The sequence below is a fragment of the Puma concolor genome, chromosome A3 (assembly GCF_028749965.1).
Source record: "Puma concolor isolate L17-30 chromosome A3, mPumCon1.1.hap2, whole genome shotgun sequence".
Lineage (NCBI taxonomy): Eukaryota > Metazoa > Chordata > Mammalia > Carnivora > Felidae > Puma > Puma concolor.
This window is the reverse complement of record NC_141669.1, coordinates 2,677,294-2,821,472: the sequence shown is the minus strand read 5'-3', so window position 1 is coordinate 2,821,472 and position 144,179 is coordinate 2,677,294. Positions and strand designations below refer to the sequence as shown.

General features: G+C 45.6%; 1 long non-coding RNA gene and 1 pseudogene across 2 annotated transcripts; one reads left to right on the top strand and one right to left on the bottom strand.

The window, feature by feature from the left end:
* Nucleotides 1-45,154: 45,154 nt before the first annotated feature.
* On the bottom strand, nt 45,155-45,329 carry LOC112864440 (U6atac minor spliceosomal RNA; annotated as a pseudogene).
* Nucleotides 45,330-76,122: 30,793 nt separating this feature from the next.
* Nucleotides 76,123-96,946, top strand: LOC147582190 (uncharacterized). 2 transcript variants are annotated; one of them, XR_015248660.1, is made up of 4 exons: nt 76,123-76,502; nt 84,370-84,445; nt 96,278-96,384; nt 96,622-96,946. It is a non-coding gene; the product is annotated as an uncharacterized LOC147582190 (long non-coding RNA). The 2 variants fall into 2 exon arrangements; XR_015248659.1 differs by having other exon boundaries at nt 96,275-96,384.
* The last annotated feature ends 47,233 nt before the right edge of the window (nt 96,947-144,179 follow it).

Genomic DNA, 144,179 nt, shown 5'->3' with positions numbered 1-144,179 from the left:
TAAATTGAAAAATGAGAATCGGACTTTTATTCACAGAACGACACTCACTTTGCTGATTGAGATGGAAACAGAAACAGGCTTGACTAAAAGGAAGGCGGGCAGCTAATGGAAGTAGCCAATACGAACAGTCCATGAGGACACGTTATGAAGAAGTCGTGACAAAATGTGTTGAAATTAACACTTTTATCACTCATAGTTTTTATCAGTTACAGGCTGTTGTGTGTGACAAACCAGCCCAAATGTCAGGGTCATATCAACACCCATTTACAGCTGCTCACCAGTCAACTAGCAGCTGGATGGCTCTGCCGACCTGAGCCGGGACGGGTCTATCTGGTCTGCCCTGGTCAACACATCCGCATCCGGCTGGCTGTGCCGGCGGGGCTCTGAGAGGCGTGCTCTCTTGCCTGGTGATGGCTTTGCTGGCCGCCGGGTCACGGGCACCCAACAGGGGAGACTAGCCTCCGATCACATGCCAGGGGGGTTCCTGGAGTACCAGGGCGAGCATGTCCCCATGCGAAGGACATTTCAAGTCTCTCTTGTGTCACATTTGCTATTGTCCTGTCTTGGCAGACAAGTCACGCGCCAAGCTCACGGTCGGCATAGAGGAGGCGGTGACCCAAGGGCTTGGATTATAAGAGTGATGCAGGAATTGACACCCTTAGGACAACAGCCCGCCAGGCCAATATTTAGATGTTTGCAAGCCCTGCAGACACTTTTGGATTAAATGAGGTGCCTTTAACCATCATACAACAACAACAGTTGTTTGATTAATCTTGGGGAAAAAAATCTTTTTCGTAACTACACCTTTCAGATTTTGAAAAAGGGAAGAACTTTTATGAATGAGTGATACCTCTTTTCACTAAGTCACAGCCAGATTTCAGTCTGTTTTCGATAAATCCAAATTGTAATGCATCTGTCAGCTGATGTGCATCATTAACAACACATTCTGATGATAATACGATATGTTGGAATCTTCGAAAGTTCTGAGAAAAAAGCAACATCACCATCCTGGACTCCTCACAACTCTGTCTTCTTATTCATGAGTTGAGAGCAATGAATCCGAGGTCTTGCATCTGTGAAAATTGAAAAAAATATTGAATAGACTTTATATGAACCTTGGCTAAGGACAACAGAAAGTAGATGTATAAAACTAACTGGCAAAGAGTTCCATCTGTTTCACGAAAAGACTGTTTTCCAGTAACACTTTGTATTTTGTCATAGGCTCATCAAACTTCTAATGTATTTATATTTTGATGAATTGCATATTAATAATAAATCAATACATACATGGGTTCGAAGACAAGTATTGCTACTTAAAGTCCTATGGTCACAGGAAATCACTGAATTTCTATACGGACAAGCGTGTATATTATGCAGTAATTGATCATTTCAAACAGAAACATAGCTTAGGATGAAATTCTGTGGAACTGAAGTGTTAAGTCAAGGGAAAAATGAAAGTATATAAAAATGTCCCCGTGTTAAAGCAGAATTCGCTCGGACACATATACACACACCTGCATGGGTACATATAAGAACACTCACACGTGTGCTAACATTCACGCCTGATGCTTCACTGTACCCCGAGACTCGTAACGGCTCATGTATTTTTAAATAGATAATGGTGAACATAAAGTCCCTGCAGTTAGAAGCTCCTGGATGTGTGTTAAAAAGTTCGGTATCGATTTTATTATTACGGTGTCACCAGTTCCAATATGCCCGAAATTACGTGTTTTGTAGCTATTTAAAATTTCAGTGAAAAATGTCGGATGTCAACTTAACACGTCTGATGGGGGACATGACTGTGTTTGGCGCGGAGGAAGGAGTTGAGCGTGAAGAGTCATAAGATCACCTGACAGTAGGTGAGTTGACGGCACCCCTTCTGAGAGCAGCCCCCCAGCATGTCTGCAGGCCACCAGGGTTCTGTCTGGCTCCTGCCGTCGCCTGTGTAGATGGCACTCTGACGCTGGCCTCATGTGGCTGTAAGCCCAGGATGACTGTACCTCGAATGCAGACCCCCAGGCGTGAAGGTGACAGCTGAATTCTAACTAACTGACTCTTTTGACTGTCTTTTAACTCATCCCACACCATAGAGGAAAAGAGGGGCATTACTTACTGAGATCACACGAATCCCGTAAGTTAGGAAGCGTGTTATTAGAAAAAATTTGCATTTCCAATTCTACCCTCCTCTCAAATGTAATTTGAAGAGAAAAGGAAGACTTCAGGGAAAAATGTGTATCTTACCAAGCAAAGTTCATCATCTAATAACACGGAACAAAGGAAAGGGGCCTCTCTTATGTGGAATCGCATTCATTTTACAATCTCTGGTTCTCACTGGAGTATGATATTAACAAATAACCACAAATAACAAATATCATATTAACAAGTAAATAACTACCGCCGATTAGTTCAATTAATGACTATTATTGTTGGCCCAGTACCGTGCCCAAGTGACGTGGAGAATAAAATACAGTTCCTGACCCCAAAATCGTTGCAACACAATAAACCCAGACAAACATAATCAGGTAGATGTGATGAATTACCGGAGTGTTGTGAAAAAATGAACAGGGTAATGTGGGGTACAAAGGAGAAGGTGGGGACTTCCTGCCTGGGCGAAGGTTTGGACAGCCAAGGTCCTCAGCTTGGCCGGGGTCGTCGGCCGGCACCCGCTTCTTAATCCCCTGCCAGGCTCACTCCGATCCCGGCAGACTCTGGTTAGCCTGAGGGGCAGAGACCCAGGAAACCAGAGATCGTCTGGCAAGTGCCCCTTGTGTCTGCTTGAGACGGGGGGTGGGGGTGGGGAGGAAGAAAAGCCAAGTCACGTGCACTGAGTCTAAGGTCGTAGAATAGACAAGCTCTGCAGCTTTGCTCTAGGACTGCTGGTTCCATTGCACTGGGAAGAGTTCTTCGTTTCTGTGTCTCCCAGGCTGGTGCAGCAAAGGCGGGCAAGACTCCCAGCTGGGGCCTCGTTCCCAAGGGAAGGAACGAGACCAGTCGTTGGAAGTAGACCAACCCTGCAGTTCCACGTGTGTTGTTTCTAATCTGGAAGGAGAGAAAAGTCACGTGGTGCGGTATGGGTTTGTTTTGGTCTTGTGTTTTAAATATTTTTAATATTTCTTTATTTTGGGGAGAGACAGAGCATGGTGGGTGGGGGAGCCCGGGGGAGAGGGAGAGCGGCGCAAAGAGAGGTAGGGAGACACAGAATCCGAAGCAGACTCCAGGCTCTGAGCTGTCAGCACAGAGCCCGGCTCGGGGCTCGAACTCATGAACCGTGAGATCATGACCTGAGCTGAAGTCGGAGGCTTAACCAGCTGAGCCACCCAGGGGCCCCTGTGTTTTGTTTTTTAAATGCTGTCTTGACCCAGTTCTGAGGCCCGACTAGAGCCAGGCCAGGTGCCCCGTTAAGCAGTCGGTTGGGTCCACAGCCCACCCACTTGCCCTACAGGGTCCACCTACTCCCCGCCCTCTTTTCTTAATGTGAATTTTGCCGTAAAAGTGAAGTCGATATCCTAGTGTGTGAAATACAGCACTAAAAGTGAGACCACGCACAAAATACACATACTAATTCATTAAGGTTTTAATACATATACAAAACTTACGGAAACAAGAATTATCTTCGAGGCAGCATTTCCGAGGGAGGAAAACGCACGCAAAGTGGAGCCGCAAGGAAAGTAGGGGATCAAAACTCCAGTCGTTTTACGTAAAAGAGGCCATAAAAATGCAACAGAACTGCAACAACCGGTTGTATTTCAGACTTGGAAAGAGAGTCTAAGGTTGAGAGAAGCGTGGACTTAGGTCGTGGGAGTGGCAGGCACTGGTGATGCGTCTGCCGTGGCCGTCTCCTCTGAAGAAGGTCACCTATGGCACACGAACTGGGGACGCACAGCCCCTGCACAGACGAGCCGTGGGGACAGTACGGGGACAGCGCGCCGGGAGGCGCGGCCGAGACCGGGCGCCCAGGGAGGGTGAGAGCTACGGACACGCGGTGGAACTGCCTGATCGGTGTTCACGTTTCTCCCGCAGTCGTCACCTGCTGACGGTTCTGTTAGAAGCGCGGGAGACAAGAGGACAGGGAGAAAGAAATAGAAACACACGCCGATACCGCCTCGAGGGCTTCGTTCCAAAGAAATCAAGGAAAAGGGTGCCCTCCTGCCTTTTTCACTTGGTGCCTGTTTTCCGTGACAGGTACTTCTCTACCTGGCGATAAATTGTGCTGGCACTTGCCCGAAGTGGTGGGCAGCCAAGGTAATCGCGGCCGGCCCCCCATTTGGAGAAAAAACCCCCAGCCATCACCTCCGGCTTACCGGCTCTGTTAAAAGCTCTGTACCATGCATTCTGTTTTGTATCTTGAATAATGACTTCCTAATGGGATCTATGGCGTTTGTAAGAGGCTTTAGCAAATTTTGTCAAATTAATATCTAGCCTAGCAATGGAAAAACTATCAGAAGGAAATTGGGTTAAAGAAATTATATGAATAACAAGGAGAAATACATAAAACCACATCATTAATCATTGGAATGAAAATGCCGGTTCTTATAGGAAGTGACAAATACTCCCAGTGATTTAGTAGAAAAATGTAGCAAACTAATATAAAACTATGGAAACAGATATGAAATCACTTGAAAAGGTTTAAAGTGCTATGTAAATGCTAAATTTTTTATTATGAAGCATTGAGATGGCACGAGGAAAGCCGGGCTTGTTTATTTATTCATACCCGTGTCAGAGACGGCGGTTTCCCTTCTCCATATCCCTTCTTTCCTCCTTCTTAACTAACGGAAGACTGATTTTATTTGGGTGGCCATGTGTCCGCCGTAAAACAAACCTACCGACAGAAAGTCCTCTAGAAATGGTCCTGTCACAGTTCTCGCCAGTCACCTGGGAGTGAGTCATCGGCTGGGGCCTCTGAGAAATCCCGTTAAAAACACTCAGGCTCGTGACTCAACTGGTGATTCTTTCTGTCCTGTCTGTTCTCCTTCTTCGTGTCTGGAAGCAGGTTCAATGCTCCCTGTGGCTGTAACCATAGATGCCCAAGGAGGAAAGACCGGGAAAAGTGCAGGAAACTCAACCCCGGCGTTCACGGGCCCCTGGACCAACCTCCAGCAATCCCCTTCACAATCATCAGATGATGATGGATGAAATCAGACTAATGTAATTAATTGCATTAGCTTCTTGAAACCATCGCTTTTGGATTCGCTGATGTTCCCACGCGCACTCGATATCTAGCTGACACAATAGCCCCTGTTGACGGGAAAAGAGAGATTCACGATACGTCGTAATACGTGTAACATAAAGAACATGAATGAGGAGAGCAAAGTGCTAGGGAAATCGGAGTAGAAAAGGTGGCGAAGCTGCCGTGGTAGGTTCGTGGAAATCAGTGACCCGTGGCGCTTCGTAATAGGGCAAAATGGGCCTCGCAGAGGCAGCTCTGAGCTTCCCGACCACCGAAACAAAGTGAAGTGCGGAACCAAGAAAGACATTCGCAGAACCCATGAGGTAAGAATGTATGAAGTGTTCATGACAGGCTCACTGTCCCGGGTTTTGCAACGAGAGGGTAAGCTCTCCTACCGGTCTTTGAAAGGGGGACGGTACGACTTTGAGGCCTCTCTTCCTGCCACGTGCTGCCGTAAGCCCCCAGGAAGAGAAATCCCCAGGGTGCAGACCCAGCCTGCTGTCTGAAGACGGGACAAAGTCCGGACGTCGCAACCGCGGGGCCCTGGCAGTAGGTTGGCAGGCTGCTACTTCTGTTTTTTGGCTCTCTCCCTCTAGAACAGAAGCAAGGATCCTGACTCTTTTGTAACCCTGCTCCCATCTCCTGGAACTGAGAGCGGTGCTCAGTACCCTCCACACAGGCGGTGCTTGGTCAACACTGTTGAAACTAACGAGTGCTCTGTAGAAGTCAGGCCTGCAACCCAGAGACAGCGACAGCCAACAGTCCAGACTCCCAACAGCTCCCAACTGTCAGAGAGAAAACGTCGCATCCCTTAAAATCCCAGGAGTCCCAAATGGTGTGATGTGGCCAGGATAAGGGGGGGGTGTTGGAGCACATTGCCCTGCGATTGCCGCAATGGGGCCTCAGCTACAGTAGGTAATTCGCCTAAGGTCTCACACCTGGGAAATGTAATAGAGACACGATCTAAACACAAATGAACCAAACTCTTGGGTCCTTTCTCCATCATACTTTACTGATGGGTAATTTCTCACCCGTTAGGCAATTCGAGACTTCTGCCTGCCTGAGGCCGGTTTGGCTGAGCAGCCACGGGTCACCCCTGGAACAGACCTGACCAAAAACATTAAGAACGCCGTCAGAATGAGCACAAGGCCAGGGTCCAGCAGCCCCTCGGCTGGCAGAGCGGATGTCACATCAGCAATGGCTCCGAGGCCCACAGGCTCGCACACCGGGCAGGAATTCGAGCACGAGGGAAGCATGCTGGACCCGTGTTTTGGGGGAACGACCTGGGCTCTCCAGTCTTGAGACACATGCTCCAACTTCCAGCTTCCACGTGTTATGTACCAACTTAATTGAATTCCCTCTCTCGACCCTGGTTTTTAAAAACGAATCCTACAAGCTTTAAGTTCAATACATTAGAGGGGCACCTGGGTGGCTCAGTCGGTCAAGCATCCGACTTCAAGCTCAGGTCATGACCTCATGGTTCATGGGTTCGAGCCCCACGTCAGGCTCTGTGCTGACAGCTCAGAGCCTGGAGCCTGCTTCAGATTCTGTGTCTCCCTCTCTGTCTCTGACCCTCCTCCACTCGTCCTCTGCTTCTCTCTCTCTCAAAAATAAGTAAACATTAAAAAAAAAATTTTAATTCAATACATTAGATGTGAGCCAAGTTTTTTGTCTTCTTTTTGTGGAGGAGGACTTATTTTATTCGTATTCATTTGTTCTGAACTCCTAGCTTTAAAATTCATTAAATAGTCATTTAATCCAACCCGGTCTACACACGCAAAGAACAACCTGGGAGTGCCTTGTTAAATCTTTTTTTTTTTTTTTAAAAAAACACTTATTTATTTTGAGAGACAGAGATAGAGTGTGAGGGGGGAAGGGCAGAGAGAAAGACACACACACAGAATCCGAAGCAGGCTCTAGGCTCTGAGCACAGAGCCTGACGCAGGGCTCAATCCCACGAACCGTGAGATCATGACCCGGGCCGAAGTCGGACGCTTTCTCAACTGAGCCCCCCAGGCACCCCACCTTATTAAATCTTAATTCAAAAATTACCATGCAGAAGTCAGGAGTGGAGGTGAGGAGGCCTATAACACCAGCCTTTTAACCGTGATGGCTTCTGAAGGCAGGAAGCTGGATTCTTTCTGCCTTCACATGTCTGCCCCCTCCACTCTCTCCCCAGACATTTCTACCAACCTTCCTAATCAAGGAGATTGCTACCAGGAAGAACGCAGAAAGGACAGCTGTGGGCAGTTCTAGAACTTCTGATGGCCCAGTACCCCTGCATGTTTTCAGAAATATTGTCATTTCCAGGAAAAGTATACAATTTCCAAATGTCCCCTAATAGACTGTGTCTCTGGGTTTGCAATTCCCAAGAGCTCAATTACCTTTTATAGTAAGACAGCATGAATCGTGCTGATTTTAAAGAACATGTTTTAAGTAAAACACAACCTTTTACAGATCAATATATTTTGCTTTTTAAAAAGAAAATAAAATTTCAATCCAATTACCTGTTTCAGAACACCTTTAAAGAAGAAAAAAACTATGGCTTATGGCAAACTCCGTTGACAGCATTTTTCTTTAGCAGAAAATCATTTCCAGTCCCCTTCATTGTACAGGCAAATGTGAAGTCTTCAGAGGGAAGCGGGGAAATCAACCACAATTATTGTGAAATGTTCACAAATTGGCCAGCATTCGTGAAGCCAGCAATAAATTTAGAAATGTGCAAATTGGAACTTGTGTCTCTGAAAATTGGAAACTGAGTTATTAAAATACTGCTGTTCATGGGGCACTTGGGTGGCTTAGTTGTTAAGCATCCGACTCTTGGTTTCAACTCAGGTCATGATCTCATGGTCATGGGATCAAGCCCTACTTCAGGCTCTGTGCTGACAGTGCAGAGCTTGCTTGGGATTCTCTCTCTCTCTCTCTCTCTCTCTCTCTCAAAATAAATAAATAAAACATTAAAAATAAAATATGGAGCACCTGGGGGGCTCAGTTGGTTAAGCATTCGACTTCAACTCAGGTCACGATCTCGTGGTTCGTGAGTTCGAGCCCCACGTCCGGCTCTGTGCTGACGGGTCAGAGTCTGGAGCCTGCTTCGGATTCTGTGTCTCCCTCTCTCTCTCTGTCCCTTCCCTGCTTGGGCTCTGTCTCTTTGTGTCTCAAACACAAATAAACATTAAAAAAAAGTGTAAAAAAATAAATTAAAATATAAAATACAGCTGTTGAGTTCCACACGACAAGGAAAAATGGACCCCACCGTATCACAGCACAGAGCACTTTAAAAACACCAGCTATCTACTTGTTGACTTTCAGGAGAAAAGGTAACTAGTGACAGTTTGCCTAAACACGGCTTTCCTTGGAAGCAGCACACTCAAGTTCCATCATGTGATGGCCGTTACGTTACACACAACTGTTTTCAGACAGCTCACTGCTCAAGACTATAATTCCCTTCCCTGATTTGTTTTTACACCTTTGACTGTGGCCAAATGAATGAAGCTCCAGTTGGGTAGTGATTAGAGTCCCAATCAACGTCTAATAAAGGGAGACCCGCCAACCCCCCAGAATCCTGCTGTCCAGGTCCATTTTAGGACCCCCGAATGCTCACGCCTAGAAATGGTGGAGGAGGTCACAAGGAGGGTGGACGTCTTGAGGCCGAAGGTTGGTAAACTGCAATGACAGTTGAATGTGACGCTCTCGGGTGTAGCGACCTGACGAAGGTGACCCGGCCATGCCCGTGGCGACGGCATCGATCAATCCGGCAGCGAGCTGCCAGTGGCCACACCGCTCCGTCCAGAACACTTTCGGACCTCCCACCCGATGCCTCTCCTTTTATTCAGACGCTGAGATGGTCCGGGACCAGCTAAAACACAGCAGGTTCTCAAAATGCACTTCGGAGTCTGGTTTCAAGAAGTGCTGGGGATAATTACATTTTCTATGGTCGTTAGAGATGAAAACAGGCAGTAGGCACCTATTATCTTGTGTCTTATTGCAAAATAAGGTGTTTTCTGACTTTTATAAGCACGTGAACATTTTAGTCCACAGCTAAATGAGAAAGTTGCGGGAATTTCTGTTCAAATATTTATGACCTCTTTCTTTTGAGGTGAATTGGGGACATGCCCAGGGGTCAGGCAGCCCCTCCGAGCAGGCGGCCGCTACGTTGCGAGTCTCACCTCCACACACGTGGCTGATCAGGAAACAAAGGGCCTCAGTGGCCACGTGGACCACATGAGCTCCGTGTCCACAACGGTTCCTCCTGCCCCCTCCCAGGGCCCTCAGAGGGAAGCAGAAGCAGTTCAGGTGGGTATGCCGTGTCGTAGCCGAGAAAGTTGTGATGAGGAGACCCTGACCTTGGGGGGGCTGCCTCCGCCCCAGCCCCTCCCGCCTCCAGAGAGACACGTCTCCTTTACCGCCAAGGCTTCTCCGAGGAGGGCAGCCGATATGTCTGGCTTTGTTGCCCTGGAATGTCTGCCCGCAGCGATGTCTCTAGAGAGAGACTATTTTCACCTTCCCAAGGCTGCCTGTTGTGAGAACGTTCTTGAACAAAGCTCTCAATACTTAGAAGATATGCAGAAACACCAGGTCTATGGAGAATTATCTCCCAGCAAAGTATTTTTATATCTGCTTTCAGGCCACACCCACAGACAGGCTTGTGTTTGCCAGAAGTTTTCGGTTTCAAAGTCCCAAGCACCTGTGTGTTTTTGGAGTCTTCTCCTTATGTGACCTTTATAAAGGCGATTCAAACGTCACCATATGGGAGTGTCAGAGTGCAGTGATGTCACAAAGGGCCTTTTCCGTGTTCCACGTTTCTCCTTCTACAGTCATTTCATAGATGATTATTTCCCCCACAGAAAATCCATTTGTAGTTTTTAGTATGCTTCAATACATTTCAAAATCGGGAGACCATAGTTTAAGGTGTGATGGTTAGGCCCATCGAAGGCGTTCACACATCACGGAGTCCTGGAGACGATGGGCCCCACCCTCTTGAAACCCCGTCCCCCCCCCCCACACGTGCTACTGAGGTTAACTCATGCGCACAGTGTCTTGATGGATGAGGACTGTGTCAACCAAGAGAAGGGGTAGAGGAACAAAGTCAGGAAAAAGCAGGATTTCCGCCACACAAAACATTAGAAAAGGAAGTGACAAGTTCTGTCCCAGAGCTACAAGTCTCCGATCTCAAGGAAACAGCACCCCGGGAAGAAGATCTCGAGTTGACATGAACCCGCTGTGGCTCTTAACCCAAAGGATGCATCGTAAGGAAACAGGCTCACGTATGTATCTCCTTTGGATGGAATATGATTTAATTGAGACACGAAGCCCCTAGTAGCCTCAGTTCGCATAAAAATCCAATTCTATTCAATTTAGTGCGATTACGAGGACAGGAAGGCGGACTCCACCCTTAGACAGAGTTTTCATTGGGTATCAAAATTGTGACTAAGCTAGAAAGTTTAATTCAGTAGGAAAATGTTACTTTATTATCATCATTATAATTTGATATTTACTATGTGTCCGTACGGTGCCGAACATTTATGGCTTCGACTACAATGTACCCCTAATACTAGGGCAGAACTCCTGGCTGTGAGCCTCGCTGCCTATATTTGTGCATCTTGAAGCCACGTTTATGAGGTGAAGGGAGCCTGTGATAGGGTCAGGCTCCCAAGAACAAATCTGTAGATCTCCCACCCACAGAGCAAGAGAGGCCCACCCTCCGTGTGAACATCACCCTGGGGGACACAGTCCAATTAGGAAGCAATGTCTCCCTAAGTCCCAGAAAGAAAAATTGAATACATCATGTCTTATAGAGTTTGTTTTATTTTAATTTTTTAATGTTTTATTTATTTTTGAAAGAGAGAGCAAGAGAGAGTGAGAGCATGAGTGGGGGAGGGGCAGAGAGAGAGGGAGACACAGAATCCAAAGCAGGCTCTGGGCTCCGAGCTGTCAGCACAGAGTCCCATGCAGGGCTTGAACTCACGGACTGTGACATCATGACCTGAGCTGAAGTCTGAGCCACCCAGGAGCCCCATCATGTCTTTTATAGAGTTTAAACCAACACACGTGTTGAACGTGTAAAAATAGATAGATAGATAGATAGATAGATAGATAGATAGATGATAGATAGATATGAGCAAATCCCACTTTTATTTCAGTAACACACATAATAAACAGCCTAGGGGTTCTGAGGAATATACAGCTAGATAATGGCTGGAAAGCCCTGAGACTTCGAAATGCTAAACAACAAAGAAAAGCTGGCACCCCACAGTGATTCAGTGTGTGGTCAGTTCCACGGGAGGGACACGCTCAGAAGCGCCAGGCGGCGTCCCAGGCATTCCTGGTGGCAGAACAGATCGGAGTTGCGCGTTCCATCTGGTACAATGGCTTTTACAACAGGCGGTCGTTAATGACTATTTCTGAAGGTCGTGTCCCACGTTCTGACGTCCCTTCTGTAGTTTTTACGTGGAGAGAGTATCTGATAAATACGCGTGTGGGCAAGGTTTTCCTTTTCTGCAAGGCAGAAGGGGAGACTCTGTTTCCGGCTCTGATGAGCTCGGTCATTCCTTCTCGTAAGAAGTAACCATGCCGGACAAAAGACTGTCTTTTAAAGTTTATTTATTTATTTTGAGAGAGACAGAGACCGAGAGAGAGCGCAAGTGGGGGAGGGACAGAGAGAGAGGGTGAGAGGATCCCAAGCAGGCTGCACGCTGTCAGCGTGGGGTCCAAAGCGGGGCTTGAACTCACGAGACCATGAGAGCAACACCTGAACTGAAACCAGGAGTCGGACACTTAACTAACTGAGCCACCCAGGTGCCCTTGGACAGAGTACTTCTGAAAGGCCCGCAAAATACGAAACAGTCGGAAAGATGGTAAGAGATGATCCAAGGGAAAGCCCAGCACAGGAACACGTGCTTGTACCCGGGGATCATTTGCAGATGGTGGTGGCTGTGTGGCATTCGCTCTGACACCGTGTTAGAGCAGGGACTGTGCAAGTCAAGGCTCAGGGCCTGCCCAGGGCAGGGGCCTTACTGACAGACCCTGCTCCATGACGCGGGCGGGGGGGCCATAAGGGAAACCCTTGAGGCAAATGAAAACCCACAGTAATTCTTATCTCCCCAGGGGATCCCAGGAAAGGTGCTTTGGCATCAAGAGGACCAGGGCGGAAAGAAAAGGAGAAGAAACAAGACAAAACCCAGCCACTAAGGTGTGGCTTGGCAGAGGGATTCTGCAGAGAGAATTTCAAGCTGAGACCTCATTGGATTTGAGGTTCTGAAATGTCACCGCCAAAGCCCTTGGCAGAGATTAATGCGAATCTTCTCTGGAGAAACACACTTATCCTCGCCGCAACGAACACTCACAGACAGTTTTCAAAGACCACACGCCAGGGGCGCCTGGGTGGCTCAGTCGGTTCGGTGTCTGACTTCGCTTCAGCTCAGGTCATGATCTCACCGTTCGTGGGTTTGGAGCCGCCCTGGGTTCTGTGCTGACGGCATGGAGCCTGCTGAAGATTCGCTCTCTCTCTCCCTCTCTCTTGCTCTCTTTCTCTCAAAGTAAATAAATAAATAATTCTTAAGACCATAAGTTATAAAATAGCTAAAAATGAGTACACATGCAGAACCGTACCATGAGAAAACTTCAGATACTGTCAGTATCAATATACACACATTTAAAAACAATGATGGGGGCGCCTGGGTGGCTCAGTCGGTTGAGCATCCGTCTTCGGCTCAGGTCATGATCTAGCGGTTCGTGAATTCGAGCCCCGCGTCGGGCTCTGTGCTGACCGCTCGGAGCCTGGAGCCTGTTTCTGAGTCTGTGTCTCCCTCTCTCTCTGACCCTCCCCCACTCATGCTCTGTCTCTCTCTGTCAAAAATAAATAAACATTAAAAAAAAAAAAAACAATTACGTCTCCTGGTTTCAAAGAAAAGCAAGATTGAAAATACCCCCAGGTGCTCAGAAACTATAGAAAGTGTGATAAAAGAACCAAATAAACCTTCTTGAAATGAAAATAGCAATGACCAAAATAAAGAAATCAATGAATGTCTTTTAACAGCCAGGAAGAAATACCTGAGGAGAATATAAATAAGCTGAAAGGTCAAAAGAAATGGTCCAGATTGTTGCACAGGAGGAATTTCTTAAGCCGATGAGAGAGATACCAGTGAAGGACTCGGAGAATGGAAAGTTAACACACGTCCTCAGCATCCGAGAAAAAGACAAGGAAAGAATGGACAGTGGCAGCACCTGAACAGGCGTGCCGTGGGGCGCCTGGGTGGCGCAGTCGGTTAAGCGTCCGACTTCAGCCAGGTCACGATCTCGCGGTCCGTGAGTTCGAGCCCGCGTCGGGCTCTGGGCTGATGGCTCAGAGCCTGGAGCCTGTTTCCGATTCTGTGTCTCCCTCTCTCTCTGCCCCTCCTCCGTTCATGCTATGTCTCTCTCTGTCCCAAAAATAAATAAACGTTGAAAAAAAAAAAAAATGAAAAGGCGTGCCGAAAGACAGGAGCCACACGTGTGTGCAAGAGGGAAACGTACATCAAATATCACGCCAATGAAAATATATCTCCCGCTAGACCGATGTTTGTAAAATTACACACGAGCACGCACAAAGAGAAAATCTTCAGATAGCCAAAAGAAAACGATTACCTTCAAAAGGGTGAGAAAGCAGTTGACAGACAGCTTCTCAATTTCGATCGGAGAAGCCACGGGCAGTGAAATGGGATCTTCCATTTCACTTCATTTCACTTCGCTGGCAGTGGCTTCTTGGACCCAGGTTCTCAGAGTGGGTCCTGGGGGGCGGGGGTGGACGGTGAGGGAGGGGAGGAAGTACAGGGGACAGGGCAAGGGTGACTGACACCAATGACCCTGTGCCGTACGAACGTTCCCTAGTTCTCGGAAGGAAGGGAGGGTGGAAAAGACTGAATAACCTTCTATTTTCATCAGTTAAGTAAACGTGTTATAATTTCTGGATTACTCACCAGAAGAAGAGAAACATAACATAGGCATCTAAACTAAGGAAGGGAAAAAATGAGATTAGGAATTCTCTAGGAGTTGACAAAACAGAAGGGAAATTTAGAAATCCTAGAACCAGTAGGACAAACAGAAGCACAAATCGAGTGACATGTTAAAGCAGAACAAACGATTAGGTGTCAGTAGATAAAATGCTACATTAAAAAGAAAAACAAGTGGGACGCCTGGGCGGCTCCGTGGGTTAAGCGTCCGACTCTTGGTTTCGTCTCGGGTCATGATCTCACGGTTCATGAGCTAGAGCGCAGAGTTGAGCATCCGACTTCGGCTCAGGTCACAATCTCACAGTTTGTGAGTTCGAGCCCCGCCTCGGGCTCTGCACTGACAGCATGGAGCCTGCTTGGGATTCTCTCTCTCCCTCTCTCTCTCTCTCTCTCTGCCCCTCCCATACTCACACACTCTCCCCCAAAATAAGTAAACAGTAAAAAAAAAAGATTGCCAGAATTGATCTACCTATCCAGCAAAATTCCATTTACAAAAACATTACCTAAAAAAAAGAATGCGCAAAGACTGAAACTAAAAGATAGGCAAATAAACTTATAAAATAAGCAAACACTATCAAATACAGTTTATGTGGCTATTTTAACATAAAAAACAGACTTTAAAGAGAAAACTATTAATAATAACTGGCAAGGGTAACTCGAGAATGACAGGAATATTCATAAAGGAGATAAAATAGCTTTAAATTTGGGGTGCGTGGGTGGCTCAGTCGGTTAAGCGTCCGACCCTTGGTCTCGGTTCAGGTCACGATCTTGCAGTGAGTCACGATCTTGTGAGTGGCAAATGTCTTCTCCCCACACCGTTAACCAAATGATCAAATATAAGCTAATGTGCATTTGGGATCTCCTGGTGTAATGCAATATTGAGTGTCCAACATCACAGATGAAGTCTGTGTCAAAGCAGTGAAAATGAATCTAACAAAGCCATTACACCCGACTCTCATATACAGAAAACACAAGTCGAAGCAACAAGATACATCTCACCAGAAGGAAGCAATCAAACAAATTCAGAATTCACAACATTTTACAAGGCTTTATATATATGCACATAATATATGTATATATGTGTATATATAATCTATATATGTATATATACATTATATAATGTATATATACGTGATATTGTATATATGTATATAATGTATATATATATATTTGCCTCTGTTGATAGGGTGGGTTATAGCAATTGGTTATTTAATGTTACATTAATTTTGAATTTTAGGATAAACATAATTTGGTCATGATATATTACTGGGTTTTTTTGGTCTATATTCTGGATTTAATCAGCATTTTCCTTAGCATTGTTGCATAGATATATCTGTTCATTTATTCTTTAATTTTACCTTCTTGTATTGTCCTTAAGTAATTTTGGTATCATTGTCACTGCAACTGCATAAAATTGAGGATTTCTCCTCATTTTTCTTACTATCTCAAATATCTCGTATAACTTGGAATGATTTCTTCCCTGACCATTCAGGAGAAGTCACGAATGGAACTAACTATCCAGGCCTGGAAGTAAGTTTTGGGGATGCAGGTTTTGACTTCTGATTCAGTTTTGTTAATTTTTATATAGTTTTTCAGATTTTCGATTCTTTTCTTGAAACTGTTTTGAATGTTATATTTTCCTAGAAATTTCTCTATGTCATTAAAATTTTTTTAAAGTTTCTTTATTTGTTTTGAGCGAGTGAGAGAGCACATGCAAGCCGGGAGGGGCGGACAGAGAGGGAGAGAGAGAATCCCAAGCAGGGTCCACACCCAGCGTAGATCCCGACATGGGGCACGATCTCACAGCCAAGAGATCATGACCTGAGCCAAAACCAAGAGTCAGTGCTTAACCGACTGAGCCACCCAGGTGCCCCCATTAAATTTTTTAAATTTACCTGCATCAACTGTCCATAATAATGTCTTATTGTCTTTGCAGTGTCTGTAGCATAGAAGAGATACTCTCTTCTTTTTTATAACTCCTGACATTTGAATTCTGGGTTTCTACTTCCTTTAAATTTTAAAAATTATTTTATTAGAGGTAGTAAATTTTATTTGCCACTCACGTAACCAACAAAAGAAATGGCATCTGTGATGAAGAAATAAGGTTATGTGTCAATATTTCAAAAAAAGACAGGGGACCCTGGGTGGCATCTGACTTCGGCTCAGGTCATGATCTCGCAGTTCGTGGGTTCGAGCCCCACATTGGGCTCTGTCAGCTCAGAGCCTGGAGCCTGCTTCCGATTCTGTGTCTCCCTCTCTCTCTGCCCCTCCCCTGCTAGCCCTCTATCTCTCTCTTTCTCAAAAATAAATAAAGATTAAAAAAAATTTAAGGTAATTCCTTATAAAAATGCACATATGATTTAAATGACACTTCACAACACAGGATATCCAAATGCCAAATTACCAAAAAGCACGTGAAATCTGCTAATTCTGACTCCTCACTTTGCACCCACATCAACGGGTAAGATTTAAAAGACCAACACATGTGGACCGGAAGGCAGAGTATCCAGAATTCTCACACTGCTCCTGGGATTGTGAATTAGCTGCGGTTATTTTAGGTAATAGTTTGTCGTTTCTGGAAAATTTTTGAATATGTACTTCCTAATATCCAGAAAATCTCTGTCTCTCTCTCTCCCTCGTGTGTGTGCGCGCGCCCGCGAATCAAGTCCAAGGCACAAGTCAGTACACATTCATCCAGAACACGGCGTTGTAACCGGCTTTGCAGCCTCACCAAAGCTGGGTTTTGCCAAGCCCAAACCTCGATGGCTTATCGATGGCTCCTTTCGTTCTCCTTCTGCCGGGCCCCGGGGGTCGCGGCGGGTTGGCTGCAGACCTCGCGCGCGGGCCGCCGTTCCGCCCACGGCCTTGGCCTCGGGGTCCGCCTGCAGAAGCAGCGCCCCTGGGCGCCCGGCTGCTTCGCTGGCTCAGGAACGAGGAAAGAGCGGGAGCAGGGCCCGGCCAACCTGGGGCTCAGAGCGCCATTCAGACCCACGCGGCAGGTGGGCTCCTGGGCCACGAACCCAGCGGTCAGATGCCCCAGCCCCGGGGACGCGGACACAGAACCTACCCTAAGGGGCGCTGCGAGCTCCGTGCGCGGGACGTGATGTGTCATTCCCTACGAAAGGGGAACAAATGTTTGCCATCTTTCTGGCCCTGTGCCCATGAAAGCGTCCCAGGACCGAGAGCGGGCCCTCCCCCTGAAGCCCGGACTGGGGTCGCCACGGTGCACCTGCTGTCCCCGCCCACCACTGAGAGGAAGACAAACGTCAGAGCGGGGAGGCCTGAGGACGCCTCCTGCACCCCACCCCCCAGTGGTGTCAGCGAGGGGGTCCCCGCTGGCCGCCACGCCAGGGCTGAGGCTGGCACGGGCCGGCACAGGGGGCCGCTGGGGGGGGGGGGGGGTTGGAAAGGAGGACCGGAGGGAGCAGAGCAGGACTGAAGCCGAGGGGCAGGGCCGCGTGGAGCCAGAGGGGAGAAACGCCCGCGCTGGGCACCCGTACCCCTGGAGCGCGCCCCCGTGCGCACCTGCTGCCGCTGGCACCGCCGGGCTGGGGTCCGCACCCGCGGGGGCCGTGGAGCTGCCGCGGCCTCTCTGAACGTGAGGAAGGGCAGTCACCTGTCAGAGTGCGAGTGCAAGCCCGGGAGAGACGGGTGTGTGCCGCCCGTGCAGGAAGGGGTCCCGCCCCGTCCTTCTGGGAGCCCCAGCGGAGCCCCGGAAAGGGCCCCCTGCGTGCGGGGTGCGTGCGGGGCGCCCGCCCTCCCTGAAGCCGCAGGGTGCACTCTGGGCAGTCTGGGACACAAGGGGCAGACCTGTGGGTGGCTTTCCTGAGCCGAGCTCCCCGCTCGCCTCTGCCCTGCAGTCCACATCACACTAGGACTAAGACACGTTAAGGGTACCATGCCCTCGGGCTGCCACCTGCTGAACCTGGGCCCTCGGAGGCTAGGCTCCTAGGCTCCGGGAGCTGCCTCACGGCCAGGCCACCTACCCCTGCCCCCACGGCCCTCCCCCACCGCCCACTGCCCCTGTCCCATGGCCCCAGCCCCCACCACCCCCCACCCACCCCTGCACCAGCCCCCCACCAAACACTGCCCCCCACCCCCCACTGCCCCTGCTCCACCGTCCCCGCCCACACCACCCTCCACCTACCCGTGCCCCCCACCTACCCCTGCCCCCACCAAACCCTGCCCCCACGGCCCTCCCCCACCGTCCCTGCCCCGTGGTCCCAGCCCCCGGCATCCCCCCCTACTCCTGCACCAGCCCCCAAACCCCACACCCCTGCCCCACTGGCCCTCTCCTCCTGAATGCCTCTGAAAGCACAGGACGCACTGACTCACCTGCACAAGGATTTGCCGCTGTTTGTTTTCTTGGAAACTAAAAATAACAAGGTCGACGTGAGCAAGCAGAAAGACATAAAGTAACCAAACCCTGTCAATGAAAAAGAGGAAGCACTGTTCCCCAGAAACCCCCTCCGTCAGAGGCTGTCTTTTAAAGCAGCTTTGGTTTCCACACAACGCTAAAAAAGAAAAAAAAAAAAAAAAAAAAAGAAAAATGTGTCTTAAATGATCCAGAAACTCCGACATCTCATAAATAACTCTCCTGTGGTTATTCCGGACGTACAATAGCACATATCTTTGTAATTCCGTGCAAAGGAAGGTGCCTAAAATAAGGGGCTTAGCTACGCTGGTGTCCAACCTCCAGGTCCCTGGGGAGCATCTGAAACCCGCCTGGACACAGAGGTCAGGGAGACACCAGAGAAAGAGGGAGGCGCTCCAGGTGGGGGCAGGTGTCCTAAGCAAGGGAAGTGCCCTGCGGACCTGTCCCGATGCCTGCACCTGCCAGAATCCTAATCCTCTGTGTATACAGAGGCCTTAACCGGTCCCGGGCATGTGTACCATCAGGATGGTCTCCCACCGTGTGGCTGTCTCAAGGCTGTGTCCTTGAAAGCGGCCGCTGGCTTTGGGAAGGGTGGGCAGGGTGCACATTCCAGGGACAGGGCTGGGGGGCAGGAGCCTCCCGGGGTCAGGGGCCAGCTCTGATCGTTCCCTCTCCATGACCTCCTCCAACCGCATGTAAGGAACGTATGGCATGAGAGAACAGGTACTTGAAGAATAATCCTTCCTGAAGTTGTCTTTTCCATAAGTTGTAAATGCATACCCTTCTATGTCATACTCCCAGATTCCACCCTTCGCTGTCAAACTTCGCCAAGAAGGGTAAGGCTCGTATCATTTTGCTGAACTTAATATTCACTGTATACCCATGGTACCAGTAAAGCTACAATGTAATGAAACAGGGAAATAAGTTATTCTTATTTACAGACCTAAGTTAACAAAATCTTAACTTTTTTTTAATGTTTATTTATTTTTGAGAGAGAAAGAGAGAGAGCATGAGCCGGGGAGGGCAGAGAGAGAGAGAGGGAGACACAGAATCTGAAGCAGCTCCAGGCTCCAAGCTGTCAGCACAGAGCCCGACCCGGGGCTCAAACTCACTGACTGAGAGATGGTGACCTGAGCCTAAGTCAAGAGTCGGAGGCCTAACTGACTGAGCCAACCAGGTGCCGGTTGTGCTGACAGGGAGGGGCCTGCTTGGGATTCTCTCTCCCTCTCTCTCTGTCCCTCCCCCACTGGAGCACTCTCTTTCTTTCAAAATAAATAAATAAATAAATAAATAAATAAATAAATAAATAAATAAAAAAGCTGTGCATTTTCATGACATATTCCTGCCTAACTCATGGAGCTCTTCAAATCTGGTAGGATCAGAATAACACACATTGTGGCGATTTCATAAAGACACGGAGTATCAGTCTTCTCTCCTGCCGTAGAGGACACACCCTACTCTCCATCCAAACTTCTCATCAAAACCCAAGTTTACATGGAGAAAACGTCCCAGGCATTTCTTTTCCAGTAGGTCAATATAGCTGCTTGCTGTACATTTGCTGCTTCCTGCACCCCCACACGATGGTTGTTTCCATCCTTGGTGGTGGTGGTTGTTTTTGTATTATTCTTGGCCTTCTGGACTGATCACGATGTAATAGTTCTTTTGCTCATGTTTACATAAAAACTTTATGGAGTCCCAGAAAAATACACTCAGAAGGACATCGCAAAGGTGTGTTTTTCCGAGCTCGGGGCGTTTGGATGCTGGTAAGGTGGGGGTGCCACAGCCAGGGTGGGGCTGGCCCCTCCGCACCCCTCCACCGGTTGGTGAATCGTCGAACCTGATTAGCAAAGGTGCGGGCACCGGGAGAGGGTGGGAGCTGGTGGGAGCGAGACGGAATCTTGGTAATAGGGCTCCGTGGTGGTGACACAGGCAGACAGTTCAGGTCTTGGGCATACAAAAAGTAACTGACAATAAATTACTAAAGATCACAGTTGGATACTGAAATGACCGAACGCCTCTCAAACTCAGAATGTTGCGTTGTACTCCTTAACTGAAGAAACGATGGCGTAGAAGCCGGCTTTGCCGTGGGAATGTGCGTCCGGTAAGTCTCTTACTCTATTTATCACACTTCTCAATTCTGAAATTTCCGTTTGGTTCTCCTTCGTACCTTCCGTTTCTTTGCTGGCACTTTCTGATGTCTCGAGCTGGTTTTAAATCCTTTTCAGGTAATCCCGACACCTATGTCGTCCCATTATTGACATCTGTTGGTGTCTTTTCTCACTCATGTTGGCATTTCCCTGGTTTGCAGTATGATGAGTGATGTTCACTTATATCCTGGACGTTTGGGGTGTTAAGTAGGGAGATTCTGGATCGTGTTTACATCTCTGTCTTGGCAGGTGTCCCATGACACTCCGTGGCAGGGGAAGGAGATGTGGTGCCTCAATACCGCCACGGTGGGGGAGTCCACGTTCCCCACCAAGCCTCTGTGGCCACCTGGAGACGAGGGGCACCTCATTACCTCTCCCCTTGTGGTCTCCACTAGCCCTGTGGAGGTGGCACCTTACCAGCTGCTACAGATGGAAGGAAGTCCGGCCCCCGACTCAGGCTTCTCTGGTAGGACCCCAGCATGGAGCAGCTGTGTCATAATGGCCAGGTGAGGGTGGCAGGTCTAGGATCCCCATTTAACCTTTACTACAGGGGTGCAGATAGGGCTGTGTGTTTCCTGGGGTGTTGGTCTAGAATAGGGTGGTTATTGTCTAAAAGTTTTCTGCCTTGCCAGTCTGTCCCTTTCCTCGTCCTTTGTCTATAGAGAGCAGGGTTTTTGTGGGGCTCTTTCAATTTTTTTTATTTGGGGGGGCCTCAGCCCCTTGGTGTTCCTGGGTTGCTGGCTTTCTCAGCACCTCTTCTGGGGTGCATGAGGCACATAGAAAACCCACAGAACTCACGGCTGTGTCACTCCTGGTACAACTGTAGTTTTGAAAGGGTAGAGAGGGTAACGAGACACCAATTACTCATAAGGACTCAGGGCAAAGAATAGTGGTATTAGTCAAAATGTCACTCAAGTTTTGAGAATGCCTTCCAGCTCCGACTGAAGCAGATGAAGTGATGTGCATGTCCTTCGTAGCCATTAAAGGGCTTCCCTAACGCGAAATGCCAATTTAGGAGTATTTTTGTAAGAACGATACCACGTACGTTGACCCTTGAACAGTGCGGGGGTTCGGGGTTAGTCACAAATCCACATGTAACTTTGGTTCCCCCAAAACTTAACTCCTCGTAGCCTACTGTGGACTGGGAACCTTAATGATAACACAAACAGGTGGCCAACACATATCTTGAATGTTGTATGGATTAGCTGTATTCTTACAATAAAGGTAGAGCAAAGATGTTACTAGAAAAAGTCATAAAGAAGGAAAAATACACTTACAGGACTGGACTGTATTTATGGGGAAAAGTCTGCATAGAATTGGACCCATGCAGTTCAAACCCCTGTTCAAGGGTCAACTGTAAGTTTTCGTACAAAAAGTTAGTCCTTGTGTCTAGTGCCCACACGAATGTATTTACTCAATGATAACTACAATTTACCATATAAAAGTTGGAACATTTTATGCAAAGGGCAGAAGCGATTGAAACATAGTACCAAGAGAGACAAGAGGGAACTTAGGATAAAGATACGTAGCCAAATTGTGCTGTTCACCCTGAGAAGTTGTTTCCGTTTAAGTTTCGTAGAACAAAGTGTGGAATGAAAGTCCTTGCGGGAACATAGTCTCAGAATCCAAATAAGTTCTTCTCAGCCTGAACTCTGGCACACCTTCATAATCCTTGACAGTTCTAGCAGATTCCACTAATTTGGAAAAATAAATACAAATCAAAATTTAATTTCTTTGTAGAGAGTGTAAGCAAAACACACACTATCATTTGGTCTAAACTTCTAACACAGTTGTTTTTCTGTGTGTCCGTGAAGCCTGTTAAATCCATATAATCTTCATTTGATTTATTGACAACCTTGCTACATGCTTTCACAACGGAATGCTGCTTTACAAAGAATTATAGGTTAGATCAAGTACACCGACATAAAACATTCAGTGTTTCAGCTTTCAAAAAACATCTCAGCCCGTTTAAACCTTTAAATACACATAATTGTCCTTTACATTGACAATGTCACTTCAGGTTGAAGGAATGTGGTCGGAGACAGACCTTTCTCTGTTCTTGCGGTCTCGCTAAAGAAAGACTACTTGTTGACGGAGGGCAAATAGTGAGGACAAATGGATGAGGAGTTGAAGACATTATAATTCAAATGCCTGGGGTCAGGGTGACACCTGGGGTCCATTTGTGTCCCTCCCTTCTATTTCTCACTCAACGTAATCTCAATACAACAAAAAACGGGACTGTGGGACTCTGTATAACCATTCACCGCAGGGAGCACGCGTTCGTGCTTATGCACCAACAGTGTAGCAGAACAGTATCAGACGGATTTTTCCCTAACTGTTCGCTGGTTTTCATTAAGTTAGCGTGTTGCTCTCATTTTCCGAATATCCATATAAATATTGCCTTTTCAAGTGTGTACTTACCTGTGGAATGGCCCTTTCCTCGTCTACGTGGCCTTCCTTATGCATGGAGGTACAGAGCTGTGTTCCCTGAGGGCTGGTTCTTGAGAACACAGTGTGAATAAAATCTTACCTGGTTATCAGTAGGGGCTACGCATGAACCTGAAAAACTAACAGAAACGCTTGCTCTAAAATTGAGTGGGGGTCATGCACTCTCCAGGCCAATATTTAACTCAATCAAAATGAACACCTTCATAAGAGCGATTGTCTTGGTGAGATCCCAGCCCCCAGTTGGTTTGTAATCGGCAAGCAAGACAAGTAAGTTGCTACCTCGTGTTTTCATGTAACTGTATGAGAACAAACTTAAATGTGAAGGAAACCGTCCCTTCCTGGTAAGAACCAAATGTCTTATCAAAAGTATCTGAGACACCAGTAGTTTTCAAGTAACAAAAGTGGGTCCTGAGTTCTGGCCGGGAGGGACTTGACCAACCCACACACTGACTTAAGCAGTGTCTCATCTGCTGTAGAAACCCTATAATGTGTTATGTATTGCATTTCCCCCTTAGGACTTCACATGTCCATTAAACTGCATTATTTTCCATCTTTTAGAATTTGAGGCCATGTCCGATTTCCAGGCTGCATTATATTTTAATAACAACTTATTCACTGACCTAACAAGAACTCTGAAGACTTATCAGGTGCCACGCACTGCTCCAAGGGTATGAAAAGAGTAAGGTATTTTCCTCCTTTTAAGGACAAGACAAGATAATCCCAGACAAATGTCTGCAGCCGGGAGTAAGAGAGTTGCCAAAAACAGAGAGATGATAACACACATATGCAAACCGTTCTCTCTCTGAAGGTGAAGACGTCACATTGGAAATGGATGCTCCTCCCGCACTCTGTGGGCCAATTCATGCCCTGCCCTTCTGCAAAATGAATGAGTGTGAATAAAGGTCGTTAATGGGAAAGTATCTCTGCATCGAGCGTCATGGACCATGGTGGTCCTTTTTTCTAAACCATTTTAAAATTAAAAACAAAAAAAGTCAGGCCCTCCTTCTACGTCTACCCCGGGCACAAGCCGCTTGCCTCTCAAACCAAATTCAGTTAATCCGTGAATAAAGAATACCCAATCCACCTGACTACACACACCTGAAAAGTCTCTGTGACCATCTAGGTAGTTTCTGATCGAGAACGTGCTTCATTCAGTAGCTTTCCAAAGCATGGGTCCTAGTAGTTATCATAGGAGAATCTTTTTTTTTTTAAGGTAGAAGGAAGCATTTCAACCAGTGATGATATACATTAAAATTTGGTTTAAAGAAGTAGAAAAAGAGTTGCCCGGCCGACCATGAACACAGTGCACATGCTGTGATGGTTATCTTATCACCTTAAGAGAACAGTTCACTTCATCTCTGTTGAATCAGATCTAAAAAAAAAAAAAAATCCATTTTCCAGCATGTATAGGAGCTTCTTTTCAGATAGCCGGTTAAAATATTTATCTTCTCGTAACAAGTTATCAAAAAATTGTGTATTGCTGATTACAGAAATGATGGCTATCTCTATGGACTCAAAAGCAGCTCAGACATGACATATTGGGATTGATATTGCCAATAAAATACATCTGTTTATCTCAAATGGCACAGATATTGGCCAAAGCGACGTTTTCCAAGTCATGGAACTAAGGCAATAGCAAAGCAGTGTGAAGAACACAAAAGCCTGGCAGCTTCTGAAGGCCACGACCATGCAATTCTCTCTTCATTTTGCAGCCGGGAAATATCGATCGTTTATATTCCAGGCCTACCTGTGTCCAGTCTCTTTATGTTTTTGTGGATTGTGATGAAATTCAGTGGCAGAGTCCTCAAATGGGCATCCTCAGCTAAATTCAATTTGCTTGTCTACACCACACCCACAAAACACATTTAAGAAAAGTGGATTTATGAAGACTGTCTCCTACTTCGTGTTACAACAGATGATATAATGATAATGCTTTGTCAAGTGGAAATCGCTATGTAACACAAGGCATTATCCCAGGTCATCACAGAACTGAAAGGAAAAGTGCAAATACACAAAGGGACAGGCGTCATCTGTGGGAAGTATGTGGACGTTATCAGTGCTTTGTCCATAGCCCCTTGCATTCATCCTGTCGCTGCTGCTTCAGACACAAGCCAGGGGCTGACTTGGCCACTGGAGCCTGCTGGGTCGGGGTGAGGTAGACTGGAAATGCTTGGGGGTCAGTACCTCTGGGGGCAGCTTCTGTTGACAACTCAGAGTGGCTGGTGGTGAATATGGCGGCTCTGTCACCTCTTGGATGGGAGAGCCATGGGACATATTTCACATTGTCCCCCAGGCTCCAGATAGGATCGAGTCTTGCCATCCACAGCAGTGATCTGATGTCTTTCCTTGTCTTCCCTACTCTCCAATCAGTGCTTCCTCAAGTGACCTCCCAAGTTAATCATCGTGCCAGAATCCTTGTCTCAGAGTTTATTTCTGAAGGCACCCGCCCAAGACAGAAAGATTGAGCATTACACTAGAAAAACCACGCACTTCAGCATAAAGATCTACTCATGAAACCCAACTCTATTCATGAGTGAGATGGGGATTGGGTTGTACCAACTCAGGGTGGGTTCAGAGGACAGATACTTCTTTCAGAACTTTAGTGGAGCATCATTGAAGAAAAGAGTTTAAAATACCAAATTTAGGTACAAATATGAGTATTTATTCTGAATGACAAAAGATCACAACAAAGTAAAAATTTTCAAATGTTGACAAATAAAACCAATACAACTTAGAGAGAAAAAATTCTTTGTATTAATTCAGTGCCTGGCTCACCTTTATAATGCTTTTACCCCTATACATTTTGGCTGGATAGTTTTCCAATGCCTTTTCACATGAAAACAAGCTTAGAGTATTTTCAATAGCTATGTTCCATAAAACAAATAAAGGGATAATTCCGTCTATGTTACCTGGTAGATAATTAAGTCTTTTCAGATTGATCGGTTAAGTTTTTGGTTTATAGTTTTGTAACACTTCCTCCTGATGCACATTTCATTTTACTTAATGCCCTGAAAGTTTTAGGATCTCGATCCAATCTAGAAGACATATCAAAATTCTTTCCATGTGTATTGCCACACATGCTTATGCCCTATAAACATAAGAATTCTGACAAATTCTATTCTACATAATTCTCATTAGAGCAATATGCATTTCAAATTGCATATGGTGTGTTATAAAGTACATTTCTTTTATTTTGGGGGGACCTATATTTTATTTATTTTTATTTATTTTTATTTTTTTTTTTATTTTTCAGTATATGAAATTTATTGTCAAATTGGTTTCCATACAACACCCAGTGTTCATCCCAAAAGGTGCCCTCCTCAATACCCATCACCACTCCCCCCTCCCTCCTACCCCACATCAACCCTCAGTTTGTTCTGTTTTTAAGAGTCTCTTATGCTTTGGCTCTCTCCCACTCTAACCTCTTTTTTTTCACCCCCTTCCCCTCCCCCATGGTCTTCTGTTAAGTTTCTCAGGATCCACATAAGAGTGAAAACATATGGTATCTGTCTTTCTCTGTATGGCTTATTTCACTTAGCATCACACTCTCCAGTTCCATCCACGTTGCTACAAAGGGCCATATTTCATTCTTTCTCATTGCCACGTAGTACTCCATTGTGTATATAAACCACAATTTTTTTATCCATTCATCAGTTGATGGACATTTAGGCTCTTTCCATAATTTGGCTATTGTTGAGAGTGCTGCTATAAACATTGGGGTACAAGTGCTCCTATGCATCAGTACTCCTGTATCCCTTGGGTAAATTCCTAGCAGTGCTATTGCTGGGTCATAGGGCAGGTCTATTTTTAATTTTTTGAGGAACCTCCACACTGTTTTCCAGAGTGGCTGCACGAATTTGCATTCCCACCAACAGTGCAAGAGGGTTCCCGTTTCTCCACATCCTCTCCAGCATCTATAGCCTCCTGATTTGTTCATTTTGGCCACTCTGACTGGTGTGAGGTGATATCTGAGTGTGGTTTTGATTCGTATTTCCCTGATGAGGAGCGACGTTGAGCATCTTTTCATGTGCCTGTTGGCCATCCGGATGTCTTCTTTAGAGAAGTGTCTACTCATGTTTTCTGCTCATTTCTTCACTGGGTTATTTGTTTTTCGGGTGTGGAGTTTGGTGAGCTCTTTATAGATTTTGGGTACTAGCCCTTTGTCCAATATGTCATTTGCAAATATCTTTTCCCATTCCGTTGGTTGCCTTTTAGTTTTGTTGGTTGTTTCCTTTGCTGTGCAGAAGCTTTTTATCTTCATAAGGTCCCAGTAGTTCATTTTTGCTTTTAATTCCCTTGCCTTTGGGGATGTGTCAAGTAAGAGATTGCTACAGCTGAGGACAGAGAGGTCTTTTCCTGCTTTCTCCTCTAGGGTTTTGATGGTTTCCTGTCTCACATTCAGGTCCTTTATCTATTTTGAGTTTATTTTTGTGAATGGTGTGAGAAAGTGGTCTAGTTTCAACCTTCTGCATGTTGCTGTCCAGTTCTCCCAGCACCATTTGTTAAAGAGATTGTCTTTTTTCCATTGGATGTTCTTTCCTGCTTTGTCAAAGATTAGTTGGCCATATGTTTGTGAGTCTAGTTCTGGGGTTTCTATTCTATTGCATTGGTCTATGTGTCTGTTTTTGTGCCAATACCATGCTGTTTTGATGATTACAGCTTTGTAGTAGAGGCTAAAGTCTGGGATTGTGATGCCTCCTGCTTTGGTCTTCTTCTTCAAAATTACTTTGGCTATTCGGGGCCTTTTGTGGTTCCATATGAATTTTAGGATTGCTTGTTCTAGTTTTGAGAAGAATGCTGGTGCAATTTAGATTGGGATTGCATTGAATGTGTAGATAGCTTTGGGCAGTATTGACATTTTGACAATATTTATTCTTCCAATCCATGAGCACGGAATGTCTTTCCATTTCTTTATATCTTCTCCAATTACCTTCATAAGCTTTCTATAGTTTTCAGCACACAGATCTTTTACATCTTTGGTTAGATTTATTCCTAGGTATTTTATGCTTCTTGGTGCAATTGTGAATGGGATCAGTTTCTTTATTTGTCTTTCTGTTGCTTCATTATTAGTGTATAAGAATGCAACTGATTTTATGTACATTGATTTTGTATCCTGCAACTTTGCTGAATTCATGGATCAGTTCTAGCAGACTTTTGGTGGAGTCTATCGGATTTTCCATGTATAGTATCATGTCATCTGCAAAAAGTGAAAGCTTGACTTCATCTTTGCCAATTTTGATGCCTTTGATTTCCTTGTGTTGTCTGATTGCTGATGCTAGAACTTCCAACACTATGTTAAACAACAGCGGTGAGAGTGGGCATCCCTGTCGTGTTCCTGATCTCAGGGAAAAAGCTCTCAGTTTTTCCCCATTGAGGATGATGTTAGCTGTGGACTTTTCATAAATGGCTTTTATGATCTTTAAGTATGTTCCTTCTATCCCGACTTTCTGAAGGGTTTTTATTAAGAAAAGGTGCTGAATTTTGTCAAATGCCTTTTCTGCATTGATTGACAGGATCATATGGTTCTTTTCTTTTATTAATGTGATGTATCACGTTGATTGATTTGCGAATGTTGAACCAGCCTTGCATCCCAGGAATGAATCCCACTTGATCATGGTGAATAATTCTTTTTATATGCCATTGAATTTGATTTGCTAATATCTTATTGAGAATTTTTGCATCCATATTCATCAGGGATATTGGCCTGTAGTTCTCTTTTTTTACTGGGTCTCTGGTTTAGGAATCAAAGTAATACTGGCTTCATAAAATGAGTCTGGAAGTTTTCCTTCCCTTTCTATTTCTTGGAATAGCTTGAGAAGGATAGGTATTATCTCTGCTTTAAACGTCTGGTAGAACTCCCCTGGGAAGCCATCTGGTCCTGGACTCTTATTTGTTGGGAGATTTTTGATGACTGATTCAATTTCTTCGCTGGTTATGGGTCTGTTCAAGCTTTCTATTTCCTCCTGATTGAGTTTTGGAAGCGTGTGGGTGTTTAGGAATTTGTCCATTTCTTCCAGGTTGTCCAGTTTGTTGGTATATAATTTTTCATAATATTCCCTGATAATTGTTTGTATATCTGAGGGATTGGTTGTAATAATTCCATTTTCATTCATGATTTTATCTATTTGGGTCATCTCCCTTTTCTTTTTGAGAAGCCTGCCTAGAGGTTTATCAATTTTGTTTATTTTTTCAAAAAACCAACTCTTGGTTTCGTTGATTTGCTCTACAGTTTTTTTAGATTCTATATTGTTTATTTCTGCTCTGATCTTTATTATTTCTCTTCTTCTGCTGGGTTTAGGCTGCCTTTGCTGTTCTGCTTCTATTTCCTTTAGGTGTGCTGATAGATTTTGTATTTGGGATTTTTCTTGTTTCTTGAGATAGGCCTGGATTGCAATGTATTTTCCTCTCAGGACAGCCTTTGCTGCATCCCAAAGCGTTTGGATCGTTGTATTTTCATTTTCGTTTGTTTCCATATATTTTTAAATTTCTTCTCTAATTGCCTGGTTGACCCACTCATTCTTTAGTAGGGTGTTCTTTAACCTCCATGCTTTTGGAAGTTTTCCAGACTTTTTCCTGTGGTTGATTTCAAGCTTCATAGCATTGTGGTCTGAAACTGTGCATGGTATGATTTCAATTCTTGTATACTTATGAAGGGCTGTTTTGTGACCCAGTATGTGATCTATCTTGGAGAATGTTCCACGTGCACTCGAGAAGAAAGTATATTCTGTTGCTTTGGGATGCAGAGTTCTAAATAGATCTGTCAAGTCCATCTGATCCAATGTATCCTTCAGGGCCCTTGTTTCTTTATTGACCGTGTGTCTAGATGATCTATCCATTTCTGTAAGTGGGGTGTTAAAGTCCCCTGCAATTACCACATTCTTCTCAATAAGGTTGCTTATGTTTGTGAGTAATTGTTTTATATATTTGGGGGCTCCCGTATTCGGCGCATAGACATTTATAATTGTTAGCTCTTCCTGATGGATAGACCCTGTAATTATTATATAATGCCCTTCTTCATCTCTTGTTACAGCCTTTAATTTAAAGTCTAGTTTGTCTGATATAAGTATGGCTACTCCAGCTTTCTTTTGGCTTCCAGTAGCATGATAAATAGTTCTCCATCCCCTCACTCTCAATCTGAAGGTGTCCTCAGGTCTAAAATGAGTCTCTTGCAGACAGCAAATAGATGGTCTTGTTTTTTTATCCATTCTGATACCCTATGTCTTTTGGTTGGCGCATTTAGTCCATTTACATTCAGCGTTATTATAGAAAGAGATGGGTTTAGAGTCATTGTGATGTCTGTATGTTTTATGCTTGTAGCGATGTCTCTGGTACTTTGTCTCACAGGATCCCCCTTAGGATCTCTTGTAGGGCTGGTTGAGTGGTGACGAATTCCTTCAGTTTTTGTTTGTTTGGGAAGACCTTTATCTCTCCTTCTATTCTAAATGACAGACTTGCTAGATAGAGGATTCTTGGCTGCATATTCTTCCTGTTCATCACATTGAAGATCTCCTGCCATGCCTTTCTAGCCTGCCTAGTTTCAGAAGAGAGATCGGTCACGAGTCTTATAGGTCTCCCTTTATATGTTAGAGCACGTTTATCCCTCGCTGCTTTCAGAATTTTCTCTTTATCCTTGTATTTTGCCAGTTTCACTATGATATGTCGTGCAGAAGATCGATTCAAGTTACGTCTGAAGGGAGTTCTCTGTGCCTCTTGGATTTCAATGCCTTATAAAGTACATTTTAAGGAACCAAGCACTTCCATTTCATCTAGGAGCCATTAAGCTGCAAAGCTTTTTACAATTTTCACAACTGATTCTTCGAAGTTTCCACAGGGTTATCTGTTTTCCAACAAAGACATCCAGGTGGCCAACAGACACATGAAACGATACTCAACATCACTCATCATCAGGGAAACAGAAATCAAAACCACACTGAGATACCACCTCATGCCAGTCAGAGTGGCTAAAATGAACAACTCAGGAGACTATAGATGCTGGCGAGGATGTGGAGAAACGGGAGCCCTCATGCACTGTTGGTGGGAATGCAAACTGCTGCAGCTGGGCTGGTAAAGTGTGGAGCTTCCTCGAAAAATTAAGAATAGATCTACCCTATGACCCAGCAATAGCACTGCTAGGAATTTACCCAAGGGATACAGGAGTGCTGATGCAGAGGGGCACTTGCACCCCAGTGTTTATAGCAGCACTTTCAACAATAGCCAAATTATGGAAAGAGCCTAAATGTCCATCAACTGACGAATGGATAAAGAAGATGTGGTTCATGTATACAATGGAATACTACTTGGCAATGAGAAAGAATGGAATCCTATCATTTGCAGTAATGTGGATGGAACTGGAGGGTATTATGCTAAGTGAAATAAGTCAGTCAGAGAAAGATACCATGTGTTTTCATTCATATGTGGATCTTGAGAAACTTAACAGAAGACCATGGGGGAGGGGAAGGGGAAAAAGATAGTTACAAACAGGGAGGGAGGGAGGGAGGCAAACCATAAGAGACTCTTAAATACAGAGAACAAACTGAGGATTGATGGGCATCAGGGAGAGGGGCGAATGGGTGATGGGCATTGAGGAGGGCACCTGTTGGGATAAGCACTGGGTGTTGTATGGAAACCAATTTGAAAATAAATTATATTAGAAGAAAATGAAAGAAGTTTCCACAGACATGGTTCTGATTTTGTTAATTTCACACCTTGTTTCCCCTCTGCCAGCCTCATGTGTCTGGGGCCTTATGGCTTGGGACACATTATTTCAAGGAAACCACTGTATTAGTTGAAGCAAGATGTATGAGTTGAGCCTTTCTAGAAGGTATTCCTACCCTGGGATGGCCGAGTTGTCAGCACAGAGCCCAACACAGGGCTCAAACTCACAGACCGCAAGATCATGACCTGAGCCGAAGTCAGACGCTTACTCGACTGAGCCACCCAGGCGCCCCTAACTTAATTCTTAATTCTCCTACATGGCAGTGAATGCCACCACATAAACACATCTCACTAAACTCAAGTTAAATGTATTTCCAGTGCAACTCCCAGGGAGCCAAATCTCAGAAATGTCCGTAGCCATTGGAACACAAGCCAACCCAAGGAGAAGCGTGACAGGGAAGTGTGAGTGCAGAGACAAGTCACCTGGAAAGCATATCGTCTTTGCAAATTTCCTGAGAGCATGTGCCAGTGAAAACCCATAGGGGGTCGTTACGAGAGCCTTGGAAGGGTTCCATATAAATGAGGGGTCCTGAAGCTTCACTTCCATGGTAAATCCTTGGATAGCCATCTGTAAACTGAAATGGCCGTGCTGTATCCTCAGGATTCTGGAGACAGCAGGGTACCTACGGAGGCATTTTTCTGATAATGAGGAGACCAGGGCAGAATGTCTGTAACAGAGGGACTAGGCACTGAGCTATGGCAGAGACACAGGAACAGTACTTGGTACTAAGGGCTTACCAAGAGTGCAAAGTCCGACAGGACGAGGAGAGGGGCGAGAATTCAGCCAGCCAAGGGGACCAACCCGATGCACTCCATAGAGGCCCCCCTCCTGGGACAAGGAGCAGGGATAAGCAGGACAGAGGGGGAAATGAAACGGTGTGAAATCCTTTCAAAAAGAAAAAAGTGGACACCTGGTGGTTCCCTCAGTTAAGCCCCTGACTCTTGATTTTGGCTCAGGTCATGATCTCACAGTTCGTGGGATCAAGCCCCACATCGGGCTCTGTGCTGGTGGTACAGAGCCTACCTGGGATTCTCTCTCTCCCTCTCTCTGCCCCTCCCCTGCTCTTTCACTCTCTGTCTCTCTCAAAAATAAATAAACTGTATTGAAAACAAGGTTTCACACGATTGCAGCAAACATCAGATTAGATATAGCATATACACGTATGCATCTATCCCAGAGGCAGGACCACACGATGATGCCAGTTCTGTTACTTCTGGGATGAGACACCAAAGTCTGAGTTCTTCAGTGACTTTAGAGCAAAAGCCAAAAAAAAAAAAAAAAAGAAAGAAAGAAAGAAATCACAGCATTTGATGGTGGGGGACTCCTAATGATACCATGCCTGAAGTCAAGCAAGACATTTTTCTAATTACTGCTATCTTCTGCAAAACTCTTCCCAATGTCCCATTTGCTGGCAAATAGTAAAATTCACATAAGCACTAAAGCATTCTCCAGCTACTGAATTCTCTTCGTAGAAGTTTTAGAACCGACCTTCTCTAAAGGCCTGGTGCAGATTGGAGGATGATCTGGGAATTGGGCAGGAAGACCACCTCCAGGCCAGGGTACCTGAGAGCCACCTGCACAGCGGAGTGGAAAGGCCCTCAGAACCCGCGACACGGGGTGGTACACGGCGGAGCATGCCTCCTGTCTCGGCGGTCGTACCCTCGTCTGGGAAACGTGGGGTTGGGACCATGGCAATGGATTCCAAAGTGAGCCCCGGACAACTCACGAGGTCCCGTCAGACACACTCAGAGCCGCTCTCCTTTCTCCAGATATGTGGACTTCACAAGAAAGAGTCTACAGTTGACAGAAAATGTTTGACACCATTCAGGAGCTCAAAGATTCCTTCTTACCTCATAAGATAGAATGTCAAGATTCAAACTCTTTTAAAGACCTGTTTTTTTAAAAGGCCCAACATTTGGGGCACCGGGGTGGCTCAGTCAGTTAGGTATAGACGCTTGATTTCAGCTCAGGTCTTGGTCCCACAGTTTGTGAGATCGTGCCCTGCGTCAGCCTCTATGCTGATAGTGTGGAGGCTGCTTGGGATTTTCTCTCTGGTCTCTCTCAGAATAAATAAATAAACTTAAAAAAAAAAGGCTCCACATTCTATCTCGAGCTACCTTGCATCTAAGTCATAGCAGAAAGCTTACCTTTATTTCAGATCAACAGATATTTATTGTGTGTTTGTACTCCGCAAGGCACAGGTATAAAGAAATGATGCCTTTGATTCCAGTTTAAAATGCAAAGGAGGGGCGCCTGGGTGGCGCAGTCGGTTAAGCGTCCGACTTCAGCCAGGTCACGATCTCGCGGTCCGTGAGTTCGAGCCCCGCGTCGGGCTCTGGGCTGATGGCTCAGAGCCTGGAGCCTGTTTCCGATTCTGTGTCTCCCTCTCTCTCTGCCCCTCCCCCGTTCATGCTCTGTCTCTCTCTGTCCCAAAAATAAATAAAACGTTGAAAAAAAAATTAAAAAAAAAAAATGCAAAGGAGGCACCTGGGTGGCTCAGTCGGTTAAGCATCTGACTCTGATTTCGGCTCGGGTCGTGATCTCACAGATTCTTTCTCTCCCTCTCTCAGGCCCTTCCCCACATGTGCACATGTGTGGGCACATGCTCGCTCTCTCTCTCTCTCTCTCAATATAAATAAATAAACCTAAAAATATCTAAAATGCAAAGGAAAAAAGATACACATAGAAATTCTAAATTCCATGAAGACATAAAAATAATTCATAAGCCTTAGAATATTTTTCATATATAGAAAAATAAATACACCTAGCATTATTATTTCAAACTTTTGGAGGGATGAACTGGTTCAGTGGAGGGAGAATGACAGAATATGCCATTTTTTGTGAAATCCTTAGCAAATAACCATCTTCTTTCTCAGCGAGGAGCCAGCTACCTCTCATACTATGTAATTAAAATAAAGCACTTGTTCAAACACGGCCCAGTTGACCTTGTTAATCCCCGTGCTGAGCAATGTTGTCCAGAAAATGGTGACATAATGAACCAAGAAGATATAGGACTCACCCACAGGCTGACTTTTGATTTCAAGAAAAACTTTCAGCAACAAAACCCTGGGGAAAAAAAAAAACAAACAGTAGTTATAAAATATTCTTGAAATACATCTGACTCGGTATTAATTACTTAAACGAAGTATGTGTCAAATTGTTCTGTGCAAAACTGACTTGTATTTTTTAAAGGCCTGGAAGAAAAAAAAATCAGCCATTATCAAGAAAAGTGATGTATCGGGGCGCGTAGGTGGCTCAGTCAGTTGAGGGTCCGACTTTGGCTCAGGTCATGATCTCACGGTTCATGGGTTCAAGCACCGCATCGGGCTCTGGGTTGACAGGTCAGCGTCTGGAGCCTGCTTCGGATTCTGTCTCTCCCTCCCTCTCTGCCCCTCCCCCACTCATGTTCTGTCTCTCTCTGCCTCTCAAAAATAAAGAAACATAATAAAAAAAAAGAAAAAAGAAAAGTGATGTATCAAAAAGTAACCAAATACAATCATCAAGCCTAAAGGCAATAGCACAAGTTATTGTCAAATAACATCTGACAGAAACAGCTTCTAAACCACAGGATGGCATTAACTTGTTCTTCGTGAAGGCCCGAGCCAACCCCAACATCTACTTCTTGGTCTCCTAAACTGTATAGGATTGAATGGGAAGGGTGCATCGAACTCTTTTTCCGTGTTAGTAATCAAGGTTGTGGCACAAAAGACTCCTGGAGGGTTTCGGATTTAACCATTGCTGTTTCTTTCTATCTGTAAGCAAATACAATTTACCCAAAAACTGTCTGATTTTGTCATACTGGGGCAATGGAGAAATTGTATTTGTAACTATTTACTAAATGCTGGAGGCATAACCCTGTCCTTTTGCACAGACTATCAATCATTACCGGTAGGAGTATTAATATTCATTGTGTGTAGAGGTCAGAGGTCAATTTTACCTTTAATTTTCCTCTCCCTTGACACAGGAGGTAAGTAGCTTGGAGAAGTCACCAACCTGGCCTCGGGTCACACACCAATGGTGAGTGACAAGCTTGCTCAAATCTAAGCCTTTCGAGTTAAAATATCTGTGTGTTTTCTGTTAGTAAAACAACCCGTGTAGAATTTCAAGCAGGCAACAATAAAAGACGTGTGGTTCATACTTTTACACCACCAAACTACTTAAAATATTACCACTGTGGCGGCTTTTCCCAGCCAAAGCATTCATGTTATATCCCTAAACGTGGCAAAGTGTGTGAATGATACAGAGGAGCCCCGAAAGGCAGCGAGATCGAAATATCCCCGGCTTTGTATTCTAGCCATTTGCAAACAGCTCTGGTAAGAGGCCATAGGACGTCACTTGTAGTAAGAGGCTATTCCTAGCAGAGGTACATTTTTAAGTATAAACTTAATGAAAACCATTCCGTCCAATCTCTCTGAACACAGATCTCCTGCTGGCTATCGGACCCTGGGGCGGGGGGGGAGGGTAAAATGCTATTTCTGTTGATATGACTGGGTAGGCCCTTACAGTGGAATATCTTTGAAATGCAGCATATGTTGAAGTACTTGACTGTTTGGAAGACGTAGCTTTGTTCAAATAGACACTCCTCAACTCCACCAGCTGTGTGTGCCAGATATGAATTGTCTTAGAGCTGATGCTGTTGTCTGTGAATCGAGGGAACAACCAGAGGCAGCTCCCATGGAAAGGAACTGATATGGAAAGTCATTACCAGAGTACCTGGCACAAACAATTACAGAAACGGTCAGCAGGACATCTGCTCTCTGACCTAGACCTCTGCTGACCTTGCTTCCATCGTGGCTTCTGCCCTTGGCAGACTTACGTGGCCTTAGAGGTCCTGCCTCACACACTATCCCCTTCTACTCTCAAATTTTCTCCCATTCAACTTTTGTAGTTACCGGAGTCTGAGTTCTCACCCTGATTCCCTGAGATACCCAACTGTCTGACAGACCCACCTCTGAGATCTCGGGAAGATCCCTCGATGAAGTGGCCAAGGCCCCCAATCAAATAGGCTTTTTTGAAAAACACCTCGAACGTGTATTTAAGATTGATTCATTAGATGCCAAAAGAGAAAAGACATTTCACCTTGAGCTGAGAATCAGTCGGTCACTGTTTGCCTGGCTAAAATTCTGCACCTGGATTTGAATCACTTCATTATCTTCGAATCTAAGGACTCCGTAATACTGTCCTTGAAGATCACTTTGCGGTCTCCCCCGTGCCCAGAGCCGGCCAAGCTCAATACAAGTTGAAAATGTGGGCCACATACGGTGTAGACGGTAGCTACTGGGCAGAGGAACACGACCAGATGGCTCCCAGAGACGAAAAGGGGTGTCTGTGAGTACTTCACTCCTTCCCTGAGGGAGTGCTCCGGTGATGTGGCGGGAATGTCCCCGCAATGGGACAGCGAGTCATTTTGCTAGCAACTACGGGAATAGCTCCTGTACCGTCAGCCCCTTTTCATTTCCAAAGTTCCTACCAGAGAAGGTGGCTGAGACGGACGTAAAGCAGACAGGGACAGATGGCTCTTGTGGGTAACGATTTGGGTCACATTTGGGTCACAATGTTCCTAAAAAGTTTTCCAGAAACAGAGTAAAAGAGTATTTCACTGCTCATTAAAACTCTCTCCATACCTCCACGTCAAATGGAAGTGAGCGCACGGAGGCATCCCTCTGAGGCCACCTCTGTCTTGCTCTGGTCGGGCTTTCTTCACCCAGCAGGACCGCAAGCCCTCTTCCAGAGCAACTCTTTCCAGACCCCTGCCTCATTGAGTCTGAGCAGGGCTCAGGATGGGCTCAGGGGGCTGTGTCACCCTGCATGAGGGTTAATTCACAAAAGGCCAGCTCAGTCCTGAAGAGCTGGACATCATGGGGGCAGGTTTGTGGGAGCCATCCTGCTGGGAAAGACAGAGAGCCTGGGCAAAGACACCCGAATCCCAATGCCAGTCCCGCCTGCTTTGTGCCCACTCACAGTTAAGGACCTCAGCTCCTCAGGATAAAATGGTCTGCCCCGCCTGCCTCAGAGACGTACGTGCTAATGACCTAATGTTATACACGAAAAACACTTCTGAAAAGTATAAAGTTATAGTTGTTACCACCATTAACGAGATCGTTGTTCTGTCTTTACTAAGTGAGTGCCTATTAAAACATTACACGGAGACTGCAATCAAATATATTGCAAACATCAGCTCTGATAGCTGCACGGAGGTCACATGTCTATTACTCTCAAACTCAAGCAGTGAGCCATTCTTCCAGGCACACGTTATTCTAACAATAAGAAAATCTGCATGTGGCATGCCGTGATTGTGAGACGCCTGACAGCCTACACCAGAAATAGCATAATTGCCGTATCAAGGACTTCAACTCATGTGAAAACGTATCACCACTTTTGCCTCCTCTGAATAGGTACTTAGCTGTGGTGAGTGGACTTTGGTTCCAAATGCATGTTTTTATAGAATAAGAAGGTTCACGTAATGTATTGCTATCAACTTATGTTCAGGCAGCCGTAATTCTTTTTAATTCGGACCTAGACAGAGATATAACTACAGAAGTCGTTTGCTAGAGAAAGAACCAATAGCACTGACATAAATAACTTAAAGTGGCCAAACGTATAGAGTCCAGAAAGACTTCCTGTATCCCAGGCGAAGCATGCAACAACCGTCATTCCTGCCATGAAAACACAAGCTAACTATGGTGCTGGGAGAGAATACGGAAGAAACTCTCAGAACCGCAAGATCGGGAGGACCCATTAGAGTCCAACACCACTATCCTCTAAACGCTCACCGCAAAACACCCCAAACTGCGTGCACAACTCCAACGAGAGAAAATGTATCCTGCCCAGAGATGCTGCATTTTGTTTTCTCAGAGGTCTGAGATTCCTCATAGACCTGAGATCTTAGATCTCAAGTCTGTCTCCTTCCAGCATCTTCTAACCATCCGAAGCAAAACACACACAAAAGTCAAACCTGTCTGCCACATGGAAACCTTTCTACTGTTGGCAAGCGGGCATTCACGGTTCCTGGATTACCTCTCCTCACAGCCAACATCTCTGCTGCCTACAGGCAGTTCTTAAACAGTCTCAAATGAACCCCTCTGCCCCCTGGTCATTTCTCTCTGAGTGATTTTTTTTTTTTTTTTACATCTCACTTAAACATAAGGACTTGGACGGAACGCATGCTTTCTTGTTGGTGTCACAGGCCCAAGTAGGCAAACAGTCCCACCAATACAGAAAAAGGTAATACATTATGGTTTACAAAATAACGATTTCAAGACACTTTGAGGTCTATGAAAACAACAAGGAATTGATGGGTTAAAATTTCCAGGAGGGGAGGCCCATTCACAGATGAGCTCATGACACCCAGCTCTTTTCTCGGGAAGACATCCGCCAGTTTTGAGCATGGGCTCGGGCTGGGCCCAGGCAGGAGTCTAGCCTCGGTGGAGAGAGAAACCAATGAACAGTTCCAAGTCCAGAACAACAAACTAGGAGGCCTCAAATATTCATCTGGTTCTCACTAAAGACATTCGCAGAATCCTGACTCTGTGTGCGGGATAAACGGCCCGGTGAGAGGTTCTGAAACTCAGAATTTCCTGCTCCCTCACGGTGCTGGGGACTCCTTGACATCCCAGGAGAACAGTCCTGAAAAGAAAACATGCATGAGGGAGGCCCCCTAGAGGGGCAAATTAACACCAAAGATCAACAACAAAGACTGACAAGGGGCACCTATGGATTGCGGATATCCAGGTGACAGGGATTCAGGTTTGGCTCCTGGGAGAGGCCATTTCCGGAGGACAGAGAAACCAGACAAGAACTTGGAACTCCTTTGAAAATAGACATGCCGCCCTAGCAAGACATCAAATTAGAAAGTCTTTGAAGACAAGCATCACCACTCTCCCTAGGTCTTTAACACATTGTCCAGCACATAACTAAAATTGACCGAGCACACAAAGAGGAAAGACCATACGATAAATAAGAACGAGAAAGGAAACTACAAAAGAAACAGACCCCAACATGATCCAGGTACAGGAATTAATGAAACGGAAGAACTGGGCATAGTATGTTCAAAAATATGGCAAAAGATGAAGCAGAGATGTAATAGACCCTAAGTTGTTACCACATAGATTCCATTCAAAAAGAGTATCTAAATGATACTGTGGATCTAAAGTGTGTAAGACATGAATTGTACAACCTCGATGAGTGAATGGAAAACTATACAATGTGCAAGAAGCCAATGTAATGTAGAACAGGTAAGTGGCAGGTCCCCCACTGTTCTGGCGAACAGAATGAAATCACAGAAGCCAAAGAAAGCACTCGGCAGAGGGTGTAATGAAAATATGGGACACAGTCAATATTGCGATCTCTTTCTCGGTTTGCGGCGACGTAGTGGTATTTATTGTGGATTCTTAACAAGAGTGACAATGGCATACTAAGTATCCGGAGACACCAGTAGACCACTTTTTGTCTTACCCACTTTTTGTCGGGCATCTGAATAATGGAATTATTAGAAACTCTAGCCAGCGTTTCGTAAAGCTGTGGTCATGCACAGAAAAATAACTTAAAGTCACAAAAACAATTGGAGATGACGATGGTATTTTAACCATTTGCCGCTTAAGGAAACCCTTCCTGTCTGGTGTTACCTTTGACTATTTTTTTTTTTTTTTTTCTGCATGGTGAGGCAGGACAGGACCCAACGATAATCTGCTGATGATGGAGAATTTCAAGGAAGGTACACTGAGAATATTCACTAGTTATGCTCATAGCCAAGACTATCGTGATAATCTTCAGAAGGAGAGAGTAATTTTTACCAGCAAGCACCCAGGTGCTAAAATGATGTTTGCAGCATGTGTAAATCAGCTCAACGTAGCTTTGCTTACCCCATACTGGCACATTAGAACAGTGGCTTAAGGAAAGAACCATTTCTATAAAGACTGGATCATAAGCTTAAAACAAAAATGCTATCGCAAAGGTGGTTTAGGCTTAAAGTCAGGAAAATTATTTCCTCTTCCAAACCATACAGGAAATCATTTAAGAAACCAACTGATCCGTAAAGTAAAGAATGGGACGTAGCATCAGCTGACTCCTGCCATAGTAATTAACCTTCCCTCTTCTATAAGCTTCGGACTCTCTTCTACATGTTAATAAATTATTTCTCTTGTCACGCCAATTATAAAAGATCTATTTCTACGCTTCTAAGTTCATTGTGAGAAATGAGTTCTAACTTTCGAAGTTATCTACCTCTTCAGTTATCTGTAATAATTTTCAAACTGTTTTGTTAGAGGAATTTTTTTAATTCTCATCTAATTTTAGCTGGCATTTAATTATGCTCAGACCAATTGTTTCAGGTTTAGTCTCGGATTCAACTTTCACTTTTTAATGACCACCGTGTGTTGTGCGTTCCATGAGTCCTACTGTGTTCTTGAAGGCTCCTGACATTATTTTTTTTTAATTTTTTTAATGTTTATTTATTTTTGAGACAGACAGAGACAGAGCATGAATGGGGGAGGGGCAGAGAGAGGGGGAGACACAGAATCCGAAACAGGCTCCAGGCTCTGAGCGGTCAGCACAGAGCCCAACGCGGGGCTTGAACTCACGGACCGCGAGATCATGACCTTAGCCGAAGTCGGATGCTCAACCGACTGAGCCACCCAGGCGCCCCGACTCCTGACATTATTAATGCTGATTCTATGAGAAGAGCATCTGAGATCCCAAAAGAAAAAAAATCTCTTCCTGTGAAAAGTATTTTATATATTGAAGGGAGATGACTATATAAATTACTGTAACAGTAAAAGATTTGGTAGTGATAAAAGCCACAAAAGCTCCAAATGTTAGGAGCACGAAGCAATGAGCCTTTCAGTGGGATTCTCTTAAAAAATACCCTTTAAATTTTGCTGCCAGATTCTCGTCCATAATTAAACTGAGGGATGTCTATATTTATCTTGCTCTGTCTTTAAATAATTCATCAATATATTTATTTTAGTTGGCATCTTATGAATGTCCCTGATAACCCTTAGAACCGCAGTACTTTCTGTGGAAGTCCTTACATCTCTGACCGTTGCTTTAATAATTCAAGCCACTCTTTACCATCTAGATTATTCACCATTATGTAAGATCCACCCTACCAACTAACCCAGTAATTTTTAACTTTTTCCTCAAGATTCAATTAGACCGTATATACCTTAGGAACAAAGTTCATGCTTCACTTGACTTCAACCTCCGTTGCACCAGATACGGCACCCTGAAAATAATAGGCTTTTTTTATTTAATAAACTTAACTTGGTTGCAAAACATTGACACTTTTGCTTCAGACTGTGATCACAGGCTCATACTTTAAAATTGGTGTGTTTATGTCAAAATAAAATGCTTTGTCGGAGACAAGTAATAAAATGATATTGAGAAAGAAATGAAAATAGCATTTAGTGTTTAGTGTCCCAAGCACTGGAACAGATCCATGCACATCTGTATCATACCGTCTTTATAAGAAATTTGAGAGTGGATAATATTATCTCCCTTCCACGTATGGGAGACTGAGGTTCAAAATGCTAAGTGCTTTGCCGAAGGCTGCATGCTATAGGCAACTCCTGCATAGTCTCACTTCAAAGTGGATATTTCTTTTCATGGCAAAAACTTGTATTGTTTTGCAATGCAAGTGCAGATTTAGGAAGGAAGGAAGGAAGGAAGGAAGGAAGGAAGGAAGGAAGGGGGAGGGAGGGGAGAGGGGTGAGGAAGGAAGGAAGGAAGGAAGGAAGGAAGGAAGGAAGGAAGGGGGAGGGAGGGGAGAGGGGTGAGGAAGGAAGGAAGGAAGGAAGGAAGGAAGGAAGGAAGGGGGAGGGAGGGGAGAGGGGTGAGGAAGGAAGGAAGGAAGGAAGGAAGGAAGGAAGGAAAGAAGGAGGGAGAGAGGGGGAGGGAGGAAGGAAGGGAGGGAGGGAGGGAGGGAGGGAGGGAGGAGGGAGGGAAGGTGAGAAGGAAGGAAAGAAGGAGGGAGGGAGGAAGGAAGGAAGGGAGGGAGGAAGGTCTGTTTAGAAAGCACAATGAAAATGTGGCTCCTGGTGCCCCATGAGAAAATAATGAAATATTTGCAAGGCTCCCATCAGTATCTTTCTGTGGCTTTTCAACCCTACCTGGTCTTCAAGAAGACAGGCTGCCGCTGATGAGTCAGGACGAAGCACTCGCCTCCCTAGACCACACACCTGGGTATTCTGTACTGCCTCTAGTGCTCTAAGGTAATCATCACAGACTATTAGGAATATTCAAGTATTTCAGTGAAATTTTCCTTGTGACAAGTGAACAAACCAAAAGGGAAAAGAAGGAAAATAAAATGAAAATGTTCCGATTTGAGAAAAACAGTGCAGTAAGTATTGCACCTGTCATGTCTTTTAGGAAGGAAGGAAAATGAAAATGGTGTCTCTTTCAAACTGCTTTCTCATTTCAGAATTCGTAATCAGGCAACAATTTTGTAACAAAATAGGAAACTCAAGCCTGATAGGATTTAATCTATGTAGTGCTATCCCTACCTATCAATAGCTTCTCAAATATTTTTTTTCCTTTTTCTTTTCTTCTTTTCTTTTTTCCTTTCCTTTCCTTTCCTTCTCCTTCTCTCCTCTTCTTTCACTGTTTTAGTAATCACCAGAGCATCACATTCTCTGAATCATTAAGAAACCCCCACAAATTTTTTCTGAGAGTTTTTTGTTTGTTTTTCTTACACTCTATTCACTCAACACTTACTATTTTGGGAATCGTGAGCCTAATACTTCCTTCAATCTTTGGTTTCTCATTTGCAAAACACAAGGTACCAACAACAATGGCCAGTGACACCCTCTATTTCACAGAGCTGGGATGAAAATGAAACAGGGGGTATAAATCCCCCCCCCCCCCGTATGGGATGGACACTAATAACTCTTCTATAAATACATGAGAGAAGGCAAAAAAAGGAGAAATACCCTTAAAATAATTTTTAGATGGATAATTTCAAAAATCATCGTATAATAAGTCGATACACGTGTGTTAAATGTTGCTTAATGCTTCACATGGTACCTTCTTAAGACCAAAGTTAGTAACTAGCAAGGTCTGCACAGAAGCTTCAAAATTTTATTTCCCCAAAAGTTTTGACTACAAGCTCAGCATTCCAGTCGAGCTAGACATTGTTAGCATTGATAGCTGCTTAGAGCTACATATTTGGACCTTGGTTTATAAGGGGAAAGCCTAATAAAGCCTGAAGAGTGGTCAGTTACCATGATGGTGGGGGGAACTTATTTCCTTGGTGAAAATAAACTCATGCAAAGACCAGGATGATGAAAACCACAGTCCCAAGTAGCATCGATGGTCATTCTGTGCGGGTCCCTATCAGAGTCAGAAATTACCTCCACACACATCACACATCGGCAGAGAGCAAATGATTTCCTACAGCCTCATGGCTTTACAGGCTTTTTAAAATATCGAATTTCAACAAAGTATGCAATAAAGATCCCTTTTTTTTTAAGCCATTATACTCTTTTATTATTATCTTATGTAGCAACATAGACTGAACACAGTCCTACGGTAACTAAACCAGAATCCCGGAATGGTAATAACCAACTCTATTGATAAATTTCCAATTAAAGGATAAACTGTGTGTAATTTATCTCTAAATAAAAGCAGTTCATTCAGAGATATCAGTTCATTTTTCTACTTTAAGAGAGGAAGAAAAATCCAGAACTGTGGTACAGAAATTTTATAAACTGATACATAAAGAGATTTGCATGCTAACACAACTCAACCACATTCATCAATACACATTCATCTGAAGCTTTTACAAGAGGCCACTGGTAGTGGAGAGTTATCCAGCTAGGTCTGGAAAGTCAAAATTGACCCAAATTTATCATCTGGAACCACAAATCCAGCTCCACAATTTCTCACTGCAATATTATTCTCTGCTATATTAAGAATACTCTTTTTTTGTTTCTTTGGTTGGTTGGTTTCTGGCGTGTGGGGTTTAACGTATTGGGTGGTCAATCCCCACTTGGAGGCAAAAAGGAATCCTGCAGGCAAATTTTCCCACACTAAAATCCAAATACAGGAAAAGATCAAAGCATGTGAGAACTATCCCTTGGAATGTTCCAGGTGTAAGTTCAATGATAACTAAGTACTATTTAAGAAAGCTATGCTTCTGTACATTTGAGATTTGCCCAACTGACATCCAGATGGGAAGGAAACTCGTTTTTTAGTAGGGTTGGCACACAACGTTATATTCATTTCTGGTGTACAACATAGTGATGTAATTGGTCTATACTGTATGCTGCACTCACCCCAAGCGTACCTGTCATCTGTCCCCACACTAGAAGAGTAGCAAAAGATGATTAGTTAGAAGCCACCATGAGGTGGCAGTGCCTTGATCATATGCATGCAGTCAGGTGGGGGCAGGGGGTGGGGGATGAAGGGGGGGGATTGGTGGGGGGGGTTGGTGGAGGGATCTCGCCCATCCTTGGCAAGGGGAGTGCTAACCCACTCTCCTTTCATACAACACAAGAAACTTTATTTTTTTAATAAGAAAAGTTCTTAGAAATCTACCTGTGTAAACCAAAAGTACCCTCTAACTGATGGCCTCTGCCCAGTTTCACATTTGGAGATGGAAATATGGAATTTGAAAGAGAAGGATGGAAAACTGATATGGGCTGCGGGCTTTTGCTGTCGTGGGCACTGAACACATAGATTCTCTTGTATCTAACATAATCCTCCCAATAAAACAGGGTGTTGGTCCGATTAGCCTCATCTGAGAGGAAGAAGCCCGAATTCTAGAGAGCGTGGATAATTTCCTCAGAACAAACTCCTAAGAAATAACTGCAAATGCACAACTCATTCTGCTTGAGATTTACATGGACTTTCTTTTCTTTCTTTTTCAGGTCATGAATCCTCACTTTCTTGACACATGTAAATGACGAACTTTTTTAAGTTTATGTATTTATTTTGAGAGAGACAGAGATAACACCAGCAGGGGAGGGGCAGAGAGAGAGAGGGAGAGAGAGAATCTCAAGCAGGCTCCGCACTGTCAGCACAGAGCCCAATGTGGGGCTGGAACTTACGAAGTGTGAGATTACAACCCGAGTGGAAATCAAAAGTCGGATGCTTAACCGACTGAGCCACCCAGGTGCCCCCAAACAACCAAGTTTTCTAGTAGCATTTATTCTATTGAAATGGTGGCCTTTGTGGTGTCACAATTCCACATATGCATTGGTCTGTGGTGTAGGCTGAGTTGTGTGTCCCTAAACTATGTTCAAAGCCTAATCCCCAGAGGTTGTGTGTGTGACTTGTTTGGAAATAGGGTCTTTGCAGGTATAATCATGTTAAGATGAAATCGTGGAGCCCAATCCAACATAAGAGGGAAACATGGACATGGGGACACAGGGTAGAGGTCCATACAACAGTGAAGGCAGAGGTTGCCAGGATGCACCTGCCAGCCTAGGACCCACGGATCACAGACAATGCCAGAAGCCAGGTGAGACAAGAAATATTCTTCCCCAGAGCCTCAAGAGAAAGCACGGTCCTGTGGATGCCGTGACTGTGGACTTCTAGATCCCAGAACTGAGAGAACACACTTCTGTTGTTCAAGCCCCCCAGCATGTGGTGTTTTGTAATAATAGTCCTAGGACACCAATACCGTCTGCTTCTGGGCTCTTCGTGATGCACATTGCTTTCTGCATCTATTTCCCTAATAATATGACACCACCTTAATCGCTATGGATTTATATTAAATCACAGTATTTGGGAGGACAAATTCCTCAACCTTGCAATTCGTCAGGCTCTTCTAACTACCCCTGACCACCTGTTCCCCCTCGCAATTTTATGATAAGTCAGTGCAGGTCTGTGAAAAACCTGCGTTAGATATTGGTCGGAAGTTAGCGAAACTGGAAGACTAAATTGGGAAGTATTCACATGTTTAAGGTAAAGTATTTTCTAGCTATGAAAGGGAAGTGTATCTCCATTTATTCAAATATTCAGTGATGCTTCATAATTTTCCCTATAAAGATTTTACACAGGGGCGCCTGGGTGGCGCAGTCGGTTAAGCGTCCGACTTCAGCCAGGTCACGATCTCACGGTCCGTGAGTTCGAGCCCCGCGTCGGGCTCTGGGCTGATGGCTCAGAGCCTGGAGCCTGTTTCCGATTCTGTGTCTCCCTCTCTCTCTGCCCCTCCCCCGTTCATGCTCTGTCTCTCTCTGTCCCAAAAATAAATAAACGTTGAAAAAAAAAAATTTAAAAAGAAAAAAAAAAAAGATTTTACACATATTTAGTTTATTCCCAGAGCCCTAGAAACACTGTAGAAATCGTGAATGCTATCTTTGTTACAACGGTTATGACTAGCATATAAAAGTGCTGTTGGTTTTTGTATGTTGACCTCATTCTCAGCAAACGTGCTCCATTCCCATATTATTTCAGGACAACGGATTATTTTGGATTTGTCCACAGCAACCTTATCGCCTGCAAATAAAGACATGTTAATCTCTCCCTATCCAATGTTTAAAATTCCTTTTTGTCTTTTCTTTAGACTTCAGTAGACACAGTGATAGCAGTCATCTTTATATTATTTCTGACTTTGGAGAAATCTAAATCACCATCATTAATTATGAAGTTTTGTACAGGCTTTAAAAAAGATGAATATCTACTCATAGATAATAGAGTATTATCTGTTAGAAAAGTCTCTTCCTATTAAGAGCTTGTTAAGAGCATTTTTTAAACATTATGAACATATAAACAAACAGGTAATGTCCAACCATTCTGAAATTCCTAGAAAAATACAAAATTCTATAAGTTTTCTTTATAGATACAATTTTTCAGTCTTTCAGTAAAACTTAAGACCTCTGGGGCACACTGAAGTCCTGCCCTTTTCTAATTTCTAATTCTTTCGATGAGAGGTTCTATTTAAAAAAAAATAATAAGCAGGGGCGCCTGGGTGGCTCAGCTCAGGTCATGATCTCGTGGTTCACAGGTTCGAGCCCAGCGTCGGGCTCTGCTGTCCATGCGGAGCCACTTCGGATCCTCTGTCCCCCCACCATCCCTCACCCACTTGCACTCTTTCTCTCTTCTCCCAAAAATAAATATTTAATAAAAAAACAAGCAAACAAATATCTGAAGCAATATTTGGCTATGCGAAACCAGGAATGTATGTCTCAGGAAACGCATGCACATCTCGGATATTCCCAGTGGAATAAAAATACACTTCACGTCGCATTGTTGGTCTGTGTGAAGTTGAAGGGGAACAACACACGGGCATTTCCCTGAGAAACCCACGAAGCTGTGTGCAGCCCGCATGGGCCCCTTCCTTTCAAAGGACTCAGAAGGGCTGCTCGGATTGAAATGGCCACAAGAACTGTAAAAGGCGTTTTCACTTCATTTGAAACAATGAGTCCATCCGATTAAAATTTCTTTTGCGTTCCACAGCTTCGTAAAATACCATATGTTTCACTTCGGTAAAGAGCATCAGAGCAGGGCCACCGGCCTTTCCTGGCACCTGCCCCACGGGAGCCACATGGACGACAGGCAGACACAGGAAGCTTCCTCCATGTGCTCAGAACGCTAGGAACAGAACGGGCTTTTTAGTGATAAAAAAGTGCTGAGTACTCAGAACTGTAGGAACTCAGTTAAAAAAACTACATAGTTGTGTCCAAGGAAAGGTGGGGAAGGGCGGTGCTCCCGACAAGCGGAAGCCTTGAGGGAGGAGAGGGGTCTGGACGGGAGGGAACACGCCTGGGAGAAAGCAACCCAAGCACTGGCCAGACAGACGGGCACATCGGGAAATGCCACCAACAGTGACAGTGACACCCCCAACACTCAGAAACACCACCTGCATCCTGTACTCATGATACTGTATTTCTTCCTTTCTTTCTTTTATTTAATTTTCTTAAGTTCATTTATTTTGAGAGAACGAGAGTGAGGAGGGGAGGGGCAGAGAGAGAGGGAGCGAGAGATCCCAAGCCGGCTCTGGGCTGTCAGTGTGGAACCTGAGGCCGGGCTCGAACCCACAAATAGTGAGATCGTGACCTGAGCCAAAACCAAGAGTCCGAGCCTTAACCAACTGAGCCACCCCGGCACTCCGCATTTATTTCTAATAAGTAAATGTGTCGTGTGGTCATTTACTTCCAGATGGTTTGTACCCTCTTGGCTGATGCCATCCAAGGCCCAACCACAACATACAAATATCAGCCCAATAATTGGCACTTGGTGGGCTCTCAAAAACCTATTTACCTACCAGAATGATGAAAGAACAAAGAAGCTTGCATTTTGGAAAAGAATTTCCCTAATTCCGTCAGCTCTGGAAAGACTTGCCTGGGGGTGTCTGAGTGGCTCAGTCGGTGAAGCGTCAGACTCTTGATGTAGGCTCAGGTCATGATCTCACTGTTGGTGAGTGGGATCCCCACCTCTGACTCCACACGGACAACATGGAGCCTGCTTGGGATCCCCTCTCTCCCCCTCTCTGCCCCTCTTCCAATTTCTCCGAAAATAAATAAACATGAAGGAAGGAAGGAAGGAAGGAAGGAAGGAAGGAAGGAAGGAAGGAGAGAGAAGAAAGAAAGAAAGAAAGAAAAGAAAGAAAGAAGGAAAGAGAAAGAAAGAAAGAAAGAAGAAAAGAAAAAAGGAAAGAAAGAAAGAAATAAAGAAAGAAAGAAAGAAAGAAGAAAGAAAGAAAGAAAGAAAGAAGGAAAGAAAGAAAGAAAGAAAGAAGGAAAGAAAGAAAGAAAGAAAGAAGAAAGAAAGAAAGAAGGAAAGAAAGAAAGAAAGAAGGAAGGAAAGAAAGAGGGAAAGAAATAAAGAAGGAAAGAAAGAAAAGAAGGAAAGAAAGAAAGAAAGAAAAGGAAAGAAGGAAAGAAAGAAGGAAGGAAGGAAAGAAAGAAGGAAATAAAGAAAAAGAAAGAAAGAAAAAGAAAGAGGGAAAGAAATAAAGAAGGAAAGAAAGAAAAAGAAAGAAAGAAAGAGAAAGAAAAAGAAAGAAAGAAAAAAGGAAAGAAGGAAAGAAAGAGAAAGAAAGAAAGAAAGAAAGAGAAAGAAAGAAAGAAAGAAAGAAAGAAGGAAAGAAAGAGAAAGAAAGAAAGAAAGAAAAGAAAGAAAGAAAGAAAGAAGGAAAGAGAAAGAAAGAAAGAAGGAAAGAAATAAAGAAGAAAAGAAAGAAGGAAAGAAAGAAAGAAAGAAAGAAAGAAAGAAAGAAGAAAGAAAGAAAGAAAGAAAGAAGGAAGGAAAGAAAGAGGGAAAGAAATAAAGAAGGAAAGAAAGAAAAGAAGGAAAGAAAGAAAGAAAAGGAAAGAAGGAAAGAAAGAAGGAAGGAAGGAAAGAAAGAAGGAAATAAAGAAAAAGAAAGAGGGAAAGAAATAAAGAAGGAAAGAAAGAAAAAGAAAGAAAGAAAAAGAAAAAGAAAGAAAGAAAAAAGGAAAGAAGGAAAGAAAGAAAGAAAGAAAGAAAGAAAGAAAGAAAGAAAGAAAAAGAAAAAGAAAGAAAGAAAAAAGGAAAGAAGGAAAGAAAGAAAGAAAGAAAAAAGGAAAGAAAGAGGGAAAGAAATAAGGAAAGAAAGAAAAGAAGGAAAGAAAGAAAGAAAAGGAAAGAAGGAAAGAAAGAAGGAAGGAAGGAAAGAAGGAAATAAAGAAAAAGAAAGAAAGAAAAAGAAAGAGGGAAAGAAATAAAGAAGGAAAGAAAGAAAAAGAAAGAAAGAAAAAGAAAAAGAAAGAAAGAAAAAAGGAAAGAAGGAAAGAAAGAAAGAAAGAAAGAAAGAGAAAAAGAAAGAAAGAAAAAAGGAAAGAAGGAAAGAAAGAAAGAAAGAAAAAAGGAAAGAAAGAGGGAAAGAAATAAGGAAAGAAAGAAAAGAAGGAAAGAAAGAAAGAAAAGGAAAGAAGGAAAGAAAGAAGGAAGGAAGGAAAGAAGGAAATAAAGAAAAAGAAAGAAAGAAAAAGAAAGAGGGAAAGAAATAAAGAAGGAAAGAAAGAAAAAGAAAGAAAGAAAGAGAAAGAAAGAAAAAGAAAGAAAGAAAAGGAAAGAAGGAAAGAAAGAGAAAGAAAGAAAGAAAGAAAGAAAGAAAGAAAGAAAGAAAGAAAGAAAAAAGGAAAGAAAGAGGGAAAGAAATAAAGAAGGAAAGAAAGAAAAGAAGGAAAGAAAGAAAGAAAGAAAGAAAGAAAGAAAGAAAGAAAAGGAAAGAAGGAAAGAAAGAAGGAAGGAAGGAAAGAAAGAAGGAAATAAAGAAAAAGAAAGAGGGAAAGAAATAAAGAAGGAAAGAAAGAAAAAGAAAGAAAGAAGGAAAGAAATAAAGAAGGAAAGAAAGAAAAAGAAAGAAAGAGAAAGAAAAAGAAAGAAAGAAGGAAGGAAGGAAGGAAGGAAGGAAGGAAGGAAGGAAGGAAAGAAAGAAAGAAAGAGAAAGAAAGAAAGAAAGAAAGAAAGAAAGAAAGAAAGAAAGAAAGAAAGAAAGAAAGAAAGACAGACAAGACAGACTTGCCTAGTGGTATGCAAACCCGGGATAAGAGGAAAACCCAGAACCGGACAAGTAGCCGGAAGGTTCCGCAAGTAACATCAACGTGGTTGAGAAGAGGAGGGGCTGGCATAGCAGCTACGAGGCTGGAGAAGCAGGGATAAAACCAAGCCATACTGCAGAGGCCACACTGTGGCTCACAGGGTAGGGGACACACAGGAGGAGGGGGGCTGACCCAGCTCGGCGGCCTCAACAGGAGTGGGGACGCCGAGCAGGACCCGGGAAGGGGGAGAGGCCCGTGGCACCCTGTCGCAGCGTCTCCCGGCGGCACGACCGACCGCCCCAAGCTCCGTGCCTCCAGACGCGGGCTGCTCCATCACAGCTTCCGCGGGCCGTGAAGGCCGGGCCACGCAGCACTGGCTCAGCCTCTCCTCGGGGCCTCACCCGGCGGCCACCACCTGGCAACAACCACCTTCTTGTTGGTGGCCCAGCAGTGCCGGCCAAGCCCAGGAGAGCCAGGGAGGCGGACAGGCCCACCTCCACGCGGCTCGGACGGTCGGGGAGCGCGGAAAGTGGTTCGTCTGTTTCCGGAGATGGACACCTGTCCCCTTCGCCACTGGCCCTGGGCCACAAGGCCCGGCACAGGCTGCCTCCACAGCAGCCATTAAATATTGGAGACAAACCTTGGACTTCGACACTATTTTTTGAATTCTTGTCAAGCGTCGGGCTCTGTGTGCATTCCGCCGGCACATTCCCAACACTGAGCTCCTTCTCCAGCCCCACGCCGCGCTCCCCACAGCCTCCCCCATCACGCAGGTGCACAGGTGGGCGACGCCTGCCGGGGCCCAGGCCAAACCGGCCCGGGGCTTCCTCATTTCCTCGTCCACGGGACGCTTCTTCCCTCACCTGTCACGAACCGGTGCTACCTCAGCCCCAAACTCCTTCCAAAAGGCAGCCGCGTCTCTCCGACTTCCCGCTAACACCCACCCCTCTCCCCCCGATTAATGGGGCAGTCCTCGTTTCCGCCCGGATCCTGGAATGTCTGTTCTAGAAACAGCCCCAGAGCCGGCCCCTCAAACAGGACCTGTGTCACATTACCCAGGGCGGCCGCTAGGTGCCGAGATCCTAAGGAAGGCCCCGCCCCCCTTGTTTCTTGGGTCTCCGCGGTGACTGCTCTCCTCCTTCAGCCACACTGGCCTTTGTGCTGCTCCGACCCTGAGACTCTCACGAGCACTGGTGTTCCTCGCCTCTCCATGGGCCCACGGTCTCCCCTCCCTCTGGCCTGTGCTTGGACGCCAGCTTCTTGATGAGGCCTAACCGGCACCCCCATTTAAAACTGCTGTTAGCTTCCCCCCCCAATACCCCCAATCCATATACTCTGTTCCATTTCCCCATATTGCCCTACTGCTCTTGACTTTCCAGAAAATCTGCTTCCTCATCATGTTCATCTGTATCGTTTATTTTCCTTTCCTTCCTATCCCCAGTCTCCGGGCAGAATACACATTTGGGAAGGGAGCGAGGAATTTGGTTTTGCCCCACTGATGTCTTCCAAGTGCCCAGAACCGCATCAGCATCGGATAGGTATACAATAAATATTTGCCGAGTAAATAAATAAAAGTACTTTCCATGAATTAGCCGGTGAATTCTTAAGACAACCTAATGAGACGGGCACTGTCAGAGCGCACGTTCTGTAGAAGCAAAAGCTGAACCCAGAGAATGAACTGTGTTGCCACCAAAAGTACAGGGCTGCTTAGTAACAAAACAGAAGCCCAAACGGGGCCCGTGGGCCTCCAGGGTTCATCCGGGGCTTCCCACACTGGCAAAGGTCTCCGAGGTGTAGCAACAGAGCAGAAATTTGCAGGACAGCAGAACACGGGATTCGTCAGACTCTTTTCTTTCTAATTTCGTCAAAAAACATGTAACAAAGCATCAGTCTCTGAGCATCGGTAAACACTCATCGAATCAAGTCAATAAATTAATATATGGGATGGACACAGAGGCGGGACGGGGAACAGCACCGGTAAGTTCCTAACCCCTGCCGTGCAGAGAGACCAGCTCTGCGTTGCCTTCTTGGATTAGCAGCTTTATAGCCAACGAGGCAACTAGCCAGATGGGGTGACCCTGGGATCACAGCACCACAGAAATACCTGTTTGTGGCTAAGAAAAGAAAAGAAAAGAAAAGAAAAGAAAAGGAAGGAAGGGAAGGGAAGAAAGGAAAAGGAAAGGAAAGAAAAGAGAGAAGAGAAGAGAAGAGAAGAGAAGAGAAGAGAAGAGAAGAGAAGAGAAGAGAAGAGAAAAAAGAAAAGAAAACAAAAGAAAAGAGGAAAGGAAAGGAGACAAAACAGTGCGATGCTGTTTCACGGAACATAAACAAAAATACATAGTTCTCCTATTTCTAAATTAATATGACTGCTTTCTGTAGACTCTATTGTTTAAAAATAGAAGTGCTCACGGTAATTTAATTGAAAGACGGTGTGGCATCTGGGCCAATATCCTTCGATGGATGCCGTTGCACAGATAGGAAATACGAAACATATTCAAGCCGGAGGCACTTTCCAGAGCTCCCTGAAAACATACATATTTTTTCTATTAAAAACAGAGGAAGTTTTGTTATTATTTGAATAGAGCTAATTTATGAAAACCAGCTGAAATATCCGGTATGGATTTGTAGAGTCCATATTTAATTAGGGTAAAAGTCCGTATTTAATTAGGCCATTGTAAGTTCAGGTGTGTACAAATCAAGCCGCTGTAAAGCTATCATTCATTTCCACACAGGAAATACCGTTGTCAATGGTTATGTCCAAACATCAAACCATCTTTTAAAAGCGTACCGTGATATATTAATATTCACTAATTTCAGCTCGAGGAAAGAGGACATTTTCATCTCTTTAAAGCGAGGAAAAGGGATTTAGACAAATCTCCAAATGCATCGGATCATTAACTTGCTTCCAGCAACGCAAAATTGCAAGCTTGCCCACAAGAGCACTTGCTTTAGAAATCACTCCCGTCGGCTGTTTCGCTGCCCGGGGAAAAAGCAAGCCACCCCTGGGCACTAGGCATGTCGTCCTCAGAGCACCCGGAGGAGTCTTCTGTGCCTCCTCCCTGCCGGTGCTCCAACAAGAGCCAGTCAGAACGGGATGGGGACCCCGGGGCACACCAGGGCACTGGGTTCCCAGCAAGTTCTCAGGGCTCCTACCTCGGACCCAACTTTCCAAACTTCCTCAACACGAGGGCACCGTTGAAGCATCAACAACCGTGACGAGTTCTGCGAAACACCTGTGTTACTGGGGCTTCCTGACTGAGAGGATGATAAAGTGTTAGTAAGAGTTAAGTAATAATGCTGCGTGGCTTTATATTTCTTCATTATAACCAGACCCATAGACATTTAAAGAAAGTAGAGACACAGGGACAAGACTCTGTCCTCCTGTAGACAACATCTACTGCACGCACAGGTCCGTCTGTCAGACTCCCACAGGCCCTCACCACCCACAGCCCCCCCCCAGAGGGACCCCAAGCGCACGGGGAAGCCACATGGCAGGAAGGAAACCGGGGACCGAGGAACCCAAGTGGAGTTGGGTGGTGTTTCTTTCCTCAAGTCCTGGCACGTTTTGTTAGCAGCACCTGCCCTGTGTGAGCAGGACGAGACTGGGGTCTCCCGTGCTGGGGACACACGCTACAGACAAACCTGTGTAAGCAGGATTTCCTTGTCCCCTTTGTGGACTAAGATTATTCCTGAGCCAAAAGGAATGATTAGTGTTGGGATATCCAGCCACTTTGGGAGACTTGCAGAAGACGTGATCTGACTAGACTCTTCTAGTTACTACAGACACCAGCTTCTTGCACACGAGGTGACCGCTGTCTTTTTTTTTTTTTTTTTTTTTTTTTATTTTTAAATTTTTTTTTTCAACGTTTTTATTTATTTTTGGGACAGAGAGAGACAGAGCATGAACGGGGGACGGGCAGAGAGAGAGGGAGACACAGAATCGGAAACAGGCTCCAGGCTCTGAGCCATCAGCCCAGAGCCCGACGCGGGGCTCGAACTCACAGACCGCGAGATCGTGACCTGGCTGAAGTCGGACGCTTAACCGACTGCGCCACCCAGGCGCCCCATCGCTGTCTTTAATAGGATCCTTTCTCCCTCTTCTGAAGCCCAGTGTGTGGAAGAATGAGTGCAAATCTGGATACAGGGACACTGGTGCCCCATTTGCTCATGACTGCATACAAGACCAAGGAAATTATTGGTGACCAACAGCAGGCATCTTCTAGGTGAAATAAAAACTCTACTCCTAGAAATACACTCTAGAAAAAGAACTTAATGTTTATTTATGTAGGGGAACATGTTGAAAATTAAGCTATTTTCCACGGATTTCCTGATTGTACAGATGAGAGGGAACTCTAAACAGTCAACATTGTGATATTCATTACAGGTAAAAAAAGAAAAAAAGTTATCAGTATAAACAATGTCTTCATCAATCACGGTCCAGAGCTATTCCTGAATTAATGGTACATATCCTTGTGCCAAAAAAGGAGAAGGTAACAACAAATAAAACACGGCAGGCTTTCTTAGGCAATAGTACCCAAAGACCATAATCAGGATAGTTCGATGTTGATTTGTTGGTGGAAAAACCATAGACCTGGATTATGTGACTTTTTAACCAGGAAGGTAAAGACAACTTAGATGTGTCAAAATGAAACAGACAATATTTGGTTTCACAAGATCTGTCTGGTAAACTTTCCCACTCACTCGGTATACCTTCCTTTTTCTTTTCCTCTTCATTATTTTCCTTCAAAAGTCAGCTCTTTAGAACAAAAGACACTCAAACTATCATTTAGAATGTTTTGAAATGCAGTGGGAAGGAGGGGTTTGCGTGCGTGTGTGTGTGTGTGTGTGTGTGTGTGTGTGTGTGTGTGTGTATGGGAGAGAGAGAGAGAGAGAGAGAGAGAGAGTGAGTGTGTGTGTGTGTGTGTTTCAGAGCGGAGAAAATCAAAAGCAAGAGAATAGTCTTGAAAAGGTCCTCCTGAATACTCTTGGCTGTATTCACAGCAATTCTGAGCTGTCTCCAGACCACAGAGCAATTAGGCTAATGCCATCATTCTGTTGTCCCTTTTGTTCCTGAAGCCTATTCTTTAATATGTGTCTAAATAATTTAATTTTCGGATGGGATGTGGACAAGGTTCAGTGAAAGAGGGGCAGAAATCCTATGAATCTTAATGTCTGTCACTTTCCTGCAAGTGCTTCTACATTAATAAGAGAGATTCCTCAGTCCTTTTTTAAAAGACCCACAGAAGTCAGTAGCCTACAGTTCTGATAATAGCTACATTCGTTTGCATTAAATGCTTCCATAAATGATGTGCCAAAGTGCTATTATTTCTGAATATCTGAAGACAATTGTGAATAGCATTAACTCCACTAAAACAAAGAGGAACAGACATTTTCATTTACATTATGATTTCACAGTGAATAAAGTTGAACCAGCTGGAAACACCGAAAAGAAAAAACCTTCCATGATTGTTAAATGTGGTTTTCATCATTAGAATTTCTTCTTTAAGAGAACTGACATTTTATCAGGCCAGTGTCCTCATCCATTTATTAGATAAAGCACTGGAAAATAAAAAGTGATTTCATTTCTAAAAAAAAAAGAAAAAACACACAACTGTATTGTGCACCTACGTGGGCCAGTGGTTGTGGAAGCAACACGGGGCGGGGGGCGGGGGGGGGAAGGTTTAAACATGGATGGAGGCTGAGAAGAGTCCAGTGAAGGTGGCGAGACTATAAATGACAGTGAAATGGAGTTTTTTTAAGTTTATTTATTTGCTTTGAGAGAGACAGAGAGAGAGAGGGAGTGTGTGTGTGTGTGTGTGTGTGTGTGTGTGTGTGTGTGTATGCGCGTGTACACATGCAGAATCAGAGATGCAAGTGGGTGAGGGGCAGAGGGGGGGAGAGAGAGAGAGAGAGAGAGAGAGAGAGAGAGAGAGAGAGAGAGAACCCCAAGCAGGCTCCATGCTGTCAGCCTGGAGCCCGACGCAGGGCTGGATCTCATGAACCATGAGATCACGACCTGAGTCAAAATCAAGAGTTCGATGCTTAACTGACTGAGACTCCCAGGTGCCCCAGAAATGGAGCGTTGAACTAAACTATGTATTAACAGTATAGAATAGCTGCTTGCTATCATTAGATAAACATACAGTAAAATCTCAATCAGAACACTTAAGAATTTTTTCTAATTGAATAAAGATAGACCTTAAGATAATTGTTTTAACTCATACTAAGGAAGGAAAAATATGTATTGATCAGTTTTCCTGACCAAATATAATTTTAAAAATTCATTTAGGGGCACCTGGGTGGCTCAGTCCATTGAGCGTCCGACTTCGGCTCAGGTCATGATCTCACAGTCTGTGCGTTCAAGCCCTGCGTCGGGCTCTGTGCTGACAGCTCGGAGCCTGGAGCCTGCTTCAGATTCTGTGTCTCCCTCTCTCTCTCTGCCCCTCCCCTGCTCATGGTCTGTCTCTCTCTGTCTCAAAAATGAAGAAAAACAGTTAAAAAAATTATTTTAAAAAATTCATTTATATTTGATAATAGGAGAATGTTGTCTCAAATATCAAATTGTTTTATTCTAGAATATAAAAACTATTAGAGATTAAACACGTCTAGGGCAGATCCTTTAAGGAAAGCCTTGAAAAAAATCCATGTTATCAATTCATTACGTTAGGATTTGTTTCTCTGATTTGTATGTGTTGTATCTGTTCTGTTTTGTTTTATTTTAAGAAAGGAAATAGATGGAAGGAAATGAAAGGAAGAAAAAGAGAAAATGAGAAATAGAAGAAAAAAATCAAAAGCTTAATTAGGAATTCTAAGATGATGGCGGTGAAGTATTTCTGAATCTCCCCAAATCACCACACGAAAGCAGACAAGTACTAGGATAACAAAATTCAAGACCACATTTACGGTAAAATTGGGTAACAAGGCCCCCCCATGAAGCCCTAGGTAGCAGCAGATGGGGCAAATCACAACAGCCACATCACCCGTCAGAAGCCGCAGCAGGAAACGGAGGGAGGCAAAGTCAGCCGCCCCGGTAAAGAACATCAGAAGGGACCAAGAGTGGGCTCTGTGGACTCCACTTCCTGCGCTGGGAGGTGCTCCTGAGACTAGAATCCTTACTGAACAGAACAAAGACAATACAGAAAAAGGAGCAGCTAAAGTAAAAGAAAGTTAGGGGCTCTTGGGTGGCTCTGAAAGTGAGGTGGCCGCCTTCAGCTCAGGTCATGATCTTGGGGTTCGTGGGTTCATGGGTTCAAGCCCCGCATCAGGCTCTGTGCTGATGGCTCAGAGCCTGGAGCCTGCTTCGGTTTATTTGTCTCCCTCTCTCTCTGCCCCTCCCCTACTAGCGCTCTGTCTCTCTCTCTCTTTCTCAATCAACCAATCAATAACTCATAAGAATGGAATCATACAATATTTATTCTTCTTTGACTGGCTTCTTTCAATTATCCTAATGTCCTCAAGGTCCATCCATTTTGTTAGCATGTGCCAGATTTTCCTTCCTTTCTTAAGGCTGAATAATATTTGTGTATGTGTGTGCATACCATATTTCATTTACCCATTCAACCAAACCATATGTCCCAGCAATTCCATTTCTAGGTAGATACCCAAAAGAATTGCAAGCAGGATCTTGAAGAGATATTTCCACACCCATGTTCATAACAGCATTATTCCCAAAAGCCAAAAAGTGGAGCAACCCAGGAGTCCAGCAGACTTTTTATCACTTCACGAAAACAAAAGGAGAGGGAGGTCCAGCAATAGCAAGCTAGACAAGGTATCTTGGACCAACTTCTCCCTCTTAAAAGGACATCATTCCCTTCCAACAACTTGATCATATAAAAATGCAGAAAAGGGAGCAAAAAAAAAAAAAAATCCCTACAACACACTATAAGATATGACCACAAAATAGGTAAAAATACTAACTTCATATTTCTAAATGAACTAAAAAACATTTTTAAAAAGGACATTTTTAAAGCCAGAGCCTATAAAAATTGCATAAGTAATATTAGGAAAAAATGAGATGATTGGAGAGAAAAAGGTTTGAGAAGAAAGGTAGAGCACTGAGGAAATAAAAGTAGAATTTTCTCTGAAAATGTAGGCTACAATAGAAGTAACACAAGAATAAATAAACATACTTTATATGCATTACAATTTAGGAGATAAGAGAAAAAGTTATGGTCTAAAGAAGTTAAAACATTGTTTTTAAGTTGACGGAAAGTAACAGCTATAGAAAAGAAGCAAAGAAGGTACAACATGCTTGCAATAAGAGTCAATGAAGGAAACCAAAGCAATGGAACAGAAGAAATAAAATAAAGTGTTTCTAACTTTTTTTTTTAAGGCCAAAACTACATATTAAAAGGGAGAGCACTGCCATGTACCTGGGAAAATCAATCAATAAAGGATACCACTGAGAAATATTCCAGTAAAAATACTGTGGGGTTTTTTTTGTTGTTGTTTTGTTTTGTTTGTTTGTTTGTTTGTGAGAGAGAGAGAGAGAGAGAGAGAGAGAGAGCGCGCATGAGTCAGGGAGAGGGGCAGAGGGAGAGAAGAGAGAATCTCAAGCAGACTCAACACTCAGTGTTTAGCCCAACATAGGGGTCAACCCCACTACCCTGGGACCATGACATGAGCCAAAATCAAGATTCGGATGCTTAACCAACAGAGCCATGTAGGTGTCCCAAAGCGACTGTGTTTTAATGAAAAAGAAATCTTAAGGACATCTAAGGAATGGACCAAGTCACTATAAGAGGAAAATTAAAATTGTAATCAGACTTTCCAACAGGATTACTTATGATGGAAAGCAATGGAGTAAGATAGCTAACAACCCAAGAAAAGAACATAGGACCCATGGGCGCCTGGGTGGCTCAGTCAGTTGAGCATCCGACTTAGACTCAGGTCAGATCTCACAGTCTGTGAGTTCGAGCCCTGCATTGGGCTCTGTGCTGACAGCTCAGAGCCTGAAGCCTGCTTCAGATTCGGTGTCTCCCCCTCTTTCTGGCCTCCCTGCTCATGCCCTGTCTTTCTCTGTCTCTCAACACTAAAATTTAGAAAGTTAAAAAAATAATTAAAAAAATAAGAATATAGGAGCCAGAGTTTATATCTGGTCAAATAGACTTTACATATAAAGGAGGTAGACAAACCAACACGACCATGCAAAAACTCAAAAACTACTATTTCCAGGGGCGCCTGGGTGGCTCAGTTGGTTAGGCAACCAACTTCAGCTCAGGTCATGATCTCACAGTTTGTGGGTTCGAGCCCCACGTCGGGCTCTGTGATGACAGCTCAGAGCCTGGAACCTGCTTCAGATTCTGTGTCTCCCTCTCTCTCTACCCCTCCCCTGCTCACGCTCTGTGTCTGTCTCTCAATAATAAATAAATGTTAAAAAAATTTTAAAAAAAAACTACCATTTCCAAGAGCTTCCAGTGCGTAACCTTCTAGAGAATGAGATTTAAGCAACACAAGGAAAGATCTGTAACTGCTAAGGCCTCATAGTGAGTGGTAACTTTGCAATTACCTGTATAAAAATTAAGTGATGATTATACATTATACTAGATAGCATATCAAGGCTTTGTTCTCTGACAAGATAGACACAATCTGGGGAGAAGAGATTATGAGATGATTGCATTGTTGTTCACAGTAGGAAGCAAACACAAAATAGACAAACAAGACAGACCTAGAGTCTTCCATAAAGATATTATTGTAGAGATAACTACTTGGCAAAAAAATGCAAGCATGTCTAAGTGGTAAATGCATACAGAAAAAAGACAGAAAAGGGAAACCCACTAGACGAGCATATAGTGTCCAAATATATGAATAAAATAAATAAAATATACTAATACATATTCAACATACAATGATATGACAGAGCTAAAGCAAATGTAGTAAGTGTATACTATTTGGGTTTAATTTATTTTCTGGAAGATGGAAAAGGAAAATTGTTACATCAGATCACAAAAGACTATAATTTTGATGGCAGTTTGGGGCCACAGAATCATCTCTAATGTCCTTCTAAGCTAAAGACACTAATGACTTTTCTAAACTCCAACAGTAGGTGATGAATTTTAAAAACTCTAGGGGCGCCTGGGTGGCTCAGTCAGTTAAGTGTCCGGCTTCAGCTCAGGTCATGATCTCACAGTTCGTGAGTTCAAGCCCCGCATCGGGCTTTGTGCTGACAGCTTGGAGCCTGGAGCCTATTTCAGATTCTGTGTCTCCCCCTCTCTCTGCCTCTCCCATGCTTATGCTCTGTCTCTCTCTGTCTCTCAATAATAAATAAATGTTTTAAAAAAATTTAAAAACAACTCTATTCCTTGCCATGTTGTTATAGATGAATTATTGCTTTAGAAGGAACTTGATGGAAGCTAAGTTCTTTCTTCAAGCATATATCACTAGTGTGTAAAAACATTCAGCCCTCCTGATCCTAGTTCTGCACACAGCTGTACCCAGGCAATGATTTATCTCTCCTCTTAGACTCTTTGCTTTCAGGTAACTTTCTACTGAGTTCTGGAACCTTCTAACAGTGAACGCTTCTTGGCATTCAAGGCTTTTTAGACCATGTCTTTCTTGCCTTTGAACACTCCCCAACCTGAGCTCTGGATGGATAAACCCACACTTCATTAAAAATTCAACAGTCCTGGGGCGCCTGGGTGGCACAGTCGGTTAAGCGTCTGACTTCAGCCAGGTCACGATCTCGCGGTCCGTGAGTTCGAGCCCCGCGTCAGGCTCTGGGCTGATGGCTCAGAGCCTGGAGCCTGTTTCCGATTCTGTGTCTCCCTCTCTCTCTGCCCCTCCCCCGTTCATTCTCTGTCTCTCTCTGTCCCAAAAATAAATAAACGTTGAAAAAAAAAAAATTCAACAGTCCTGTAGACTACTGACTCTGGGGCAACATTTAGCTTATAAGGAAGGTATGAGCGAGTGTGTTTTCTGTGATATTCATGCATATATAGCACATCTATTAGGGATAAAACTTAGTCTAGCACTGTGATGATGTTAGCCCTAAAATATGAGACTTATTTATATATCCTTTATAGCCAACATCACCATAATGTTTGAATAGAAAAATAATTTATACTATCGTTAGAATTTATAAGATTATGGTAGAAAACAAAGTTAAGAAATTTCTGCAACAGAAATCCAGTCAAAACTAAGAGAGTATAAATCAAGAACCTCTTCCCCTTAGTTATGTGATAGCCTAAAACTCTGATGCGTAACGTAGAATCAATTACATTCAAAGGATGCACTTTATATGTCATTATGAATCACTTAGTAATACAGATGTTTAATTATATAATTAGATTTTGAACTCAAGTGCCATTGAGGATTCACTTAATTGCAAAGTAAAATTATAAAAAGAAAAAGAAATCAATTCTCCAAGGGTAAACTTACATTTTAGGATCATGAAAGACGCTTTTCAAATAATGTGTGAAATGATATTGAGCATTTCAAATAAAACTAAACACAGATTAATAGAAAAAATGGTTTAAAAATACAGTCATACATCCAATTTGTAGATAATGTTTTGCTTAATAGAGAACACTAATTATGTAGAATTGTATTACTGTCTAGAACAGGCCATTTAAAAAGTAGAACATAATGTTGAGATGGTTGGGTGGCTTAGTCAGTTAAGTGTCTGACTCTTCATTTCAGCTCAGGTCATGATCTCACAGTTCGTAAGTTCAAGCCCCACATTGGGCTCTGTGCTGAAAGCATGGAGCCTGCTTGGGATTCTCTCTCCTTCTCTGTCTACTTCTCTCTCTCTCTCTCTCTCTCTCTCTCTCTCTCTCTCTCAAAACAAAACAAAAATAACTTTTTTAAAAAAGTATGACATAATGCTATAAAATATTAAACCAAAACAAATAGGGGGTAAAATTCAAATGGGCAAAATAAAAGTTACAATTGTGACATTTTGTGATGATTCCCAAACACAGAATTTACATGAAAATTAAATTGCTTCATCCTGCTATTTTTTTGTTTTGTTTTTTTGAGAGAGAGAGTGTGTGTGGGTGTGTGTGTGTGTGTGTGTGCACACACACATGCCTGCATGGGCAGGCAGGGGGTGGGTGTGGACAGAGGGACAGAGAGTGAGAATCCCAAGCAGGCTCCACACCGAGCACCGAGCCCAACATGGGGCTCAATCTTACGAGTGTGAGATCGTGACCTGAGAGTCAGGAGTTGGCTGCTTAACTGACTGAGCCACCCCGGTGCCCCTCATCTTGCATTTGCCGCCTTAACATAAATCCAAATCCAGCCTTAAACCAAAGATGTGCACAAACCTTGTTGGCACACATGATTCATCACGTTCTTTAAAGTCAACATTTTCCATAATACCACACTTCCCAATCTTCTTGTGGATATTCCTCCTAGCATGATAAAAAAATAATAAGGGAAATAAACAATAGAATGTCGTTTTGAAGTTATACGTTCTACATCCAAAAAACAAAAAGTAGCTAAAAACTAAATAGGCATAGAATTTGGTAAAGCAGTCAGCTATAAGGCAAATACACACTTTTTTCTTTGTCTCCGCTATAACTCAATGGAAAATTAGAACTGCTGTCATTTGTGCTATTTAGTCATATATACACATATGTACAAACATGTATTTATATGAGAAGTATTTGTATAAAGATGTATATACACATACATGTATATTGGAATAAAGTTATATACAGACAGCTATGTATAAATATGTATGCATATATATGCATGTATCTGTGTGTATACAGATACACACACACGTACATGCACATATCGGAGTAACCTTAATGAAAAGTGTGTGAGCTCATATAAAGCTACATAATCTAATTAGTAGGTTCAAAATAAAACTATGAATATTGAGAGTTACAACATGTTTCTCAATAGGATGGCTTCTGAAAAATCATGTGTTTTTCCAAAATAAATGACATCTGTAAAATATACTAACGAGGTTCCCACCAAAATTTTTGTTTCATATATCTGCTGTTTTAGGGGAATTAACAATAATAATTCTAAAATATAGAGAGATAAATGAAGAATCTTTTTTATGTCAAAAATGAATTGTAGCTAAGATACCTATAATCTTTTGCCTCAGCCAATGTGACACTAAATTCAACAAAGAAATGGATTTGTTTAATGTCTATTATGTGTCAGAATCTTTGCAATAGCATTTCTAATTCTAATGTGTATATGTGTATATATGTATATATGGGTATATATGCACGTGTTACACATACGTAAATACTTAATACATACATTGACGACATCATCCAAAACTAGCATGAAGATAATTGGAAGCATTCTGGAAAGCATAACTTAGACTATATACCCAACAAATTCTAGAAGAGGGACGTTCCTCAGTTTCAAATCCACCGCAAATGGTGGAAGCTAACAAAAACAACAGGTTATTTCTGCACAAAAAGACAAAGTACCAACAAACTCTGGAACGAACTAATGTCCCATAGAATGAGCATTTACATATGTGATGCATTTCTTATAAAACTCATTCCCATTCATAAGAAAAGTAATTTTAAAAATACCCAAGAGATAAAATATCCACATAAGGAAGAACTGAATGCCAGGAAAAAAAAAATGTGTAGACAAACCAACACAACCACAAATGTACCCTAAATGTGCCCGTTTACACAAATAACCTCGTAATAACCAAGTCCATGATGCTCTCTCATCCGGCTTCCTCCTCACCTACAGCTGACTTTGCTTCCTCCCCTCCTTTCCTCCCCACTCACTGAGGAAGAACCACAGTCCTGGCACACATACACCTGTCCCCTGTCATGCCTCCAACTCTCACCAGCTTAGCTTTGGTCTACATGCTTAGTTGTTTCCGTTCTCCACCTGTTTATGTCCATTTGATTTCTTATTCTAATTATACAATTGATAAAATTGCACACAACCCAAAGAGCTAGAACCACGAAAAGAGTGACTTATGACTTATGTGAGAAACAGGTGAATGTTTCATAAAGTCTCAATTTAGTGTCTACAAAGCAAGGGGGAAAAAATAAATCACTGTAAATTGGGAAGTCCAAAGGAAAAACTCAGATTTCTTCCCCAAAACTCCGTAATTTCTCACTCCACTTTAAAGGAAAATCATTGGCTATCACAGACAACACATATGAGTGTAGTTTAAGGAGGAAAAGGAGCCAAAATGGTCAATTATACTTTAAATGGTCGTACCATACTTTAAAAAGGTGGTTTTGACTCTATATCAAGGGATTAGTTAATGATATAATTTATATGATTTAAAATGGAATAAAATGTTCAACAGATTTATAGTTTTCATGAATTTTATTAATTCCCATGGAAATCATGATTTATAATTTTCTCAATCTATTATTTGTTTTTAAAAACATTGGTAATATGCTCTGGTTTTTATTTCCTTTACCGTAGTTTTTTTTTTTTTTTTTTTTTTGAGCTTATACTATGTACTGACACAGTGTTAAGCATGCTATATAATGTCATATTAGTTTGCTAAGGTTGTCATAACAACGCACTACAACACAAGTGGCTCAAATAGAATTGTATCGTCACAGCTCTGGAGACTGGGAGTCCAAGATCGAGGTTATCTCAAGGTTGGGTCTTTCTGAGGCCATGAGAGAGAATGTGCTCCAGTCTCTCTCCTTGGCTTGTAGACAGCCATCTTCTCCTGTTCTTCACATCATCCTACCCCAGGCATGGCCCTATGTCCAAATTCCCCCTTCTTATAAGGACACGTTGGATTATATAGACTTTACATAAGTCGCGTTGGATTGGGGCCCACCCTGATGACCTCATGTTAACTTGATTAGCTCCAAATAAGGTCACATTTTGAGGCATGGAGGGCTAGGGCTTTGACCTTTTATGTGGGACACGATTCAACCCATAACAAATGTCTTTTAATTCTTGGGTCAATCTTAAAGATAAGTAGTAGAATTCACCAGATGAAGGAACTGACGAATCAGAGCATTTTGTCTAGAAAATTTAGGGTTAGGCTAAGTGGAGAAGCAAACTCAAAATACCCATTGAAGACCAGCTTCTTGGTCATGACAGCACACAGCACAGCCTTCCACTCGAAAAAGCCTTCAATAGGGAAACGTGCACACACACACACATACACACACATGCAGGCTCACACCATGCCCTTGAATCACGGAGACCTTAAATGGACTTTCTGAAGCAGGGGATATCTGAGTGGGGAAAATTGACTTAAGCGTTTCATTTCGGTTATTCTTTTGATCCTGTGGTGTTCATCTTTAACTCCTCATGAGGATTCTCTACAGAGCGCTCAACGTTTACCAATGCCCAGAACCCCTGGAAGACCAAATGGTTTGTTAAACTCCTTAGGTGTTTCTCATATTCAGCCAGGGTTGAAAGCACCATATTACTAGTAAAAAATGTGAGGATATTTTTTCAGATTGAATATAAAGAATTACCAAAAAAAAAAAAAATTTGTGACCTTTGTGAATAAAAAACACTCTCCACTGAGGAGAGAAAATTTCATTACTGAGCACATCGTACATGTCAACTTCCATGCTAAGCACACTGCCATTCCTTTCTTTCATAAGGAGAAAACATTATTTGGTGGCAATAAAATGCGCTTCTCTAACAACTCTGTGACAAATTAGCCGTGTGACCTGGAGCCATTCCGTAAACACTGATTCTTTGGTTTCTCATCAGTGCAAGGAAATTATAAAATCAGCCATTTCTCTCTGTCAGGAATATATGAAGGATGGTCAGGAGAGGAAAAGGATAGCACGTTATAGGTACCAAGCACTCTTCAAGAAGATTATTAACAACTAGGATTATGGTTGTTGCCACGCACGGGACCTCCTGCATCACATAACACTAGCCGAGTGCCTACGTGCTCCCCAACTTTGCAAGCCAGCATCATTTAAAAAAACTGGAGAAGGAAGACAGTGATGACCCTATGGTATTCATACTTCCAAATGAAACTAGAAACTAGACCCACTTTCTTTTCTCTAATCCATGTGATTGGGTGAAACACTTTATATTTGTTACACCTCAAAATCTACCGGGGAAAGATGAAAGAATTGAGCTCCTGATGAAAAAAAAAATGCAGAATCAGAGAGAAAAAGAGGTAAGGTTACAGGAAGACAGAAATGTGCCCCCCCCCCAAAAAAAGAGAGAAAATCAGGAAAGAAATGGATATTCACCAAGTTCTAACAGGGCAGTACTGTCCTGGACACCTAACATTTCATCATCCAGTAAATGTAAAATGCCTTAAGTTTCCTCCCTTTCCATGGCCTCTTCAAAGATTTGAAGACCTCGGGCTCATAAATGAGCTCCCAGGGTTCTTCTGCGTGATGCCGGGAGCCTGCATGGTAGCTGGCAACGAAATTCCACAAACCAAAAGCTCTTTGCTCCCAGAGCCCAGCCTACTGTGGTCCGGGGGCAGCATGGCCAATCAAGGAAAGACTGTTTGGGAGACAGCAAACCTCCCCATGACAGCATGCATCTCACTCTGCTCGCTCTAATGTTTTTTGCACAGCTCTGCGTGTATCTGCATTCCTGACGAATGCTCCAGGGCTCCATGGACATCACTGCGGTTCTCTTGATATTGAAAACCTAAAGAAGAGGCAATGGGCTGAAGCAGCTACGCGACTACATGACTCCCTCTGCCATGGTCACCTTGGTAGCAAATCAGATCCAGAAAACCTTGGTGAGTAGCACAAATAACTCTTTTTCTTTTTTAATTTTTGATGTTTATTTTTAGAGAGAGAGAGAGAGACACAGCATGAGCAGGGGAGGGGCAGAGAGAGAGGGAGACACAGAATCGGAAGTGGGCTCCAGGCTCTGAGCTGTCAGCACAGAGCCTGACATGGGGCTCAAACTCATGAACTGTGAGATCATGACCTGAGCTGAAGTCGGACGTTCAACCGACTGAGCCACCCAGGCGCCCAGGTTGAGCATCCAGCTCTTGATCTCAGCTAAGGTCTTGATCTCACAGTAATGAGATCAAGCTCTGCTTTGGGCTCCACATGGGGCATGGAGACTACTTTAAAAAAAAAAAGAGAGAGAGAAGAGAAGAGAAGAGAAGAGAAGAGAAGAGAAGAGAAGAGGGGAAAGGGGAAAGGGGAAAGGGGAGGGGGAGGGGGAGGGGGAGGGGGGAGGGAAGGGGAGGGAAGGGGAGGGAAGGGGAGGGAAGGGGAGGGAAGGGAAGGGAAGGGAAGGGAAGGGAAGGGAAGGGAAGGGAAGGGAAGGGAAGGGAAGGGAAGGGAAGGGAAGGAAAGGAAAGGAAAGGAAAGGAAAGGAAAGGAAAGGAAAGGAAAGGAAAGGAAAGGAAAGGAAAGGAAAGGAAAGGAAAGGAAAGGAAAGGAAAGGAAAGGAAAGGAAAGACAATATTTTACAAGCAACATATGGGAATTCGTTGACCCCCTAAAGCACACCCGTGGTAGATAATGCTTGCTGCCTGTCCATATTCTCTTTTCTCCATTTCAAAGAGCACCAACTGTACCTGGGGTATAATATGCCCAACTAAAAGATGACATTCCCATGCTGCTCTTACGACTGAAGCAGGACAATGAGATGGAAGAGAAAGCCACTGAGTGAGACTTTGGGAAAGTTGCACAAAAAAGCTAGACTCTTGTGTTTGTCTTTTACTTCCTTCCCTTCCTGTCTGGGAAAGCCTTCTCAGATATGGTGACACCAGCATGACACTAGAGAATCCTTAGGAAAGAGTCACAGGCTGAGGGAAGGTGTGGGGTCATCTGTGCTCGGCACACTTGAGGAGCAAGCAGACCCGTGTGGTTAGAGCTACATGGGTGAAGAAGACAATCAGCAAAGGGGTCAGGGTGGGAGCCAGGGTACATGATCAGAGAGGCCTCACGGGCCACGAGAAGCACTTTGGGTTTCGTTCAGAATGAGATGTGAAGCCAATGCAGGGTCCCAAGCAGCAATGTGACATGACCTCGTGTTTTAAAGGATCGCTCTGTTTCTTGTGTAGTTAAGGAATCATAAAATGGCAGGAGAGAGCTCCATTTTGAGACAATGACATAAAGTTTCAAACTTTAAAATGAATCACCCTACACCCTACACATAAGCACACATACTCAAGAGCAAAACCTATTTGAAGATGGACAGAATCCTTAGAAATCTAAGTTGAGACCCCAGCTCCACCTTGCTCCCTGATTTCCAGGTAAGGGTTGGCTGAGGAAGAGATTGAGTGGATAGGTCTAGAACTGGAACTAGGATTACAAACTGTTGACCTAAGGAAAATGGTAGGAGTCTGTTCCCAAGGTACAATCAATGTGCTGAAACAGTGCTTCTAAATGTTCATATGTAAACTCTCTGAGGCAGGAAATGTACCTCAATTTACGAGAAGGTCCACTAGTCCCTAAAGTCTCAGGTGACTAGATCAATAGATGGGTGGGTGAGAGAGAGAGAGAGAGAGAGAGAGAGAGAGAGAGAGAGAGAGGGAGAGAGAGAGAGAGGTGGATAGATGAGATGGACAGACAGATAGCTGGAGAGATGAGAGTGAAAGAGAGAGATTAGAGAACTTGTCCCTGGTCTCTATATCTGAATTCCTAAGTCCCATGATATCAAAACCTTTCCTTTCAATGGCAACAACTACTTTCCTTTAACCCATAACCTTAGCCAAAGTTCAAGCCCATCTCCTACACCCATGACATCCTAACACAAAGTTCTTCAACCTCTGCTTGATTATCTTCATAAACAAGGGGTTCACGGTGGACTGGACTATAAGTCCATTTTTAGACTGTTCTAGATGATTGAAAATAACTCTACTATTGAGCCAGTATCTACTCCCTGTAACTTTCACTCCATCCTCTTACTTCTACACTCCAAAGCAATACCTCTGAGCTCCACTCCCAGTGACATCCCTTCGGATATTTGAAGACAGCAAGCCCTTCCCTCGTCTTCTCTGTTTCGCAATCAATATGTTCCACTTTCACAAACATCCCCCACATAACTTTATGTTACGCTTTTCTATATACTAGGTATCCTCTCATAACGGGTCACAGGTTTTCCAGTGACGTCGGCCATATGCTTCTTAGAATGTAACTTTGCCAACTGTACAGTAGAGGGGAACTATTCATTTAGTTCAACAAATATTTAGAGTTCTACATCTATCAAGTTCTCACTGGGAAATACATGACATACTCGTAGTTATTTGAGGAGAGTTTAATAAAGGGACCGTTTCACAGGTTAATGCAAGGGCTGCTAAACGTAATAAGAAGTCCCACAGTGCCCCCAAGGCAAGCAACAGAGAGAAGTGAGGACTGTCTCTTGGCCTGAGGGATCTCCGAGAAGGCAGCCATGTAAGAGCACAGCCTCACAGGAGTAGTGACAGCCAGCAGAAGTGGACACGGGTGAATGAATGATCCTACTTCACTCACTCCCTGCTCTCTGACCTTCCATTGCCTGCACCTAACTGGGCAGCAGGTACCAAGAGAGTAGGATGATGCAGGGTATATGGCCACACTCACTGAGCACAGAGGAGAAGAAGGGGGTGGGGGTGGGGGGCATGGAAGCTATAAGATACAAACTCCCATTAACTGCTAGAATGGTGGGGTATAAAGGTAATCCTTCATTGTGGGCTCTGGGGAAACACTCCCAAGAATGGACAGAAGATAGTATTCTGCTCTCTGGGTAGTAAACAATGAGTCTGGGCTTGCACACATTGACTTTGGGATGCCTTTGATCAATTCAGACAAAGTGGTCAAACGGGCAGCTCCAATTCTGCAGCCCAAGGAAGAAACCCAGAAGGACATAAACCTACAGAATATAAATGAAGGTCTGGCACACATGAACTTGCCAGAGAAGAAATTTTGTCATCGGAAACACAGCAGGGCGTAAAGATTCCATCTTAAGGGTTTTCGCCTGTAGTGGCTTCATGGTGTAGGCTGACCCTGAAAAGGAACCTGGGATAGAACAGCCATAAACGTAGGAGAACAATCAGGAAGCCATGCAGAGAAGGTCTCCAGAATGAGGGGGTGGCTGGGCCCTGTCAGGTGCCAGTAGGGTATGAGATAACATGGGGACTGGAAAAAATCTCTGCTAGATCTAGCAATGTGGCAGGAGAGACGGGCTGCAGAGAAGGGGCGGTAAGAGGAAAAGAGTTTGAGTGATGGGGTGGTCAAGGCAACGTGACCATGCTCAAACATTGACGTGAGGACACCCTTGACAGGGAAGGCTGATGAGCCACAAGGTAGAGGGTACGAATGTAATGTTCACTGGAGGCCAACAGGAGCGTGATCTAATCTACAGTTGGAGGGAATAACTCTGAATAGAGTAGAATTACTTCCTTTAGTACATCAGCAGGAAAACATGAAGGAAAAAAAAAAAAAGGCTGCCTGTGGCAGTAAATTATAGTAGCTGGCAGTTAATGGCCTGAATTTCCTCTGAGAAGTTGCACGTTTCATGCTGGAAGTACAGGAAACCAGGAGGATGGGGCTTTGGAAGGTCATTGTATGGATTAGAAAGCGGGTCTACCACAAAACGGGAGCAAAGACCGTTTGGCCCCCAACTCCCCACCCTGAGGTGTGTGGGTGTGAGAGAACAGTTAGTACCTGGGAGGCACAGAGGGAATCCTAAGGGGAGGCTGGGTTTTGTCTAGGATAAGAAAGTGGAGGACATTTGGAAAAGAGTTAAAGAATACAAGGAGTTTGCCAAGTGAGAAGCATTTCTGGATGGCAGAGGGACCAGTTAGGAGTAGGAAACCACTAACAGTCGGGCCAGGGGATGAAGTAGGGAGCACTAGGTGAAGGGACTGGTTCCCCTGGGGCTCACCTGTTGGCTTCTGACTGACGAAATCACGGACACAAGGCGTGGTTGATTCCGTCTTGGTAGCTTCTTTGAAAAGTCTCAACGTTGTCTACTCACCTGTTCTGAGGTAGGATAGTGGCAAGTGCGCATGAACAGAACATCCCATTAGATCCTCAGCTCCCTGAGGGCAGGCCCCAGATCCTTGCTTGTGCCTTACTATATCCCAAACACCAGCAGAGTCTAGGCATATGGAAGTCATTTAGGGGAGTCTGGGCAGATCAGTCAGTTGAGTGTCTCCCTCTCTCTCAAAATAAATAAATCAATAAAACATTCCCAAAAAAGGCATTTTAGATGTTTCTCAAGGAAAAAAACAACACAAAAACGTGTCTTTGACTCTACTGCGTATGACTTGAATCTTTGTCAACTTATTTTAAGATCTTACAAAATTTCAATATCATGGCAAGGGACGTCAATCACTGTTGCAAAAAAAAAATGTCATATGATACAAAGTTTATCTTCTCAAATAAGGAAAAGGATGGGTATTGTGAATATAAAATTATAGGGGCGCCTGGGTGGCTCAGTCGGTTAAGTGTCCAGTTCTCAGTTTCGGCTCAGGTCACGATCTCACGGTTGGGGAGTGTGAGCCCCGCATCGGGCGATGCTGGCAGTGCGGATCCCGCTCGGAATTCTTTCTCTCCCTCTTTCTCTGCCCCTCGCCCATTCTCTTGCTCACTGTCTCTCAAAATACATAAACTTTAGAAAAAAGACTATAAAATTATAAATTTAAATTCTGCTTCTGAAAAAACGTCAGAAACTCTCCCAATCCACCAAAATCAAGTTGTCTAACAAGACTTACCATACTAACTTAATCTCCTATGTGCGAACAATTGGATTAATGCATAAAAAAATCCATAAATACAACCTCTTTGACTTTAGCAAAGCTTTTGGCTGAGCTGTTCCTAGAAAAAAAAAATCAAAACACTGAAAGTGTGGTCAAGGTACAACTTTTTGTACAACCCTGCTACCCTCTACTTTGCAAATATTCTCTCTCCGTGAATGAGGGTGCTCACAGCTCAGAAGCAGGAAATGAGATGAAAATACAAAAAGTGATAACAGATTATAATTGCCTCTTTAGAGTTACCAAGAATGTGCCATGACTGCTTGAACGGGGCAAGGTTACTAAGGGCTCATCACAACACAAGGCTTGAGCAAGGAAGTCGTCTCAGGTGGTGCTCATTGCAAAGATTAAATAAGATTATACACTTTAGAGCTAAAAACAGTGATTTGCACAAATTAATAGCTTTAAAAAAAAAACATAGCTGTTACGAGGATTCTGGTGATGACAATGATGTTTGGGGACCAGTGTCCTATAATTAGGCTACAGAAACAGAAAAACAGGTGGGGGCAAGTTCAAGGTCTTGACGGGTGGTTGGGTGCATCGTTCTAGAGTTAGTCATCAGAGGGCGGCACGCACAGTTTCTGAGGGGGGCTGAGGCAGGAGTGCACCCACGCAGGGTCGAGGCCCCGCAGAACGGCTGCAGGAGCAGAGCCAGGAGCAGGCTGGACAGGAGGCCGCCACAGCCTGGACTCCGGTGGTGCCCCCGAGGAGACCAGGGAAGCCACAGTGCGAGGTGGTATAGACGCAGGACACAGGGGCTTTCGTCGCTGTGTGTGGAAAGGAACGAGAGAAAGGGTCCCAGGGCGATTCTGTGGTCTCAAGGCTGGGCGACTGAGAGAAAGAAGGTGCCAGTCACAGATGTTACAATGAGGAAATAAATGGCTTGCGAAGGGCTCAGAGGTAGGGCCTGTGCCTGCCTCATTACCTTCAGTTGTAGCTGATCCTCACCCGAAAGGCATCGCGCCCACCAGCACACCTAGAAGAAAGCCAGATGAACAAACGGATAAATGAATGAATAGATCCTGCGTCGGTCCCCAGGATGCCCAGAAATAATCAGTGAGTCTGCAGCCCTGTCTTTAAAACACAGGATTGTTGTTCCTTCTGCACCTGTCCTTTATCAACAACCACTGCCCCCCCACAACACACACACCCCACCCCCTTTGCTTGGAGGGAAGCGTTAGCTTCAAAGACATCCCTGAAAAGCAGTGCAAACCAATATATCTTCATCAGGCTTCCGAATCACTTTCTATATACTTGTTCAGAGGCTAGGAGGCTTCAGAGGTACTAAAAACACTAACTGGTTCCCATGCCTACACAGTTTCTAAGCCTCCTGTAAAGAAGAGGCTCCTGAAATTACTAATTAGCAGCAAGTGTTGGGAACATGGTTAAAAGCTGAGACACCCAAGAGAAGAGACGGAACAACAAGGTCTGCTGGAAGGAGAGCTGGGCTGGGACACATGTTATTTCAAGCTCGCTAATTAACTTGCTGCATGACCTTGGTACAAATCTCCTGACCCTTCCCCATGTGTGGTCCTCCCACCGTCAGAAGGAAGGATAAGGGTATTTACCAACTACCTGCCTCCCCAGAGTATAGCCAAGATTAACAAGACTCAATTTATAAAGTGCCTTGAGCCCTATTTCTGTAACATGCTTCCCTGTGTAAATAAATCCACGCATATCCTATTGTGCGGTTTGCGCAATGGTACCTATATCTCTGGCTTTACACAAAATGCTCATGTGCACGCATGGGTAGTTGATCCATTAAATCCCTTCTTCCCCCACCAACTGTGATTTCTCCGCTCTGCTTAATTAGCTAAACCCCCATGAATGAATGCATCATTCTCAGGCTCTTTTCTTCTTTATTAAACATGCTGACATAAATGGTTTCCCTACAAGTTAAAAAAAAAAAAAACAGCTTAAACGTGGAAAAAACATTAAGAACGGAATAAAAGCTGTTTGAAATAAAATGCCCTTTTCCCCCATTGCTCAATACTTTATGTATCTGAAACACGCATTTGACTTTAATTGGCAAACGGCTGCTGCAATTCGTGCGGATTAGACAGAAACCCCAGCTTCCCGCTCACCACAGTTCTTTCTTTCTCACCTCTTTTTATTTCTAATACACTGTGCTACAAAGATTTGTATAGCAGAAAGGAACTGCTTTTTCCCAAGTTTTCCTCAACAAGGGAGTAAAAATGTCACCCAATGGCGAGAAGAAGTAACTTACAAAAGACAGTCTGCCATTGAAGTCATCAAAAGCTAAATTGTAATGAAAAGCACAAAAGAAGGAAGGGAGGGAAGGAGAGAAGTAGGGAAGGAAGGGAGGGAGGGAGGGAGGGAAATAGGGGAGGGAGGGAGGGAAATAGGGGAGGGAGGGAGGAAGGGAGGGAGGGATGAAGGGAGGGAAGGAAGGAAGGAAGGAAGGAAGGAAGGAAGGAAGGAAGGAAGGAAGGGAGGGAGGGAGGGAGGGAGGGAAGGAAGGAAGGAAGGGAGGGAGGGAGGGAAGGAGGAAGGGAGGGAGGGAGGGAGAGAAGGGGTAGGGAGAGGGGGAGGGAGGGAGGCAGAGAGAAAGAAAGAAGCAATGTTTATTTGATTAGAACATGCATTCAAGCCCTATGATTTCTCCCAGGAGCAAATGCCAGCACAGTTCAGACGTTAGAAACCTCAGCAGTTGGCACAGACTTCCCTTTGCCTAGAGGGCACCTCCACGGGACCTCAACATTCTTGCTGTCAAATAAAAGAAACTGAGAGCTAGCGGCCAGAACTTGGCTGAGCTGGCGTGTGCTGAGAACAGCCCAGCTGCCTCTGTTTGCTATAATTGAAGCTATTATAACCACCTGCGAGTCTGTTATCGCTGTCCTTTGTCCAGGGCCACGGCGGCGCTGGCCACGCACAAACGCTCCCTGCTGAGCCAGGAAATTGGGTCCCCAGGACGGATTCTGACAAGGAGTTGAAAGACAGCTCAGGTCAATTTAAATGATCCCCCTCTCATCAGAAAATTAGATTCCCATCGAAAGTGAGTGCTGTGAAGATGACGATTTAAGGAGACCACCTCGTTTGGGAAACGTCCTTCGTGTGCGCATGTGTCCGCGGTGCCCCCCAACACACACACACACTCCTCCCGCGGCGCGTCAGCATGAACACCCATCGTGGGCTGACAGGGGGAGGGGCACAGAGAGGGAAAAGTCTGCACCTCCGAATGTTCGGTCTTGGACGTTTTCCAAGCATTTCAAGATGACTCGGTCCAGCTGTCACACGGCTGTGTAAGTCCGGGTTAAAACCACAGCCGCACATACTCCCAGCTTTAGCTCTGCCGTCCGAGTTCAGATGAAACCAGGACAGGAAGTGAAAATAAGGTGTCTTTTGTCTCAAACTCCTGCCGATTTCTTGTTCACGCCTGAGGGAAGTTAAGATGGGTTTATGCCGACGGAATGGGAGGGGCTCCCACGGCACGTCAGCCCACGAGTTCAGCTCTTCCCCCATCACGTGCGTTCTAGAAGTCACGGCACTTGCAAAGAGAGAAGCATCTGCCTAGGACTGTTGCCGCCTCCCACCGTAAAAAGAAAAATAACATAGAAGGAAGTTTAAGAAACAATTAGAGGACACCAGATAAAAGGTACTGTAGCGTTCTTATATCATCTTTTTCTCTAGAGTAACTTTTGCATTTTGACTTTTTGTCTATCTAGAATATCCATACTAACATGCTTTATAAAAACAGATAAAATCTGGGAACAGACCTGCAGTGCCATCAAAGTGAAAAGGTCAGCAAACCCTCTTCCTGGTAAAACAAATATTAAACTGAACAAAAATATCAAACACAACCATTCTAAGAGCTCTGAATATTGACCCAAAACAAACAAACAAAAAAAAATACATGGAGAAGTGTTTACTCATGAAAAATGACTGAATTTTGGATTTCAGCCACTGGAGCCTCCTTTACCTGGGGGCTCCTCTCACCCTACCTACTGGCTCAGGAGAGCCCAGTAGAGCTTAGAAAGACAAAGGTCACCTAAGCGTCGCCCATGTTCCTCAGCCTGTGCACACGGACCCATCAGCAGAGGGAGGAAACTTCATCACCACAAGAGTTGGAGCCCAAACTATAAGCAATGACCGGCTGAAAAATAACCTGTAGAGACCCAAGAGTGACTCCTAGTGAGCCAGACCAAAAACTAAAAATAAGAATTGAAAACAAAGCGAGCAAAGGTCTTCCCAGATCCCCATCATAGGGGAGACAGAGACAGGAGATTGAGGTGAGGCAAGTTGCTATCAATAAAACAAAACAAAAAAGAATAACCACGATCGCCCTTGGAGAAAAAATTCAGAGTTGCAACAATTTGTTATCTAAACGTCCAGTCTTCAGTAAGAACTTATGAGGCTCGCCTAAACAAGGATGTGTGACCCATATTCAGGAGGAGAGAAGGAAGCGGTCGGTAGAAACCGCGAGTGGGCCCAAATGTTGAATTTAGCAGACAAAAATGCAAAGCGGCTAAAGATACTCAAAGGATGATGGAAGCTGTGTTTGAAGAATTAAATAAAAATATGATGAAAATGGCTCCACGAGTAGGGAATCTCAATAAAGACACAGGAACCATAACAAATAGCCAGTGGAAATTCTGAAGTCATAAAGTACAATAACTGAAATGGAAATTTTACTGGGAGGCTCGACCAGCAGACAGGAGCTGGTAAAGGAAACAATCCGTGAACGTGAAGAAGGATCTGTAGAAAGAATCCAATCTGAACAACAGAGTAAAAGTGTGAAGAAAATAAAGAAAACTGAATTGAAGAGAGAGGCCTAAGGGGCACCATCAAGCAAATCAGCACCTGCGACCAAGAGTTCCAGTAGGAGTCGAGAGTGAGAGAAAGGAAGAAAAATAATGAGACAAGGCTGGAATCCTCCCACATTTAGTGAAACACACTAATAGGCAGATCCGAGAGGTTCGTTGAATCCCACGTAGTAAAACGCAGAGATCCACATCTACACACATCTCTAACCATGGAGAGCGAAAACAAAGAGAAAATCTCAAAAGCACAGAGGAAAATGCTTCATCACATACACAGAAATACTGATACGCGTACTGACTGATTGGTCAACCGGGGCAAGGCAGGCCACAATGTAATGGAGAGACGTCTTCAAAGCGCTTAAGAACAAATATTAACCAAGGATTCAACATTGAGTGAAACTATCCTTTCAAAAACGAAAGTGAAATAAAGCCATTCCCAAACAAAGACTGAAGATATGTGGTAGCAGACATGCCTTGGAGGAAATGCTGAAGGCAGCTTTCTGGCTGAAGAGCAATGACATAGATGGTAACTTAAATCCACTGGGAAAAAAAATTAAAAGAATTAGAAATTATAAATAGGAGGTTTCATAAAAAAGACTACAAACATATATCTTCTCTTCTTCAAAAGACATAAGATTGGTTAAAAAGTTATAACAGGGTAGTATTAGTTATATAATATAATATATAATTATATATATAATATATGTAATATTATATATAATATTATAATAATATAATAATACATATATAATATAATTATATATAATATATAATATGCACCGATATAATATTTATGACAATAACAGCACAAAGGAGGGGTAGAGAATGCAGTGACATGAGAGTAGAATTCTACATTTAAGGTGCCATTAATCTGAATTGTCCTACTATAATGACATATATTGTAATCCTAAAGCAATCATTAGAAAACAACTTTAAAATATAGCAAAAAAAAATGAATAAAAATGGTGTACTAAAAAATATGTGCTTAACACAAATAAGGTAGCAGTAAATGAGGATCAGAGCAAAAAAAAAAAAAAGAGAGAGAAAGAAAGAATACAGAAAACAAATAGCAAATGGCAGATATAAATATAACTATATCAACAGTTAGATAAAATGAGAACAGACTAAACACCTCAACCAAAAGGCAGAGGTTGGCAGACTGGTTTAAAAAGCAAGATGCAGGGGCACCTGGGTGGCTCAGTCGGTTAAGCACCGGACTTTGGCTCAGGTCATGATCTCACGGTTTGTGGGTTCAAACCCCGTGTCAGGCTCTGCGTGCCTGGAGCCTGCTTCAGTTTCTGTGTGTGTCTCTCTCTGCCCCTCCCCTACGCGCCTCTCTCTCTCTCTCTCTCTCTCTCTCTCTCTCTCTCTCTCTGTCTTTCAAAAATAAAATATTAAAAAAACAAAAAAGCAAGATGCAACTATATTCCATCTACACGAGGCAAATTTTAGTTTCAAAAACACAAAGAGTCTGAAAGTAAAAAGGTGGAAAAATATATGCCATGTAAACCTTAACCATAAGAGATACAGTTATATCAGAACAAAATTTAAGACAAGAAATATAACTAGAAAGAAAAAGGAAATCCCTTAATGGCCGAGTCATTATATTAAAAGATAGAAAACTTATAAATGTATATGCACCTAACAATACAACGCCAAAATAAACCAAAATTGACAGAAATGAATGAAGAATTAAATAACTCAGCAATTGCACTTGCAGTTTACATCTCTTTTAAAAAATTGATAGGACAGGGGCGCCTGGGTGGCGCAGTCGGTTAAGCGTCCGACTTCAGCCAGGTCACGATCTCGCGGTCCGTGAGTTCGAGCCCCGCGTCGGGCTCTGGGCTGATGGCTCAGAGCCTGGAGCCTGTTTCCGATTCTGTGTCTCCCTCTCTCTCTGTCCCTCCCCCGTTCATGCCCTGTCTCTCTCTGTCCCAAAAATAAATAAAACATTGAAAAAAAAAAATTTAAAAAAAAAAAAAAAAAAAAAAATTGATAGGACAAATTGTGAATGACAGTTATTCTGTCTTCTTCCTCTCAAGGAAAAGACCACAAAAAGAAACACACACACACACACACACACACACACACACACACACAATGAGCACCACCACATGCTCAACCAGAATGGCTTTCATCAAAAAGACTGGGAGTATGAAATGGTACAGGAACTTTGAAAAACAGTTCACCAATTTCTTTTTTTTTTTTTAATGTTTGTTTACTTTTGAGAGACAGAGAGAGACCAAGTGCCAGCAGGAGAGGGGCAGAGAGAGAGGGAGACACAGAATCGGAAGTGGGCTCCAGCCTCCAAGCCGTCAGCGTGGAGCCCGACGCGGGGCTCAAACTCAGGAACTGTGAGATCATGACCTGAGCTGAAGTCGGACGCTCAACTGACTGAGCCACCCAGGTGCTCCCACCAATTTTTTAACAAAATAAACAAATTTACCATGAGGCAGCAATTCACTCCTAGGTACTTACCCAAGAGAAATGAAAACATGCATCTACAAAAAGACACATTTGCAAATGTTCATGGTAGAATGTCCACACACCCAAAGACTGGAATCCAACCAAACACCCACCAACTTGTGAGTAATGAACAATTACAGGGATAAGCCTAAAAAGGAGCTAGACTCAAAGTACTACAAATTGTACTACATACAATCGGACTGCATATAATTCCATGTGCATGAATTTTTTTTTTTTTTTTTGAAAAGTATGTCTCTTAGAGACACAGGATAAAGGATCCCCTGGCCTGGGAGCAGGGGTTAAGTGGTAACAAGACAAGGGGTAACAAGGGGGTAAGTGGTAACACACCTTCACTGTGGGATGGAACTATTCCAAAAATGGACAATGGCAGCGGTGGTTACACAGCTTTTTAAATTCACAAAAAAAATCATTGAATTGGGTGCCAACAGTTAGTAAGATTGTGCATGTAAATTATACCTCGAAGCTGCTTAAAAAGTTAATATAAGTCATCAGTACCAAAAAAGCTACTCATGTAAGAATCTCATAACTCACTTATGTAAATAGCATTGAACTAGGAGCCAGAAATCTTTCCATTCATTACCTAGAATGAATCTTTGACAAAGTCATTTGATATTTTAAATCTTTTCTTTCCCCAGCTGTATGCAAATCAGACCTAGCAACCACCACAGTCCTTATTGCAAAGGGTTGTTCGTCGGTTCACGGAGTTAGGGATCTGTCCCTTCAGCAAATACCCGCTATGAATGTCCATCACTCTGCAAGGGGCAGGAGATAAACCTGGAAGCCTAAGACATTTAGGAGAATGTAAATACGCCTACAGACCTACGAGGAGCAAACGAGATGGGGAAAACCCTGTACAAATGGAAGAGATTATTACTGTCAAGGGCTCGTGTTGGAAAGAACATGGAACAGGGCACTGCTAGAACAGCCTGGAAACGATATTTGCCTTCAGATGCAGGAACGTCCAAACCTTGCCTCAGTGGACAACTGCCTCTACGTAAGACCCCAAGGGAAAGAAATATTCCTAAAAAGACAGTGACAGTGGAAAGCAAAATGCTATTTTGTTATCAGATGGGGTCTCTGACACTCCACACAGGGTTCCGGTTTGCTGGCCAGGAACCCACAGAGTGATGCGTGCCCACGGGTGTCCCCTCTCTCTGAGGTCCAGGCCTTCATCTTTTGGCTGCTCTCCTAGTCAGAAGAGACCAGAAGGAAGACAGTGTCAGAGAGTTTACTGCTTAAGCCGCACAGGGAGAAAGAAAAAAAAAAATAGGGTCACCCTAAAATGCATGACTTTTTGTGTGCAAAGGCCACACGCGTTCGGCCAGAATGCCCTAATCCTGTTCTTTCCGACATGTTTCTTCTCCAAGACAACAGCTGTAGGTTCTCAGAGGAGCTCCGTCACCCATGTGCCCCTTGAAAAAGTTATTCACCCTGCCTGGACTTTATCCTGCCTCATTCATCAAACCTTAAGATGCGGCTAACTTCCTCTGTCCCGCTTATTTGTCCCGGGGAGGGGGGACTCAGGGAGAGAGAGCTCGAAGTGGCATTCGAACTTCATAGTCTCCCTTTCTCCTGTCGATGAATAAATACACGTTCACCCTTGAGCTGATTTCTTCAGCAGCCCGTCACTTAGTCAACAAATACTCAGTGAGAATCCTCAATATCCAGAGCACCAAAAATAAACGATTACACTTGCTCCCATGGAGGAAACAGACAACTGTGGGAGACAGAGGCACTCATCAAAGAATCACTCTCGTGGAGGCTTAATTACAAAGCAAGATGGGCATTCCAAAAGGAGGAATACCCAGCTCTCCAAGAGCACGACAGAAAGCAAGTAGGTCCAGCCTGGGAAAGGGGGGTGGGGGGCTCCTCCCTAAGAGGTGAGTGATCTGAGCTGCGTCCTGAGGGGTCGTGGGAGGAGCAGGCGGGAGGATGAGGGACAGGTCTGGGTGCAGGGAGAGCGCATTTGCACAGAGGGGCCAGGGTGTGTTTGCAGGTGCAGCAGGAGAGAGGAGTCTGTCTGGAACCGTTACCAGCTAGTGTGCAGGGCTGCAGGGTGGAGGGCGGGCAGGTGCAGAGCAGAAGGGGTGAAGAGGTAGAGGGAGCAGGTCCTGTCCACCATTCAGGTCTCAGAAGGCATCTGATCTTCATTCTGGGCACAACAGGGGAGAAAAAGTCTCCTCCATATCAAACGTACTAACCACCTTGCACACTTACGTTCACCCAAGGCGAACCGTCACTGTTTTGTATTCATATTGTTTGAATCGCAGAGAGAGAAAACAAGATAAAACATTCTCTGCAAACGACTCACCACACAGACGAGGAAGCGAAGCAGGGGAACGCGCCGTCTCCACGGTCCGCAGAATCCAGGACGCCTGGGTTCTGAGCCGTGTTCTTTCTGCTCAAACAGCCCTCTTGGGGGCATCTCTTCTCTTAGAGCCTCAGATAACGTTATGGGGATTCAACCTCCTTTCAACGACAAACCTCATCTTTAATACAATCATTCATCTATTTAATAAATATTTATTGAGCACGTGGGGGCCAGTGTCTGTGCTTAATAAATTATTAAATTTCCATCACGGTGTGCGTGGACAAGTGCCCCGGACCCGGGGGCAGATAACACCTTCCTTTGCTACTTGAATTGATATTAGGCAGCCATTGTAAAATTACTTATTGTAGCCCGGTTCTTCCAATTACCGCGCTGCTCTTGAATGCTCTTACAGACGGGAAATATTCTGTCAAACCCAAGCCTAAAAAATATTTAAAGATCTTTCATAAAGGAATTACCTCCACCCCTAGTTTCCAAAACTAACATTCTCTCGCTCTAAAAATTTATTTAAAGATACAAAAATTTAAAGAATAGAAATTACACTTTCAATCCTACCACACAAAGGCAAGCGCTAATAAATACACTGGTGTATTTTTCTAGATTTGTGGCCCCTGTGGATAGATTTTTTTCGGATGATAACTGAAGACTTACCTGTCCTTTTCAACTTAGTGTTTCAAAATAGCTTTTCCCAGTGCTATTAAAAAGTCATTGTCAACATCATTTTGCCTTCTAAATATCATGGAAATGAAATGGTCGAATCTCTCTAGGTGCCTTATTTTTCATTTTTGCCATCAGAAATAGTACAGCAATATGTGCTTTGTTCATAAAGGTTTTTGCCCAAATGCAATAGCTAATAACATCTATCGTGCGTTTACGGCACGCCCCGCACCATGGTTACCACTCGTTTTATTTAATCCCCACAATAATTTTACTAGGTAAACACGGTTGTTATTCATATTCTCCAAATAAGGAAATCAAGGCAAAGAGAGAGGACCAAGGGGCACCTGGTGGGCTCAGTCGGTTGAGCATCCGACTTCGGATCCGGTCATGATCTCGCGGGTCGTGGGTTCGAGCCCCGTGTCGTGCTCTGTGCTGACAGCTCGGAGCCTGCAGCCTGCTTCGGATTCTGTGTCTTCCCCTCTCTCTGCCCCTCCCCGGCTTGTGTTCTCTCTCTCTCTCAAAAATAAACATTTTATTTTTTTTTTTAATTTTTTTTTCAACGTTTATTTATTTTTGGGACAGAGAGAGACAGAGCATGAACGGGGGAGGGGCAGAGAGAGAGGGAGACACAGAATCGGAAACAGGCTCCAGGCTCTGAGCCATCAGCCCAGAGCCTGACGCGGGGCTCGAACTCACGGACCACGAGATCGTGACCTGGCTGAAGTCGGACGCTTAACCGACTGCGCCACCCAGGCGCCCCCAAACATTTTAAAAATTAAAAAGGAGAGAGATGTCAAGGAAGAGCATCCAACATTTGCTGAGCACCTACTGTGTCCAATCCCCATACTCTGTGTGTTACATGCTCTCATCTGCTCCATGAGACTGTCGCCATTCTTGCTGCTCCCATTTTAGAGAGGAGGAAACTGAGGCAGGACTTCACTAAGCGGCTTTCCCAGGTCTGCCCTCGTCACCCTTGCTGGAGCTGCGATCTGAGTGCGGTCTGGCTTGGGGGACTGGCTCCCAGACGGTCTTGGGCTTGGACAGCTAGCAAATTGGAGGCATTTAGACTATTCCCTCGGGGTATGTTCCCAGAAGTCAAATTACTGCTCTTGAAACATACAACTAAACCACTTTACAACGTCAACCGAGTTACACTCTAATTAGGGAAGTGTGAAAGTGCCCCATTTATGCAACAGGCTTTCTGTTTGTGTGTTTTCACCCTGCAGACATGAAAGACGCACATTCTTACGAGGCGAGCAAGATCGGGCTCTGCAACACAGACCTCTCAGCCGATGTTTCAAGGTAAAGGCTCGCACTTGGGCCCAATCCCATCTGGGCACAGGCGCTGTCACTGGGCGTGGCCCCTCACCCGGGGGCTCCGGGCCGCCTTTTCAGCTCCCACCATCAGACCTGGAGTCCCAGAGCCGGAGCGGCTTTCAGTGGGGGGAGACAGAAAGAGGAGCCAAGTGGAAGGGGAGGGGAGAAGATGAGGCAGAAGGGAACACAGGAAGTCCCCTCTAACAGGAGGAAAAGTAAGCAAATCGGAGGCCTGAATATGTGACACAGCAGCCGGGAACAGCGTCCCACCGAACAGCCCTGCGGGCCGGCTCTGTGGGAACGAGGAAGTGGCCGAGCGGGGGGCACAGCGTCCCTGGGGCGGCTCTCCAGGTGGACCGAATGTGTGTCCAGTCCAAATGCACGGCCCTGATCCCCGGTGACCCCCCAGCCCTCGGGGTGGGGTTCAGTGGCCTTTGGAACGTGGCGGAACTGCGTTCACAGAGAGCAAAAGCAGGGGCAGTTCATAACCTCGCTCAAGTTTAAGGAATCAAACAGAACTCACGCAAAACAGAACTCACGCAAAACACTAGTGATTCCCGGGCGAGTGAATCTAAAACAGCGATACAGTTTCTCCTAAAATGTACATGCATCTTAAAAAACGGAACAAAAGATGTCTTGGGCATAACACGTTGTGGTTTTCACTTGAATCTCAAAAAAAAGAAAAAGAAAAAGAAAAAGGAAAGGAAAGGAAAGGAAAGGAAAGGAAAGGAAAGGAAAGGAAAGGAAAGAAAAGAAAAGAAAAGAAAAGAAAAGAAAAGAAAAGAAAAGAAAAGAAAAGAAAAGAAAAGAAAAGAAAAGAAAAGAAAAGAAAAGAAAAAGACAACTGTGTGTATCACAGCAGCCTCTGGGTAGAAACACAAAAAGAGAGAGCCAGGGACCGAGTCAGTGGCAGAACCCCACTGTGCCCAAGGCTCAAGTCCCCCATTCTTGTACTTCACTTGTTGGAGTAGCCACTCCGGGTTCAAGACTGAACAGCCCTGAACCCCAGCTCACTCGCTGGCAAACGGCGCTGCCCTTGTGGGTGTGCGGTGTGGGTCCAGCCGCACGGGTAGGCGGTCTCCCGCGCTGATGGCAACATCGCACTGTGCACTGTCTTTCCAGACCATTCCAACCAGGGTTGGCACAGGGTCAGGATCCAAAAGCAAAATGAAACAAAAGCGAGAGGCCTTAATTCCGGCAACTGGGCACGTGGCTTGTTCTAGGCACCTGATAGACGTTTGCTGTGAATGACGGGTGTGGGCGTTAGCCAGACAAAAGGGACTGAACGTGCGGGGACAGAGACCATCCCCACTCCCACCTTATAAGCAATCTGCACAACAATCGTGCTTCCTCTGAAAGGAACCGTTTGGACCCTCTAGGACTGTAGCAAGGGCGCAGGTGCGGGCGGCCGGGACTGGCGAATATGCCTAAAATTGCACCTGCCTGACCCCAGTGCCTTCGTCTGTAACCCTTGGAGAATACTCCCACTATTGTTTAGACCGACTTGTTACTTGATGTCCCCGGTGCAGAGAAGCCTGAGGCCAGAGAACCAGGCCTGTGTTTCTAGCTCCTTGCTGGATGGAAGCAACAGAAGAGGTACGCGTTCCTTCAGTATTTCCGAATTCCCTCTCTGCACCTGTCCTAGGAGAGACAGGTACACTCATCGATAGCCCGGGAGGGGAAAAACATCCTCTTGTCTCTACCTGGGGAGAGCCTGACGACAGCCACAGTAAATGGGTCCTGAGTCATCTCAGAAGGGAAAAGCACCGTGGACAAAAATGAGAGCAGAGTAAGAGGGCACAGGATGAAGCAAGGGAAGCGAAGCATGGACGAATGATTTCTATTCTTGGAGAACACGTTTCCCACACGGGGCGCGCCCTTGATATCTCTGTAGACGCGTCGGAGACAGACCCATTAGGTCTGTTTCCCGTTAGGTTTCCCATTAGGAAACACGAATGGTGTTTCCCCTCTTGCCGTGAGAACACGGCCCAAGACGTTCATTCCGACATCCCCTTCGGCAGCTTCTTTCATATTTTCTATTCTGCTCTTCTTCTCTGGGCCTTAATTTTGTTAGATGCCAAGTTTTAAAAATTTTCCTACTTACACTGATGGCCGCATTCCTATGTCCAACATTTCCTGAAAACTTTTCTCCTACAGTCTCTTCAAAGCTCCTTTTATCCAAAAGAACCTCACCCTTCTTTCTAGAATGCCTGAAGTGACTTAGATCTCCACAAAAATTACTAAGTCAATAATGAAACTAACTTCACACGCTCTGCCTGGATGGCCACCCTCAGTCTGATAATCATGTCGGTAATACAACGACATGTTGCACTTTAATATACATGATATACTGGTAAACGTGTACATTAAAACAAATGACCAGGAGATAGATATACACCAAAAAGGTCACACAATGTGTTAAGTCATTTAAAAATAAGAAACTCCGAAACAAATGTTTTAAAAGTGCCAAGAAACAGCCTGGGTGGTTCAGTCCGTTAAGAATCTGACTTCGGCTCAGGTCATGATCTCGCGGTTTGTGGGTTTGAGCCCCACATTGGGCTCCGTGCTGAGAGCTGGGAGCCTGGATCCTGCTTTGGATTCTGTGTCTCCCTCTCTCTCTGACCCTCCCCTGCTTGTGCACTCTCTCTCAAAAATAAATAAACATTAAAAAAATTTTTAATTAAAAATAAAAATAGGGGTGCCCAGGTGGCTCAGTCGGTTGAGCATCTGACTTTGGGTTGGGTCATGATCTCACAGTTGGTGGGTTTGAGCTCCAGGTCAGGCTCTGTGCTGACAGCTCAGAGCCTGGAGCCTGCTTCGTATTCTGTCTCCCTCTCTCTCTGCCCCTCCCCTGTTTGAGCTCTGTCTCTCTCTCTGTCTGTCTCTCTCTCTCTCTCTCTCTCAAAAGTAAATAAACATTAAAAAAAATTGTTTTTAAGTGCCAAGAAACAGAAGCATCGGTGCTCAGATGGTACCTCTCCACTCTTGATTCAGCAAATCGTGCTGGGTGCTACTCTATGCCATGAGCTCTGCCAACCGCCCCAAGTAGTCTCAGTCACCAAGACATAAAACTCAGGAAGCCCCTCCAGCCAGCCCCACGGGGTCATCGTCCCCTCCCCCAACCATACCTGTCCTGGCTGCGCACCTGTCCTCCGTCAGACCCCTCCCCCCCAGTCTCCCCAGTCAGCACCGTCGAGCCGGCTGCTCTGAATCCCACCCGGTACAGCACGCTGGGAGCAGGTACAGAAACATCACGCACATAACCACCTCTGCCTTTTCAGAGTCCTCAAACAGTCCCCGTGTCCCTATTCCAGTCCCCTTACGCTGCGCCCTCACCACGTTCTTGCACGTCCGCAGGGGCGTGGGTAGCTGCACGTGCATCCGTGGCTTTTACAGGGGATCCTACCTCGTTGCCCTCGAAAGGGCTGGGCCCCTGAGGCTGCCACCCCAGGAGGCTGAAGGGGCAGGCCGGCCCCCCGCAGGGCAGGGGCCCAGAAGGGAATGGGACAGGGATGCAGGTAAGTGCCAGCTACCTGCCATCAGCGCCCCTCCAAGGGACATCTGCAGAGCCAGGCTGGGGGTGTGGGTGCCAGCGGGTGGGGCTGGGCGTGGGGGGGAGGTGGGAGGTACAGGTGTTCTGGACCAAGAGGAAGAAGCCCAGAGCCGCTGGAGACTTTCCCAGGGTGTTGGGGCCCTTCTAGAACAAGCACGTCCCCCACCTTCTCCCTTCACGGTACTTCACGCACACCCGAGTCTGAGGTCCTCTGGGCCCGGCCGGCAGGTGGGTGAAGGAAGGTTCCCACCGCACCGTGGGGATGTGGTGTTGGACTGTAAGCACACTGGTGTGTGAAATGGGACCGCGGTACAGGAGTCGAAATTTCTCTGGTGCAAACAGCAGTTCTTTAGGGAACAATAAAGATCTATGTAGGACAAGGGTTTCTTCTAAAGGAAACCATGGCAGTTTCCAAATTCCGTCACTTACCCAGATGAACGTCACCTGTTTGCACGGCGTCCGCACAGAAACAGTTGTCACCGGGTCAACAGACTCAGAGCCCAGCAGCGCTCAGGGCCAGCTCCCCCACCCCCCCCCCCCCCGACCCTGAGCCGGGCCTCTGCCAGGCTTTTTTCTAACCACAAAGCACTTTTCGGGGGCTGGGACCTCTTGTGTATGATCTCTCTCTCTCCTCCTTTTCCACACTCATTTATTTTTCTAATTGGTTAACATACCTTAGATACAGCTCAGATAACGTGGGCTCACGGGCTGTGGAAATTGTTTTTTCGGAGGACCGTGAACCCCAGATAAGCCCCAAATGCAGAGGAGTGGAGAGAGAGGCCTGGGATGGGCAGCCAGGGGTCAGGTGGAGACAAAGGTGGACAAGGGAGGCACCCACTTTCCAAGCTCCCAACGCAAAGATGCCAATTAAGGAAACACCTCTGCACAAGAGATTCTCTACCAAATGGAAACGAGACATAATAACAACTCAGACCCTGCTGCGGAGCAGCAGGAGAGGGAATCAGAAAGGCGCGGTGCACAGAAAAACGGCCACTGGAGTGGTGACTGTCCTTTGAAAGCAGCTGCCAGGAATTACAAGACTCAGAAGAAATGAGGAGGCAGCTATAAATGTACAGGACGAGAGCAAACACCCCTCGGAATTTAAGGGCGCACGGGGCCTGCTCTACAAAGAACTCAGCCACACAATTAATCTTCAGGCCCCGGTTCCATGGAGGACTGAGGACGGCTGTGCAATTTGTCAACCGGGGAGAAGATGTGTGCTTGATGAAGCAGTTTTCTCAGGTTATTTTACAAGGGGCTGTCGTTAGGATCGACTTCAGGGGGACAGAAAAATCACTGAATGATTCGTGTAGCAACTTCATAAACAGGGGATCAAAGTTACTATGTAACGTAGGCGTTGACAAACCAGCACCGCATGGCTTCGACCCTGCACTCCAAGAGCTCACAGCCTGCCGAAGGTCAACATGTGACGTGATTCCGTTACGTATCTCTTGGGCTTCCCAAACGGTCAGTGAAAAGGCTGAACCCGAGTTCCCTGGTCAGCGGTAATTAACCTTTCTAGAAAGACATTGTGCAGTGGTGGTACCATGGATTTGAGTCCTGTCTCTGCTACATAGTGGATGTACGCCCCTTAACAGGGTTTCTCGGCCTCAACACTAGGGGCGTTGGGGTGAATCGTTCTTTTGTGTGGAGGCTGTCTTGTGCAAAGTAGGATGTGCAGCAGTCTCCCTGGCCTCCGCCCACTAGACACCGTGACACCTCTTCCGTCGTGACGACCAAAACCATCTCCAGACGTTATGATATGCCCCTTCTCCCCATTGAGAATTGCACTAGTGCACAAGATTAAAAATTCAGGAAACCAACTTATGCTGCCATTTACTCCCTGTGGCCCTCTGGAAAAAAGTAGAGCTTGAACCAAATTAGTATAGCAGTCCCTAGTTCTGAAACTTTAAAAGTAGTGCATTGTAGTGATAAGATTTAGACTTTGAAATCTGGTCTGGCTTTAGATCCTAGTCCCATCAACTTCTGGTTGTTATCTTTGGGTAAAGCCATTACTCATTTCGAGCCTTGGGCTCCTGTCCAAATATTTATCTTCTAGGGATGATACAGGAATATAAAAGATGTATGTTAAAGTGTCATACGGGAGTTCCCTCCCTAACTTGTAGCTACGTTTTGATCCTCAAAAACAGCCTTTCTGTCTCCATTTAACGACTGCGTGATTTCCTAGCTAAAAACATGAGTAGATAAGAGCGGCTGCCCTAATGGTCCCAGAGTGTCAATGGCAGAACACAATTTAAGTCCTCTTGTTAGAGAGAGTCCAGCAGAGATCCCCTGGCAGACTCCACTCCAACGAGTGACTCCAGAGTCCAGACCCCTCCATCACTAACACCCTGGGTGACGAGCGGTCTCCGTGGTCGCCACAAACGGGGAAGAAAACACACACAGCCCACCATGGCCTGCAACAGGCATATTACTTCTTCCCACGTTCCACTGGCGAAAACTAGTCATCAGATACCTAGCCTGTGACCCTGGAGGGCACGCAGCTCTTTCTGCCAGTTAGACCCTAAAATATTCTAGCACTGAGCTTATTACAAATAGTTCATAACATAAAGGGAAACTCAAGGTGAAACAGTCCGAGATAGAAATACTAACTGGTTTCTAAGCTTCCACTAATCATTAACCCTTAGGAGGAGATGTAAAATCACTACCAGCAGCAATAGAGTAGGTAGGGACATTGAGGACGGTGAACACAGCTTCTTCAGGGGCTCCCTCGCTCTCCTTACTAGGAGCATCACTTCTCAAAACCGTCGTTGTCACCCCTTATTGCTCTCCAAGTGTTAAGCCTAAATGCGCAATGGAATCATTTTCAGTAAGAGACCGATAGGAATATACAGAAAGTAGTGACGATATAGAAATAAGTCTCTGACGAGTTGCTTTAAGCATATTGTACCTGGGAAGGTCCATGTGCCTGTTTCCTTTTTATAAAATGAAAGTTACAACAAAATCGTTTCGGGAGGCATGAGTTTGCTAGAGCTGCCGTAACACATGATGACATACTTAATGGCTCAAAACAACAGAAATTTGTTTCCTTACAGTTTGGGAGGCCAGAAGTTCAAAATGGGCCTCTCTAGGCCAACATCAAAGTCCACAAGGCTGTGTTCCTTCTGGAGGCTGCAGAAGGGATGTACTGCCCTGCCTTTTCTAGCTTCTAAAGGCTGCCTGCATTCCTTGGCTCATGGCTCCTTCCTCCGGCTTCAGAGTCAGAAAGATCACGTTCTGTTTCCAACTCTGTTTCCCTTGGCTTCATCATCAAATGACCCTCTCCCCACTCCGACCCTCCTGCCTCCTCTTATAAGAACCCTCGCAACCACATCGGGCCCACCTGGACAGTCCAAGGAAATCTCCCCATCTTGAGATCCTTAACCGAATCATAGCTAGAAAGTCTCTTTCACCGTGTAAGATGACATATTCATACGTTCTGGGGATTTGGACGTCTTACTAGATACCTTTGAAAGCCTTTTCTGGCTGACCACAGTGGGGCAAGTATGTGATGCTATTATTGCTACAGCTGATTATGTATTCAACATGGAGCCTCACACAATCCTTTTGAGTGTAGCTAAATAACAAATGTTAAAAAAAATGTTAACGATGACGATGTTGACGGTGACGACGATCGTACCTTTAGAATCATGTAGGATGAATAATGTCATATGAAAAATTTAATCTTCAAACACTCTCAGAAGGAAGGGCCAGCTTTCAGTAGCAGTGAAGACTAGAGTCCTTGGACCTACGCTCAGAGAACAATTATAAAACTTGGACAAAATATTTCAGAAGTAGGCAGGAACCAGAGGAGATCTGCACTGGAAACATGGGAAAGCAACGGTGACATTTATGAATTTGCACCTTTTTTTCTGAAGGGCACTATCCCATCTGCATGAGGCCCAAGGCAGGGCATCTGGAAAGTTAAAGTGAATCCTGGAAGAGAGGGAGCCACTGGGGAGTGAACACAAAATCTGCACATAAATTCTGCCCAAGCTGTTGGGGGGAGTGCTAGATACACATACGCAGGTGGATGGCCCAGAGGGCCCCGCAAAAACACCACAGCTGAAAGCAGAAGGAACTGAATTGAATCTCAGCTGCTGCCAGCTACAGACAAGACACAAGTTGGCTTGAATTCAGACACGGGCACTGCCTCCTGGAGCAAATTCAGATTGCTACCATGGAGCACAAACACGGAGTCTCCGTGTGGTTTCATTCTTAATGTTCAGATTACAGTAAACAACGTCAGTAGGCATGTAAACAAATAGAAAAATGAGACCCAAAATCAAAACCAAAACAGGTCAACAGAGTGGTGTCTGGGCAGCTCAGTCTGCTAAGTGTCTGACTTTTGATTTAGGCTCAGGTCATCATCTCGTGGTTGAGATCAAGCCCCACGTCTGGGCTCTGGGCCGACAGCATGGAGCCTGCTTGGGATTTTGTCTGTCTCCCTCTCTCTCTGTCCCTCCCCTGATCGCTTGCCCTCTTTCTCTCTCTCTCTCTCTCTCTCTCTCTCTCTCTCTCTCTCTCAAAATAAATAAATAACCTTTAAAAAAAAAAAAAAAAAAAACAAAGGTCAACAGAAACTAAACTCAAGATGTCCCAGACTTTGACAAGAGCAGATGAGAACCCCAGAGCTGCTCTTATAAATGTATCGAAGGACTTAAAGGAAAATGTGCTCATAGGGAATGAATGAATGAATGAATGGGGAAACCAAATGGAAGCTCGAAAGTGACAAACCCAGTATCCGAGATGAGGTGTTAACCAGCAGGCTTACCGACAAACTGAAGGCAGCAGAATAAAGGTCAACAGGAATAATACGATCTAAACAAGAGAGAGAAGCAAGGCTGATGTAAAGCTAGTGCAGTCTTAGTAAACTGTGGGAGAACGCCCAGCATCCTAACATATGTGCAACTGTAGTCCAAGACTGAGGAGGGAAAAAAAATAATGGGGCAGAAAATATTTGAAGAAATAATGACTGAGAATTTCCAAATATGGTGATAAATACCAGTAACGGATCCAAGAAACTCAATGAAACCCAGGCAAGATAAACAAGAAGAAAACCATAATTAAGCCCATCATAAATCTTGCTAACCATAAATTTGCTAAAATCCTAAGTTAAAGAGAAAATCTCGTATGCACCTAGAGGAAAACAACATAGCACACATAGAGGGGTGAAGAAAAATGACAGAAACGTCAGCTGATGTCTCATCAGAAACAATAGAAGTCAAAAGACAACAAAACTATATTTTCAGGAGCTAAAAGAAAAAAGGCAACCAAGAAATCTATACCCAGTAAAAAATATCCTTGGAAAATGAGAATTTAAAAAAAAAAACATATCAGATTTAAAAACTGAGATTTTTTCATCAACAGTCCTGGCCTATAAAAATGCTAAGGGGAATGGGGCACATGGATGGCTCAGTCACTTAAGGTCAGACTCTTGGTTTTGGCTCAGGTCATGATTTCACGGTTGGTGAGTTCAAGCCCCACATCAGTCTCTGGGCTGACAGTGTGGAGCATGCTTGGGATTCTCTCTCCCTCTCTTTGCCCCTTTCCCGCTGTGCTCTCTCCATCTCTCTCTGTCTCTCTCTCTCTCCCTCTCTCTCTCTATCAATAAATAAAAATAAATATTAAAGCAATTGTTTCAAAATGCTAGGGGAAGTTCCTCAAGCCTAAAGTTCACGGACCTACTGAAGGAATAAAGAGCTCCAATCAGAACTGGCAGATATTTCAGCAAATATAAAAGATTGTAAATATGTTTTCTTTTCTCATAATTTATTTAGAAGGCATATTACTGCTTAAGGCAAAAATGAAAACAGTATTTTAAAGGTAGTAATGTTTATCGCCACACTATGTATTCTACCGCTAACACAGGAGCTGTACTGGAGATTCCTGGCTAATGAAATAAGGCAAGAAAAAGAAGTAACACATGGAAAGAGAGAACTCACACCGTCTTTATTCATGGCTGCTGTGATCATCTAGAAAAAGAATCTTCAGAACAACTACAAGGAATAAGGCCACAGATAGGAGGTCACTACACAAAATGAAATATTATTTCTCATTCTATCAACAAAAAATGGAAAATTAAATTTGAAAAAAAAATTCATTTACCCTGTGCTTAAAATAGTAAAATCCTTAAATATAAATTTAACAAAAATGAGCAGCTTTCTGTATTTAAGTAAAGTAACTTAACATTAAATCTCAGTAGACAGTGTTCAAGGTTGTAACCCAGAAAGAAAACACTAAAATAACATGAACAGTTCTTGAAAACATAAATTTAAATGAATTTCAAGTGGAATGCAAAATATATCTGATTATCTGAAAAGACAGTGGGAGAAAAACTAGCAGGGGGACAAAACTCAGATGAGGCATCCCCCCTGAAAATAAAACCCCAATGCCAATGGCATGGAACAAACGAAACCACATCGACGACCACATCGGGTACAGACACACACTAGCTCAAATGGAATCAAAGGAGAATAGAAATGGATGGAACCAAGTTTACAATCAAATCAGGGGCCCAAATTAACCAACTTGGCAAACATGGAGGCAGCACAGAAATTCACGTGGACAAAATTATTTTACGTAGCATCCACGTGGCAAAGACACTTTCATTAAATAGCATAAATAACACAGTAACTTGCCAAGCCCAGACAAGCATTCAGAATCTGGGGTTTTCGTTGTGGGTTCCGTCCATTACTTACCTGACAACAGGGCACAGGAAAGGGTTTACTCTCTCCTCCTTCATTCACAACTGTAAATCCCAGGTGTCAGTGGGGCGAGAGCAGAGCCAGCTTCCAGAGCACAGAGTCAGTATGACCACGGTGACAGGGGTCCACCTCACCCCCTCCAGGGGTCGCCAACCTCCCGTTTAAACCAGAAAGGCCGTTGCCCATCTTGGGAAAGGAAAGGAGACCCAGGAAATGGCAGATACACCATGAGACAACGCGTCTATGATAGAATCCTAAAGAATAGTAAGTGTGAGAAGACAAACTTTTAGTCCTGATAATTGCCTCCGAATATTGGAGAAGGAGAAAAGTTACCCAGTGACTGACTCCCTGCCTCTCTTTCTCTCTGACATTTTGAAAAGTTCAGTAGGTTCACGAAGGACTGAAGAGAGCAAAATCACAGGCCCATTATTTTTAAAAGGGCAAAGCCACCAACCAAGAACCTCCAGCCAGCAAGTTCAACACTAGATGCCAGAGAACCTGGGGAAGTCTGTGACGGGAGGCGGGGGCAGAACCCTTGCACAGCCAAGTTGGATTTGGGCGGTTGGGCAGGAGGGTCATGCTGCGAGAGCCTGGAGGCGCCTCTGAGGTCATTATGGCTGCAAAGAATGAAAACGCGGCCTTTCCAAGAAGCGCTCGACAACCTTCTACTGCTCTGACTCCGAGGTGAGCAGTGCGAGATCGGATGACTGAGTTCAAGGCTCTAAGGGTAGCCATGGGAAACACGCATTCACCCCCCCATAACTAGAATTTAGGGAAACATGCATTTTCCGGGTTTATCGTAGGGCCAGAAACACGGCTGAGAGCCAGGAACATTTCCCAGTGACCTAATACTGTTCAAGGTAAAGATCACTTCACGCAGAGAAAAGGGAACCAACACCACCAAGTGCTTCTGCCTTCAGAGTGAAACCTCATTCTTCAGATGCTGCCAACCACCCGGGAAGGCGGCACCGTGGCCTCCAGGCCGGGAGGTAAAGAGCCAGGAGATCAACTACACCCCGAGCCCCATACACCCCTGCCTCTTGCCCACGGCGTCCCTCCAGCCTCCACCACCCCCGCACTTCTACAATCTCCTTTTCTCCCACCCGCCAGCACGGCGAGCTTCCCTCGGGCTTACACTTGGCTACACTAGGTGTCAGCTGTCAGCGTTGTCACTTCAGTCCAATTTGTAATTGCATTTAGGGGACAAGTCACATTTCACGGGGTGCTGCCCTCACTAAGCGTGCAGATCTGTGGTTGGGGACCTTCCTCCTCTACTTCCCCGTGGTCACCATGTTGCCACCCTTGGGGCCATCTGGAACACACCCCTGTCTAAACTGCACAATCTACGGCCTGAGTTCCGTTCTCCGTTCCGTATAATACAGACCGCGGCCAACTGCACACGTCCTGTGCAGCACGACTTCACACAGCGACTCGCGTCATACGTCGCGCAATCCCCGGAATGGCATTATTACCTTTGTAAATACTCAGACGCTGAGCCGCCAAGCGATGCAGACTCGTGCACGAGGCATTCTAATTTTACTCTGATTTATTCAGCAGTAATCACCGCGTCTATGCTGAGCACTGGGTTCAACTCTGGATCTACCGAGACAAACAGATCAAGCAACTGAACTCCTGAAACTGACAACCGGAAGAAAATACAGAAGGTAAGAAGGCACCACTTTTCAATGTCCCTGTGCCTCCTTTCTTCCTCTCTGGAAAGAAGAATGATAACAAAAATATTAGTAACTACCTCTTAAATGTGAAAAGGTTAAATAAGCCAATACGTAAGGTACTGAGACAGCGTCTGTTCTTTGATGGCCAAGGAGTAGTAGAAAGCAGTGAAAATAGCAGTGGTGTGAGAAAGCAGTACTTGTGGCTGAATTTTTTTTTTAAATCTGCAGGTGCGGTTATGAAAACAGTCTCTGCTCTGGCGCTCCCTGGATTTTTGTCTCTCCCGGCCGTTCCAGCTCTGCGTGGCCATCCCCACCACTCCACACTCGTCTTGAACCCCTTTCCTGCGTCTGGACCAATTTTTACTTCCAAGAAGAAGTCTCGCTGTGGGTACTGAGTCTGTGCCAGCAAATTCCTAAGGAAAGTTTGCTTCTCTTCAGTGAGGCTCTCAAAGTGCCCGCCCCTATTCACCTGTCCCTCAGGGCCTTCCTTCTTCCTCACTGCGCTCGTCCTGACAGGGTTCTCCCACGTCATATAAATGCTTCGGACTTTGTACCACTGGCCTTTGCCTCTCTGTGTCCTGAGTTGCCTGGATCACTCTAGCAGAGGGTGATAGATGGATGGAGGTCGTCCTGCTAACTCTCCCTCAATAGTTGGGACAGGGTCTGGAATTAAAAGAATTCTCTTTCTCTGTTCTGTGTGTCGCTATTCTCTAGGATTTCCTCATCTTTCTACTGTTCCCTGTACACACACACACACACACACACACACACACACAGAGTCTGGATACAAACATGGACCATTTATAAATTGTCATTCACCATTCTCTCTGGCTATAACAGCCCCAGAGGGGTACTTCTTACCCCAAAGCCATGCCAGCTATGTTAGCATTGAACTAGAACCTCAAGTGGGCTGTAAAGACCGGACCCCTGATACTTCTTAACTTTGCCAACATGATTTTACAAATGAAAAACAATTCCTATTAAAGAAAACACAGCATGGTTTTGACTGGGCAAAACAAAATAGGCATCAGGACTATGTCACTGTCTTGAAAAGTCACTATCTTAAAAAATGTCACTGGGCCACATTATTGTGAAGAAGGTGTATCAGTTTTTTTTTTTTTTTTAATTTTTTTTTTCAAAGTTTATTTATTTATTTCTGGGACAGAGAGAGACAGAGCATGAACGGGGGAGGGGCAGAGAGAGAGGGAGACACAGAATCGGAAACAGGCTCCAGGCTCTGAGCCATCAGCCCAGAGCCTGACGCGGGGCTCGAACTCACGGACCGCGAGATCGTGACCTGGCTGAAGTCGGACGCTTAACCGACTGCGCCACCCAGGCGCCCCAAAGGTGTATCAGTTTTAATAGTCACTTCGTGGGGTGCCTGGGTGGCTCAGCGGGTTAAGCGTCCGACTTCAGCTCAGGTCATGATCTCACAGTTTGTGGGTTCGAGCCCCGCGTCGGGCTCTGTGCTGACAGCTTGGAGCCTGGAGCCTGCTTCCCATTCTGTGTCTTCCCTCTCTGTCCCTCCCCCACTCGTGTTCTGTCTCTCTCAACAAAGCAAAACAAAACTTTTTTTTAATGTAATAGTCACTTCATGTTCCTAACTAATATCGACCACTCTCTTTAACTCTCCAGCAGGTAAACATGGATATCTAGATTTACCCTCCAAATACTTACCAGATTTCCGGTCATGACAGGTCAATACATTTCTAATCTGAAGCAAGGAAAACTAGCCAAGTGAATTTTTCTGCAATTTTCCAAATTTATTCTGGACATTTACATGCTGTCTCTCCTCTGCTCGATCCAGACCCGTTATCCATTGAGACTCATCGTGTAGTGAACACCACTGACTAGAACCCTTTGTGAAATTGTCATAAACGCGGCAAGCATCTTTCACATGTTGGGTACTGCTCTGAGGCTGTGGGTGTTTTCACTCACCCGACTCACCGGGTGTCGCCAGGGGGATCAGGGAGGGCTATCGACATCCCCGTGTTACAGGTGAGGAAACAGAACAGCGAGAGACTAAGTAACTCGTCTCCCACGCTGGTAGGGAGTGCTGGGAGCTGGCAAACGGACATGGACGTCCATGTGCTGAGTCTCCGCACCGTAGTGCCTGTCCTCAATCTGATGGGCTCTTTTAACTGTGTTATTTATGAGAGAGAGAGAGAGAGAGAGAGAGAGAATTAATAGGAATCATAAATAATTTCAGAGATGAGCCTGATTCCATCCGTTGGCTCAGTCGTGGACCCTCTTGGCCAGCAGCATCGGAGAAAAGTCAGGCATGAGGCTAAAATCGCAGTGCAGTCAGGAAGCAGCGGGGTATTACATCCTCTGAGAGAAGGTGGGACAGAGAGGGCAGGAACACAAGGAGCAGAGGATTACAAAAGGAACCACAGTGCCTTCCTCGACAGTTAGGGCTGAAAATGAGCATCCCTCAACGCTCCCCTCGGTAAACAACACAGTTTCACAAAACCAAGTAAGATGTCTTGTGAGAGAGCCGGCATCTGCTTGGCTTTGGCCCGATTCAGAAGAAGGTGCTTAGGGAAACTTACGGTTAGAACCAGAAAATGCCACCAAGAAAAGTATTATTTTAATTGACTTGGCCAAAAGAAATCTAACTTTTATAAGAAATTAACAACTTCTTCTCGTGAGTTGTGAAATGAATACTTTTCATACGGTTGTAAAGGATATTTTTCTTGGGATCTCTTGGTATGTTCCCACCTGCTCTACCTTATTTTATAGCTCACCACTTCACAAAGCCCGGAAGCTGAGGCCCTGCCTTATCATCTGTGACCTGTAAATAGTATCCTGTGTCACCAACCTCTTGGAAAAAGGAAATAGAGCAATGGCAATAGAGGGGCTGAACACTGATTGATCTGCTACCCGCTCACTGTGCATTTATGTGTTCTTTCGCTCATTTGCTCCCAGGTTACAGGTAGAGCCGCTAGGGCTTAACCAGGTGAACAACTTGCCAAGGCTTCCATAGCTATTTTTTTCAATCCTTCATTCACTGGAGCGACCACGTGACCCGAAAGTCCTACCTCACATTTGGGCGAAGTAGGTTGTATTCTCTCCTGGCAAGACAGAGGCAAAATTACTTGGACCAAACATTTACAACCCAAGAGGTCCTTTTGCGAATAAAAATGATTGCACAGGGCACCTGGGTGGCTCAGTCAGTTGAGCATCTGACTTTGGCTCAGGTCATGATCTCAGGGTTCGTGGGGTCGAGCCCCACGTCGGGCTCTGTGCTGACGGCTCAGAGCCAGGAGCCTGATTCGGATTCTGTGTCTCCCCCTCTCTCTACCCCTCCCCTGCTCACGCTCTGTCTCTCTCTGTCTCTCAAAAATAAATAAACATTAAACAGAATTTTTAAATGATTGCGCAAAGGACGGTTTGGTCGGGTGCATTTGGAAGACTTGAAATCACACATCGCATCGACAAGCAGGTGGATAATGATTGAAATTAATCTTTTTGCTTATTTAAAGAAAATTAGAACACGTACTGTTGTTGAATTCTGTGAAGCAGCACTCGGTTTCCATCACGGACGTGACAAAGCCTCCCCAAAATGGCTGCGCTCTCTGGCTCACAGTTCCTTACGAAGTTTTATCTTGCACAGACAGCACGATATAAAACTGTTAGGATCATTATTTACTCCAAAATCTTTCAGTTGAAAAGAAGAGAGACCACACATCTCCATTTTCGTAATTCTCATCCTAGGGCAGAATGAGAATCACGACATCCAAGACTCTTAATTTCACATAAAACTTCTGATACAGGACATTTGAAAAATGATTATCAACACATCAGCTATTCAGACAATAAGATTTCAAAGTCTTCACAATACATGTCCCAGGGTCCTCTTGCCACGCAAAAAATCACCGTTCCTACCCAAAACTGTGCACATGCTTCTTAGGACGCACAAGTGCCTCAGATCTGAGCACAGCAAATATCAATTTGCATCCAGCTCTTGAATTTGAAAACACAGATGATATATCGATGTATGTCTCTTATAACACCTGGAATTAGTACGTCTGCGGTGGTTGATGTTCTGTTCAAAGTCAGATTCGTTTACTCGTTCATTTATAAACCCCTTTGGCTGCACATGGCCCGTGGCAGGGCTGGCAGACTGCGGTCTGAAGGCCAGATCTGGCCCGCTGCCCATGTTTGTATGATCCTGAGCTAAAAATGGTTTTCCATTTTTATAGGATTGTAAAAAAATAAATAAAAAGAAGAAGAAGAAAATGCAACGGAGACTGGATATGGCCCACAAAGCTTAAAATATTTACCATATGGCCCTTCACAGAAAAAGTTTGCCAACCACTGGTCTATGGAATAAAAATCCCAACTCCTGGTCTTGGCAGCCAAGAGACACCCTAAGTGAGCTCAGCAGATTTCTCCAGCATCATCCTTCACCCCCTTCCCCGTCTCAGTCACGTTCGAGTCACTATTCCTGTACAACGGCTTACCCCCAAATGTCAGGGCTTTCAACGACCCCCGTCTCACACTCACGGGTGCTGCAGTCAAGGGTCGCAGGAGGCCGCGAGAGGAGCACTGCTGTCTGCTCCGTGATACCCGGGGCCCTCGCTGGGGAGGCTCAGGCCTGGAAGGATCTCCACATCCGGGAGCCGGGACAGCCCAGAGGCAGTGAGAGCTGTGGTTAGCAGGGACCTCAGCCCGGCCAGGGACCAGAGTCCCTGCGTGTGGCCTGAGCTTCCTCCCAACATGGCGACCTGGGAGTGGCCGAACTTTTGACACGGTGGTTTGGGGCTCCACATGCAAGCGAGTGTTCTAGAATACAAGGTGGGAACGTGATCTCCTTCTGAGGCCCCCTTGGGAGTTAGGCAGACTGCGCTCGGCCACATCCTAATGCTTACAGGCCAGCGACAAACCCGTCTAGGTGCAGAAGGACGACAAGTGGACACCACATCTTAACGAGACGGACGCCCCAGATTCCACAGATGGAAGTAAAACCCCGAGAGCCGTTTTCCACATTTACCCCTTCAAAATGCCTCACAGCCTTCCTCACCCAGGGCCCTGCGTCCCTCTTCCTTCCCTACCTGGCCCACTCCTGTACATTCGTCAAGACCCCGCCCCACATGCCCACTTGTGAAGCTTCTACCCTGGCGTCTGCCCTCAGAGAGCTTACCCGCTAAGAGGAGAGATGCAATACACAGCTGAAAGAATGACTAACAAACAGTTTAAGCTAAAGAATGGACATTAAATAGATGAACATTTCTAGAAAAAGGTGCGCAGAGCATTGGCCCCATGGGTGCTGACTCAGCTCACCCTGACCCCCGGGCCCAGCCTCTGGCAAGCCAAGGGAGAAATGAAATGCGGGAACATGCCAAGGTGAATGAAATAGCTGTAACCTTGATGGCCTGGGGCGGGGTTCCACTGGGGTTGAGATCTGACCCCAGAGGAATCGAGCAGGGCTCTGTCGACCCATGTCCAACATCTACACCATCAGCCAGCAAGAGAGGAGAATGGGGCAGAGGGATCTGCTCCAGGAGGAAGCTTGACAGGGGAGAATGTGTGGATCCATGTGGCTGAGCGACCCTCGGGGCTCCTGGGATCCCCCGGAGTTGGTGAGGGCTGCGGGATTGGGGCCTGCCGGATCACAGCATGCCACTGGTTAGCTGACTCACTTTCAACTCACATTTGACCAAAGGGAAGGGAGGTTATAAAATCCCCTTCTTGTTCTTCCCTCTTCCCCCCCAACTGTTTTCCCTTTCTGGGGCTGAGACCCGTGACGACACGGGGATGGGTAAGAAATCACTGCCCGCATGAACCTGCAGCCGGGCCACCGCTTCTGGGGCCCCTTCCGCCTGTCCCAGCCCAGGCACATCCCATCATCCTGGTTTGGTGCTGCTGAGAAGGCTCTAATGTTCCTTAGCTGTATCTTCTGGTGGTTTGTATCTGGTTTTTTTGTTTTTTTTTTTTTTTTTCAAATTCAATTTTTTTTAAGGTTTATTCATGAGACAGAGAGAAACAGAGCATGAGCAGGGGAGGGGCAGAGAGGGAGACACAGAATCCGAAGCGGGCTCCAGGCTCCGAGCTGTCGGCACAGAGCCCGATGCGGGGCTCGAACTCACGAACCATGAGATCATGACCTGAGCCGAAGCCGGACGCTCAACCGACTGAGCCACCCAGGCGCCCCTGGTGGTTTGTATCTGTCCCCCCAAGCTCAGCTGGAAAACTCCTGTAAGGCTGGTACACTATTCAGTAAAAAATTCACCTGGCTTCGGGGGGAGTTAGTTACACTCTCCATCAGCGGAATGTCCAAATTATGCCTGTTTGCCTGTTTAAGAACGAAAGCTTTAAGAAAAATTAACCACGGGGCGCCTGGGTGGCGCAGTCGGTTAAGCGTCCGACTTCAGCCAGGTCACGATCTCGCGGTCCATGAGTTCAAGCCCCGCGTCGGGCTCTGGGCTGATGGCTCAGAGCCTGGAGCCTGTTTCTGATTCTGTGTCTCCCTCTCTCTCTGCCCCTCCCCCGTTCATGCTCTGTCTCTCTCTGTCCCAAAAAATGAATAAACGTTGAAAAAAAAATTTAAAAAAAAAAGAAAAATTAACCACGGACGGAAATCTCTCTGAACGTTTCCTGCACGTGATTCCCTCCCCAAAGAGAACACTTGGAATACGTGTATTCCTTTGCTCCCAGCTCAAGCTCACCGTCATGGAGCCCAGCCACCCCTCTCCTCACGGTGCCCCGTCTCCGCGCTCATGGGTGGCCCGGCACAGGCTGTTGGTGCACGGCCCCCGCCCCGCGTGTGACACTGCTCGGCTCTCATGTTCCTGGGGCACCAACTCCACCTGTCCGCCGGGCGGTCCGTGTGGCATCCCCGGGCACCTGTGCCCACTCGGCTTCTCCCGTCCAGTCTTGTCGTCAACGGCAAGAAAAGCAAATGACCCAGCTTGTTCAAGATTTAGAAGCCTTTAAATAGAGCAGCAGGCCCAAGCAGCTTCCCTGTGAGCTAAGAACATACACTTTAGCACACAGACCTGGCATCGATCTTGCATAGCCGATAGCCGCTGTGCTTTTTTTCTTCGTTTATTTAATAAATATTGATAAACCAGGCCCTCCTCTAGACAGTAGGGATAAAGAGGGGAAGAAAACAGATAAAGACCCTGCCTTTATGAATGGCTCACATTCCAGCGAGGGGAGGGACGTTAAGTGATAACCTACAGAGTGCTTCGGCTGGTGGTGAGTACAGAGGAAATGGGACTAACGAGAAAGAGGGACACGGCGACAGCAGCCAGCAGACGGGGGAGTGGAGGGCAGGGCCAACCGCGGACACCCGCGCGAGAACAGCCGGCACAGGCCTCCTGCTCGCAGGAGGCCGTCAGAGGTGGGAGCAGCCGGGGTCCCGCAGGCCACGCCGGTGACTCGACTCGGGCTTTCCGCAGAGGAGTCACGTGATAGCGCATGGTTCCAAAGGATCCCTCTGGCTGCCAGGCGGAAAGCAGCCTGAGGGAACAGCAGGTGCCTGGAAAGCGGCTCAGACATGGGGTGTGGATCGGCCCGTGGGGCGGCCGCGTTCCAGGTGTATTTAGAAGACAGACCCAGGAGGGCTGCTGACTTGTTGACTGTGGGGTCAGGGAGAAAGGGAACGGACCACAAGGGTGTGTCACTATCACTGAAAGAACTAAGCGGTTCTTTACTGACACCCGTTGAAGACGCCCAGTGGGTATCCAAGAGGAGGGATCGATAAGCAGGCGTGCGCTCTGGGATCCCAGGGCATGTTCTCAGCCAAAGTGGCAGGGAAAGCCAGGACCCTGAGAAAGTTGCAGGGCAGAGACCACCTGGGTGGGTCCTGGGGGCTCCTGCGCTGGGACTTCTGGGAGGCGGCAGGCGGCCGGGGTCCCAGAGGTAAATGGCGGTGACAATGAAGAAGAGCCAGCAGAAGGGGGCCCTTGATACAAGGGGAAGAGACAGTTTCAAGGAGGAAAGAAGAACCCCCTGAGCGGAGGCTGGGGGCCGACCCGGGAGCCAGCAGCATGAAGGGCGTCTGTGGTGTAGACGCAGTTTCAGGGATGGAGACAGAGCTCAAGGAGAGCACAGACAGCAGTGTGGACGTGCAGCGTTATGAAAGGAAGGGAGGAGCCAAGGAGGGCAGGAGAGGGGCGGGGGGCGGAGGGAGATTCCAGGATGCGAGAGACAATGCCGTGTTGGTACGCCCAGGGGAAGATCCGCGGGCAGGGAGGCATCCACCCGGCAGAGGAAAGACAAGATTGGACTAGAAGGTGGGGCAAGGTGCCCAGGAGAGGGGGCTCATGCTGACAGCAGCGTCATCCACTGTGGGAAGGCAGGGAGCGAGGACACCGGTGCCAGCGGTTAAGGCTAAGGCTAAGCAAGCCCCCCTCCGCCGGCTGTCTTGTCACTGTCGTGCACAGCTGACAGTGAGCCAGCTAGAGCTGGGGAGGGAAGGGGCTGGCAAAGAGCCATCCGGTGGAGAAGGAAAGCAAGCGTCCTAAGGAAAGGTGGGCTGCCTTGCCAGGCAGCACGAAGGACCCACCTGAAGCCAGTGGCTTGCTTTCTGAGAGCCACACTCCTGGGGACAGGCGGGCGGAGACAGGGAGTGGCTACTTTTCCAAGCAAGCAAGAGAAGAGCCTGGAAGGGAAATGAGCCGAGCAGGGTGGAGGGAAGCAGGGCTTTCTTCAAGGTCTTCTGTGCGGATGAGAATAAAGTGAAGAAAATATCTAGAGACAAGGCGAAGCTATCAGAGATTTTGGAGATGGTTATGGGCTCCAGAAGGCACATCCGGGAGATGTGGGAAGCTGGGGGAGGGGGGAGGTTGTAAGGGGGTTCAGAGCCGAGGGTCCGCAAAGAGCTGGCCTCCTGGTTCGCGGTGCGAAAGGAAAATGCAGGCCACTTGCCAGGAGTCATTGAGAAGTTCAAGATGGCAGCCTCAGGGTGTTAAAGTTCATTGTGTGCGCGGGGCCCTGGTGTGTGCCTTGTCGTGTGTGTGACCCCCAACGAGGACCACACGGGGCGCCGTGCCCATGAGAGGGGTCCAGGGAGCCAGCCCTGCTCCTGGGTTCCAGAAGTCCTGGGTCACGGGGTGAGAGACGACCCGGGTGCCCACAGCTTCCTCGGTGGCTCGTAAACAGGAGCATCAGGTCTGATCAGACGACCCCGACTTGCCCCAAACAGTGCAGCAGCGAGTAGGCGAGGACGGGAGGGGCCGGCAGAGAGGTCTTGCCAGGAAGGCTGGCTGCGTGGCCAGGACTCGCACATGACTCCACTGGCAGAGGCTCGAACTCGGGGCGGGAAGGATGGTGATGCTCTGAACCCAGGGACGCCCCCAGAAAGCAGGGGCTTCCCTCTCTGTCCACACCGCGTGACAAGCGGATGAGGTTGTGGAGGCCGGGCCTGGAAGTGGTGCTTTGTCCTTCCTCCTTCCTGGTCCCCAGCGCTCCCGGCACGGCCCTGCTCACCGGGCACAGTGTGAGCACCACGAGCTTTAGCACAGCAGCCGGGCTCCCGACCGCCCCGCAGGTCCTTACCGTCAGGGCAGGTAGGGGCTGAGTCATCACGGCGGCTCCCAAGCGTCACAGCCGGGCTGTCCGGTTACAGGGATCCTCTTTTGCACCTCGGGGCAGAGGCGTTCGGGACAAAAGGTCAGGAGCAGGTGGGCCGCTCCCGGCGATTTCGGAACAGCTGTCCTGGCCGGGGAGCCGCCGGGGCGGCAGGTCTACCTGGGCTTGAATCTGGGCTCCGCCGCTGCCCTCCCGTGTGTCCTAGTTACCAGGCCACTCCATGAGTCAGTGCGCTTCACGGCTGGATCAGAGGATTAAATGAAAATAAGAGAACGTGCGTAAAGTATGTCCGTTCTGGAAGGTGATCGACACGGTAACTGTGAGCATCACTGGGTTCCCCCCGCACAGAAGGGGTGGTCCTGCTGTAACAGGAAGTGCTCTCCTCTCCGCCACCACCAGCGCCCTGCTGGCCCATCAGGGGAAGGACAGAGTCGCTGTCCCCTCCCACACAGTCTACGGGTGTTGTTCTGGGAGCCCTGAGGACTCTGTCAAGTGCTCAGCTCAGGGACCCGGGCTACCTGAGTTCTGACTGACTTTCCTGCTGCGGGATGGTTTGTATTTATGACGTGTTAATGCCACTCACCCATCCGGAGCACTAATGCAATCAATTTGTGTAAGTAATGGAAACAATGTACGTTACAAATGGCTAATTATGTGACACTTGGAGAATTAAACATTCAGAACATGAAATTCAATAATGCATACCTCTGATACCCAATTTACTGCCAAAAGTGGAGGCTGAGGACGGATTTTATTTTTTTTTTTTTTCAACGTTTATCTATTTTTGGGACAGAGAGAGACAGAGCATGAACGGGGGAGGGGCAGAGAGAGAGGGAGACACAGAATCGGAAACAGGCTCCAGGCTCCGAGCCATCAGCCCAGAGCCTGTCGCGGGGCTCGAACTCACAGACTGCGAGATCGTGACCTGGCTGAAGTCGGACGCTTAACCGACTGCGCCACCCAGGCGCCCCTGAGGACGGATTTTAAACCGAGGAGATCCGGTCGGTGATGGTCACACAGGGCCGAGAGCTGTTTCCTTTTCCCCAAGCCACTCCTGCAACCCCCAGGGAGCAGAGGCTTGGGCACTAGAAGGAGCGTGTGTTCCGGCACGATGCAGAATTGGGTTCTAATTCACACTCCACCGGCCTCCTGCTGTGTACCCTGCGGGAAGAACGTAAGTTTCGGAGTCCCGATTCGCTCCCGCATCCACTGTGGAAGGTTACTGGAAAGATTGCGCGGGTCCTGTCTGAAAGTACAGTGTCTCGTCCACAGTAGGAATGTGGCGGATGTGAGTGCTCTTCTCTCCGGGATAAGAGCTTCGGAGCAAAGAACGCTTTGTTGTCTGCACGGTACACGTGCGCACCCGGGGCCAGGGGATGGAGGAAAGTTGGGATCCGGGTCAAACTGCGTGAAGGCTACCATCAAAGGCAGGAGGGGAAAAGGCCATATGAGAAGGGAGTGTGCCTCATTTTCCCACGGCTGCTTAAACTTCGTAGAAGACAACACACTTTTACTTTTTAGAGATGCTGTGTTTTTAAGCCGGTTTTAGGACCACAGCAAAATTGAGAGGAAGGCGCAGACAGTTCCCATGTACCCTCTGCCCCCACACGTCCAAGCCTCACCCACCATCGGCATCCTCCCCCCGAGGTGGGACATTTGTTCCATCACGAAGGTCATAACCCCCCGAACCCCACAGTGTTCAACGGCAGCCATTCGTGGCGTCGGCCACTCTCGGGTTTGCACACCTGGGTGCGGACGCGTATCCACCATTACGGCATCGCACAGAAGGGTTCTGCTGCTTCCAAAACCTGTACTCCACCCATTCAGCCCATCCTATCACGCCCAAACCCTGGCAACCGCTGACCTTTTTATAGACTCCGCAGGCTTGCCTTTTTCATAATGACATGGACTGGGAATCTTACAGCTTGTAGCCTTTTCGGACTGGCTTCTATCACTTAGTCAAGTGCATTCAAGTTTCCTCTGTGTCTTCTCATGGCGTGTAGCTCATTTCTGTTTAGTGCTGAATACGATTCCATTGTCTGGAAGGACCACGGTTCGTTCATCCGTTCACCAATCGAAGGACATCTTGGTGGCCTCCGAGTTCTGGCAATTATGAACACAGCTGCTCTACACATCCATGTGCAGCTTTGTGCATGGACTTAAGTTTTCAACTCCTTTTTGTAAATACCAAGGAGTGAGGTTGCCGGAACATATGATAAGAGTGTGTTTGGTTTTGCACAGTGTCGCCAAGCTGTCTTTCAAACTGGCGGGACCGTGCCGCGTCCCCAGCAGCGATGGATGGGAGCTCCCGTGCTACACGTGCTCGCCAGCATTTGGTGTTGTCAGCGTTTTGGGTTTTGACCGTTCCAATAGATACGTAGTGATATATCATTATCGTTTTACTTCGCATCTCCCTGATGACATATGACGCGGAGCATCTTTTCATGTGCTTACCTGCCATCTGTCTATCTGCTTTGGTGAGGGATCTGTTGAGGTCTTTTTAAGGGTGTTTGTTCTCTCGTTGCTAAGTTTTGAGTGTTCTTTGTGTGTTGTAGAGAACAGTCCTTTCTCGGATGTGTCTTTGGCTAGCATTTCCTCCCAGTCTGTGACTCGCCTGATTATTCACTTGACATTGTTTTGCAGAGCAGAATAATTTAATTTTAATGAAGTGCAGCTTATCACGTATTTCTTTCATGGATCACACCTTCTCCCTTACATCTGAAACGTCATCACCACGCCCCAAATCTTCCAGGATTTCTGTATGTTATCTTCTAACAGTTTTACAGTTTTGCATTTCACATTTGGGTCTGTGTTCTCTTTCGAGTTAATACTCGTGAAGGAGGTAAGATCTGTGTTTAAATACATTTTTCTGCACGTGGGCGTCCAGTTGTCCCTACACCATTTGTTGAAAACAGAACAGGTGGGGCGCCTGGGTGGCGCAGTCGGTTAAGCGTCCGACTTCAGCCAGGTCACGATCTCACGGTCCGTGAGTTCGAGCCCCGCGTCGGGCTCTGGGCTGATGGCTCAGAGCCTGGAGCCTGTTTCCGATTCTGTGTCTCCCTCTCTCTCTGCCCCTCCCCCGTTCATTCTCTGTCTCTCTCTGTCCCAAAAATAAATAAACGTTTAAAAAAAAAAAAAAAGAAAAGAAAACAGAACAGGAGACACTGCCTTCGCCCCATTGTATTGCCTTTACTCCTTGGCCAGAGATCAGTTGCCTTAAATGAGTGGGTGTGTTTCTGGGCTCAGTTTTCTGTCCCCCTGACCTGTTTGTCCATAGTCTCACCAACACCACATCTCCTGATGACTGTAGCTTTGTATTAAGTCTTAAGGTTGGATAGTGTCCCTTCTCCCACTTTGTGGCATAGTATAGACGCTGAGTAGACAGAAGAAATTGAAGATAAGTGTTAAATTTCTTAAAGCAACACTGGAAACACAACACAAGGAGTTATAGTCTAAAGGCAGCAGCTGAGTTATCATCGACTACTTAAAATAAACAAATAACCTGAGAAAAGGGAGACAAAAGGAACAGAGAAGCAAAATAAAAGAGGTGGGGAAAATATATAACAAATGGTAGGCTTATAACATGCTATCAAATAAGCTAAAATGTAAATATACTAATTCCAATCAAAAGACAAAAGTTATCAGACAATAAAAAAGCAAGAGCCAACAGTGTGTGGCTATAAGTGACACACATTACGTGCAAAGGACAGGATGGATGGAAAGTAAAGGGGGACCCAACACGACTGTGCACAAGGCACAAGCTCGTGGAGATCCGTCACCATCAGTCAGAGTAGACTTCGAGGCAAACAGACAGAGGCAAAGAACGAAATTCCCAATGAAGAAAAAGTTAATGGTCAGGGAAGACAAATGTTCCCAAATGCAGATGTCCCTGATAACATAGCTGCAGATATGTTAGAGCAAACGTGCCCGAGCTCAAGGCATGAACAGAAAACTCAGCATCACAGTATGTTTTCACACTCGCCCATTCTGGGAAGTTCAAGATCTGGCAGAGCTGATCTATGATCACACGGCTGTCTGAGGGAATGGTAACAGATTGGAAGAGGCATGAGAGAACTTTCTGAGAAAATGAGCATATTCTATAATTATATTTGATTACGTGAATACATATGTGTATATACTTGTCAAAACTCATCTAAGTGTATGTTCGGCTTTTATAAAAGTCAAAGGAAAAGGAAAAGAATAGAAGATACTACGTAATAAAGTGTGGCTACCGTGACAAACACCGCAAACGAGAGGCTTAAACAACCGCTGTTTACGTTCTCAGTTCTGGAGGCTGGACGTCCAGGACCAGGGCGTCTGTGTGCCCTGAAAGCCTCTTCTCAGAGGACACCAGTCGTATTGGATTGGGACATCTTAATAACCTCATTTTGCCTTCATCTCTATTTTCGAATACAGTCACATACTGAGGTTTCAGAGGTGAAAACGTCAGTGTATAAATTTGGGGGTAGCGCGATTCAACCCATGACACAGAGCATATAAACCATAATCCAGTAAGAATTCAGAAAAGGAGGCCTTGGTAATAATCCAACTTAACCCACCCAAATCACCACGTTGCGTGGCTTAAAAGAAAGCAACCCAAGTTAAACAGAAATTGGGAAAATATTCCTTTGCGATGAGCCCAAAGATATATATTTTTCCCTTATATGGGCTTTTCTGTTTGGTTTCCTGATACTTTGGGGAGCCACAGGAATTTTCCAAAATCTGGATGGATCTTTCTTACCCTGGTAACGAGCTTTGCAGTTGTGGGTGTGAGGACTGCAGGGGGGGTGGGGGGAGGGAGGGCACTTATGGGAAGGCGTGCAAGCTGACAGAAGTGTGCTTGGGCCCATGAAGGGCAAGCCTGGGCACGGGGGGCCGGCCAGGACGGGAGCCATCCTGGAGGACGGTTGTGGGTCTTCCTGCACAACGACCTCCCTCCTTTACCAAATTCAATTTCTCTCCTCATGGATCCACTCGCTTCCCCCCGACACCAGCATTTCTCTCCCCTTTCCTGGGGCAGGAAAGCCATTCTACAGACACATGTTCCATGTGGGGGTGAGCAGTTCTCCCTGTCCGCATGTTCTGGGTTCCAGCTACTGCCCAGAAGACCGATGAATCGGACTCTTCTCTGTTAGCAGAAATAAAATCGTGGGTCGCATTCACAAGGCAATCCCGGATGTGGAGCCCAGCTGCCAGAGAGGATTCTTTCTCCCATCTATAAACCTACCCAGCACAGGTGTTCTGCAGTGGGACCCTGGTTTGTAAATATTCAAGACTGCAGTGCTGACATCTTGGATATTGTGACCAAACGCAGGCAGGCAAACCCCGGGGTAACTAATGCAGACACGTTCCACTGCCATAATTCCAAGCCGGTAAACAGGTTTGTACACAAGTACAGCATTTATTTAAATCAAGAGGTATGTCACCTTTCAAAATATATCCCCTGCAAAAATCATTCCGTTGGTTATATGTCACAAAACCGCTCCGACCCAAACTCTGTCCTCCCTCCCACGCCCGTTGGGATGGTTTCTCATCCTCGCGGGAGAGTAATGTCATGAGAGCCCATCCGGCACAGCGTGGATTTTACCTCCTAAGAGAGCAGGGGGCTGGGGGACAGCACAATGATATGTGAGGTGCACTACACGTAGGAAATCTAATGAAACCGGGGGCTCTGCCATTAACCTTCAAGGAAGAAAAGCTGGGCCCGGTGCTCTCGAAATTAGTGAGGCCAATATTTCACCATGACAAGCATTAGTAATGAATAATTAAGTGTTTAATATAATGTTGCTTTGGTGAAAAATGACAATTTTACAATTGATGGACCTAAACCCATTCTATATTATTATGTGGCATTAAAACATAGGGGCGGCGGTGCTAATGAAATAAAGGCTTTTCTGATGGCGGGGCCGGAGCGACTCTGAAGCTGAAAATCTTTTCAGAACCCCACCGTGACCCTGCTGGGAGAATTTCATGAAAAATTTAAGAGGGAAATTCACTCTGGAACAAGCTCACGTCTCACGCCAGCTTGCCTGAGGTCAAACAGTGTTTTCTCGATAATGCTCAGTTAATGTCACAGATATAAATCATTCAACAAATGCAGATGTTACCATATCCTGAAATGAAACTGTGGCATTCCTTCAAATCCTATTTTTATTAGGTGCCGGAGTTATTTAAAACAATTTAACAAATGCGTCCACGCATAACTTCCTATAAAAAATGTTTATTGCGAGAATTTTTTTTCCTTTCGGTAACTGCCACTCCTACTCGGAGGGGTCCCTCCATCACTCCGACTGTTCCAGAACTATGTTTGCCTGTGGACATGTCTGTCATTGGCAGCAATGCGCTTGCCAAGAATTAGCCCTACACTCTGAAAAGAAAAATTATATTTCAAAGATCCTTATTTCTTCCCAGCAAACTTTCTCTCAGTCAGGGGAAGAGTAATCTCTTTAATTTGCAGGAAGTGCTAATTAGAATCTGCATTTTTATCCGTTCATTCCAATGTCATCGAAAAGTGCAGATGGGGAAAGGTTTGATTAGGGCAACACTTAGCATAGAGAAATGAAAAGTTAGCCACAAGGAACCACACGAGAGAGTTGTATTGGGGGTAAATAAAAACGTGCTCATCATTTTCTTTGCACTCTTGCACTATAGCACCCAGTCCAGTGGAACCAGGCTCTCCCCTTCTCCCTGCCCCATCAGCAAGCCAGATATCACCCAGGAAATTTCAGGCCCCAGGTTGAGGCTCAAAGACGCATTGGACGATGCGCTGACCATTAAATTATGGCCCAAGGACAGGGTGTCTTGCAAGATTTTCCTTGTTTAAGCCTCACTATAACCACACAGGTAGGTAGTCACATCTTACAGATTATGAAATGAGGCTCAAAGAAATTAAGACTCCCCCCACCACCAAAAAAAGGGGGAAAAAAGAAAGAAAAGAAAAGAATCCCATAGGCAGAGCTACACTTTCCGCCCGATATATCCAACGCCAAATCAGGTACTTCCCAGCCAGTACAGTGGACTCGTCTACGCGAGTGCCGCCTACAAGACAAGGAAGGTTCTACTGACCCCGTAGAAATTAGGCCAAAAAGCGATCTCTCCCTTCTTACCAGAAGCAGCGATTCAGCGGCAAGAACAATGCAGTGCGAAGCAGGACTCCTGGGTTCTGGCTCTAGACCCACCTTGTATTGACTCACATTAACTTGGGTGAGTCCTTGTAGGCTTTCTGGGTTCCAGCCCCCTGGTCACTGAAACAATGATAATTCTACTCACTCTGCCACCTCCTGAAATAGTGAAATTCAAGTGAGATCGTGAGCGGGAAAACCCTCTGAAGCCTGTGGGGCCGGTGCTATTCTAAGGTAAGAATGATGGTGATCGCCTTCCTGAGGGAGCGAGGCGGATAGCCTGCTTCACGGGGATGAGAAGAAGCCTCGTTTCCCTGCAAGAGTCTAGAGAGATGGGAATGATAAAATGCACAAAGAGAAGGCACAACAAAGTCAAATGGCCTCTCTTCAGGTAACGAGGATATAGCGTGTGCTTCTGCACTCGTGCGGACTCCCCCTCTAGGATTTCTTTCCCTGGGCGCCCAGGAGCCTCGCTGCCCGGCTCGTGCAGGCAGGTGTTCTGATCCGGGCTCATTTGTCTGCTTGCTCTCTGAATTTTAAAGAAGCTACCCGTAAATGTGAAGGCAGCATTTTTCTTAAAAAAAAAAAAAAAAAAAAAAAACTGAAGCCAAATATAAAATATTTACTCCCAGGATGGAGACTGTTGGAGCCACTGGAGAAAACATTCTGCTTTTAGGAACCAGACTGTGTTAGCCACCTGGTTTCAAGAGTGATTTTTATTTATATTCATGAATGCAAACAAAGAGTAGCGGTCTACGTTTTGCCCATCAACTAGCAATTCTCTGCTCCTAACAGCTACATTAATATTCTAGACTCCACTTAGATCTCTCTAAAAGGGAGTTTGAACTAAGTATTACACTTTCTTCTGTGGAACATATGGCCTTAGTGATGTCCATAACGCCCTCCTCTATGGATCTCTGCAACTGGTAGAATTTCCATTGCCAGCCTTTCTCAGTGAACACAGATTACTCAACCACAGGGCAATTTATCTAGATTTATGACTCTGCCCTGTTCTCCAGGACCACGGAAAAATAAATGTGACCTTCTATTCACTTCCACTCGTGCACCTACTGGGGTGAAATGAAATAGTGTTTGCTGCACAATTAATCGTTGGGGTGGTCCCCCATATCTGCAAGGACTTTTGCAATCATCATGAAATTGTGTACACTCGAATTTAACAGGAGCCAAGTTAGCTCACGGGAGGCCAGTGAACAGGCAAAGTAACAGAAGAGTGATAGCTCTCCGGGACACTTGTTTCTAAACTCTCCAGTGGCCTATGAGGAGGGCTGGGTTTTCAGACATTGGCTGCTCACAGCTCTGGAGGCTGGAAGTCCAAGATCAAGGTGCTGACAGATTCAGTTCTTGGTGAAAATCCTCGTCCTGGAATACAGACGGCCACCTTCTCGTTGTAGCCTTGCATGGCGCAGAGAAATCTGTCTGTCCTTCTTACGAGGGCACTAACCCATCCTGTGGCCCCACGCTCAAGATCTCACCTATCCCCCTCCCAACAGCCCCATGTCTATTATCATCCCACCAAGGGTTAGAGTTTCAACATATGAACTTTGGAGAGACACATTCAGTCCATAGCACTACATCTGTAAAACGAACACAAACCCCGTCCTCCTCATGCGACGAATACTGGGTTAGAGCACTGAGTATAGTGAGGATGTAGAAAAACCCAGATACGCTCCTCGTTATTATCCATTTCTACTGACATCCAGTGTGGATTCTGAAACTGTGTTTGTATACGTATTTCTTATTGAAGACAAAGACTTCTTACTGGAGCCAGATGAACCCAGCAAACATCTAATCCAAGTTTATGATGAAAGTTAGATAAGATTGTTTTCAGTTTACTTATTTATTTTGAGAGAGGCAGAGACAGCATGAGTGGGGGAAGGAGCAGAGAGAGAGAGAGAGAGAGAGAGAGAGAGAGAGAGAATCCCAAGCAGGCTCTGAGCTGCCAGCTCAGAGCTCGACCGGGGCTTGAACTCACGAAACCGCGAGATCACAACCTGAGCTGAAACCAAGAGTCAGATGCTCAACCGACTGAGCCACCCAGGTGCCCCAAGATTTTTTTTAAAAAACTTAAGCCCCATTCTTCATTTTAAATCATGGGGAGAAAAGTCTGTCTTCCATCTGTTACCTTAAAATTTTCCTCATTTTTCCTCTTTTAAAAATATCTGTGGCATTATTCCAACCACAGGGCAGAAGCTGTGTTCTAAAAAGTCACGGAATGACCCGGAAGCTGAGAGATCTGAAGGTGACATATCAGGCCCTTGCCGCACAGTCAAGGTGAGACACACGCCTGCCTTCTTCAAGCGCTCCCCCCATCATCCCAGCTCCGATCAGTCAAGATCAGTTTCCCCTGAAGTTACATGCATTCTCCCTTTTGTCTCCTGTTTGCACCCCCGTCTTAATCCATTCTAATAATAGATGAGAAACAACCAATATTGGTGACATCATAAAACCTAGGCGATCAGACCAGCAGCTCCTTTGGAGCTAGATGTTACATATTTCATTCTACCAGTTGAAAACCGCACCTGCAAAAAGCATCACTTCTGAGGACACGCGCCTTAAAAATAAATCAGAATTCACGGTTACTACCGCGTCTACACATCTATGCTTTTAAAACTCTAAGAACGTTTCCCTTTCATCAGTTACTCCTCTTCTGAGCTGATGGTTCTCCTGCTAAGACACTTGCTACCTTCCTAACTCACAGTGAACGTGATTACATTTATGTATTTGTCTCCGATTCTTTTCTAGGGCGTGCCCGAGTCTTTCGCCTCGTCCTGCTGTCACGGGACCACGCCTGCCACGGGCTCCCCTCACTCTGACACACGGTCCAAATCATCCCTGGTCCTCTCGGGAAGAGCGCGGTGGCATTGGGCAGGGGACCGTGTGTTCATAGATGCACTCTGTTTTGTACAGTCTGCCGGGTCCTGGGGGCTGCTTGTTTTCTGCTGAAAGAAATATTCGTACCTTTGCCAGTCCCCGTCGGAGCCTTGGATCTCTCGGGATAAATCGATACCTCGAGGTGTAGCCATGACGACGGGAGAGATCAGCTAGCCTAAGCACAAATTGCATTGATTTTCTTTTTATTCGGTTCAAGATAACACCATGCTTAAGTGTCAGAATAAGCTTCCTCCTCTGCAACACAGGCTGCTATATCTCATAAGTGAACAGCTCTTTTGTAATTGCATTAACGTCGCTGCATAAAAGGGTAGCCTCCTCTAAATAAAATGCACGATGCTGGCTGCTGTTACAGTTTTAATAACTCATGATCGTAGCAGTGGCTACTCTGTGTGCATGCCAGGCATCCCAGCTCCCCGTGCCCCTGTCACCTGCTCTAATCATCTCTCCGTGCCTGGCCTCCCTTGGTGGGTGCGGGGCCCTGAGCAAGAGGTCACGTATGTCTCTCAGGGCAGTTCTAAAGCAACAAGAAACCTTATTCACCTGCAAGATGAGACTTGAAATGATTGAAGAATGCAAAGAATTCTCCTCAACCCAACCAGCGTAAGTGAAATCATTAAGGCTCACATCGTTCCTTATGTACCCCTCCTCTCTCCTAAAGCTACAATTAAGAGGGGGGATGTATAGATCCCCATGGCTGAGCCTGTGCCGTGCCCAGTATAACCCGCCACATGGTACAATCACATTGCCCTTCCCACCCCCAGGAAAATAAATAATTCAGACACACAGTCATAAGGACAAACCACATTCCCATCACTAGTAAAGGTATTTGAGTCATTGGTTGTTACACTATTGCCGTTTTAGGTCTGCACAATCCCCAGTGACAGTCCGCTTTTAGACAGGGAAAAGACCCAAGGTGACGACGTATCTTCAGATCCCCAATTAAGACCGGAGCACACAGAAAGGACTCAGGAAACACTTATATTTTGAAGAAAACATCGCAACATAAAAGTCACCATGAGACTCTCAGTAATCATCGGGACTATGTTCTTTTTAACCCGAGAGAATCTAAGTATTGGGGAAAATAAAAATAATAGCTAATATTAATTGAGGGCTCACAACCTATTTGACATACAGAGCGTTATGACCCCTGCTCCCCTTGGTTCCCATAACGACCCTGAGAAAGTACTACCATTCCCACTTTGTGGGCCAGGAAACTCTAGGTGGAAGAGCCGAGGTACACAGCCCATCGTCATCCAGCTAGTGAATCCTAACACAGGTGCAAATAGAAGAAAAGAAACCCAGGCTTTGACTTTGAGGTATGATTCCAAATCACCGGGCTTTCAAGAGAGAATGAAGGAAATATCGTGATAGTACGCATTAGCATTATCAGTACTCAACAGGTACAACTGGAGAGCCATCAGGATGGGCTGGGGTCTGAGAAAGTGTCCTGGTGAGTGGAGACTAGAGGAAACCATCACTGCTGTCTTACGTGGATGATGCCCACTCTCTCAGCCTGACAGTGGACCCTCCCCGCAGCTCCCATCGCGTGCATGTGACTGCTCCGGGCGTCCTTATGAGAATGGCCCGCCATTACCTCAAACTCAACACGTACAAAACAAAGGCACCTCTCCACGTACTCCCAAACGGCCCCTCTGGATCCCTTAATTAGCACCCCAGTGCAGCCTCATCCCACATACCGAGGAACCCGACCAGCCTCAGGCACCGAGCCACCTTGCGCACCCAAGCACAACAGCCCCGGCCCCCGCCCTTCAGGAGCGTCCCCTGGCCTGCCCCCACCCTGTGCTCACTGCCACCTCATGGCCTTACCCCCTTCTCCCCGTTTTAACTGCCCCAAAGTTTTAATGTCTTAATTCACCCTCACACTAATGCCAGAAATGTCCTTCAAAACACATTTTATCATGTTGCTTCTTCGCACTTCTAGACTCCCCATCACACACAGAAGAAACCCAAGGTCCTTAGTCCTGAAGGAGACACTGGGCCTCTGGGTCTGCTTTCCCCACGCCTGTCCCCACTCACGCCCACACCCCAGCAGCAGGAACTGCCCGACCTTCCTCCGCCTGGACTCCGCAACTCGCTGTCCCACTACCTGACACGCTCTTTTCCACCCATTAGGACCCGTTTCAAAAGCGACTTTCCTTGAGAGGCCTGACTCCCCAAGGCAGCATCAGGAGCTCCATTTTTTGTGATCTTTCGAAACTGTTCACACCGTCTGGTGAGGCACTTGTCACTGAGCAGCGGTTACCTGTCTCTCTCTGTGCTCAGCAGGCTTCGTCCTGTGGCTTTGGGGGGCCTCCAGGAGTCTGCCTATGGCTGACCGTGCCTACATTGGATACAACGTGTGTGCACGTCTTGTTAATGAGGTGGAGCTCTAAACACCTGCACTGTCCCTTCAGGTGGAGGGACGTGCCCTGCTGAGACCCTTATGCAGGTGCTACGAGTGTGTAATGAATGAACAAGATTGTCGGGGGGGATGCTGGGAAATCAAGCTGGGCCAGAAGCTTGAGACCACAAAAGTCGGGGCCTTGGAAACCAGTAAGAAGAATCTGGCCTCAATGTGCTAGGTTGGGTTCATTCAACTGGGATTGGGATCCATTTGGGCCTTCTTTCCCAATCATCAGAGACCCAGAGTTACCAGAGCAGCTCCTTAAATAAGCAATTCTAAAGCCCAACAACCTGTTTTAAAACACATTTTCCCTTTCCTTAGCTGTCGTCCATGTGGATGTGGTGCAGGGACCCAAGCATTTTGATGTTGAGTGAAGCCCTCACAGTCCAGTCAATGGGAAACCCGGGTCATACAATGCCAGAGCTTATGGAAATCCAGGAGGCAACAGGCCAAGCAAAGGGGGCAGTTGCAGGGACAATAGGTTTCTCCCATCTCTCTTGACCATGCTGCCCTTAGGATGCATAAACCCCATCAGAGAGATGACAAACAGAAGGATAGATAGACAGATGGACAGATACATGGTGATGGATAGACAGTTGATTAGATAGATAGATAGATGATAGAGAGATAGAGAGATAGACAGATGTAAATGGGTAGAAAGGAGAGAGAGATGGATAGATTAATGGATACATATATATACACACACACAAATAGATTTAGATATGGGTACAATGTAGATAGTAATTGTTGGTACTATGTTGGAAAAAACCTGAAATCAGAAGACTGCCCGCATAAACATCATGTATTTTGTACTACATACTGCGAACACCTACTATTGTATAATACCCTACCCATAAAAAGTTTCTAATGATCTACACCGGCCAAGAATCTACGTCTTTGAGCGACCAAAATCTCTGACTTTTGGTTAGCCCTCTGGCTACAGAAGACAATTACATTCTAACATTCCTGAAGAAACGGTCTGTTAAATCAGTCTCTGTCTTTGTCTAATTTCGCTCCAGACCCCAAAGAACAAGCCTGAGAAAGCTGAGGGACTGGCTGAGAGTGTGGGCAGAGGCAATAGGGAGTCACCATGGATTAGGGGGCAAGAGGAACGATACAGTGGTGGCAGGGGGATGTGGGGTGTGGGGGACAAACTTGGGGTTCAGACAAGCTTGTGTGTGGATCTGGCCCCTCTTACTAAGTGACCATGACCAAGTTAGCAAATTGGACTGAGCCTCAATTTCCTTCTTTGCAAAGTGCGTATAGTTTCTCCACAAAGCAGCTTTGTTGGCTGGCCTGTAGTAAGAAGTCTTTTTTTTTTTTTTATTACTACCTGTTTTTGTTTTTTACATAAGTATCTTCAAGGGTAAAGCCAATTCTTCTTCTGATTAAATTAATATAGTATAGACGATGACTCTATTTGCTACTTAACTATGAATATATGCTACATTTGCAGATATAATCAGAGAATCACATAAAATATGCTTGATAAATATAACTTCAAGTAATCATGGGACTGAAAAATGACTTTAAAGGTGCCCAGAGTTGTGCCCTTCTTTTCAACAAGATTTTCCAGCATACCTGAGTGATCTCTGGTGTCCTTCGGGGCACACAACAGTGTGTGGCTCAACGCCCTGAAGCTTAGTATCTGTTAGAGCCACGCAAGTTTGGTGCCGATTAGAATCCCGGATGTGAAGGCGGAGATGGGAGGTGCCACACTTACCACGTACCCTCCTTTGACGTCATCTGTTGCGGTGGACACATGCCCTGCCCTTCTCGGAAGGTTTACGTATCCGATAAGAATGTGCACACATTTGGGGCAACTGGGTGGCTAGGTTGGGCGACCGACTTTGGCTCAGGTCATGATCTCGCAGTCTGTGGGCTCTAGCCCTGCGTCGGGCTCTGCGCCGACGGCTCGGAGCTTGGAGCCTGCTTTGGATTCTGGGTCTCCCTCTCTCTCTGCCCCTGCCCTGCTGTGCCGTCGCTCTCTCTCTCAAAAATAAAATAAAAACATAAAAAAATTTTTTTAAATAAAAAAGAATGTGCGTACCATTGACCGACACACGGGGTATGAGGCTCACCTACGTGAAACGCTCTACAGCTAATACCATGCTGTGTGTTTTTATTTCCATCTCGGCGGAAGACGGTTCGCCGGTCTCTCCGTAACAGTTCTGCAAGTTCTTGAAGGTTTAGCAAAATGAATGGATTTCAGGATTCCTCACTCCCCAGGGACCCCATCTAAGTTCCTTGTGCCACTTTGGCAGAAACCAAAGTTGCCTGAGCAACCATTACTCATTTTCTTTAAAACTAACTCTGGAAAATAAAACAATGCTTTCTAGGAGGGTCCATGTTCATGACCATACCTAATATAAATAACTGTGTGTAAATATAATTTACCTAACCAAGCCCCATCTCTGATTTCCCAGAGGGACCCGAGGGACACTGTCAATCCATGACCCCAATAATCCCAGCAGGGGTTGTCACATCTAGGGCACCAGTCTCCTCCTTAAGCCCCAGGCTTAAGACTCCACACTGAGCTTCTGACCCGTGTTGGGGAGCCCCAGGGTCCTGTAAATGGGTGGCCAGTGAGGTCCTGTCAGCTCCCGGGGCAGCCAGGACTCTCAGCCACAACAGACCTTCGGGTTACGCTGATATGCCTCCAAAGCCAACACCATCACTGGCTATGTGGGCCTGCCACGAAGCAAGCAGTCCTCCAAAACAGAGTGCACGGAGAACATGACATGCCTACAAGACAAAGGAAAACAGGTTTTCCCACAGTTGTCAACTTTCATCAAGTAACACGTGTTTCCTTGTCAACAAGCGTACATCCTGAGAACTTGATATGATAATACATATGTAAAATGCAATAAAGGCAGTTGTTCCTATAAAAGGCTTAGGGGGAAAAAAAACAAAACACAAAACCCAGAATATACAGAGGAGTCCATCTGAGAGACTGGGAGGGAGGAAGCCAGTCCCATGCACCGTGTACTGTTTGTATCCGGCTGGCAACGGGAGGACAGCTTGTGCAGGGTCATAAGGAACGTGGCAACGGGGTGCACAAGCGTGAAGACTGAGCGTACCCCAAAGCGGCTACAGCATGCAGAGAGAAGGGGTGCCTATTAAACATTAGAGAAAATGTCCGCTGCCTTTGGACAGAAGTTCCCGCGTTATTTGTGTTGATGAGCTTCATGTCAGTAAAACACACTTTACAAAGAGACAAGAATGGGCCCTAAATGGCACCAGGTGCTCTCTCACTGGGCACCAGGGAACGCGCTAAGCACGTTAGAAACACCGCTAGCGATTTTGAACTTGGACAAAGAGAATAGACTTCTAAACCTCCTTTGGTTTTCACATAGGTGAGCATTTCCCCCCTTTTATTGGAAAGCAAATTAAAATATTTTGAGATTTACTTTCACAACATGAGTTAAGAGTTTGATTTTATTTGTCTTCCTGGTCTTTTGGGCCCCGAAAGGAGTCGATCTCACAGCAAACACGATGGGAGTATCAACCCCAAAACAGTGACGCTTAGTGAAAAAGATCATGGGTTCAGTCCCACATTCATCTCGAACTAGTTGCCTGACATGAGGATTTCAGTCTCTTGGAGCCTGTCTCCTTATCCGCCAGAAGAGAGTGGCAATCTTTAAACACCGGGCTTACTACTATCGTAATAAAACATAGTGATAACTGACAGCGAGTGCTCACTTTTACCAGAGAGCGTTCTAAGTGTTACATCGATGGGCTCATTTATGCTGCCTCACAGACCTGGGAAGTAGTGTGGTCAAGACATCTCTCGTTCCCCAAGACCATCCCTCCTCCCTCTTTCCGGCCACATGGCCTGGCTCCGTCCCAGCCTCCCGCAGGCGAGGTAGACCATGCGACTCATTCTGAGCCACAAGACGTGGGTGGAGGTGACATGAACATACCTCTTCCAGACCTGTCCCGTAAGAACAGCCCACCCTCCCCCTCCATGCCTGTTCACTCTCTAAGGGAGGTGATGGGAGATGGACCCCAGAGCAAACCGGGAAACCTCATGTTGAAGACGGCGGGCCCTCCATCAGCCGGCGCTCCCAGACGACGCCACGAGGCATTAGTGAGGAACAAACTTCTATTGTTTTGGTGCCATGACACATTTTCAAGTCTACTGTTCGCCCACACTAAACGAGGTCAGACATGAGACTTGGGGCAAACATAACATGCTAGGCTCACCATCATTGTCCACCGCCTTCACTTGAGGATGAAGCAATACCTACCAACATCAGAAAGACGCATGCATTGAAAAGGACAGAACACTAAGAGTGTAAGAGCCCACCCTTCCAGCCCAGCTCCCGTACTGGGAGCCCACAGAAGAGACCTCCGTGCAAGGAGCAAGCATGCTTCAGGGTTGAATGGGTCCAGAACGGATGGCCTCGTGTTGGAAAGGGGGTGCAGCTGGAAGACAGGCTTCCCTAAAAGCCAAACCAAGAAGGCGACGGGGAAAGGGAACCAGTTCGCAGGAGCTGCTCCTGGGAAGAGAGAAGCACGCCACACTGAGAGCTTGTCAGGACCCTCATTACTATATCTGACACTCCCACCTGGCATTAATAAGATATGTGACCACGGTTTTCCTCCCCTGCGACTACATACCAGCTTAAAAACGAACAGTATTTTGGGGGGGTAACTTTACCTACTCAATCACTTCCCAAGTTGTGTGTTTTTATCATCAAGCATTTAGAGTGGACGTAGGTGCCACCCTGCACATTAGACACTGTGTGGGGCTGTGGGTTGAAGACCGGTGAGGACAGTTTTGAGATTCCAGGAATGGGAGAGCTGAAAATGAATTCTTGAAAAGGTCCCCACCAGCATGCCTCCTGTGATTCCTAGAAGTGACTTGGGGAAACAAACAGGCCAGCCAACCCCTTTCCCCTTCCATCCACATAACACAGCCACGGACTCGGCAACACACTTGGGTCGACTCAGAATCTGGCGTAGCCGTGACCGTCCCAGAAAATGGCGAAACCCTGTAACTCTGTGAGGAGTCACTTATCAGCGGACACGAATGCCTAGCTCTCTAGCTCATTCTTCTACACCCGCCCACTTTAAGTCTGTAAAATATTCAGAAGGCAGATCTATTTTGGGCTTTTACAAACACCATCTCATCTCCAGATGATGAACTCAATGTTTATCCTGATAGCTTTTACATGCGATTTCTTTTGAAGGTCGTCATAATCAATGTGGACAACAAAATACCAAATGCCAAGCATTGCATGAAAACGGGTACGTTGATTGGCCGATACGGAGATGACCCACACACGACAATTTTCAGACAGCATATTATATCTGGACTGTGAACTGAATGGATCATTGCATTTTATGTGAAATACTGGCCAATTCCAAGTGATACCTTAGTTCACAAATAAAGCTTTCGTCTTATTCAATGAATAAAGGAATGTAAGGCCAGCTGAACACCCCTCTGTGTAAGATACAGATCTCACAGGCTCCTGAACTGATACAATTGGCTCAAGGGAAGAAGTTCTCCAATGTTTTTGCTAAGTAATAATAATATTATCCTTATTGCGGGGAGTTAAAATTTTTTATTAAAAATACATTATTCACAGGGGGAAAAAAAAGAAAAGTCATAGGCACATGTTCTGGCAAAGCCCTCGTGGAATTTTATAATAATAAGACTTGACACTTCCTGTAACAGCCCTTTCCAGCTCCAAAACATTTCACACACATCAATAAATGGCCGTCGTTGACAAGGGGTTTAATATGCAGAATACCCCAGAGGCCTCGCTTATCTCCCGGGCTGTTCAGCATGTATGTGGACCCTCTAGATGCGATTTTTCAGCGCCAGGAAGTGACATACGTGTAATGGGCCTGTCTAAACGCCCACCCCTTTCCCAGGGGGTTCTGGAGCTCAGTATCTCCACCGCAGAGGTTCTCAAACGTGACTGCCACGTGAGCGGATTTTTCTCATCTCCACGTAAGGAATAAATACACCAGTTATTGGGAGAGATTAAGTAAGAGTGATACAAATACCCAAAAGCTGAAAGAAAAAACACAAGGGTGGTTATCAATAGGAAATTTGCCGCTGAAAGCTATGCTTCTGATTTCGTTCGTAAATGCCGTCGGCATACCCACACTGAGACAGCCGAACAGTTCCTGCTATAGCTGACATCACTTAGAAAATAGTTTGAAGTCTTGAGTTCAAGACCGAACCCTGAGATATTTGGCCATCTTACAATAGCTTCCCAGACTGTAAAGGGAGACCTGGCAGTTTTTGAGAACTAGGGTTATTAGTTGCAGGGGATGGAGTGCTGAAAATAAACTTTTTACAGTGTCCCTAAGAGTATGGGTCCTATTTTCCCCACTAGTAAAACAGAAAAACTCAGGGGTAGATGACAAAACAAGGGTGGCCATCAGCCCCCAATTAAGGAGCATACATTAAATGTACTTTGCAAACTGTTAAGTACTTCAGGGGCACCTGGGTGGCTCAGTCGGTTAAGTGTCCAACTTCAGCTCGGGTCACGATCTCATGGTTTGTGAGTTTGAGCCCCACCTAGGGCTCTCTGCTGTCAACACGGAGCCCACTTCAGATCCCCCCCGTATCTCTCTCTGCCCCTCTCTCTCTCTCTCTCTCTCTGTGTCTCAAAAATAAACACTTTTAAAAAATAATTTAAAGTCCGCCTATTATCTATGCAACTATGATGATAGTCACTCATCATGGACAGAATGGAGTGGAAAAATATTCGAGTTTTCAGACAAAGGATTTCCTGTGCCCTACAAAATGTTTTCTGAGTGAAAGATTAGGTGTGTGTTTTTACTAGAGTCGGTAAAAGAAACGTGTGCCCACACCGGGCCCCTGTCCGGTTTCTGCTAACAACTGGCCCACAAAGTCTAGCCCTCTGGTGGTGGCAGAGGACGGCTGTGCTGGGTATTCCTTAAAGCCACATAATGAGATGAAGGAATCAGACAAAGAGGAAGGCAACAGATGAGTCTGTGCAGATTCGTGAGCTATTTCATCTTCCAGGTGAAGAATTCCACACGGTTCCCCTCGAGGTGTCAGATGGAGGAGACCGGTGGGTTGCGTCTAAGGAGGTGAGAAACCGAGGGAGGGAAGAGTCGGGACATCCAGTTGGAACAGAAGAGAACAGCCACTGGAGACATTCTCTGTAACTCCAGGTCTCTACACACTCACGACCTGGTGTTTGGCTGCGCGCCAGTCATGTAATCGGGCGTTCGATCACAAATAACAGTTCCGTTGGGTTCTGTAGAGCCGGCGCACCCCACACTCCTTAGCGGGCTCTCGTTCTGCTCTTTGTTTAACACTTTCGAAGTCTCGTCAGTTAAATCAGATTTACGACGTGATGTTATTCCCCAGCCACGTCAGAGCACTCTCTTATCTCGTATTCTCTTTCTGCTGAGGAAATACGCCTGTCGACCCAAGTAGCATTTTCGTAAAGGAAGAAAAAAATGAACTTGGCCAAGAGAGTACACGCTCCCCCCTCCTAGGAGTTATCGCCACAGCGTCGACATCACTTGGCCACCCACTTGCCGGGCCACAAGCTCCATAGCATAATTTTTTGCCGAGTCAAGAAATGTGAAGCAAACGCCATTTTACGGCACCTCTGAGCTGAGCACGACAAGTAGGACATACACTGTGGTTGCCATGTTACAGGTGCGCTAACGACAACCTTACTGTGCCTGAGATTTCCTACGCAGAGGAAAGTAGTTAAAGGTGGAAGGAGAGAAGACATCTATACCTCTCTGTCTTATTACAAAACAACACATTCTCACTGTAGAAAAAAACAGAGGCAAGCAAAAAGAAAAATTTTTAAATACAATACCAGATACAACCTCTGCAGGTATCCCAATATGCATCTCCCAATGCAGATTTGTATGTTCACACACATACTCTTACAGAAATAGGGTTGCAACAGGCATAATATTTTATAGGCCCTTCTTACAAATTCTTTGATGTGTTTTATTTTTTTTTTTATTTTTACTTTTTTCAGAGGAAGAGACAGAGCGTGAGTGGGGGAGGGGCAGAGAGAGAGGGAGACACAGACTCTGAAGCAAGTTCCCGGCTCCGAGCTGTCAACACAGAGCCCGACGCGGGGCTTGAACCCACAAACCGTGAGATCATGTCCCGAGCCGAAGCCAGACACTCTACCGACTGAGCCACCCAGGCGCCCCTACCCTTTTGAACTTACAAGTCTCTACAAATGGCCGACAGGTACATGAGACGATGCTCGACATCATGCATCACCAGAGAAATGCAAATCAAAACCACAATAAGAGGTCATGCCTCACCTGGTAGAAGGACTATTGTCAAAAAACAAAACAAAGGCCGTAAGTGTCGGTAAGGGTGTGAAGAAATTGGAACCCTTGAATGCCGGCTAGTGAAAGTGCTATGGAAAACAGAGTGGGGTTCCTTAAAAACTTAAAAACAGAAGTGCCACGGGACCCAGCAATCCAACTTCTAGATATTTACCCGAAAGAATCACAATCAGGATTTTGAAGAAATATTAGCACTCCTGTGTTCAATGTCGCACTGTTCACATCAGCCAAGACGTGGAAACAAACCAAGTGCCCATCAGTGGACTCATGAATAAAGAAGACATTGTGTGTGTGGGGGGGGGGGGGGATATTGGAATATTGGAACAGTATTTAGCCTATTAAAAAAAAAAAAAGGAATTCCTGCCATGTGGGACAACACAGAGGGATCTTGAGGACATTATGCTAAGTGAAATAAGCCAGCCACTGAAGGGAAAAAACTGCACACGAGGTCACTAAAGTTGTCGAGCTCTTAGAAGCAGAGAATGCAACGGTGGCTGTGGGGGGCAGGAGGAAAAGGAATCATGGAGGTGTTGTTCAACGGGCATGAAGTTTCAGTTATGCAAGATGAGTAAGTTCTAGACTTTCTGCCACACCATCTTGCAGCCACAGTTAACAATACTGTGTGGCCACAGTTAACCACACTGCACTCTGCCCTGAAAACTCTGTTTAGAGGGTGGATCTCACGGGAAGTGTTCTTACCACAATAAAATAATTTTTTAATAAGAAAAAGGGAGGTTATATATTTTGTTAAACACATAAAGACATTTGAAAGACTGAGGACACATTCTTAACCAGCTGTGAGATCAGAAATCTTTAACAGACTGTTATGGGTTGAATTGTGTCCGTTACAGCAAGTCGTGTGTTAGAACCTTAACCCCCAGGATTCCTCGGACTGCGTGGAGATGGGCCGTGGGAAATGGAGATACACTACCGTGCAGACCCTTCCTAAAAACACAGAACCCTGAGAATGTGAACGTGTTGCAGGGGAGGAAAATGAGGCCTGTGAACCCCGAACATCTCCCCTCCAGACCCCCAATGCAGAATTTGGCGAGGAATACGGTCTTCCAGGTCCTGGCTAATTACCTCCCCGTTGGGCGTGCCCGTGAGCTGGCAGACGCCTGCTGGACGGCTTTCCCCTTGTGTCTTCGTGCTCCAGACGGAAGATCATCGCATTAGGTCCACAGATGTCAGTGCAAGTAGAAAGCCATGATCGATGAAAAAGGTGTTATATATCAAACTTCGGTATTTTCCTTATTTGATTGAACAACCTGTCCCTTTAGCCAGCAGATATCATTAGTTTAATAAACTGGGATTTATGATATTCATAATCTGTTTATTGAATTCATATAAAATTATTGAAAAGTAATATAGCATAACTCATCCTTTTCTTTAAAATATAAATATTCATTGTTTATATACTTCAAATGAAGGGGAATGTTCCCAGAGCTTGCAATGAATATCATTACCTCCTATCTCACATTATATATCCACAGGCTGAGGAATTGAGAAACTTCTTTAATAAAGACCATGACAGACTGCAGAGACTGAATTATGGGTTTTAATAACCACCCTTCCAAATATTTGCATATCCAACTTGTTCAGGAGTTATTGATTTGTTTGCCTTTTATTCTTATGGAAAACTGATCCGAAGCCATGATAACGGGCCTGCACTGCTCTGTTCGAGATTACTGGAGGTTGAGACAGAAGGAAATCGAGCTCAGAGGCAAGGCGGCTCCAAGTACAAAGGTGGGGCACCTGCACTGGCTTCACTCCAGGCCCTTATGACCACCGGCTGCCTGAGCCCAACGCCTCGGATGTCACCCTGGACTTGTCCCTCATAACCCCCATCCCGTTGACCACCAACTCCATTAACGCGGCTTATGACCTCACTCTGGACCTTGGGTCTTACTCCCCCCTGCACCAGCGCTCCGTCAGTGGCGTCACTGTCTTCACGGGATGACCTGCCGACTGCTGACAGGTGTTGTTTTCAATCCTCTCCGTTCAGGCCAGTCACGGGCACAGTCCCCGGGTCACTGATTCAAATTCATAGGATGAATCTGGTCATATCGCATCCCAGCTGAAAAACAGTCAATGACCCTCTTGTCCATCACACCAAATCCAGACTCTACAGGCCTCTGCTGGCCCTTTGCCATCCAGCCCCAGCCTTGCTGGGTTCGTTCAGATGTCAGGCACCTGTATCTCTAGCTACACCCATTACAGGAAGATTTTCCTAAAAATTTAATATGCTCATATTTCTTAACTCTCAAGTAGTTCGAATTTTTGCAAAGTAGTATACCAGGGGAATGGCTTCCTTTATTCAAATCATAATAATTGAATACAGAATTACACACAGAAAATAGAAGTAAAAGCCAAGGAAAGGTTTTAATTATATGGTTAAAGATTATTATCTAGGCACATGGACTTGGGAGGCGATATTATAATTTATCAAGATGACATAAAACTTCAGAACACCGTTCATATATGAATAACTTATTAGTGGATGGACATACTTTTTATGTCAAACTGCTGCATAGTTTTTACCAATTTACTGTGCATAGAAACCCACTTTCCACCCTATGGTGTTCTTCTCAGTTATCTTGTGGGGGATGGTGACTGTCACAGATGTGCTCGACAATTTACCACGTTGGGGGTTAAATCGTTACATTTTCCTTTTAAAATTCCAACGTTTCCTTTTTTCAACTGACATCAGCGTTTCCTTTTGATTGTTCTCCCTTCTCGTAGCCATCTTGGAGTAATAATTAAAATTCTCTGTGCAGTGAGAAGGAGGGGCTTTCCGTGTTGAGGTATAGAATTCAGTTGTTAAGAAATGGTTCTGTGAGAATAGAAATGGTTCCACTAGATTCCATCCATTTGGGCAGAAAGCCTAGCATATAAAATTGAGTTTTATTGTTTTTATTAAATATGAGAATAATTTAAATTGAAGAATGAAGCAGCACCACCGGGTGGGAGGACCATGCCCCAAGACCAGGCCTCCCTTCCCTGACCTTCCGCCACCACCGCGGGCGCCATGTTTGTTTCGTAATCCTGATGATGGCGCAGGTGGTGTGCAATGACCAGTACGGAGCCCGGAACCTAAGACGCATGCAAGGAAGGTTAATAGTTCACACCTAATTTTTCTTTCTATTTCATGCCTCAGAAGGAAAATGTATTTTCACAAAATTACAAAGTCTCCAGCTAATTAGTCTACAAGTTGGCAAGGAGGTTCCAGGGTCATTTCCTCTTCTTGAATATTCAAGCTCTGACATCACTTTCACCATAGGCATTTCTATAGGAAGAGGCTTTGGGCCTGCAAGTACTTAAATAATCATTTCATTTGCCGTTTGTAGATAAAGATGTTGGGTCCACCCAGTTTTTTTATTCCTGTAATTGTTTCCAGATAAATTTTGAGTAATATTTATGATTCCATATAGTAAGGCAGAAATTCCTCTTAGAGTCAAAGACGCCTCCTGGAGGTTCCTGGTGCTGTCAATGCCCACAGCCCGCAGGGAGGGCCCAGGAAGGGTTATTGGGATGTATGGACCTGTGGGGCTGTGACCTCATATGGTGGTGAGGAATCTATGTAAATTTGATGGGACAATTTAAAAATCTGAATTTCTTATCAAAAACAACTTCTACTTAAGGATAACATAGTAATTTTTACTTGAGGATGATAACAGGCATTATTTTTGTTGGAAAGAAGAGAGTTGTCAAGGTTAAGCCAAAGAGGCATTTCTACCCGTCTTCCTGGGATTCTTTCCCAGTGATCCAGTATCAGGTGATAGATAGGATACATGACATGCACACGCTTCCCAGGTTTGCATCAAGTGCTGCAGCAGGGGACGTAGGTACATCCATGGCGCCACGTGGAGCTGGAAACAGCCCTGGGAGGTGAGTGGGGCTGAAGGTGTCACAGGTCCCACGGCAGGAGCACGGCCACACCAGGGGCCAGGCTGGGCGTTTCAGGGCTCCCCGTCCCGCGGCACAGAGTATGGACAGTCCATAAGGATGGTATTTGTGAATCTTTTTACCGAATTGAGTTGTATTTTCATACGGTCTGTTTTTGTAATTCCAAAGAGGATTTCCGCTAGCATGCGATGGACCTGTAATTGGCGTCGGAGGCATTATTTCAGCCAGGTGCCATTTGTGTTCTCTTCCTGCCGGTTCTGTGAGCGCCGAGGACCCATAGATGCAGGGAGCAGCAGAGGAGACCAGGTTTAAAAAGTCATCTCAAGGGGCACCTGGGTGGCGCAGTCAGTTAAGTGTCCGACTTTAGCCAGGTCACGATCTCGCGGTCCGTGAGTTCGAGCCCCGTGTCAGGCTCTGGGCTGATGGCTCAGAGCCTGGAGCCTGTTTCCGATTCTGTGTCTCCCTCTCTCTCTGCCCCTCCCCCGTTCATGCTCCGTCTCTCTCTGTCCCAAAAATAAATAAACGTTGAAAAAAAAATTTAAAAATAAATAAATAAATAAAAAGTCATCTCAAGGGCAACGTCAGCTCTTTCGCAAATCATTATCAGGGTTTCTTAAGTAGGGACACACTTACAATTAATAATAAGACTCATAGTCATAATAGTTAACAATTATGAAGCATTGGACAATAATTAATAATCATCAACTCTAATGTATGTGTTACTGTGATATACAGAACAGAGATAATATTAGGCTATGATATGTAGTATGTATGTAATATGTAATATGATAATATTAGGACTAGTAATATGTATTACTAGTATCTATAATATCAATATATGTGACATATGATACATTAATATACAAATTTAATCATACAATATATATTCGTGCATCGTCTAAAGTTAACATAGAACATACTATCAACATATTAAACAATGAATAGTTAATTATAATAAAAATTATAGGTAACTAGTAATCTGAGTAATAATAATCGGTTAATAATTAGCATGGCTGTCTCTTCTTGAAAAGTCAAATATGATGAGGTTCATATTTAACACACCTTCTCCGAATCCTCGTGAAGGTTCTGGCCCGGGTTCGAACTACCGCAGTGGGTAAGCTGAGGGACAAAGCTTTCTCCCACCTCTAGGCAGAAAGTTGTCCGGGGGGAAACGGGGCACACCGGGTAGACAGAGCAGACCTACGAACGTGGCTGTGTCTCTCAACGCACGGGGGACGCGAAGACGGCCCCTGCGGTGCCTTTGCAACGCCTCTGCCCTGGCCCTGCCGCCAGTCCCTCTGTCTGCTGCTCCTGGGTGGTCTCCCCCACAAGCGTTGGTGGGTCTCTCGCCGGCTTAGAGCAAAAGGACTTCACCATTTACTTTTGAGCACCGATTGCTAGACCTTTCCAATACTTAATGCCTTGCTTTTTATAATCCATCTGAGTATTCCATTAATCCCCTCTCCCTGCCCCACCACACACACATCAGACTAAATAGCTTTTGGTTTGCTTTCCCGCTTCAAGTGCCCAAAGCAAGCGCTCTCAGCGTTTTCTTTGGACTTAGAAAGCTTTATGCATGAGTTATTTTTCTTCTGGCTGGTTAAAATCTGCTGAAATCGTGCAAATCTGATGTCAAACATTTTCTTATACAGCAGCATTTAATGAAAACCAAAACAAATAAATAAAACTACAGAACACTGGACGACCAGCCGGTTTACTTCTAATGGCACGTCGGAGCTTCTGCTAAAACAAACATCCTCATTTCAAATCGTGAACAATTACAAAATTCTAGAAAGAGAAAGTACATACTTTAGTATGACTCGGGGCATTGATGAGGTACCAGGTGGAGGACGTGGGGGGTTCAGAGTAGAGTAAGAATCTGTCGTGTGCATGCCTGTGGTTTGATTCCCAAATAATACATAAGTCAAACCCACACATTTCCATTTTTTTTAATTTTATATCAATTGGGTTCGTTATTCAGAAAAAAAAATCCATATATACAAAATTTTAAGAAGCAGAAAACCTAAGCAGCCCAAACAGATTAAAGCCAGAAACAGATTTCCAGATGGAACAAACACACCAGATGATGATGAAATATATTTTTTTTTACATGTAGATATATATTTTATAATATAGGGATATATATTTTTAAGAATTTTTTCACGGTGAATTCAGATATATATTATTTTTTTTAATGTTTTTACTTTTGAGAGAGAGAAAGTGAGGGGGGCTGGGGGCAGAGAGAGAAGGAGAGAGGATCCGAAGCAGGCTCTGTGCTGACAGCAGGCAGCCCGACATGGGGCTCAAACTCACGAACTGTGAGATCGTGACCTGAGCCAAAGTCGGACGCTCAACCGATGGAGCCCCCCAGGCGCCCCCAGATATATATGTACCTATAACACGGCTATAAAATTAGCTTCGGTTTGTGAGAGGTTTTTTCACTTCTTTAAAACTAAAACCCCCAGATACGCATCGCCCTTCAGAGGAGCCCAGGTGGGACATACCCTCCCTTCTTCAAGTGAGAGCTTCACTGAAGCAAAGCTGTCCTTTGTGCCCCGCGGCACAGATCTGGGCCCTGGCTGACTGCCAAGGAGAGGCCAAGTAGCCTGGCTTGGAATCACGGCCAAGGGAGCCTCAGGACCCACAGCCCCCGCGGGCATATTGACAGGCCCTGGCAAGAGAGACTCAGAGCAAGAAGGGTCAGGCCCATTAACAATAGTCCCTTGTGCAGCTCTTCACAGTTTAAAAAAAAAAAGCCCGAATTTTGTTGAATCGAAAAAACCACTGATGGGCACGACCCCATGGGCCTGCTCAGCTGTGAGGTGGGCACGGTGGGCCAGGCCACAAGATCTCCTGGTGCGGAAGAAACCCCGAGGTTCCCGGAGGACACGGGATTTGCCCCGGGGCTGGAAGGCCGGGCCCAGAGCCGCTCCCTGGGGAGTCCAGACACAGACCACACCCGAGGGCTTGCCTTACAACGTCATCTTTACGTGCACGAATTAGGAGATCAGGGGATACTTTCCAAACCCCTGACTCCCCGAACACAACAGAGTGGGCTCCTTCTATCAGGGCTGGGATAAACCTTCAGAAGGAGTTGCAACATTACAAGGAGGCTGAGGCACTTTCTGCCACTTTCTGATTCATCCGTGCAGGCATCATCCCCGAATGTTCCTTTGTCCAAAACTCCATTAGTTGGCTTCTAGATGATAAGACTGCCCGTGAGGCAGAAGCTTCTAGGAGTTCCCCGCCGTCACGAGGTCGGTCCTGAGTTCAGGGGGTCAGGCCAGGGACCAGACGAGATCACAAGGAGGTGGGAGTACAGCCTGGGCCCAAATCCCACGTCTGCCCACGACTTGGTGCCGGTCCCCACGAGCTCCCAAAGCCGTGAGACGTGTAACACAGGGGGCAAGTTCACGATGCCACCCGGCCCTGGTCAGCGCCAAGCACTATTAGCTGTTTGCACGCACGCGGCGTCTACTCTCAGAATCAGTCCCGCGAACGCCCGGGCACCTGGCAGCGCGTCCCGAGGAAACAGCAAAGTGGGCCTTTTCAGAAGAGAAAATACTTATTGGATTCCTTGCATGGAGGGAACTGCAACCCACGGCTTACATTTAAGCCCTTCCATATCAAATATGTCTCCAAGCTCCTTTTTGCCCGTCTTTGCTATTTGTTTTGGCTTCTTAAAACTCTTCAAAGTTGTTCACTAACAAAAAAAAAATTATTTTCTCTGATTTTATTTCCTTGGCCTCCTGTGGGATCAGGGACTAGTGTGAATACAGTGAAGCTGTGATGGACATCCGAGGACCAGACCACGTGTTGGAATCACACAGCCCGGGGTTGACTGCACCCTGGCCCACCCGTTACGTCCTACGTGCTCTCAGACAAGTTACTGACTTTTCCCAAACCTCTGTTTCTCCCTGGAAACCTACAAGCAGAGCACTTGCTTTGCAAGGTACTCTTAGAATTGAAGAAAGTACATGTGAAGTTCCTGATAAACAGCAGGGACCCAAAATTTTATAATTCTCCTTACTGCCAAGTATGGTGACAAGTGATGAAGTCATCGTTCTTCGTATCTTTTCTTTAAAGAAAGCCGAATTTGTTCTTGCAGTAGCATCCTCGGGCTGTAGCACGCACTGGAGGGCTTAAACAGAAATTTAGTGTTTCACACTCCTGGAGGCTGGAAGTTGAAGACCAAGGCGTTGTGATGGTTGTTTTCTCCTGGAGAATGTGGGAGGAGCATCTGTCCCAGCCTCTGTCCTTGGGTCCTCGATGGCCATTTCATCTTCCTATGGCAATATCACCACACGTGTCTGTCTCCAAGTTCTTCTTTGTACCAGGACCTCAATCCTATTACATTAGGATTCATCCTAATGATCTCATCTTAACTTCATTACCACCGTAGAGACTCTATCTTCAAATGAAGCCACATTCCAAGGTACTGGGCATTAGAATTCCAATACAGGAATTTGGGGGGAACACAGCTCAACCTATAACATACATACACATGAAAAACCATTAGAAGGAGCAAGGGGACGACACACATGCAATGAAGAGGCAGCTCCGGGGCCAGTAGGAGAAAGGAGGGAACGGAAGCAGAGAACAAGGCAAGTCTGGCCTCTGGGTAAGGTTTGGGTCAGAGGTGTCCTTACAGCTAGCGCTCTGTGACTGAACTGTGACGTGTCTCTTAGTTTGCGCATACCGGGTATATATTTCTTTTTTTTTTTTTTTTTTAATTTTTTTTTTCCAATGTTTATTTTTGGGACAGAGAGAGACAGAGCATGAACGGGGGAGGGGCAGAGAGAGAGGGAGACACAGAATCGGAAACAGGCTCCAGGCTCTGAGCCATCAGCCCAGAGCCTGACGCGGGGCTTGAATTCCCGGACCGCGAGATCGTGACCTGGCTGAAGTCGGACGCTTAACCGACTGCGCCACCCAGGCGCCCCTTTATATTTCTTAAGACAATAAAGAAGAAAGACAAGAAGAAGAGAGTGGTTTGCACTCTTCCAGAAAACAAGAGAATGACAGTCCCTCCAGCATGAACAGAAACCCCCTCCAACTCAGAGAGATGCCAAAGAGGAACTCAGCCCTTTATAAAAACTGACACATAATCATGGCCAATGGCTGGTAGAATCTGGTTTGTGCAGCCTCTCCCTTCCTTGAATTGGGATTTTTATAAACGTGACAGTCACTGCCACCCTAAAACACACACCCTGCACCCGACATGAAGGATTCTGTAGGCCTTGGTGGCAACAAGTGGCTGTTACCAAAGCTCTTCCTGAAAAGAAGACAAATACCAGCGGGGGAACCCGGCTGCTTGACCAGCAGTCCCATGACTACTTCCAACATGCAGAGTCACCGTTGAAAGTCCATTTCCCAGGGGCCTTTAGGGCATGGCTCCCCTGAATGAGGTCTTCACAGACAGACCTTTAGAACCAAGTTACAGGTCCCCAATCTAAAATTCTCTCCAGATAACCACCTACTTCTCTGGGCCAGTGCACAGAGAATTAAAATCATTGTTGAAATTACTCTGAACCTCAACACTTTTTCGCTGCTGGTGGGAATGCAAACTGGTGCAGCCGCTCTGGAAAAAAGCACGGAGGTTCCTCAAAAAATTAAAAATAGAACTACCCTATGACCCAACAATTGCACTACTAGGTGTTTATCCAAAGGATACAAAAATGCTGATTTGAAGGGACACGTGTACCCCCATGTTTATAGCAGCACTATCAACAACAGCCAAAGTATGGAAAGAGCCCAAATGTCCATCAACTGATGAATGGGTAAAGAAGATGTGGTGTATATATATATATATATATATATGATGGAATTTTACTTGGTGATCAAAAAAAATGAAATCTTGCCATTTGCAACATCGTGGATGGAACTAGAGTGTATTATGCTAAGAGAAATAAGTCAGAGAAAGATAAATATTATATGATATCACTCATATGTGGAATTTAAAAAACACAACAGATGAACATAGGGGAATGGAAGACAAAATAAGATAAAACAGAGAGGGAAGCAAACCACACGAGACTCTTAAATACAAAGAACAAACTGAGGGTTCATAGAGAGAGGTGGGAGGGGGTAGGGGATGGGCTACATGGGTTATGGGCACTTGTTGGGATGAGACCTGGGTGTCATATGTAAGTGATGAATCACTAGGTTCTAATCCTGAAACCAATATTATACTATATGTTAACTAACCTGGATAAGAAAGAAAGAAAGAAAGAAAGAAAGAAAGAAAGAAAGAAAGAAAGAAAGAAAGAAAAGAAAAGAAAAGAAAAGAAAAGAAGTAAATTGCACTGAGCCTCTAAGGCAAATACTTTACCCATAGTTTGAAATTTTTATATAGTCAAGAGTCAACCATATGACAAAAAATTATTTTTCCCTAGTAACACATGGTAAAGTGACATGTCTTATGAGCAGAAATCTCATCTTATGCTTCTCACAGAGCATTCTCTCAATCAAGAATAATCACTGAGTAATAGCATGCTTATAATGTACCTGAGTTTTTGAAAAAATAAATATGTACATCTGCTGAAAAGTGGTTTTAATGTATTGCTTAAAATATCCAACTCATCTGCGGACTGACAATGTTTTAAATTTTTTTTAATTTTATTTATTTATTTATTTTTGAGAGAGAGAGAGAGAGAGACAGACAGACAGAGCATGAGTGGGGAGGGACAAAGAAAGAGGGAAACAGAATCTGAAGCAGGCTCCAGGCTCCAGGGTGTCAGCACAGAGCCCAATGCGGGGCTTGAACCCACGAACCATGAGATCATGACCTGAGCAGAAGTTGGAAGCTTAACTGTCTGAGCCACCCAGGTGCCCCAGAATGACAATGTTTTAAAGCAAGCCAAGTCATTGCTTTGAGAATACCAATTCTAAGAAATGTCAATGAGATGCAGAGTAATTAACAAGAAGAAAATGCTGCCCTGATATTCACAGGAAAGGAAGAGATAAGCAGGAGGCTGTTTCTTATAATCTTTTCCACAGTGTGTGTAATCCCAGTGATCTGTTATTTGTTCATAATTGGGTGATACAGCATGTATTGTGCTATGATACGTTCATGTTATTTCTGTTTTCTAAAGCCTCTACTACATTTCAAGAAGTGTTGACATTTCACACATTTTGAATTGAGGTCATTTAATCCTCATAAAAATTCCAGGAAAAAAATATTATAATATTCACACATAGAGGAAAAGCCCAGTGTCTAAAGGCTAAGTGAATTTTTTTCTAGGTTACAACTAATAAGGTGCCAACTTAGGTCTTCTGTCTCTAATTCACGGCTGTTTCCATCTACAACATGACCTCCAGGTAGAGAGATCAGATACAGATAGATAATAGATCAGTAGATAAAATGATAGATGATAGGTCAATAGATTGATTGATGGATAGATATGGACAGATTGATAGGTGATAGATAAATGACATATTGGGGCGCCTGGGTGGCTCAGTCGGTTGAGCGTCCGACCTCGGCTCAGGTCATGATCTCACAGTCTGTGAGTTCGAGCCCCACGTCGGGCTCTGTGCTGACAGCTCGGAGCCTGGAGCCTGCTTCGGATTCTCTGTCTCCCTCTCTCTGACCCTCCCCCATTCATGCTCTGTCTCTCTCTGTCTCAAAAATAATTAAGCATTAAAAAAAATTTTTTAAGATATATCAATAGATAAATTGATAGATGATTGATTGATATATAAATAAATGATAGATGACAGATTGATTGGTAGATAGATTGATAGATGGTAGGTCGATAATTGATAGATGACAGATCAACAATCCATCTACCCATCTATCAGTAGATGGATAGATGATTGATAGATGATAGATCAATAGATAAATCGATAGATGCTGTATCAATACACAGACAGATAGATAGATGATTGATAGCTAGCCTGTGTTAGATATTGTCTACGGACACTGGCTTCTGCTTCCACTGCCTTCTGTGCTCTGTGCTCTCAGATCACAGGGGCAGAATATTAAACCACGTAGCCCAGACTCCTCGCGGATTTGGGTGCAGTTCAGTTTCCGCCAACAAGGTGCCTGCAGACAGCATTCGGAAGACGGAAGGGGCACCTTTCCCGCAGCCCTGATGGCTGGGGGTTGAGCCTGGGCAGTGTCTGGACCCCACGCTCGGCTCCGAAGCCACTGACTTCCTGGGTGGCAGGCGCCGTGGTGGCCACAGCTTCCTGACTACGGACACCTCTGCCTGAAGTGGGTGGGGAAAACCTGCTGACCGCGTGAAGTTCGGCTCATTAAACTCGAACACGTCTCAGTGGTGTCTCAAAAGGGCGAAATAGGGGAAGGGACCGGGAGGGTCTGGAGGGCTGGAGACACTGAGGGTGGTGTTGGGCAGGACTTAGCGAGCAGCCTGAATGGATTGGGAACTGCGGGAAGAGACGGGACCAACAGGGCACGTGAATCTACGCAGCGTTATGTTAAATCAGTTTGCCTGCCGTCTTATCACGGAAAATCTGGGTCTGAAGGACTTGAGACAGGAGAGTTTGCTTGTGTGTCGCAGTTCTGTATGGTTTGTCTATCGTGCGAGTCAGAGTTCATTTCACTAATTGTTGTTTCTGTGTTATTTCCCTTGACCTTGGGACAGCAGCTCTGGCTGGTTGGACCCTGGAGCTAAACGTCTCATGGTTTTACTCTCTTCTTACCATCCATACAATTTTGCAAGCAGCATCGAACTTTCTGAACAGAAGTGGCTTCTGTTTCCTGAATTCTCCCCTCTTGTTTTTTAATATGGTGTTCCAATGCAGATAAATGGCTTTATTTATGAAACGTCTTTCAAATATTAGAACAACACGTCTTGGCTGCCAGGTGTCAACCTCTCTGAATTGTAAATCCACCCGTCAGAGAGCTGTGATTCCGCACTCTGTCGGTGGGAGCAACCTGCAGGGCTTTTCACCAGACACGTGGGCTCAACCCTCCCGTATCTCGCTCGGCAGTTCTGGGGTGGGGAGGCCAAGACACTTTTTGTAACACAAGCCAATTTTTTTGTTCTGGAGAGGTTTAAGAATCCAAGACATGATCAGAAGGCAGAGGGGCAGAAAAAAGCCCGTGGGGAGGGCACCCATCCCATGGGTGTGGGGCACAGACAGGCTTCCTCACCCAGGCAGGCCGGCGGAGGCTTCTGCTGAGGAAGGCCAGCAGCACGTAGAGCAAGGGCCTCTGGGTACTGGAGCCGAGGGTTCCCCCAGCAGAACTTCAGGCTTCTCACCCCATCACCCTAAATAGTCACCCACCCCTATCTATGCACATGGAGGTCCCAAAAAGCTTTGGAATACGATTATATCATCTAAACCAGGGGGTTGCAATTTATGGCCACAGGCTAAATCCAGCCCAAGGCCTGTTTATCAATAAAATTGTGCGGGAAGACAGTCACGTCCCTGAGTTTCTAGGTTGATTATGGCTGATTTCCTGCTACTTCAGAAGAGCTGAGGAGCCGTGAGAGACAGCACAGCCACAGAGCCCAACCTGTTCACCACCGGACCCTCTACAGGCAACACTTGCCAATCCTTCCTCAACTATGAACTAGCATCCAGGACCCTCGAGGGTGTGGGGAAAAGGAACCCCTCGGACTTATCTAGACCATCTTCCAGCATGCCTCCTTCCACCTCAGGCTCCCCAGAGCCCCTGCCCCTCCACAAAACCCGCTTACTAGCTTTCCCAACAAAGAGATAAGGAGGAACCCAGGAAACAGGCTTGGGGCACACTCACAGTGTTCCTGAGGTTCCGGGTGACTGGATTGTTCCATCACATGCCCGGCTTCTTCTCAGGCAGAGTTTCCACGTCTGTATTCACTCACTGTTCAAAATCCATTTTAGGTACTGTATCTTAATAACCAAATCTTACAGTGAGTTGTCCTACAGACCAAAAGCGTTACAATGTCACACACAGAAAGTACGTATCAAGGCATATATTGCACACGTGTGCATTGGTACGCATGCACACATATATACACATATTCTAAATAAGATCATGTAGATCCATTGTGTATAAAAATGTCATATGTTTCAGATCATAAGTCTAACTGTTGGAAGAACAGGCAAATGAAGAGAAGAGGGTATGAACTCCAGCTGCCAAGCAATATTACGTTAAAGAGAACTTCCTCAGTCCCTTATTGTGAAACACAGACTCCTGTTATAACAACAAGTGCTCTTGTTTAAGTAGTAATTTCCATTCTCATCACAAGAAAACAATTCTCTAGCTATGTATGGTGAGGGCTGAGAGTTGGACGTACCGTGGCAATCATTTCACAATACAAACATCCGATCATTATGTTATACAGCTGAAACTGACACAATGTTACACATAAGCTCTACCTCTATATAGAAAGATGATAGAGAGATAGATGATAGACAGATAGGTAGATAGACAGATAGATGACAGATGATCGATAGATGATAGATCAATGATAGATAGATGATAGAAGATAGATGATAGGTAATTGATTGATTGATAGATGATAGACAAGTAGATAGAAAGACAGATGATAGAAAGATAGATGACAGATGATAGATAGATGATTGATTGATAAACGATAGATAGACAAATAGAAAGGTACATGGTAGAAAGATAGATGACAGATGGTAGATAGATACATGATAGATAGATACATGATAGATGATAGATAGGTAATTAATTGATAGATGATAGACAAGTAGATAGACGATAGAAAGATAGATGACAGACAGATGATAGATAGACGGATGATTGATTGATAGACGATAGATAGACAAATAGAAAGATACATGATAGAAAGATAGATGACAGATGATAGATAGATACATGATAGATAGATACATGATAGATGATAGATAGGTAATTGATTGATAGATGATAGACAAGTAGATAGACGATAGAAAGATAGATGACAGACAGATGATAGATAGACGGATGATTGATTGATAGACGATAGACAAATAGATACATGATAGAAAGATAGATGACAGATGATAGAGAGCGAGGGAGAAAGAGAGAGATAATTGATCTGAAAGAGAGACGATAGACACAGCGGATGGGTGATCGTGTAGGTAGTAGCACTTCCCGGCTCACTGCTCACGTGCGGAGGCATCATGGCCATGGCACTCAGGTCAGCAGGCAGCCTGGCCAGGTGGGAGGGCTGTGCGTGGGCACCGCCTGCCCTACCGCTCAGACTCACTTGGCATTCGTTCCAAAGCAAGCATGCTTCGACAAAGGCTGCTACCAGAGAAAGCTGATGCCATAAGCAATTACCCAAAAAAGCCCTTTCAAGACCTGGGGACCTGCCTGAACACCCCAGCCAAAAAGTCAGAGGCAACAGATTCAAGATGGAGATTTTTTTCCCCACACCATTTATAAGATGAAAGATCATGCGCTTTTCCTACAGCCGGAACTCACGGATACGGGCGCTCTGCCTTCCTAGCCTGCTCACAGGAAGCCTGCAGGGCCTGCCTGCTAACAGGACACTGGAGTCTTGCAATGAGACAGGAATCAATACGAATGATCAAAGCCAGCCGGTCCGAGGAGAAACATGAGTGAAACCTGGAAAACAAGACCGATTTCTATGTAGAACTCCGGTGCTTGGCGGGGCCGTCACCTGCCCTCAGACTGTGGGGTGGTCTCAGCACCATGTCCGTTTGAGAGCATCAGCCAGACGGGCCAGACCTCGTGAGCCCCCTGCATGGGCGGCCCCGAAAGTGAGGGCTACAGGGACGCCCTAAGTGAGGTCCAACCGGCCAAGAACAGCAAGAGAGGACAAGAGAATCCAGGAGTCCCCACTGGGGAGACACAGAGTACAAGATAGGTCGTGTAGTTTAGTGTTACCATCGAGGGCCTGTCTCTAAGCTTGGCCCGGGTGCCCCTGAATCACCCATCCCTCTCATCCACAAGACCCCACAGTGATGACCTCGTTGTTCTGTGTCTACACCCTCACTGCTGCCAGTGTGGGCCGTGGGCAGGGGCTCCAGCATCAGCCCATAGAGATGCTCCAGACCTGTGGAAGCAGAATCTGCATTTCAACGAGCCCCGGGTGATGAGTGCACAGCAGAGTCAAAGGAGGTCTCCGGAGAACGTCCTCGAAACCCGCATCGTGCACTCTGTTCCAAGCTCCGTGTCTGGGACTGCTCTGTCCGTCTTCCAGAAACCTCCTCAGGTCACCGGCTGCCACCCCACCACCCCATGTTTGAGACCCCACGCACCATGCTGTGAGGAGGTCACACAGAGCCACGGAGCCAATCTGGGGTCACCCGGTGCTCTCCTTTCATTGAGGAGGAAACTGAGGCTGAGGCCCTTGGCTGAGGCCCAACGTGTTGACACAGGAGAGGATAGGCCGCACAGCTCTCCCGGTTTCTGGTTTACTTTGTTTCTTACTCTGTCATGAACAAAGCCTAGGCTGTGGCTCAGGAGAAGGGTATAAGGGGCCACTGCCCTGGGGTGAGAAGTCAGAGGGAGACGCCTGTGCAGCCTCCACATTTATAACGAGGCCCAGAGCCTCCGGGGAGCCCTCACAGACAGAGGCGGAGCCCGGACGAGCACCCAGCTCTCCAGCACCTGTATGACTCCCAGGGTGACCGTCACGTCCCCTCTGTTTTCCTGAGACACGTCCCTCCAGCCTTCCTGCTACGATGTGTGCCCAGATCAGCAGATGATGCCTCCTCCCTCATCACCCATGTCCCACAGCCACAGTGGCCAGGCCTCCGGGGAACCCACACCAGCCACGGACAGCTCTTCCTTCCCCATCTCAGACGGACTCCGACATCATCCTCCACGGTTCATGCACTTTTCTAGGCTTTGAGGCCTGAGGAAGAAAATGTACCACAATCACGAGGGCCTCCATGCCGGCTCGCACGGCCGCGTTCATTTGTACAGAACACACGTCGACAGCAGGGAAAGGCCATTCAGAACTAGGCCCCAGCCTGTTCCCGAGGGGTGCGTGGATGAATGCCTCCCTTTCACAGCTCACATGAACGCCTCACCCCTTCCCGTTCATCAGAGCTGCTCACAGTAGTTGGGAAGCAGGCCTTGAAATCGGTTTCCTAAAGGTTCTAGTTTTTAACTGGAAACCTCTCGAGAAAATAGAAATGCAGGCTTGCTGTGGACGATGTATCATTCCAATTTCTCTCCTTAATCACAGGGAAAACCAACATTTTACACAGTGAAGGGAGGCCAAAAAGGCCCCAGAAAAACCCCAGCAGAAGGGCTAGAGCAGGAGGAGAGAAGGAGGGGGGACCAGTTCTGCCACACGGTTCACAGATGCCAAATAAACCGAACACCTGTCTGCTGAGGCTGCCCGACAAAGCACCCCAGACGGGGCAGCCCAAACAACAGAACCGAGTTCCTGCGCCACATGGAGGCCGGAAGTCGGAAATGAAGGTGTCGGCAGGACACGCTCCCCCTTAACACAGGCCGGACCCTTGGCCTTTCTTGGTTCGTGGACACGTCACTCCAGCGTCCACCTCTGTCATCACGAGGACTCCATCCCTCTGGGTGTCTGCGTCCAAACGTCCCCGTTCTCGAAAGGACACCGGCCATCGGAAGAGCACCCACCCTAGTCCAGCAGCCTTGTCTGGACTTGATTACATCTCTAAGACCC